General features: G+C 42.3%; 2 protein-coding genes and 1 non-coding gene across 5 annotated transcripts in view; all 3 read left to right on the top strand.

The window, feature by feature from the left end:
- Positions 1–18,914, top strand: part of LOC125751998 (protein unc-13 homolog B-like) — a 22,620-nt gene extending 3,706 nt beyond the window's left edge. The window contains exons 8-14 of the mRNA XM_049031499.1: positions 132–202; positions 521–587; positions 2,403–2,544; positions 4,075–4,206; positions 7,177–7,452; positions 17,639–17,699; positions 18,802–18,914. Coding sequence (XP_048887456.1) covers positions 132–202; positions 521–587; positions 2,403–2,544; positions 4,075–4,206; positions 7,177–7,452; positions 17,639–17,699; positions 18,802–18,831 — 779 coding nt within the window. The 3' untranslated portion in view covers positions 18,832–18,914. The remainder of the gene's footprint in view (positions 1–131; positions 203–520; positions 588–2,402; positions 2,545–4,074; positions 4,207–7,176; positions 7,453–17,638; positions 17,700–18,801) is intronic.
- Positions 18,915–35,050: 16,136 nt separating this feature from the next.
- On the top strand, positions 35,051–35,219 carry LOC125704319 (U1 spliceosomal RNA). The gene has a single exon (XR_007381085.1). It is a non-coding gene; the product is annotated as a U1 spliceosomal RNA (small nuclear RNA).
- Positions 35,220–39,329: 4,110 nt separating this feature from the next.
- Positions 39,330–121,532, top strand: LOC125751991 (protein unc-13 homolog C-like). 3 transcript variants are annotated; one of them, XM_049031484.1, is made up of 34 exons: positions 39,330–39,719; positions 39,865–40,107; positions 42,157–45,495; positions 49,974–49,996; positions 50,504–50,568; positions 52,450–52,528; positions 54,852–54,923; positions 59,048–59,164; positions 59,362–59,581; positions 60,817–61,044; positions 61,769–61,910; positions 67,326–67,495; positions 68,314–68,429; positions 69,322–69,485; positions 73,667–73,820; positions 73,968–74,036; positions 75,529–75,618; positions 77,702–77,830; positions 83,652–83,785; positions 84,817–84,902; positions 97,293–97,419; positions 98,583–98,679; positions 99,102–99,245; positions 100,318–100,395; positions 100,797–100,874; positions 104,065–104,153; positions 104,471–104,614; positions 105,231–105,354; positions 105,649–105,708; positions 108,289–108,369; positions 113,850–113,997; positions 119,072–119,164; positions 119,839–119,998; positions 120,283–121,532. In XM_049031484.1, the coding sequence occupies exons 3-34, from the start codon at positions 42,393–42,395 to the stop codon at positions 120,566–120,568; spliced, it is 6,870 nt and encodes a 2,289-aa protein (XP_048887441.1). In that variant the 5' UTR covers positions 39,330–39,719; positions 39,865–40,107; positions 42,157–42,392; the 3' UTR covers positions 120,569–121,532. The 3 variants fall into 3 exon arrangements, with proteins under 3 accessions (XP_048887441.1, XP_048887440.1, XP_048887442.1); XM_049031483.1 differs by lacking the exon at positions 39,865–40,107; XM_049031485.1 differs by lacking the exons at positions 39,865–40,107; positions 59,048–59,164.
- The last annotated feature ends 364 nt before the right edge of the window (positions 121,533–121,896 follow it).

Consider the following 121,896-nt stretch of genomic DNA (forward strand, 5'->3'; position numbering starts at 1 on the left):
AACTGTGTTGCAGATTGGCCCTCCAGGACTGGAATCAGGGAACCCTGCTATACGGAATAAGCAGCTAAGGAAGATGGATGGATGGATAGAGACATGTCTAGGATAATTTTGCTTATGTATTCTTCTTTCAGAGATTCCGGAGGATGAAGCTGATTTTCTAATACAAAGACTTCTGGCATTACATGTAGGTAAAGACACAGAGGTAAGATGTTTTAGTTTCTATTTGGACTTGATTCTGCAAAGAAATGATGCAGTAAAATGTCCAGAAAGTTATACAAGTTGCAGCAGTGCCCTGTTAAAAGGAGCCTGGTTGTACTGACTATAGAGCATTAATATTCCTAAGGTTCAATTGGTGTTATTGAAGCACAGGACAGGGATGACTTGGAAATATAAGTAGTGATCCTCAGCTGAAGTGAAGGAAAATTGAACTGTTAAGTAGCAATTCTGCTGTATCACCAGAAGGTGCTATGTTTATAAACTTTCGTACCTATTTCACTCATATCAAATAAATGTTTTTCAGTGTTCTGGAGATGATGCTGAGGACGAAATGAACCACAAGGATGCCAATGAACACCCACCATTGCATTGTAAGCTTTTCACTTCCCGGCCGGCCGGCCGGCCTATCTATCTATCTATCTATCTATCTATCTATCTGTCTATCTATCTATCTATCTGTCTATCTAATCAATAATAAAATTCAGCTCTCTGGTGCACTGGCATGATAAATTATGGCTCGTAAAATATGGTCAAATTATATAGGTTGAAGGAGATTGGATGGCGTGGTATTTGTGTGAACCATAGCGCCTCCATGGATTCTGCATTTTGTGGAGTAGACTTTTTCCGTCCACTAGATGTCAGTGTTGTAGCATTTACTTGTGATGTTGAAATCCACCCCACCCCCATAAGTCTGGCACATGGAAACATAATCAAACAATCATGATCAGGGGCGCTGTAAAGTGGGGGACAGTTAGGATGATTCCAAGGACCTCGAGTGACAGGGGCTTATGACATTTGGAATATATGATTGGTCTAGGTTGGGGGGCCAATATGATATGCTTTCTTGGGGGCAAAAATCTCTAGCATCTCCTCTCATCATGATTATTGTGTATGAAATATGATCTTTTAGGAATCTTACTACAAATGCAGTGATTTTGGTTAGAATGACAAACAGAGCCACATGACACAGCAGAAGCACATGGTTTAGAGTTATGTTCATGGTTAGGCACAGGGACTATAGATATGAGGATGATGGTGAATTTATCTCAATGGGACCAAAGGTTAAAAAATGAGTATTGTGAAAGGTAGGGGCTTGGCCATAAGCTTCTGGAAAACTTGGTGCGGTCTGATTAGTAATACGGCATAGTTTTGTCAGCTGACTTTGTAATTTAAAACTGTGACTGTCCATTTGTACACCACTGTAAGGGGTTCTTCGTGGTGAATTTCAATAGGGCCTTGTATTCCCAGGGGCCTCCAGAATCTGTCCATACACAGGCGGTCTTCTGTCTTCGTGTTGGTCTCCTGTCCCGCTGGCCCTGTGGCAGTCGACATCCTTATGGGACCAGTATCCTGCTTTTGACTCTTGTTAGGATGGACCCTCAGGTTGTAATTCTGCCACAATCCCCCCCCCCCCCCCCCCACCTTGTTTCTTGAAGCCTGCAAGGAGGCATTCTGAGGTAGAGAAAAAACAAAAAAAACAGTATAAATTCCCTGCTGGAAGTAATACCTTTCCTGTCTGTTGTGTAACGGCTAATGTTGGACACCATAGCACTTCTCGTGTTTGAAGGTGATGTATAGTTCTGTTTTCTTTAATACTATATCCTTTCCAAAATGGTGCTTAAACAGTAATTGGTTCATTAATATTAGTTCACTGATTGCTATGAAGTGGTTATGGAAAATGTTTGCAATTTAGAAAAAGATGTCTGGTAGTTTTTGGTTTGAACAATTTCGAGGTATTAAATTCTGTATTAAGAGCGTGCCATTAGCTGTAGTAATATCAAAATAGTGGTCTGCAATCCAGACACACTGGATTCGCTGATTTAATCTAATGTGGTAGGGAATGTATCCCATCATCCCTTGCATCAGAGTTTCCCACAGTCACGCTTCTGAGCTCGAGGCTTCGAATGCCGCTGTCCTGCTGTGTAATGTCCTCATAATCAGAGCATCGTAAACCTTCGGCTTGTGGAGCCTTTACCCATGCAGAGTGTGTGTCATGTATGTGGAATTAATGGTGCTTAGGAAGGTTTTATGACGGGATCACACCCAGAAGCATAGATTTCCAATTCCTGATGCTGAGACCAGGCCTTTTAGACCATGTGTGTATACATAGTATAGACCAGCCCTTGCAGGGTGTGTGTGAGCAAACTCAACCAAGGTTTTCATGTCCCTCCTCCCCCTCCTGGAAGCTTTGGCTGAGTGTCCTTTTGAAGACCTAGATGATGACTACTGTGGCGACCACAGCCCCCCGCACGCCCTGCCGCAGCGGAGTACTCACGCAAAGCTCACATGGGCTAAACGACATCGCCGAATGGAGGCACAACAGCAGCGGTAACGAGCCTCCTTACTCCTACGCTTTCCCAAATCAGCCAGGCTTAATGTAGACGTCTAACCTGATGCAGTCTAATCTGGGCATGCTCGGCTTGGTACATTCCAATTGGATGTCCCCGTGGGAGGTTTGGAGGCTCAGCCGCTTACCCACGCATACCTTTTGAAACCTGCCGAGCACCGACACCATGGCCGTTCTCCGAACGAACTGGAGGAGGGATTGAATTGCTGCAGTCACTTTCCACGGACTTTCCGTTCCCACGTTCGACAGCCTTTGTTAACTCCAGTTGTTTGTTATTCCCCCCCACACATTCCCAGCTTCGTGTTCAGCGTGTGGTGTCGTGATGCACAGTGTCAGGTCCGTTCTTGTAAGCTGCAGGCAGACACTGCACCAAGGAAGTAGCAATGCTCTTGTGTGGTGGCCATTTCAACCCCCCCTCCTCCCCCCTGTTTGATAACACCAGTGTCTGGAAGTGAGAGTCACGGCTTCCTTTTTGTTTTTGCTGTTGTTTTACCCCATGTTATCTCTTGACACCCCTAATAGATCTTTTGCCGTGGGATAAACGTTTTGAGGAATCCAGTTTCTCATAGTCCCCCAGACGGTAAATTGGCGTGATTGATGGAACTATGGTTGCAGCCGGTGCCTGTGAGAGATGCTCATTTGTAGTCGTCAGGCTGCCGTTGTACAGATGGCCAGAGGAAGGTGTGATGCAATGCTGGGCAAACCTCGGCATGTGTAAAAGAAAGCTGTTTAATGAGAGATCCTGCTCTCTCAAGGATATTTACATGTCTATGTGGTGTAAATTGCCTTTTTGGTGAGCTCAGGAGTTCCACAGTGCCGTGTATGAATCTGAAAATATCTGGAGTGGAGGAGACTGTCAGAACTGCCTGCGGTTATATTTTTTGGCATGCAAACTGTGGAAGGATACAGAAACGTCCATCCTTTTATGTACACGTTGCCGCTAAACACGACAGAGTATATCCTCAGAAATATCCCAGCTTACTGGAAGCCTGGATGTGGGGTGAACCACTGCGTGCAAATTGATTGGTGGGCTGCCTCAGTAAGCTGTTTTAAATTCCCCTTAAATTAAATTGGGGTTTAATTTACTTTCTCTGACTTCGGTAATGGCAAAGGCCCCTATTCAACTGACTTTCAGGGGAGTGACTTGGTGAGCAGGTTGCCCAGTTCCTGAGGTGGGACAGCGCAGCTGACAGTGATCAATGATGAACATTAATAAATCACAATTTTCATATTGCTTTACTGCTCTCCCTCCACTCACTGTACACGTGTATTGTGTCTTGCAAAAGTTAATATGAAAATCTCTGCATGACTAAAATATAGCTAACAATGTATTTCTGTGCTTAATTATTGTGGCTGTGCCAATGCAGTTTTATTAGATTGCAGCACCTTGATATATTGAATTTGCCGGAGGGGGGGGGCAGGCACCAGGACATTCTCCTGCACGTCCCTGTTTGTTCTACTAGTATGTAACTTCAACTATATGTGCATGTCTCGTGTCACTGCTTTCCCAGCAGGGATCAGGAGGAAGAGAACCAGGTCCTCATCTGGAGGAAGGACCTAGAATCTTGCTCTGTGTGTGGCAATGCTCTCAGTTTGCAGAAGTCCTTGGGGATCCAAACTCTGGACAAAGACAAGATGGACAGGTGAGGTTATAGCTGGTATGGAATTGAAGGTGGATGGGTGGATGGACGACGGACGGACGTCAGTTTTTCTTGCGGCTGTGCTTTACTTTGCTTTCAGTTTCTGTACTTAACTACTACCAAGTGTTTGTGGAGTGTTATAATAAAAAGCTCATAATTTCTGTAACAAATCATTTAACAAATTGATTAAAAAGTGCTGCAATATTAGGCTATTGTACTAGACTTCCAATGGTTTCAACAGTGTGTATTTTCCTGCTTAACTAGGGACACTCCCCACTGAGAAGGATTTCAGCTTTTATTAAAGACATCCTGTAAATGGGCTGACCCCACAACATCCATTTGTGCCCTCCTGTGGAAAAGCAAATTGCCACAATGTGTCATTATTAACACATCGGCCCTCTGGAGAATTCCTGAATAGGGTTTGTACTGGGCATCTCCATTATACTGAGGAGGGGGTCCTGCCAGTGATAAATCTTAAGGTTGGCTTAGGATTGCAGTGAGAGACGTGTTTTAAACTTCCCCTCGATAAAGGATCAATGGATGCTCTTGGCTGTTCTAATTGCCAAGTTCTTTAAGTTTTACTTTGTCAGTGATTAAAGTGCAATGGGTTATCCGTAATTTAAAGCTTTTGCTGGGCAGGGCGTTCCATTGGATAGCACTAGCCATAGCCTCATTACTCTGTGGATTCATTTGCCCATTCTGTCTGCGAGCAGTTTGCATGGTTTCCTCAGATCAGTGTGGGATTCCTCTAGATCAGTGTTTCCCAAGCCAGTCCTAGGGGACCCACAGTCAGTCCATGTTTTTGCTCCCTCCCAACTCCTTGCCAGACAGTCCACATTTTTCTACTTTCCAGCTCCTGAGCAAAGGCAGGGACTGCCTGTGGGTCCCCAAGGACCAGATTGGGAAGCATTGCTGTAGGTGCTCAGTGTTCCTCATAAAGTTTAAAGACATGATTTATGTGAATCTTTAATGTGTAATTGTAAAGCCATCCATGGTGTCTCCTGCCTTATGCTTCCTTGGATAAGCTTCAGTCTTATTGTGTCCCAGCAGTAAATAGACAGTTATGTTAAATATTGGTGGAATAGCTTTGGAGGTGACTGGCAGAGCAGATACTTGCCCATGGAAACTTGTTAGTTTGAGTCCTGGGAGGAACCCAACTTTAGCACCCATGGCACAGTACGTCAAATAGGACAGCTCTAGTAAATACCCAGTTTTATCAATAGCGGCCCAAAAGTGGCTTTGGGTCACAGCTAAACCACATGTAAAATTGAAAGGCCCATAAATGTTTTTAAGCATTTGGGGTCTATAGTGTTGGCCCCAAGGCAATTCAATATGATTACAATTTTTATCGAGTACATCAGAAATCTTTAATTTCTATCACATTTCGATTCAATTATTTTGATAACCTAAATTCAAAACTTTTTTAACATTACTGGGAGAAATTCATAAATATCACCATGGCAACTTAATTACACTATTAATGGAATATGAAGAAAGTGCAATCTCAGAACATTAATCTTTGTTATTATTAAACAAAGAGAACTTGCCAGTGTAAAATTGTCAAAAGGCCAACTACTGAACTGTATAAAAAAAATCAAATACATTAAAATGAGTGTGGTGAAATTTGCCAAGCTTGGCGGTGTAGATTATTGGAATGAAGTTACATCATTTTTTATTCTGTGAAAAACGAAAGATCTCTTCTAAGTGGTGAATGAGCCAACAAATTCTGACACCCACCACTATGGAAAATGGCTGATTGTCCAATGCAGGCATCTCCATTATTTTAGCAGCTGTCTTTAACTCTGGTACTGCTAACTTAAAAGTTTATCAAAATTACCAGATTGGACTGATTGCCGATATCTTGATTTTTAACAAATATTGGCCAATACCAATATGTTAACCAATATGTTATGCATCGGTAAGGCTAATTACTTTTGCCCAGCTAGATAGTTAGCCACCTCAAGGTCTTGACCATTGCTACTCCACATTGAAAAAATAGCTACTTTCTTGCGCTAGAATATTAGAGTGCTCTGTGCTATAAAATGGGGAGGAGTTTCCCAAAAAGCATCATGGTGCAAAGTCCATCAGATATCATAAACCTTCTGCCATCCTACATTTAGGAAATTTGCGTGCTGGTACTGCTACTTTGTATCTATCTGCAGCACATGAACGAAGTATCTTTATTTTACCCCTAAAAATCAATTCTGATGTTACAGATCAATGTGTTGTATCGCCACCTTAATAATCATGATGCATCAATGCATCTTAATATCCCTATTAAGTATTGTCAAGAAAATACAATTTTTGGTGGCTTCATGGGGATTCTGAAAGGGGGAAAAAGCACAACAGACCTTTATATGAAAGACTGATTATTAAAAAAAAATACAATTTTGTAGAAGTTGGTATTTTCCTACTGCTCAGTTTATTTTCCAAGGTGAAGATGTGGTATTAAGAAACATGAACTTGAAATTATAGACAAGGTATGCTCTTTTCTCTGGTTTCTCTGGGGTCCTGAGAAACTACAGAGCAGACAGGATGTAAACATAGACCCAGTATCCAGATTTATTTCCCCTCACTGATGTGATGAAGTGCACAGGACTGCTTTCTGACAGGCCTAAAATAGGTGCCACAGCCGTTTAGAGCGCAGCTTTCGCAAGGTATCACCAATTGTCCTCTTTTGCTGATGTGCGCAGCCACTGTAATGGCAGGTGGCATTGTTCCTCTGTGGTCCATGAGTTAGCAAGGTGGCCTTTCTGGGACTGAGAGACACCAGGCGGAGGTCTTGTTTTCGGGGGAAACTTGTAATCAAGCCACTTAGTGCTTTGAGTTGCTACTTGCTCTCTGCTATCGTAGTGAGGTCAGACTGGCTGTTTCCATGTCTCATCAGAGTGTGTCTGCTTTTCAGTCCAGGTCCTTAGTGTGTCTAAGAGGATTTTTTTTTGTTCTCTGATTGCCTCCTCACCTTGTCCTTAGCTACCCAGTGGAGAGTGCAACATGCCATTGTTCCCAACTGGAGCATCTAACTTCCCAGGCCAGCCTTTCGGAGGCCGTCGCCGGCTACGTTCCAGTCGTCTCCGAGGGAAACACTGACCCCACCGCCGCCTCCCCCTCCAAAAGCTCCGCCCCACTGTCTGCTGGCTCCCCTGCTCCTGCCCAGAAGACTGAGGAGCAGCCCGCTGGGGTGTCCTGCATGGATGAGGCTGAGCCTGGGGTCCCCTGTGGCACTGCAAACCGTCAGGAGCTCAGAGTGTAAGTGACAGTATGGAGCATTACTGTCTGAATTAGGTCAACCAACCCGGCTGATTTCAGCTTATGCCAAACTGTCTCCCATCTTGGTAAAAACATTTGGTCTCCTTGAATGCATTCATTTGCATTGCTTCCTTTGTACAACATAGGCTACAAACCTTAAATCAATTAATACTTTTAAATTATCAAAAGGTTTAATAGGAGTGGGAAATTCTGCATAGCTCGCTCCTTCTTTTTTGTCGGAGTAGGTTCATCCTCTATTTTTTTGTCCCTGTTCTGGCTCTGTAGGCTGGTCCATTGAGTTGTTTCAGTTACCTTTTGTTTTAGCACAGGGTATTGAGATGGCTGTATAGACAGTTTACTGTATGGGAGCTCTTCAGATCGGTAATCAATGTGCTGTCTAACAGTGGAGCCAAGCTTTGTTTTCCGTTATGCAGCTTGAGCTTTTTAGAAAGACTGAGAAGGTGATTAAAATGATTAAGCTTCTTAGGTTGTGACAGCTGGTTCTGAGGGGGACCATTCTGAAGTTATAAAGCATGGTTGAATTTTTGAATGTCGGGGCATACTGTATATTCAAGGAAATGTTTTATATTAATTCACACAGATTGGATAATCTCAAATTTAACAATTGGGAGTGTGTTTGATTATAGTTCACATAACATGATTTAATTATATTCCATGAATAAACCTGAAAGAAATGCAATCCGACCAAGCGTGAAAAAAATTTGATGGCCAGTCTGTTTCAGTTGTCAACTGAATTAGCATCTGCAAAGCTCCTGGGTCTGGTACCATGATACTAGTTTCACACCTAAAAAATGTCTCCTGTAGCTAGAAGTGCTTGCAGCCTTTACATAGCTGTCTGCTGTGCAGGTACTGTATAAGGAATGACTGAAATTCCCAGGGTTCAAAATCAAGCAAGTGGTTTAAAAACGGGATGCTGGAAATAATTCCTGAAGTGAGCCGGCTTTCACGTGGAGATGATCCAAAGGGGCGTGTTCAAGTGAGGTTACTAGAGAAAAGGCAGTGGAGTTACCTTTTTTTGGTCAAAGCTGAGTTCAACGGGTATGCAGGTGGACAGAAAATGCCCTTCTAAACATAATGTCCCAAAACTTCAGTTTTAGCAAATTGTTCAGGGAAACATCGATTCCTCCAGTCTATTACCTATTAATTGCCGCAGGTGGTAAGCTAGCTAACCGACACAGTGGAGAGATCTGCAAGACTGACACTGATCTTAGTCAATAACATACTGCAACAAGCTAAATTCAAACTGCATCTGTTTCAACTTCTGACATAACCTGTTGAAGTTAAGGCTCACAGAACCTTTAAGGGGGCGATGGTCATTTTCCAAGTGAAGCCATCATCAAAATGACATGGTAGTGATGTGTTTTGAGGACATGATGTGCGGTATCTCACATAGAAGAGCAATCCATTCATGGTGGGAAAGATGCCATTAATGACAGGATTGCAGCCTCTCTCCCCAGTGCTTCCTTCCTCAGCTCGCAGGGCTTTTTAAGTGTCACATTTTATGGGGAACACCACAAAACAACTGGCTGATACCAGGCAGGGCCCCTGTTGTGCTGCTATCGAATATAAGCTGGCAAAAGCTTTGACTTCTGCATCTCTTCCCTCTTGTGATATTTTACAATTTTTCTGCTTGCAGATGGTGGCCTTATGGTGCTTGATTTCACTGGCAAGCGTGCAGCACTTTTATTTTATTTTGTTACATTTGCCCATCAAACAGGAAGTAAAATTTTGTATAACCATAGACCTTTAATTCAGATTCAGTGCTGTTTATTTTTGTCATATGCCATCTGTTCCAGCTGAGCAGAGATTCGTATCAGTCAGCGCTAAGGTGCCAGCGATGTAAGTCAGCCTGCTTTATTGCCGTTTAGCTGGGCTCATCGCTGTCAGCCAGCCCTCATCTGCGATGTGTGCAGATCAATCGTCTATGCAGAGCACCTCCTTTCTAGTGCCTTGCGTCCGCATCCGCCATTTGCCCACATTTATTTGTAAAATTTTCCCGTTTACCAGGAGAAAGCCTCCTGAAAGTTGCTTAAATAATCTCGCCTGCCAGTGATGGCCTCGACTGGCAGGTGCCAACGTAAGGCACTCCTTGCTTTGCCTTTGGACTGAACACACCCCATTATAGATCAGCAGCTCAGTGTTTCTAAACGGTCCCGCATTCCTAGTAAACCTCTGTGCTGTGCCAAAACACAACTTCCTTATGCTTAAGTTGAATTCTGTCACCATTTAGGAATTAACAGGCGGCGAATACAATTAGAGGTGCACCGATCCGGTATTTGGATTGATATTGGCACCAATCCACACTTATTCGACAGATAGGGTATTGGCCATATGCGAAAGATCCACATCCGATACTTACTTATTCAGTTTTCAGCAGTCTGTAAAAACATCTTTCAAATTTCTTGGTAAATCGATTATACAATCAAACGCACAACAGTTCTTTCCCATTTTAGATATGTTTTTTTGCAGCATTTAAGTTGAATGCTAATGGTGACAATCAGTTGGTTTTTCTTGCTAATGAAGTCTCGTTTCCACCAATGTGGTGCTGGTGCCAGACTTTTTCCCTGTTGAGGAATGATTCCACGAGTTTCCACCGCAAAAAATTGGCCCTGGGCAAGAAAAACCAGCTACTGCAGGCATCACAGAAAAGCTAGGCTCAGAATGTCGCACTGTAACATCAGCAAAACAGGACAGGCTATGCCGTCCAAACCTTCCGTATACCCAAATGATTCAATCCATAACCAATAGTTACAACAACTTGCCAGCTTATTAGCGGAATAAGGTTACATCGTTATTTTATTCTGAAAGAAACAAAAGATCGATCTGCTGGCCAGGTTTAACAATAAAGTATAAATATGTTGCACGTCGAACAAATAAAATATTATGTACAAACAAGGTGGAAAAGTACATTATGTATGTTTCTACAACCCCTGGCAAAAAGTATTGCATCACTATTCTTGGAGGATGTTCAGTCAGTTGTTTTACTTTCTAGTCCAAAAACAAATCAGATATGACACAGAATTATTTTACCTAACAGCTGAACATTCTGGCTTTGTAAAACATACCTCAAAAAACGACGTTGTTGCAAGTAATGGTGCATCTTATTTTCAGATCAAGTAGAGGAAAAAAATTATAGAATCAGCCATTGTTGAGGAAAAAAATATGGAATCAAGAACAAAAAAAGAACAATTAGTACTAGTACTTTGTTGCACCTCCTCTGGCTTTTATGACAGCTTGAATTCTTTGAAGCATGGACTTCACTAATGAAAAACAATATTCTTCATCAATCAGGTTCCAGCATTCTTGTATAGCAGTTGACAGATCAGCTTTGCAGGATGGAGCATTGTCATGTGCCATTTTTTTTTTCAATTTCCACCATAAATTTTCAATTGCATCGAGATCCGAATTTTGCTGGCCATGTCATTGAGTCAATACGACTTTCTTAAAGAAAAGTTGTAACACTCCTTGCTCGATGGCAAAATGCATTATCATCCTGAAAAATGACTTCATTATCACCAAACCTATTTTCGAGGGCGGCATGGTGGTGCTGTGGTTAGCACTGTTGCCGGGTTCGAGTCTCCGCCAGGGTCACGTGTGCGGAGTTTGCATGTTCTCCCCATGTCGTCGTGGGGTTTCCTCCAGGTACTCCGGTTTCCCCCCACAGTCCCATGTTGAGGCTAATTGGACTTGCTAAATTGCCCGTAGGAATGGTGTGTGAGTGTGCCCTGTGATGGGCTGGCCCCCTATCCTGGGTTGTTCCCTGCCTCGTGCCCATTGCTTCCAGGATAGGCTCCAGACCCTCCGTGACCCAGTAGGATAAGCGGTTTGGAAAATGGATGGATGGATGGGATGAGAAAAGTGTGTAAAATTTCAATGTACACCTGCACATTTACTGTAGAGGTAATGACTGCCATCTCTCCTGGTCCTTTACCTGACATGCAACCCCATATCATCAATGATTGAGGAAATTTAGTTTGTTTTCTTCAGGCAGTCATCTTTATATGTTTGAATGGGATGGCACTAAACAAACATTTCATCTCCTTGCCCAATGCAGATTCGAGATTTATCACCGAATACCACTTTCATCCAATCATCCACAGTCCATGACTGCATTTTTAGCCCACTGTAACCTTGTTTACTTCTGTTTAGGTGTGAATGATGGTTTACATTTGGTTTTCCTGCACCTAAATCCCATTTCTCTTAGCTGATTTCTTACAGTTCGGTCACAAACATTGGCTCCTGTTTCTGCCCATTTCTCCTGCATTTCGTTTGTTGTGCATTTTCTATTTTCAAGGCATATTGCTTTGAGTCTTATGTCCTGATGTTTTGATGTCTTCCTTGGTCTACCCATACTGTATGTTTCCCTTTTACAACCTTTCCATTTTGTTTGTACTTGCTCCAAATTTTAGACACAGCTGATTGGGAACAACTGACATCTTTTACCACACTCCGTGTTGATTTACCTTCTTGAAGGAGTTTTATAATCCTTTCCATTGTTTCAAATGACAGGTCTCTTGTTGGGGCCATGTTTCCTGTCAATCAGTCAGGTGCAACAGCTCATTAAGGTCTGCAAACACTCTCTTTTAACTGTAGACTAATTCGCATAATTAAACTTGTACAGGTACATGTTTCAGAAATGCAAATTACAGGGTGATTCCATAATATTTTCCTCTACTTGATCAGAAAAAAAGACGTGCCATTAGTTGCAACAATGTCATTTTTTTGGAGGTGTATTTTACAAAGCCAGAATGTTTAGCTGTTAGGTAAAATAGTTTTGTGTCATATCTGTGATTTGTTTTTTGGACTACAAAGTAAATCAACTGACTGAACATCTCCCAAGAGTAGTGATTCCATATTTTTTGCCAGGGGTTGTGGTAGCATAATTAAAGATTTTTTGGCATATATCTTTTCATTTGTTTGTACTAGTTTAAAAATATTAATAATATATAAAGTATAAATATTTATATCATCTATCGTTATTTATTTATTTATTTATTAAAGGAAAACGAGCTGTTGTATCAGAATCAGATCGGAATTGATAATATGTGGATCGGCCCATCTCTAATACATATGGCTTTACAAACTGCTCCTCTGTTGCCTGACATTGCCAAAAGTGTTGGGACACGTGCCTTTATACACACATGAACTTTAATGTCATCCGATTCTAGGTTTAATATGGAGTTGGCCCACCCTTTGCAGCTATAACATCTTCAATTCTTCTGGGAAAGCTGTTGACAAAGTTTAGGAGTGTGTTTATGGGAATTTTTTACAATTCTTTCAGGAGAGCATTTGTGAGGTCAGGCACTGATGTTGGACGAGAAGGCCTGGCTCACAGTCTCTTCTCTAATTCATCCCAATGGTGTTTGGTCGGGTTGAAGTCAGGGCTCGGTGCAGGCCAGTCAAGTTCTTCCACACCAGACTTTCTCATCCATGTCCTTATGGACCTTGCTTTCTGCACTGGAGCACAGTCATGTTGGAACAGGAAAGGGTCATCCTCAAACTGTTCCCACAAAGGTGGGAGCATGAAATTGTCTAAAATGGCTTTGAATGCTGCAGCATTAACAGTTCCTTTCAGTGGTACTGTGGTCCCAAGCCCAACCCCTAACAAACAACCCCACACCATAACCCCCCCCCCCCCCCCCCCGGCAAACTTTACACTTGGCAAAATCCAGTCAAGCAAGAACCGTTCCCTTGGAAACCGCCAAACCCAGACTTGTCCAATCGGATTGCCTGACAGAGAAGCATGATTTGTTACTCTGGAGAATACGTCTCCACTGCTCTGGAGTCCAGTTGCAGCATGCTTTACACCACTGGATCCAACGTTTTGCATTGCACTTGGTGATATAAGGCTTGGATGCAGCTACTTGGCCATGGAAACCCATTCCATGAAGTTCTCTACATACTGTTCTTAAGCTAATCTGAAAGCCACACAAAGTTTGGAGATCGGTAGCTATTGACTCTGCTGATAGTTGGCAACAACATGCGTTGTGCCCACTCTGTGATTTTACATGGCCTACCACTTCGTGACTGAGTTGCTGTTGTTCTCAATTGCTTCCACTTTGTTATAATACCACTAATAGTCGATCGTGGAGTATTTAGTAGCGAAGAGATTACAGAAATGGACTGATTGCACAGGTGGCATCCTGTCACAGTACCACACTTGAATTCACTGAGATCCTGGTTTTGATAAAGAAGTTTGTAGAGGTAGGGTGAGTGTAGAGCAGCTAGAAATGGTAGAGGCTGGGGGGTATGGGAGGAGTAGGGATTAGATTGGGGAGGGGGTGACGGGGCTCTCCGGGGAATACATTGTTGTTCTGACAGCATCAAGTAAAAAAGTATCCATTTCTCCCTTCATCTGTCCCAATCTGTATAAGGCACAAGGCTGGGGACAGTCCGGATGGCATGCTAGTCCATCAGTCACATAAGTTCCCTCAAGAGCGTGTTTGACATTGTGAGGTAACCGGGACATACAGAAAGTGACCTGAGTGACATAAGGAGCACTTGCATACTCCAGAGAACGGATAGGATATTAAAGTTTTATATGATTTTATATTTAATTTAGACTTTATTTGTAAATTAATTGTACCCGTACACTTCATGACAGTGATAAATTAGGCAAAATACTGATTTATTTGGTATCATAAAGTTCTGGTATTATCTAATTAAGTTAAGTTAGAGAAATTTACTTTGCTTTGTGGATAGCAAATGTACCACGAAAACTTAGAGTTACTTGAGTGGAATAGGCATTCCAGCCCTGGGAAAAGCCGCTTTCAGCACATTAGAGGGGTTTAATAAGAAGGATGGTCCTGCTCCTATTGCTAGGCTGATGTGAAAGAGGATGGATGAGAAGATTACGGTCACGGCTAAGACTGCACCGTCCAGTGGAGGCATGTAGTATCTTTGCTTAACAAGATGGTGCATCTTAAAGCAAGGTAGGGAGAATATTGAGTTCTAAACTTTTTATACAGTTACTAGAAGTAAAACTGATTTTATATTAACGTACTCAATTATTGTCTTGGGGCATTTTCATAGAACAGCAGCTCTATTGAGCACTAAATAATGAGCACTGCGTAAAATGGGAGGGCAAACAGGGTTACTATGTAGTGCACCCAGTTATGACTATAAGTTGATCAACTTGTTTTTAAAATCATTCCAGCACTGTACTGCTCACACAGGTTCAGTATTGCTTCAGTTTTTAGCTACACTGTACCAAATGTCTTTTGCTATTTCCTTATTGGATTAGCATGAAGAATGTGAGCTTTGATTTCGCATGCAAAAGTTTAATAGAAATTGATTTTTGAAAAAATGTCTTATAAAATGACTCTCAATTGGTGCTTGGTTGTTCTGTGGTTGGCAGGGAATGTAAAGCTAGAGAAAAGAAATTGAGAATTAAAAATGTCACTCAGTTTTAGCAGTGATGCTGTTTGGAGTCTGTGGTTTACCTGTCTTATTAGGCTGATGCCCTGATTCACTATGATCATGTGTGGAAACAAGTAAGTTTCACTAGAGGTGCAGCGGTTTGACCTGCTGTCCCAGGTTCCTGTTCCTCAACCGGATGGAGTCCGTGTCGTCAGCAGATCCTGAAAGATGAATGAAGTGATGGATGGCTCACATGGATTATACTCCTGAGACTCACTAGCAGAAAATTCTAATTTAATTGGGTGTCCTGTTATCATATATTGAGAGTTGATATTTAAGCCATTGCATTATGGTCTATGTTTTAATGTGTTACCTCTTCTATGCTGTCATGTTTTCATTTTGATCGGATTCAGCAGAGATTAATAGCTTTTATGGCTGTGTGTGGTAGTTTGCCGTGGGGGATACAGATCTAATGAATAGTAAGAGCATCTGCCTTTTAATCTGCCAAGAAACAAGGTAAATATTTAGCGCAGGAAAGAACAAAAAGGTCCATGGATGACTGCATTTTGGTGCTTGGTACTGAGTGTTTCTCCCTCTTGCCACTTACTAAGAAGGTTGTTCCACGATTGTAAGAGATTATTTTGGAAAACCAAGGAGGATGATAAGTGTGGATGACCTACTTTTGTGTCTGGTCTCATTAAGCTCTGCATGTGACAAGCTACAGGCCCCCCTACTGCATCTTTCCAGGAACGAGCAGGTGAATCTGAGGTGAATTCGAGTGTGGTGGTGACTGTGTAGTATGGATCACCACTGCTGGTCTCCTCCTGGGATCATGGCATATAAGGACACAAAGGAAGCAGGGAATGTTAGGGATTCCCTGGAACTATTGAGAGACTATACTAGCCTTGGTTATACAAGCCTGGTTATGCATGTACACCTGTAAAAAGCTTTTTTTAACAAATTTATATAATTCCTTATCTAATGTTGTCATTTACAGCCAAGGGCATGTACAAACACATGAGTCGCAACCTTGTGGAATGTCATCCGCATTCAGTTCCTGACCTGCTCTACTATAGTTAGCATTGTCACAAGGGATAGATGGGGCAAGGAGTGATACTCTGCAAGAGTGTTAAATATCATCACTGATGTCATATTTTGTCTGTGAACTGTGATCTTCTTTTGTATTAATGTGAAGAAGTCCAAATGATGAATGAGAAGGTAGGAGAGGATCTGCAGCTGGGTGGACCAGGACATGCCTTGCTCGCTGGGTGTCCCTTGGCAAAGCCTCCCTGGAACCTACCTATGCGCTCCAAGGCATGTCCTGACTGACCTGACTCTTGAGTCTGCCGACACCTTCAACAGAATGCCGATGGGTTGCAATGCCTCGTAGCCACTGGCCGGGGAAGTGGTGTCTTGGCTCGGGTTCTGAGGAAGGAGGGAAAATAGTTGGTGCTGCGGATGACTACAAATTTTGAAGGAGAGCGATAGAGAGACTTTCATCTTGTGCTTGTGGCAGTGCAGATGTAGAATGACTCCCTTAGATGATGGGTAACGTTGACAGTCCCTCACCCCCATCAGTGACTGACTCGCATGGCGTCAAAGTCTCTTCTTTTGGGATGAAAGTATGGGAAGCCAAACCTTTGCTTGTATACCTGTTGGTAGCTTCCCACTTGCAGTGTAATGGTACCTGTATTCATACCAGAAATTTTCGGTACAGGTCTTTTGGTTCGGTCCTCTGAGCAACAATTGGAAAGGGGCGGATGAAGCCACACCACTAGGCATGTGTGTGTGCATCCTAATGTGAAGCTGGAGGCTGTTAGTATGAATTCAAGTACAGCACAGGTATTTTTTTAAATGCTGCACCATAATGGATATTTATTTTGTTATGCATTGTATTTTTTGAGGCAAAATTTGTGTTGCACAGCTATAATATGAAGCTGAAAGCTGCTAATGTGAATACAGTACAGATCAGGTACAGTTAATTTTCTAAATGTGTATTTAATTTTTATTTACTCGAGAGTATTTGTTTTGATTTACTTTTAAGTAAACTTTAGTGTTTTATTAGTAGGGTGGAGTGGTATCGACAGCAACTTTTTATTTAAGAAAGACAGTCATACTTTGTTCCGTAAACCACTGTTTAATAAAAGAAAAAAGAAGCAATTCATATTTTGTTTCTTTTACCCCCGCTGTACCGAAAACATAACGAACCGTGACTTCAAAACCAAGGTATGTACCGGTTACAACCAGCTCATTTTTCATTCTCTTTTTCCCACCCTACCAATCAAGAATGCAGGTGGAATAGTTGATTTCACTGGAGGGTCCCAGTATATATGACATCACGCCATGGATGCAGAGTGGCATTGGTCCATCTCTGCTTCCCAGCAGAGAAATGAGCCAGGGCTGTCAGCCATCGGGACCTGAAAACAGAGCTGGAGATGGTCTATGCAGGAGCGAGGGCTGAGGTCTCCATTTGTCCAGAGTGTCACAGTTCTGTGACTGGCTACATCCCAGGACAGTTAGCCCATGGCTTCTGTGCAGGGCCAGAGCAAGAGGGAGGATGACAGATGCTAATTTGGAGTAATAAGCTGATTTCATGACCAGCTGTTGGTGTCCCGTGGGGGATGGCTGTGATTAACTGCACATTCCTAGCCACTTGTTACTTTACAAGTAGTGGTGTCAATGAAATTAATGTGAATTAACACAATGAACGAGTTCTTATGAACTATTCTGTTAGTTACAGGCCAGTCTGAATAGGATGAATGAAGCTGTTTGAGTTTGTGAGCATGTAAATAATGTTTTATTTCAGGGAGAGTGGTGTGTGCAGCACAAGCCAGGCTTCCAGCAGGTGGACCACAGCTCTTCAGAAGGTGGGTCATATTTTCCTTTCCATTTCATTTGGAGTTGAGATTCAATCTTAGGTGATGCTAGCAGCTAAGTACCTAATTTAATTAGTTTTTCTTCAGCTGTTGGACTCGTGAACTGCTTACGTAAAATAACATTAAACTATCACACTGTGGGTTTTGGCCAAAAATATATGCGATGCTGCAGACGCAGTGTTGTTGCAGGTGGTTTTGTGAGATCGTCATTTCATTTAGCCTTTTTTAAAATATCTTAAACATAAATTAGTTTTGAAGGAGGAAAAGGAACTGAGTACTTGTGCTACACGAGTAACAAAACTATTCTGTGACTGATTGTAATTCATTTTTCTGACATGAAATATTATAGCAAGACTTTTAAGTAGAACATTTGATAATTTGGGCATGATCATGCATTTCATCCAATCAACAGCTCAGCATACCCTAACTGATGAGGAGCTCCATTCCAATGAGCCCGTACAATTGATGTGAAGGCTTTTGTGGTTATTGTGACTATTTGTGTTAATTATCTTTTACGAATGGTACCTTCTTTCAAATTCTGAAGAGTCATCTTCGTTGAGTAACACACAGCTGAATTCCCTGTTTCCAAATGCATCTTTCAAGTATCGTCCTGGTGCCCTGCTTTCTTTGGTCATAGCGCTTCCATCTGCATTCCTCATTAAATGTACATTGTCCCCCACGATTGATGCTCCCACCTGAAACGGAGACCACTGCATCTTTGGGTGCTGGTGCCTCACAATTATTCCTTCTAAATGGTTTTCTGAGGGTCCCAGACATACCATCTGCTTTCTTTTAACTCATTTTGGCTCCAATTACCCCTCCCACCTGGAGCGGGTGGAGCCCTGCTCATCAATGGGTCCTGCCCTCTGGGACTTATGCTTATTGCTGCTGTGACGTTCATTTTGTCTTTGTTAGTTGTTGTTTGGTAATTATTCTCTCATTTGGTGCCTTTGTCTCTCTCCACACGGAAATGCTCCCCTGGGTCCATGTCCCGCCCTCCTTGTCTCTTCCTTGGCCCTAACTGACTGATGTCCTGCTGAATGTGGTTTATATGCAACAAATGCAACTTTTCCTGCCTATTTGTGTAAATCAGCATATTTCTGGAGACATTGTAAATATTTAGTGTGTACGCACCATGTTTTAGACTCACTCGCTGTATTTTTTGGTCACAGTGTATTGTAGGTAAAGGTAGAAGTAATAAGTGAGCTGCAGAAACCTTCTCTTAGTAGCTGTAGGCAAAGTGGGTCTTATTGTTTTTTTCCAACTTTCCTGAGGAGGTTCGATAAGTGGTATCCAGCTTCTTATGGCTTGGCTACATTCATTTCAAATAAACTACAATAATTAACTTATCTGATTTTTAAAATGTGGCTGTTAACCTGATAATGCATTGGTCCTTGTAGCCCTAAACCCTGGCACGGGTGTGAGGCTGTGCACATTTTCTGTCCCTCTGCGGCTGTGTCGTCTTGTTTACCCCAAGGAGCATTAGCTTTTTCATATGCTTGTATCCAGGAAGTCTTTAAGTGGAGAGAGAACCATGCCATTTGGCAAAGCTGCTTTCCTCGATGAGCGATCTGTGGTTTATGTGATTATGAAGAAGGTCTGATTTTGTGATGAGACATGGGTTTACGATTTGCTATAACAATGTACATTTTAACGAGACTCTGACCATGCGTGCAATTTAGAGGAATTCTTCAATATTAAAGAAACCATTCATTTCGTTAAACATGAATTAATCTTTCATAACCATTTAATGAAAGAAATCGAGCTGTAGTAATTGAACAGAATGTTGGATTCATATTCTTCATGTGGGGTGCGTATAGAATAGAGCTGCATGATACTGAAAAAGATTCACATCGTGATATTTAAAATTTTTGCTATAAATATTGCAATGTTTATAAAATAAAATAAGACTGAACATTTCCCAAAATAAACTATAGCCAAACAGAACTAAGCTATCTACCAATAGTGCCTGTCAAACATGAGTGATCATAGGATTTGACCCTTATGGGGGCTCAGTCAGCAGGAAATAAGGGATGAAATTGCTTAAATAGATTTAGAATAATTTTGGCGGGGGAATGGCTGAGACAAACATAGGGTGACTGAAGAATCACAATCATAACTTGGTGGTGCAAGATGTGCCAACAAGAAGCAGTACTGACAAATCACTTGCTTTTGCTCAATATTGGCTCTATGGAATACAAAATATTTCCATGCCGTAGAAGACAAATGCCTTTTGGTGACCTGCCCTGAGTCGTTTTTCTCCTCCTCTCTAGAGCTGGGCGATATGGCCAAAAATGTTATTACGATAACAAAAAATCAATTTCAGCCGATATCGATAATTATCACGATAAATATCAAATCCTTGTTTCTTTCCAGCTTAAAGGCTGATTTTTATTCCTGAGTAAAAATTGAAGAAACCAGGCAGTTATTTGTACTTGTACATTTTTCTTTATTGTCAGAACGTAACAAACACTGACGAACCAGCAGTGATGGCCAAAATTACACTTCTGGAACAATATGCTCCGTTTTCTGACCCCACTAGATGGAGCTCTGTTGAAAAGGAGGACTCAAAGCATATCTAAAAGGAGACCAAAAGCGCAACGTGTACCTAACAGCATTTCGCTGAGAAAAAAGATGGACAGGTTATTTTATTCATTGCTGAAGAAACACTGCCCCTGGAATTCTTCCTATTGGTTCTTAATTCTCATGGACTGAATTTTACTGTGAACTTTACTTTGGGATTTCGTTGGATCACCCTTATTGAATGGGTTGCCAACAAAATAATGTGAGATTAACCATGGATATGTAGTATTTAGCTTCTTCGAGTAGCCTAGCCTGACTTTGACATCACTTTGACTTACAGTGTAAATCATTTTGCTTAATTTACTTTCTCTATGTCAGAATAATTGCTGCTGAAACAAAGGTTATGGTCCTGTCACTTGACTTTATCATCTTTCATAATATAGTATATAACCATATAATATTTTTGTGAGCTTATTATGTGTTTTTGGTAGGGCTGAACAGTATTGGAAGTCTTTTTGCGATATTTAAACTTTTTTTGTGATATTTAAGAGTTGAAAATTAACTATATACCCAAATAGAACTTATCTACCAACAAAGTCTGTCAAGTAAGTTGGTGGTGTTGCTGTTCGTTGTGCCAACAGATACAAAGCAGTGCCGACAAATCACTTGCTTTTGCTCAATATCTTCTCTGTGTATTACGAAATATTTCCATTCAACGGAAGATGAATGTCTTCATGACCGGTTCTTGATTGTTTTGTCCTCTTTTTATTTTCTCACAAACATGCCGCATGGTCTGTGAGTGACTCAAATAGCAAGGAGGAGAATAATTGATTGCCTCACAGTGCATGGAGAGCTCATGCAAAAGCGGTAACTGATATATTATATATATGTTTTACATATATTAGATGATGTTGAAAAGGGGAGCCATCGTTAGGATTGCAAACCTTTAGTGTTGTTTCATATGACTGATCAACAATGTTTTAGAACAACTTATGGTCTGAAGTGAACCCAGCAGAATATCATGGTCCTTACTACGTGACAGTTGCATGTGCATGAAATGCTATGTCATTATTAATGTCACACATTGTACAGGCTTAATATTGAGGGCAGCGCAATGTCCCAGCTCTGTTGCCACACACTGCTACATGTGTGTGTGTGTGGAGTTGCGCACACACACAGAGTGAAAATGGATGGCATTTTAGCAAATTCTCGATTTTCATTCCACTGTCCAGAAACATAACCTACATGAGCTGGAGTGTGTAAGCTGACCATATGTGTGACTGAATGTGCACCCTGCAATATTTCTTTGGTTCTTGCCTCACTCTAATTTACGTGTTTTTATTATATTGTATTGTACTTTTTTATATAAACGATTACTTAATGAATCATGAAATTAATCGGTAGATTACTTTATTATTGACATAATCAATAGTGACAGCCCTAGTCTTAACCCAGCTGAATATCATGGTCCTTGTGATGTGACAACTGCATGTGCATATCATGCAATGTCCATATTAATGTCGCACATTGTGCAGGCCTAGTATAGAGTCATGTGACCCTGGGATGTGAGAAGGGAACAGTGATTTTATTCTGGGCTGGTAGCAGAGGAAAAGTAGCAACACAAGACAGAAACCACAGACTGCTATTTGGGCATGAGCATTGGGGCAAACAGTATTCTGCTAGCCTTAGATTGCATTCAGTGTTTATGGTGCTGTATGTAACTCACACAGTGCGTCTTCATGTCCAATTTGGTTCCAGTGTCTCAGTATCTGTGGAAGGGAATAATCAGCCTGTATCTGGAAAGCCTCAGGGAGCCATCATGTTCCTGATGACCTAATTTTATGATGCAGCCTTAAAACAGGAAATCCATAATGTTAAAGCTTGACTGCCCATCTACATGTTTGCATCCAGATATGGCTCCTGAGATGGTGTCTATCAGCACATTGACGGCAGTGTTCAAATTCAATTAGCGTCGCCCTATTCACAATACATTTTATAACTGTCTTGCTGATCGAGTTCGATAGAGCGTTAACCTCTTTTAACCTGTCTGTTCTCAAGTGACATAATGTAAGCTCATGGAATTTCATCTGGCCCGAAGACTTCGAATTCCTGATTGCTCTGGGGTGCTTGCATTGGGTACTAACAGTTAGCACAGCCAGGGCTGGGTGTTTGATTTCCACTTCCAGCATGTGAAGTGTCGAGAGTCAATTGAGGTTCCATCTAAGGTGTGCCATATGCTTTCTGGGGCAGACTTGAACCTGTAGTGCATATGTACTGATGGAATGCATGTGACTCTGATGTTTGCCCAGATGTCTTTGGAAGTATTGTTTCCAAATGCTTTTATGCATTTTGAGTTCCTCACCCACTTTGATGGCATTAAATTTGTCACTGTTTTCTCTAAAATGCCCTTAAGCAATCATCTTATATGACAGCATCTAGAATAAGGAAGTAGCAGGAAATGTATCAGAGTGTCCATGTACAGACTAAACAGAAAATATATCAATTTAAATGTATATCTTAAAAGAATGCCAGATACTTCATTCTATAAAAGCCAGAGAAATTTGTCCTCTTCTGTCCTTTTGAGTTATGTTATAACAAGGCAGTAGATCTGAAGTTGAGCAAAATGTCACCAAGGGAGATCTCTCTCTATCTCACTCTACATTTTTGTTTTATCGTTGTATTTTAAACTCAGTTTATGGAACAAGTTTTCATATTAGAAGGCAGCCAAAATAAGAATCAGATGTATATTTTAGGCAGGAACTGTTTAATGGTATGCTCTGTCTCATGCTTTCTCCTTCTTGGATAGGCGCTGGGCTGACTAACTCTGTATTTAAAAAGTATTTAAAGAGTGTCTAAAATGATACATTAAAAGCAATATTCATTTGTCAAGATCAGTTTAGGGGGATAGTGTGTGTATGTGCCTACCCGAAGCCTCTCTAGGGTTGATTTTGCTTCTGGGGGAAACAGGAAGGAATTTCCTTGTCAAGCTTTATAAGAACAGTGAAGGGTGAATTTGTCACTCTTTGTTAGTTTCAGAATTTACAATTGCAGTTACACCAGGCTGTTTAATTATCTGTCATCTGTGCCACAATGATTGTGTCAGTGAGCGTTGGCATGGTCTCTGGGTTCAATCCCAGAATCACTTTTGCAAATTACAGGTTATAAGCCAGGTGCTTTTGATTTTTATTTGGCTTGATTTTTGTTTTATTTATCTGATTTGAGAGAGTGAATTTCTGTCTGCTTGCAAGATATGCTATTGCAAAATTATCAGTACAAAGTAGGAAAAGCAAGGATTATATAATGACACTGAGGAGGTCCAAGTGAAGAGGTGGTTTAATACAAAAGCAAAGATTGTTGTCAGATGGGGGCACAGTCAAAACCGGAGAAGCACATGATCCAAGGGGCAAACGCAGGTACAGGCAGAAGGTCAGTAGTAAGAAATAAATCCACAAGGCAACCAAAACCAGGAAAAGACACAGGTCACAATTCAATAATGAAGGTTGTCCGAAATGCTCAGTAAGGTGCAGGCACTCAATACTTCCCACAAAGGCAGTGAAATTGCTGGCTTAAAACCAAAAAGTATTCAGGTGAAATAAGCTTCAACTGTGCAGAATTCTGGGGATGACTATTGGTGTAGGTAGGGTCATTCAGGTGAGACTGACCGTGGCTGAAGTTAGTCTGACATGGGCATAACATTATATAGTCAGATCATTAGGACTGAAAGGCAGAGGGTCACCCTACAGGAGGAGTTCTTAAACTCTTTGATCAAAGACCCACATCAGATTTTTTTTTAAGTCATAAGTCTGGAACAATTTTCAATAACAAAGTAGCATTTCATGAACTTTAATGAATTGACAATAACTTTCCGTATATGCATCCATATATAACAATAATGGGAAGTTTTTTAATGCTTGCTTATCATTTTTGTACTTCAAACAATGTTAAGTCTCTTTATGTTAACCGTATTGATTCATAAGATGCATTATGAGATGGGTCCAGATTAACTTGCAGTTCAGTTCGCATCTGGAGAACCCCTTCTCTGCCATATAATGAATCTAGTGCTGGAACCATGTATCAATGTAATTGATTTACATCACTGGGGTCTGGGAAAGTTAATTAATGTATGGTGTTAATTTTGAAGCCATAACACGTTATTTTTTAAAATTGTATTAACACACGTGGTATTGGAGAATAATATGAGCAAGGATTTTTAATAGAGATCTATAATACTCTTTTCTGGTTGTAAACAATATGAGAGTTTTGACTGTGATGTTGCACAGAAACCCAGAATTCACAGCTAAAATCAAAAGTGTCAGTCTCATGGGAAAGCTGATTGCGAGGAATCACTGCTATTTGGTTTATTTAGTTTTAAATAATTGCCAGGTGGAAGCTTGAATAGGGTACCAGTATTGTAATTTGCAATATGTATTTTTTTATTTTATTAAAGGATAATACCTTGAAAAGAGGATATTTCCTGTTATTTTGCACACTATCAATGATTATCAGGCTTCCGTCTTTAAAACCAATTTGCCAAATAGGTTTTAGATTTACATGATTGGATATGGTAGGGTTCCCCGAATTTTGTCATACAAAGATAAGGTCCACTAACATTTTTCAAATTGGCAGAGGAGATCGGTAGTTTAATCGGGATTAGAGTGTGAAGGTGTGTGATCAACCATTTGTCATCCCTACTATCTCATTACTACTATCCCATCCTACACAGTGTTCTCTTCCTTATTGTTATCTGCCCATGTACCCTTTTTAAAAGCATTGAAATTCAGCTTGTACTTCAATCTATTGCAGTGACTCACAATAGTTAATCAGTTAGTATAAGACGTAAATATCGTCGCAATATGATAAAACATAAAGTGACTTTGCTTGCTAGCACACATCACAGAAACGAAAGCAATTCCAACCAATCATATGGTAGTCTATGCTTAACATTGCACAGCGAGATTTGTTCTTCAACCTTTGTGGACATGTTGTAAGGCGAAAAATCTAAAACTGATCAAATTTTGAGACATCACACAGAATGCCATTGATGTTTGACATCTCCCTGGCCCTATCCTTGTACCACCAAAGCTTACCCTACACACTCTCTCCAACCTCTGAGTGTAATTAGGCTCACCAGATCTGTGCCTATGACTGTTCATTCATGTGTCACCACTGACTAGGGCTAAGTGACATGACTAAATTTCCCTGCGATGAAATTTTCACAGACTGCCTAATGGACTGATACCGATAACATTTACCAAGGGAAGCACGATGAATTTTGTTCCCCACAGGCTACCACTGATTAATTTCACCAAACTCCAAAGAAAGAAATTGAAAACTTTTTAAGCATTTTTAGAAAATTGGTGCCCCACACTTTGAGAACCACTGAGCTGTGAAATTTTCCTCAGAAGTTTGAAAAAGGTCCACTACATACTTTGAATTCCTGTGTTCACAAGACCAAGCGTCTTCTGCAGCTGCCCTTTTCATCCTTTGCTGCCATCTAGCACTAACATTTCAATTTTGTCTGAAAATGAAATCATTTATATAATTTGATAAGATCAAATCCAAGACCATAGCACCATTAAATACTTTTTGAGTTAGCATGTTCACAAGGTCAAGTGTCTTCTGATGTCATCTTTCCCTTTGCTACCACTAAGCAGTGTTGCTTCAGTCTTCATGAGGTTTGTCTCAAAACTTAATCTAGAACCTCACCTGTATTATGTGTCTGATAAGTGTGATAACAATCTATCAACTATACACTCTCTGTGCTAACAGGATGTGTCTGAAGCTGCCCTTTGCTATCAGTACTTGATGCTGCTTCAATTGTGGGACAACTTGTGCAGTTCCAGATCTTCACCCATATAATGCATCTGCAGTTTGACAAAGATCTGTCAAATACTTAAATAAATACTGTGCTAAGGAGAAAGTGTTTGTGGCAGTAAGCGGTGCCAAAACCATATGTATTCCCTGTCTGAGGAATACAGTTACTCTTGCACTATTCAATAGCTTAGAGGAATATTACATTTGAAAATCTATGTACCTGGACTGTTGTAGTATTTTCTTTTTATTTTTCCTATGCTGATCCCACTTCATCCTGCTACCTGTAAACAAGGTTTGGGCTTCTCTTTAGAAACTGGCCTTGTCAGAGTATGTTGGCTCTTCTTAGGTGTTTTGTCCCTGGATAGGTTTACTGGCAAACTGCCTTGTAAAAGGCTTTTTGAAACTAGCACTAATGAGTGAGTGATGGACAGTCTTGTCATAGGTCCACTTTATATGCTGAAATGGAAACAGTAGGCACATAGCCACATAAGATCTCCCCCTCAAAAAAAAAACAAGAAGGGTCTATCAGTAAGGTTGTCAAACCCCCCCCCCACAAAATTTATTTCTGGCTGCGGGCTTGGTGAAGAGATGGACAATTAGTTTAGTTTGATATGCTAGTTAAAAATGGTATTTTGGACTAATGAATAAATCACTAAGAACCCGGACAGGAATTCTAATTGATAAGATCTTGAAGAATGTTATGCAAATGAACACATCTCATCTCCCGGTAATAGGTTTCTGAGTGTGGGCTGTGATGTGGTGGGGGCAAGGGTTTGACTGCCATCTCTTTAGTCACTCCTGTCATCTGCAGCATACTCCACCAAAACAAACATGCCCAGGCGGTGGTGTGTGTGTGTGTGTGTGTATAAAAAGTGGAAAGAGAGAGAGAGAGACTCCATGTTATCTGAGGAATGTTATTAGCAGAGTGCATTGATTTGCATTTTATTTATTTAGAAGGCGATGCAGGGTTGGCAACACTCACGCATATGGCATGATACTCACAGTTTCATACTTTCACACTCATGCAAAAAATCTTACGGCAAATTCATATTTTTCCATTATAAACCTAAAATAAACTACATCAAAAATGTTGGGGTAGTTTGCAAACCCTACAGACTATTTATAAGATAGTAAAACTTACATACATGAAAATATGTGTGCATGTGTGTGCAGACTTGTCTCAAATTGAAAATATCACTCCAATCAGCTAACCAAAATGGGCAACCCTGTGATGTACCGGTGAGGATTACAAAACAGGGTCAGCCAGCATCCCTGGAGAAGCTTAGGGGCCCATAACCAGATAGAGGATTTGAACCAGCTATCTTTTTGAATGCAGGCACAGAATCCTAACCTGCCAGACCTACTACCATCCCAAGAGCTATGAAGACACAGTTAACATGTCTGACTTCTTACACATTGTTAGATGGAAGCTTGTGAAGTATTTTCTATATAGATTCTTTGGGAATTAAAGGGATACAGAATACTGAAAAGTAAATTTATGGTACAAAATTACTCAGCTCATACTATTACTGGACTGTAAGACTCGGTATTACTAGAACATTCCAGTCAGTGTGCTTGGTGAAGAGTTATTCTGATGACTAATGGTTTTAATCTCTTAAAACCAAACTAAACAAACACACATCTGTTTTTTGTGAGATTGTTCTGTGTCCCTGCTTCCTGCTGTCATCTTAGTATAGACAAAGTTTGTAGTAACAATGAAACAACATATTTCATATAGATATAAAGATTTTCAAAAATATATCTGCATGAAAAATGTCTGTATTTTTTGCACTGGGGTTAGAAATCTTTGTGGGGGGGCTTTCCATAATGTAAAGATGTGTGTGTGTGTGTGTTTGTGATAAAACATGGATAAGTGCATGCTCTACTCAGTTCTTGCTCTTCATATTACACCGGTACGTTGTGGGAAATGCATGCATTATTCATAGTAGGTTGATGGGTTGTGGGAAAGGTGTGCTTTATGAATTGTAACTTTTGTTATACTACCTATGTGAAATGTTTTTTCACATGTGTTTCATGAAACATTTTGAAGGAGCAGAATTCCTGTTTTATATTTAAGTATGCAATTTAAGAGGTAATTTAAAGTGCTCGGGAAAGGGGTTATGTTTTTAGATTTGATTTTTTTACGGCAGGAAAAACCTTTGCTATTCCTACATGACAACTTATGCTAATGTTTAAGAATGAGAAATTTTCAACATAGAGCTTTTAAAATCCGGAAAAAGCCCATTTCTCTCCTGCCACCCCTTCAGTGCTACATAATTCTGAATGCCAAAATGTTTGCCTCCTGAACTTGGAGCACATATTGTGAAGTCATGTCAGTTTCTCTACATTGGGCTTCCTTGGTTTGTGTGAAACGTTCCTATTCAACAACATTTGGGAAAATATTATCCCCTCATACCAAGACTAAGTATCTTGGTCATTGTTTAATCATGTGCTTATAGAATTGTGACATATATATTTAGAAACATCTATCTAAATAATGATGTAGGTATGTACAGGTTAGCACAGTTAATACACTAATAATAATCCTATAATGATTTCTGTCTTTATGAGGCTAATTTCTAATGCTGAAGGGGCGTAAACATATTGTAACTAAATGTTTGGTGATTATAAGAAAATATCACTTTAATTAATGTGAAAGCAATGCCAGTGGTGGAATATAGGAAACAGTCATTAACTACCAATGTCCTGCTGACCTCAACATTGAGTAGAAAACTGTTTGAGGAAGATGTGTGTTGGTTTTACCTCATTTCAGTTTAATTCAAGATTCACATCTTCTGCTTTGAGATTTTCAGAGGCTCAAATCTATTATCTTATCATTTTGATTCCTTCGCTTTATTCAATATGATTCAAGCAGTGTATCTCAGTCATCCTAATATAGTAGCTCAATTATCTGTATTGTTATGCTGGTGTTGCAGGGAAGTCAACGCTTCCTGCAGATTTATTGCAAACATATTTATCTATTATTTTAATGATGAGATGTAATGGTTCTGTGAGTCTTGTTTGTTTGAATGCACCAGGAAGCTGTCTCAAGCAGGAAACTGAGGAGAATTTAATTCAGTGTGCCTCGTGTTTACAAAAGGTGAAGATTCAATTTCCAAAATCCAACACGGCAGCCATTCCTCGTTGGTTGTGGAGAAGGAAAATGGGATAATGAAACTGCACTCTCAGCATATGTGGCCAATGGGAAAAGCCATGGGTTGAATCTGATCCAAGATCAGGCCGTATGGAGCTTATTAGTTGTGTGTCGTGTGTGTGGAATCTTGCACTCTGTCTCAATTTATCCTAAGACTGTATGACTAAAATGCTAAATGTTCTGATGAACTGTACTTTTTTATTTGTAGAATGTTATGTGTTAATGGTGCAGTAGATATGGGTAGATGTATCCTGAGTTAATTTTGTGAGCTGAGGATTATCACCTCATAACGGTAGACTGTTACAATACTATTACCATCAGTTTCCCCCCAGACATGAACTGCCATGAGCCAGCTGTTTTTCCGTAAAATACAGTAGTATGCCATTTACAGTTATAAAACTGCTGATTAAATGGTGCCAGTTTACACTGGAAGCCCTGTGTGTATGTGCCGTTATTTGCATTTTAAAATTGCTAGTTCTTTTATGTAGAATTATTTTAGCAGAGGGTCGATTGAACCTGAAATTATGTATAAGTAATTACATTTTCAATGCAGTGATGATTCTACTTACATCTTAAGAGTGGCACTTGTGGAGAGAAGCTTTGAGTAAAACGCAATGTTCCCTTTGTGTTCTGAATATAAATTAAATACCAAGCAAATGAACAAATTATGCTGTATATTAATATATATTAATGGTACTGCACCCAAAATGCTCAAATGGCCATATTGAGGAGATATTCACTGTTACTGATTCTAATAGGCAGTCATAAATAGAGTTCACAAGGTAATGCTACTAAAATACATTCCATAATAAAGGTTTTCCATAATCTTAGAAAACTAATGGTACGTGGAAACCTAATCATTGTTAGAATCTATTGTTCTAAAATGTCATGCGTTCAAAGCAACCCCAACTACTGGCAAGAGTCATTGTGTTTTCAGTTGACATGATGTCTGTGTCGTTTCATTCCGCTCGACATATTAATGCTCATTTCTGGTGTCTATGTGGTCCTCCTAGTGCCCGGTTTTGTTGGGTTATCAGACTATAACTCGATATCCATTTCATTGTTCTGTGAAACAATGTTGTACAGTATTGCGCAGTATCCTTTGATTTGCAGGCCAACTTTTTGTCGCATACTGATGCAGATTCTTCCATTGGTTTTCCTCTCTAATCATGATTAAAATGTAAGTGCTCCTGCTACGACTGAAACAGAATTTTTAATAAGTATGGCTGGGGATAGGAGATGAGGAAATTTTTTAAGTTTTATTATTGATGATGCAATCATGAAATAAGGAAAATCAAGACGCTCGTGAATCTGTGTTTAAATTTATTCATTTGTTGTTTACTTTTTTTTAGCAGAATGAAAAATTATCTTGCAGTGCTCCATGTTAAAAATGCACGTTGTGTTTAGTTTTGTACTTCATCCACGTTAATCTGTTTATTTCATTTCCATTTCAGCCGCGGAGCTGTAAGTCCAGCAGTGTTTGTTTTTCTGTTGTGGGGAAGAGCCATGGAAATCTGACAAAATCGTTTAGTCTTCTTAAGCTGTGTTAGGCATATTAGATAATAAACCCCTGCCTGAGAGGGTTGTCCGGGAAATCGGTATTGACCCAGTTTTGGCTGTCCTGGTATTGCATACAGTCTCCTGCACTGATGCATCTTATTACACCTGTTCACAGTACTGTCTGGCTCAATCTCAGGTCTGCCAGTGTGCACTTTCTGATAATGGTACTGCCATCACCACTGAGGCCGTGGATTTCCATCTTTTTCACTGTTACTGGCTGAACGCCCTGCCACCAAACAAGGCAAACAAAGGCTGAAATATGTATTCCTTAGTTTTTCAGTTGTGCACTTGGCACATGCAGCCGGATCTGTAACGTGACTCATTCTGAATGATTCTGAGGCACCGGCTCTTCTGTTCCAATTCGAAGATGGCACACTGGCTGCATTGAAATAGCTCATAAACGAGGAAAACAAATTCTACTGACTTTCATCACTTCTTAATGTGCTTCTGCTGCCGCCTGGTACAAAAAATGCTCTGAAGTTTTCATTCCTTCTGACAGTTGAGTAACTGTGCTGAACCCCAAGGCAAGAGGGTATCTGAAACAATGGACTAACACATGCTCAATCAACAAATGACCAGCGCTGGGTCTAATTACATTGTTCATCAACTCTGCAGACAAGTGATCGTCTGAAGAAGGATGTATAGGGCAAAATGAAATACATATGAAAATTTGATTACATTTCTCTGCAGCAGGTACGGAAATAAACTAACTTGGTTAACAGAATCATTTGTTACCTATTACTGTGCATATTAGCAATAGATGGCTTTTTCATGATTGGGTAATTGAGTGACATATAGTTATGAAGTCGTCAAAGATTAAATTTATGCAACGTGAATTTTGTATTAGTGGGAATGCAAAGAACTGCCTTTAAATAAACAAAAAGGGCTGGAAGTTGGTTATCCCGTCTAAGCTAGTCTTTGGTCACTGACGTTGTAGGCTTTCTCGTAGAATTCAGCATCCAAAATCATGTTTGATTAAGGGGTTGTTTTTCGAAAGGTAGTGTTCGTCAGTATTTAAAAAGCAGAATGCTCTCTGTGTCACAAGCAGGGATCATTGTTGGCCCCCTGGATAACAAGTGCTGGGAGTTTAAGTGCTCCAGAGATAGGAATTACATTGAAACATGACTATTGGTGAGTAGTCGGTACACAATATGTATTTAAAGCAAATGAGGCCTTATCATTGTTAAAACAGCAGCAGTCCACAGCCCCAGAAATCCTCTTATTTCTTATACCATTAAGGCTATGGTAGTAAGTCCATACGCAGGAAGTATATCTGATATTGAACAATACTGGTGCCGCAATGGAAGATTAGGGACTGATTCAGGGTTAAAAATTCATTGGCTGGGGATTAACCATGTCCAAGATTAAAAATGCATTTCTTAGTATTGACCAGGTTTGGGATTAATAATGTACGATTCACCAATTACCTGGTACAGGATTAGTAATGCATAACTTAGTTTTGGTCGGGTATAGGACAAGGGATTCAGGTCTCAGCATTCACCAGACATTGACTATTGCCACGATCACTAACCCCTCAGAATGAACCAAGTCCAGACTCATCCCTAACAGCCATCTCAGTACGGCAGGGGGGCTGTTGCTACCAAGTTGAAAGCACTGTTAATCAGAAATGCATTTCTCTGGGATGTGCTGCCTTGTACAGTATATTTGACATAAATGACAATTAAAGGTCACCAGAGATGAAAAGTAGGATTTTTTTTTCTTTCCCAGGGGGGGATTGGCATTTGGATAAGGTGTCGGCAGTGCCCACTGTTCAGAAAAGAGGCAGCAGAAGTCAATGGTGACCATCTGCTTGCCCTGGCTGTGAATTCCTGTCATGAGCTATCCTTGAGTGAAAACCGTTACTGTGACATTTTACCTTCCGCAGTGGCTGTTCTGTGTATTGTATCATCTCAACTTTCATCCAATGTGCTCAGTCTCCATCTGAACTCGAGTTATCTGGACTAGAGTGATGGAATTCCGTTGAACTTTGCCATCAACCGAATTTTCAGAGTTGGGATTGGTCTCATTTGCACCAGTAATCATTGGCTGCTGGACTATGGTGGATAGACTGCATAGACCTCTCAGCTAACAGAAGACAACAGGACATTAAGGCAGCCTTTCTCCAAAGACTGAATACATCCTAAGCATAGGTATTAGTCTGATAAGCTAAGATTTCTGTTATTACTTTGCAGGTATCTATCTGTTTATTTTCGGTTTTCTGAGGAAGGTGCCATTTACTAACTGGTAGCAGCCCATCTTACCAAATCTTTGACTTGCCAAATATTCAGTATTGAGCTCTGGAGACATGTTAATCCTGCCACGACCTGATCTGACCACAGCCACCAATACCATGGCAACTTCTGACAAACATTTCGATCAAAATGCAATTTTGACCAAGGACGTGGTATTTAAAAATGTATCCCACATGGATTTTTTTTTCTTCAATCAAAACTTTTTGCCATGGACACAGATGAGTCTTACCGCGAGCAGAGTTATCAATGGACAGACAGGTTGACGATCCATGTTCGCAACTTAAACATTACAGAGATAATATGTGGAAGCTTGCCTCATTTTATCTTTGAAATTTGTTGTTCTCCCTTGCCTGTCCTCTGTTAAAACCCATGAGTTTGTGCATATGCAAGTCTCTTCGCTAGCTATTGCCTGAGTGCTACCTGCAGAGGAAGTGATGTCACGTGTAGCTTCTGTAAACAGCAGATGGACTTTAGCTATGGGAGGCCTTCTGAGCTGGTACCAAACCCTGAGGCGGAACGGGAGCAAATCCATGGGCACGGGAGATGCCGGAGGCGGCACTCGCACCGCAGACAATTGGCATCGAGCCTGTGCTGGCATTCCTTCGTGTGACGCTTGACCCCACCCTGCTTTGCAATGCCCAGCACTACCCCTCACACCAGCAGTGTGCAGGAATCTTCAGTGTTAAAGGGAGCTTCAGATCTGCCCTGCTAGATAAGCAGTTTACTGAAATTTTTCAGTAATGTACTGTCATGTATTTAAATTTTTGCAAATTTTGTCAGTTTCATTGACTTGTCCATGGAAGCTCATGTGGTTCTCTGTGATATTTTAAGATCATTGTATGTTATTAAAGGAATAGACTGAGCTTGCTCCAGCATAGATAGTGTTCCCTCTTTGCACTTCATCAGGATTTTTTTGGCGGCAGTTCCTGCTTCAGGTTATGGGACGTATGGATGACTTGGTGTTTTCGGTCTGCTGGTTTGGCTGCTATGTCACAACAGAGCGTAAAGCCCATCTTTAATTAAGCTCCCATTCCACAGAAAATTTGTATGTGAGATTGCGAGTGACAGGGATGAGAAGTAATAGTTTGTACTAATACAGTAGTACTCCTGAGAGATATGATTGAGATGTTTGATACTCTCTGTAAACCTTTTTTAACAGCAGTCCCAAAGGAAGATTAAAATGAGCAAAGGATTCCTGGGAGATGAAAAACTGTTTTATGGTCATTTTAAGTTAAGCTGTGAAGCTGATTGCCTCTGGGAATCCTTACCACCTCCAGTCATCAGCAGATGTCTTCGGATTGACTTTTTTGGTCACAGCTGGACTATGTTGGCCACCGTGACTCACCAGGAAAAAGCTCCCTGCTTCAAACTGGTTGCAATGAGTCCGGAGCTTCGGACTGTTACAGAAGTTTTTAATTTTGTTTTAGGTAGCTCACAGTATACAGCTGTAGCCTCACGCGCCCAGGGCTATGGGTTTGCTTCCTGTGCCATGTGATGTGTGCAATTTACATGTTATCCCTTTGTGTGTATGTGGGCGTGGTCTGTGATGGACTGGCATCTTGTCTAGGATGGTCTTGCTTGCTGTTCCAGGATAGGCTCCATGGAAAATAGTTTGATGGAAGAAAATGATTCGGATAACTTTCTGCCCTATTCTTTTGTGGGTCCTGCAGTCATGCCTTTGGACAGTAGCTGTGTAAGGCTTGGAGTCATAATCCCATTGTATGGTTTGTTGCTAGATAAAATCATTAGCTGTCATTAAATGAGAAGCTGAGGCAAAGATGTTTTCAGCTTTGCTCATTGCTTTCCCTAACGTCACTACTTAAAATGGGAGGTATGAATCAGTGTAAGATACAGATGGACACCCCCGCAGGCAGCAGCTGCCAATGTAACCAACATCTAGGAGGTACTTTAGCCCCTTACTTCATGTCCAACACGGACAGGCAGCTGTGTGCTGTGTTCTAAAGGTCACATGATGGTTTGCTGGTTTTAGCTCCTCCCACACAGGTATAGCAATGCTGAGTACTAAGGGGGTGTAGTTTTTACTGTTGTCACGGGCAAAAGTGTTCTCACACCTTGAAAAACTGAAGCCTTGATGATGCTAACCAGCCATAGCACTGCGGCTGTGCTGACCCCTGCGAATTCCCCAAATGTGGGAATCTCGACTGCATAATTTCTGGTAGTGGGGGACTGCGTTCGCGCTCTCCTCTGATTTTGAGGTATGTAACGTTTTTGGGGGCAGCGTGTGGCTAAGCCTGTGTGCCTGTAATCACAAGGTGTGTGTGTGGGCTGTAACTGGAGCCCCATCAGATCTATCCGTCCCCCTTGTGAGACACTCATACCGACACAGTTCCCCTCCAGCGGGGGGCCAGGAGATAATGGCGACGACCCATCTGTCTGGGATGCGGCCATGAACCTCCCTTCGAAACGGCTGCCCTCTTTGTGTTTGCCCACTAATTAAGATGCACTCGATCCTCTTCTTCACGGCCCATCAACGGGGGGGGCAGTAGCCTGTAGGGATGGCGTGACTTTGCCCCCGCGTGCAGGACCCACGGCTCAGCTCCCCTCGCACAGCTGGCTGCTTAATAGGTTCCTCCTCAGAGGTAATTATAAGGCCTGGATTACGAGGCGCGTGGCTCTACCAATTACAGCAGAAGGCTGGTGATGAGCATCGTTTTAAACCCCCAAGTTATAAGTTAAATGATAGCTATTCCTGAAAATTTCTCTTTGAATTATTTAAACACCTTTAATGACTTTTTTACATGTGTGTGTGTGTATAAATATATGATATAATTTTAAGATACATATACATTTTAATATATTAGCCCACACCTTGAATATATATTATTACAATAATTGTAGAAATATTATAATAACATGCTGGATGACCCAGTGGGTGGCGCCATCACCTCACAGCTCTGGAATTCTGCAGTTGTGGGTTTTCAGGTTCTGTCTGTGATGGACATTTCCTCCACCTGCTCCCATTTCTTTCCGCCGTCCAAGAACACGGTGGTAGGTGAAGAGATGTATCTAAATTTCAATCTCAAATTTCAATATTGTGTGAGCATGTATAACTCAGGTAAGACGTTATGTAGGATGTCACAATAAAGAGAATACTGCAGTGTCATTGCCTGTCTATCCATCCATGTTCCATTGCCACGTAATGGTTATAGGGTTGTAGAGAGGCTGCAGGCTCCCCCAAGTAGCGGCGGAAGAGCCACAGGATCCCCCGGGTAGCGGGGAAGGAGGATCCCCCAGGTAGTGGCCACTTTAAAATTATGCTCTATTCGCTATGATGTTTAGTTCGTTTTGGTGCTGGAGCTCAGTCAGCATTCCTGCTGCTCCAGGAGCGTTAGGAAGCTCAGAGGATCTGCTGCGTCAGGGCTCCACGGCATCCCGGACAACCATTCAGATGCAAGAGTCGGGAGTTTAGTGGCCGCGGGGTGGACCTGGCATTCCTCCGGCACCAGTTCCATTGAGGACAGAAACCTTGAGTGGCTGGGAGGTGCCGCTGCGTGTCGGGCACTGCCGTCTGCCAGCTTCCCGGGCAGAGAGGTAGTGCTCCTATCGCAGACAATGTGGTACCTGCAGTGTATTATAAAAGCTTGCAGGCTCCCAGGTCATTTACTGGAGGAAGGTTTACATGACCTTTGTGTCTGAGTACAGGGGGAGCTTTATGGCAACCTGGAAACAACCAAACCACTGAAGTTCATAGAGGAGGTTTAGTCATTTGGTCTGTGGAAAGTAATTAAAAAAACTCATTTATTAACTTCTGGTCTTTCCCATAATACCAGGTTTATAACCTCATATGAGTCATTTCTGTTTGCTGTAATGAGAACGGAATTCAATGTCTTAAATAATAGTTGAGATGGATCGGAGATGGGTACTGCATTTGATATAGTAGTGGTTCGACAAGCCCCCATGTATTTGGGGAGATTTTATTCCATACCTGCTGCAGCTTTGTTTGAGCAAACAGTTCAAATTCCAGTTGGTTCAATGCTCAGATGTGTGGTGTGTTTTTTCTATTAGTGAGATGTAAATACTTGTAAAGATCTAGTTCCAGAATGACTGGTTGCACAATTACAAGTCAAATGGTATGTTTTTTAGCATTGTTGTTAAGACTTGATAAGTATTTTGTTGCCCAGATATGTGTCTGTGGCATCCCCACACAGGTTGCGGTGAATGATTGATCAAGTATGTGATAGTAAAGGCCTCACGGGTTAAGGCTGAGGGACTGGCTGTTACTGAGGATTTTTTTAGGAGCAGTATTTTATCTGCAATGCAGCAACATCGCAAGCTCTGCCAGTGTTGGGAGACTTCTGAGGTTGATACGGAACATCCTGGAAAAGCAATCACCAAACCTCAGCAGTCTGCCCTTAGTTGGATTCTCCCTTCCACACCAACAGCATTTTTCACCCCCTTTTTGACATGTTCCAACAGGTCACCTGTTCTGAATGTATGTTTTCCCCAAATTAATTTGTTTTGCTGTAAACAGAGAAAGGCTGTAGCCATTTCTTGCCATTTCTTGAGTCAGCGCTGACGATAAAGACCTTGGCATTAGGATTATTAGCCTTTTTACCTGGTTATTGATATCTGACCTTTTAAAATGCCTCTGCAGTGTTTTCACACGTCATGCCTCTAATGTAAACTGTACTTCCTAGCAAAAGGAATGAACAAATAAAAAGAAACTTTCTTTGTGCCAAACATGTTATACTAATAATTACCTTGAGGATAATGTAGTACTTATGTCAATGTTCATTCTCTTTCATTTTCACTACACCATTGACTGGGTGAAGTCTTATCTTTGCAGGTGGTGATGTCAGCCTGGAGTCTGGAGGTTCATGACTCCAGTTTCACATTCTGCCCTGCAGTTCAGCTCTGTCTCAGCCTGCACTATAGTGTCTGACGGTCATGTGCCATCCGACCACACCTCCCCAGCCTTTTGGGTGTTTCGGATTGTGCATCGCGCTGGAACTATTCCGTAGTATAGGTTGCCCATTAATTGTGAATGACAGTCACATGCAATGGTCTATAGCATGAATGCCTTGTGTGTAATTGGGTTTGTTTGCACTAGAGTGGTTGGAGTGTTTTCTGAAGTGCTCAGGCTCTCTGGGAAATTGCTTTTGACCCGATTTGTTTAAAGTCAGTCGATTACATCACAGGTACACCCTAAATGCTAATACAGCCCTAAATAATGTTTATATTCACGGACCTAACAGTGCATAATCTTTCTTCCAGTACTAGGTAAACTGAAAATTGAAATTGAGGGGCCTTTTGTCATTATGTTCCTTTGTGTGGTTAATGATCGTGAGCTGGTTGCAGGATTTATAAATAAAATAAGAGGTAAACAGGATTTTCCTCATTTCTGTGTCTCTGTCCGCCCCCCACTGTGTCCTGTAAAAAAATGCCACCAGAAGGACCTGGAACGCTCTGTGATCCTCAGTGTCTGCAGGATGAGGGTTAGGTCCTAATCTCCCTGTGTCTGCATGTTTTCCGAATGATAAAAGGATGTCGTCGTCTTTGGACAGACTCCTTATAAGAGATCCTCTTTATAAACACCTCCTCTCTTGCCCAGCAGGGGGTGTGCAGAGGCTGTCAGAGAGAGAGCGTGTACCAAGGATGAAGAGAGGCAGAGCAATGCAGTTTTGCCTATATGGAAGATAATTAGTAATATTTTGTGGCACTGGTGAATGTTTTTATATCGCAGGAAAAATAGAGAAATGGGAGTGAATTCCAAAAGGACACCAGCAGCATTTGAAATGACACTGACACAATGCAGCTTTAGGAACAGCATTTAACTAGAACATTTTTACTCTTTGTATGAATGGCTGTAAGGATGTACTTGTGGAATTTTCCTGATAATGTTCCTGGTTTTTTCTTAGCTTGGCCACACAGGCTAAACGAGCTGAAGAAGCCCAGGAGCCTCTGTTGCACACGAGGCCAATTTGAATGTCAGCTCACACTCATATAATCAGATCTGAGCGAGACACATAATTGGATGATTTGGTGAATTAAAAGGCTGAGACCCTGACCGGCAGGCTGGCACTCACCAGGTTCCGCTGCTCCCCACAGAGCGCTGTCTCACTCTGCTGGGCGAAGGCACAGGGTCGCTTTCTGCTGATGCACAGCGCGGCGGGAATTGGGGGGGGATTTGGGGGGGGCTCTCCCGCCACCAGGGGCAGGTCTGTTCAGTCAGCGCCATCGCCAGCTCAGCCCCTTTAAAGCGAGCAGCAGCCTCTCGCCTCATCCCAGACTCCGCGCGCACTGCCACGGCGCTGCTCCGAGGAAGACAGGAGATCCTGCTCGAGTGGGTAGGGGGGGGTCGGGGAATCCAGCTCAGCCTGCTGTTGTCAGAGAGACACAGCACAGACAGGGGGCAGCTCCGACCTGTGAGGAAGGCTATCGTTTTTATGCGTCTCTTAAAGATCGCACAGGTCGGCAGAGGAAGGCGATGGAATCCGGAGAGCAGTGCAGAAGCGGCTGCAGACTGACAGAGAGCTTAATCACACCTGAGTTCAGTCATTAAGCGGCAGTGGCGGCGGCTCTACGGCGAGGCTCGCCTGAGATCCCGTCTCCGGCTGAATGGGAAGTCTCCCGGGCTCACTTTGCTGTTGCGTCGTGGAGCACTGAAGCAGGACAGTAAATGGCAACAGCTCTTGCTGATGGGTGATCATACTTTGATATAATTTTCAGCAGGACTCTCAGAAGCAGGTATGTTCCTGACTATTAATTGTGCCGTGCTTGTGTGAGGCTTTCTTTCTGCTTAGGGTTTTACTGAAGCTTCTGCGTCATTGAAGTTGCTTAACTGTTTCCCCGCGCCGTGCTTGATTTTCTTGCATGTCTGTCCTTCGTTCAGAGGGATGCTGTTTCAGTGCCAGTGACCTCCTGCACGTTTCACAAGGGGCAAATGGGGAGATGAGATGTGGCCAGTGCCTCAAAACAAGCCACCGGCTGCACTGTGCTTAGCGTGTAATGCAGGACCTTCCCCAGCGGTGAGCGCTTGCAGCCACGCTGCGAGAGCCGCCCCCCACCCCCACTTCTAGGAGCTTCTGGGCTTCAGTAATTCATCAGTCTAAGTCAAATCTTGCGACAATGCAAGGTATAGTGATGTTGAACCCATGGGAATTAGTGTCCATTTACTTCATGCATATTCAAAAAGCCAGCCACCATCCTTTGATATTTTGTGTTACTTAGTTTTATTATTCTCAGGCAAACCATTGCAATGGATGTCAAACCTCCCGACCTGAACCACCAAAACAATTAGAGGCAAAAACAGCCAATGGACACAAAATTAGCGGTCATGTGACATTACAGCCCCACCTCCAGCTGCGTGCTGTAATTATGGGAATGGTCAATTCCATTATTTATGCTTTGTGTTGAGGACACCCTCATAGACAAATTTACCCATTGCCTGGGATTTAGTGAGCAAACTTTCTCTAGCTCTCGAATGCCTTTTTGTAAATACAACTTTTATGATGCCCTGAGGACGTATAAATGTTTTACTTTGTTCTTTTTTGTCTCCATATATAATTCTGATTCTGGATCTTCAGAGATTTAATCCCATTTATGGGACTCAATAAATAATGCATTTATTTTGCTGGTAAAATGAAAATTCCTGTTCTGGTTTACAATGAAGGTCTCTTTTACAGTATGTTGAGTATGTTTTGTAAAACTTTTGTAAATCTGCAGTTTTCACAGGCATTGAGAATACTCACAAGCCCTTTTAGTCTCTGCAATTTTTCTCGAGTTTTTCTCAGGGCTTAATTAGTGAAAGCATTCTAAAAGCTTTAAGCATTAACTAAACAAGATTATCATCATCTACAACCTAAGTATTGTAGATCTCTAATGGAAACCGGTGTCACACCACCCTGTGCATTTGCACACAGGAGCTGTGATGTGACCAATGAGAGAGATTATTCTGTGTGGATCTGTAAATTAGTTGTGGGGCTCCTCACTGAATGCGGTCTAGCGCAGTGAGTAGCGAGTGATTGGCAGGAACCGGCTGGGCTCTTAATGTTCTACTGAAGGCCCGTCCGCTTTGCCGTCAGCCTTGCCAGTCTCTGCTTCGGCCATTTGTGTTGCTTTCAAAACATGTTAAGTGACAGTTGCCCCTAAAATGACACACCACTGAGCTACAGTAGTGTTAAAGGGAAAGAACATGTTCTTAGAAAGTCTGTTTTTTTTATATATATATATATATATATATATATATAGTCTTTCCAATAACTTTTGTAATACAGAAAAGCAATACTTCACACATGTATGTGAATATCTTTTCCCGAGATTTAAAAATGTAAGTTTAATATTATGTTATACGTTGCATTGTTTATGGTTCTCTTATATATGATCGCTGCCAAACGATTCCTGTAACCTTAGAGCGAATTAGATTGAGCTGTCAAATTATGGTGGGCAGTCAGCATTCCATTACTCTGTCTAAAAATCCATATTGAAACATTTTTGCAGTGTTCAGTCTTGTGGTATTGAACCCTGTGTCTAAAATGATCATTTTAGCCAGCAATCATAATTCAACCAGGGACACCTTTGTGTTGAGAATTGCGCCTAAGTCAGAACAGATGCTTAGACCGTTCATGCAAACACTGACATATAATCCCCCAAAAGTAGCATTCAGTTAATCCATACTCTAAGTTGTTAAACCTGTAGTGTGTATGAAACTATGCCTGTTGATACCTTAACTTTAGCGCAAAGGTGATTTATATTTTTGAGTTTTTGTGTGTGAGAAATACTGCCCCCCCTTCCCAGTATTTTAGTATCTTGAATCATGGTTTAACAACCAGATGCTTCCGGCTATAGGTGTAATTCCTGTAATTTTGTGGCCTGTTTTTCTGCTTCCTCTGTCATCCCTTAAACTTGACCGTGTGCTTGGGCTAAACCACAAAAGGGTTAATATGGAACCTCCCAAGATTCCTCGGAAATTTTACTGTGCTAAACACCATAGCAAGTGAATTCATGCTCTAGACACTCAATATCCTCTATGGAGTTAGTCTGTTTCTTCCCTGTTAATGTCACTCAAATCATTTGCCTTGTGTAAAACTGAATTATGTACATGAAGGCATCTGTGTTGATGATATGAAACAATGTGTTAATATATTGCTATCAGGTATTCTTTTAATTAATGTTTTTCTTTTAGAGCAATGCCATAAACCATGAGGAAAGCAAGTGGATTTCACGATGTTTCACACCCTCCAGTTGGATGTACAGTCTTTGCAGTTTGGCTTCATCATATTTAAAAAAAACCATAAGCAACACATTTTCATCTTGTTGCTCAGGGTTGACTTCTGAAGTGTTTATGGATTTGTGTGTGTTTGCTGCTGGATTCCCTACCTTTTCAGCTTTATCACATTTTAAACATTGATATTCCTCTCCATGGTTTCTGCCCTATTCAAGAGCCTGACGTCCTACATTGTAAATATTTCCAAAGGAATGTTTACAAAGAAACTGGCTAATCCCACAAAGAAGAAAGAGAACAGTGACCCTACAAAGGATCAAAAATCCCAGACCCCAGACTCCCCAAGGAATCCAACACTTTCCACAACTCTAAAGAGTACAGTCAAAAATATTTCTCAGTGTCCCTCAGCTCGCAATATATCGCTTGAAGAAGACAGTCATAAAAACAACTGCTCATCACTCTCTCCAACGTTCAGTTACCGTGTAGCGATAGCTAACGGACTCCAAAAAAGTGCTCTCTTGGTTAACAATAATGAAGGTCTCCTTCAAGAGGTCTTATCCACTGAAAGCAGTTATTCTGACTCTCTGAGTGAAGGTAAATATATCCAGATATTTGATGAACACAAAGCTTTTACTATGCCAATAAGAAGGAACAGGAAAAGCCTGACCAGTCTGGCACCCTCCGATGGAAGTTCTGAGGGTGAGCGTGTAGAGCGCACCAGTCTGCATACACTACGCCTGGGAGCTTTGCGGAAGCTGAGGAAGTGGAAGAAGAGCCAGGAGTATGTTCCTTCGGATGCAGATACGAGTACCTGGCGGAAAACATTGGGCATCCGGAGCAAGTCCCTGGACCGGGCTGGGAGGCAGCAAAAAACCAGCTCACTAGAACCTGGATCTAGTTCCACAGGTTGCATCAGTCAGACACATGATGTCATGGAAATGATCTTCAAAGAGCTGCAGGGAATCAGTCAGATTGAATCAGAACTGTCAGAGCTGCGAGGTCACGTCAATGCACTGAAGAATTCTATCGATGAGATTTCCAGCAGCGTGGAAGTGGTGCAGAGCGAGATCGAGCAGCTGCGTTCAGGCTTCGTGCAGTCCCGGCGTGAGACGCGTGACATACATGACTACATAAAACAGATAAGCCAACAAGACAGCAAAGCGACTCTCAGGTTTCTGAATGTGCCAGAGGATGAGCTAGAAAACACTGAGGATCTCATTTACCAGATTTTCAAGGAGAAAATGGGTTTCACTGAAGTGCATAAGATGCCCAAAATTGACATCGCCCATCGATTAGGGCAACAGAGGGAATGTTCGAATGCCAAGCCCCGTCCCATTATTGTTATCTTTTCAAGCCCCCAAGACCGAGATTTAGCTTTAAAAAAATGTTACAAACTTAAAGGCACAGGTATTTCTGTATCTACTGATAGCCTTAGTCATGAAAAGGATAGGAAAGAGAAGGGAATGACCTCTTCGCAAACATATGAGAGTATGGACATTAATGTTTGTACGAAAGACAAAAGTGACCTTGATGACTGGGACTCAATGGACAGTGACAGGGAGTTAGAGGCTGACTTAAATAGGAATGTATATGAAATTTTGTCTAAGGCCACGCACAAAAGTAAATCTGACCCAATGAAATCCCACGAAAGTGATGGCATTGCATGTTCAGGAGCAGTCCATTATGCTGAGGACACTTATCAATCAATCGAATATGAAGATCAAGACAAGCAAGAAAAGCCTTATTACTCAGATTTAACCCCCGCATGGCTTTCCCAAAGTGAGTACTCAACTCCTAAGCTGAGTCACTCTGAGTCAGACTGTTCAAAGCTGTGCCAGTCCTACTCTGAGGATTTCTCTGAAAACCAATACTTAGGCCGGACCAACGGCTACTCTTTATTGTCTTCCTCAGATCAGGAGTTGTGGCAGAGAAAGCAGGAAGACATGGCTCCCACGTGGTGTCCAACCCCACCTAGTCAGACACTTAGTCAGGAAAATCAACACTTTGTGGAATCAAATGAACCAGAGACCACAGAGACTGTCGACAGTGGCGTGAGCAATGGGCTGGTATGTGTCTCAGGTGACAGGAGCCACTACAGTGGTTCCCAGCTGTCTCTGCAGGGTGACCTGTCTCCTTGGAAGGACTGGCACCATTTAGAACAAGGTGCAGATTCGGGCTTTGATGCCTCAACGGAACAGAACCTAGTGTCGGAGGTCAGCAGTCCCTTTGACCCGACAGCTAATCCCGGGTTTCCTGAGAACATCATAAAATGCCAAGAAGTGGACTTACAGTTTGAGGGCGAAAACTACATGACCCTAGACAGTACCCCTTCTACATGCCCAGGTCTGGAGAGTGAAACGGCCAGTCAGCCTGACGCCCAAAGTGATCCAGAGCTCAACGGCAGCCATTTTTATCAGAACCAGACAAAGTCCTCAACCATGTATCGCAGTCAGAGTGAGATCACAAGTGAGAAATCTGAGGAGGTGCCTAAATCCTGGCACAGCCGACTCAGCATCGATCTCACTGACAAAACGTTTAGTTTCCCAACATTTGGATCAACTCTACAGCGAGCCAGATCTGCCCTGGAGGTTGTCTGGAACAAAAGCTCCCAGAGCACGAGTACCCCGGCAGCACCCTCCTCTAGCTCCACTGCTGCCATGGCTGCAGAGGAACCTGCCAATACCACATTCATGGGCGGATTCAGGACTCTGTCTCAATCCACTGTCAATGACTCAAGCACGACAATCGATTCAGACGTGTACACTGAGCCCTACTACTACAAGGCTGAAGAGGAGGAGTGCGGCGAGCCCACTGTAGACAATGAAACCCATTACGTTGAGGTCATGGAGCAAGTGCTTGCCAATCTGGAGAATCGTACGAACACCAATGAGCCCGAAGAACAGTACCAGGACTACAGGCTTCCGGAGGAAGGGACCTATGTTCTGGAATACGACTGCAGCTACGACGAGCAGTATGAAGCAGAGTACAGCGAGGAGTACGATGAGGACCAGGTTACTGAAGAAACAGCGGAATACGACGTGGCATACGCAGAGGATATGGGTGAGACTGAGGACGCTGAGGAGCAAGTGGATTATGGGGAAGCTGCAGAAACGTCTACAACAGGGGAAAGTGGTGAAATAAACAACATTATTGAGAAAGAGGATGAAAATCAAAACGTGCCTGAGGAACAAAACATTGCAACTCCACCCAAGAAGAGGATAAGACCAACTTTTAAGGAGGCGGCACTGAGGGCATACAGAAAACAAATGGCTGAATTGGAGGAACAGATTCTTGCTGGAGGTACAGAATATTGTGTACTGCTAAGTTTTGTTTGTTTGTCTCATTATTCTCTTTAGCCTATAATTACTACTATTAGTTTGAGACTTTCTGGGAAAATCTGTTTTGTAATGAATATTACTTGGGAAATACCTTTTAAAAATTTTTTTAATTTTAGTTTTCAAATAAATTAATATAACATTATAAAGATTAAATCACCTTGTAGTAGACTGTAACTATTCCAAATTCACCAGTGGAAGAAGGTGTTAATTTGACTGGAAACCCCAGAATCTGCTCTACCAGTGCCATGGTATAGTCAATGGAGTTATTGAACTGGTCTGCTAAGGGAAAAGGAAAGGACAATAATAGTATATTTTCTTTCTAGTCATATTGTGTAGATGTTATGTATGCTGACTGTTATTTAGGAAAACTGAGATCTCTTATATTGGCAGGTGTTTTGGAGTCAGATAGTGTGCTGTACATATAGTGCGTGTTGATGTTACATTTATGCATGTATGCATGTTGTATTTCTTGAAGGGATTGATGATTTTTCATTAGTAGAAAACCCTTTCCAGCCATTATTTATATGAGTTGCATTGTGTCCTTGACCTCCATTAGTCCTCAAAGAGGGATAAACCGGAGCAGTATGAATCTGTAATGGTAGGCAGGCTAGGATCTGAGCCAACCAAGGAAAATAATAAATTGTTTCAATCAGAAAAACAAAGAGAAGATTAGGAAGTGGTTAGGTTAGTGCAGTGTGCAGTTGTATGGCTGTAGTGTGTGCATGGTTTGCATTTTATAAATTTTTCCCCGAATGCCGTTTGGCAGTTACTCTGTGGTTGGTTTATGGATTGATTGGGTGACTGGTTGGTTGCTTGGTATGCATATCATAAATGATTATGTTGCAAAAGCACAATGTATATTTTATGGTGCTGTTGGGTACTGCAGGATGTGCATGATAATGTGAGGTCTTCAGGTTCCTGAGGAAAAGATGAGGCCTTTGGTTTCTCTTACATAGTAGAGGGACTTGAGAGTCAGTTCCTGACCTAGTTAATGACAGCCTCCAGCTTCAAAGTACACGCAGTGTGAACGTAGGCCGCCATCTTTATTCTGCAGTGCCCTTCTATTGTTTGGCTCTTTTTATATCATATTTTTTCTTTAAGGAATTGTGTTGTGAGTTTGACCTCTGCTCCTGTATGTCTGGAATTTGCAGGTTCTCCTTGTGTTTGGGTTCAGGGTAGGAATTTGCAGGTCCTCTTTGTGTTTGGGATTGGGTTAGGAACTTGCAGGTTCTCCTTGTGTTTGGATGTTCTTCTCATAGGTACTCCAGGTTCCTCCCAGAGGCAAAAGAAATTAGATGAATTGTGTGCGCTCTGCGATGGACTGGATCCCAGACAGGGTGTCTTCGATCTTTTGCCTCACTGCAATAATTCACTGGATAAGTTCTTATGTAAAATGGTTGCATGGGTTTTGACTTTAACAGTTTACCATTTGTATTTCTCAGCCTTCCAATCAACTTGGCTGTGTTGTGTTTAATTTAATTTCCATTTATATTGAGAATGATTCTGCCATTTCATTGTTTCATTGTATCAATTCTATAATGAGGTGACCGTGATTGAATCATGATTAAATTTACAGTGATTGTTTTAGTTTCCTTTGTCAATGAGATATTGTGTATAAAAGCAAAAAAAAAAAAAGTTTGAATTGTAAAATGATGAGGATGCACAAGGCAGTGAATTGCCTTCTGTTTCACTCCTGGTCTATTATCTGCATCCAGAGAATTGTCTGGGTAAATTCCATAGGACTAGTGGCACAGATGGTGTCTGTTTACATATGCTGGAGTTTGCGTTGACTCTGTGTCATTGACTGTATTTCTGTTTTGGAGTTTGCATGTGACTGTTAGTGCTGCTGAATCACTCCTCATTCAATACACAGACATGGCAAAGAGTCATAAATCGCACCGGTCTCTGTTGCTGATGGCAGCCTAGTGATTTTACTCATCACAGAACCTTAGCACATAATTGTTTTTTTCATATGTTACATCAGGTATGACTGTGGACTCTAGTCGACACCAGTGTTAATATCTGTCTTTGCACTATTAAAAACTGATATAGAAAAGATCGCAAAAGTTGTGAAGGACTTTGCATCGAATCTTGTTCCCCAACACATTGCTTCTTTCTAGTAGCTCCTCGATCAGGTCTTTAGCTTCTGTCAGGCCAATCTTCACTTCACTAGAGTTGCTACTGTATTGAGATGCTAATTCCATTCCCCAAGGGCATTTTCTAACCAGGTCAGCGTTGTTTAGAATATTTCTTCTGCAGCATTGTGGAAGCCTGCCGTAGGTTCTTATAAGGGACGAAAAAGAGGAGAGCTCACTCTGCAGGCCAAAATGTATGGGTAGAATTAAGCCTGTACATTTCATGCAGCCCTATTGCTAGAAATAGCATGAGTGGTGCTGAACCCGAATATTAAAGTGCAAGTTATATGACATTTTTTAAATGGAGCTAATTATTGGTTTTTATCGCAGTTGAGCAGTTGTTGCTGGAGTGTGAATGTTAAAACTGGACACGAAGATATGAGGATCTCAGTTTCAGAAGCCACTACAGAATAAAATATCAGTTGCTGAAGGGGAGAGATGTTAAATGATCATCTTATTGAATAAAGAGACTAAACCCTATAATTTGGAGGTAAACATTGCGTGAATGTCTTTGGGGACTAATAAAATTGTACTCCACTTCATTTTGTGGACGGAGGTGAAGTTCCACCATCATTAAGCGACCAGCAAGGGTTTCCTTCTCGCAGTATGACTCCGGTGGATTTGGTGTGAGCTGAGCCGAATATTGGCTAATGCTAGTTCTTAGTAGCTAGTTTCCATGAGCTTATATGGTGTTCTCTAATTAATCCCAAGACGGAAGATGACAAAATCTTTATGATCCTTTTGCCATCACACTGCTGCCTTTAACCAGGAAAACCCAAACCATTCAATTCCTTTGGGAGCTATTTGATATTTTTATGGCCACTGAAGAAAAGACATTTTTTTTCCCGCACATTACATTAATGTCATTTTGTACCATCAGATGTTTGCAATTTGAGAAGCAGCGATAATGGCATCGGGTAATGAAAATGTTGCCACAGTACACATTTAAATCAAATACATAATAGCAAACTAATTGGCAAACACTTCACATGTCCCCTGCTTTGCTATGCGTCAGTCCTGATCTGTTCTAGGCAGGAAACAAACCTGATTCTGGTCAGGGTACAACAGCATACAACGATGCTAATCAGCCTTATTGGTTAATTATGAAACACTCATCACACAGTTCCAACAGCTCTTCCTTTCAACCGTTTCTTCGGGTTGGCCTCTATGGATTTTGATTTGTCAGGTAAATAATTAAGATTCTGTTTTCCCAAATTCTGCAAGACGATCAGTGACTGGATCAATGATTCCCTAAATTGAGGAATAAACATTTCTTAAAAGAAGGACCTTTAAGTATTTGGCATATTGGAGGAATGTATATTTAAATGGAATAGAATGTTTCCCCTGATGCGTTCCCCCACAGAGGTGAGCATACTCCCACCAGTGGACAGAGAGCGCTCATCGGAAAATATGTCGCGTCAACCACCTGAAAAGCAGACAAAAAATATCTGCATTTTTTTAACTGCTGTCATTAAAAGAAACACATGAACACCATGAATCCTGTCGGTGTCCGTCTGACCCAGTATAGTTGATGTAGCATCTAGCTTCTCAGTGACTTGATTTTCTGGCTGCACAGTACAACAGGAGAGGTGACATGAGAGTTTTCCCTGATAGATAACTTGCATGACCATCCTTGTCCATTGACTGTTGACTATGGGGATTTCTTGATGGAAACTAAGGTGACAGTTGATGGTACTGACTTGTCTTAGACTGTCCTTTTTTTTATTGATTAAGGTTTCATAAAGCATTTATTTTATGACTATATCCTTGTTTTAGATTTTAAACTTGGAGTGCCATTTAATATTGGTGGTGCAGGGAATTCAATTACGATACAGATTCTGGGGTTTCTAAGTGCGGCAGATTGAATTGTTCTTGAGAAAAGACACAGCCGATACCGTTTTCATTGTTGCCTCTATGTTTTATGAGTCTCTTTTGGTCAGTCAGCTCTTTGTCCAGGTTGTGGTACTTCTTTTAATAATTTAGTTTTAATCACCCCTAGCCTGCATTATTGCTAGGTACATATTCTTTGCTTTGTACTTGCAGTGAATTTTGAATCGCTCTTTGAATATTTGGGGTTTCCAGCGAGAGGCACGTTGTGTCTCCAGCTGGTGATTTGTGATGCTCTTGCAAAGATTTGCTTCAGTATCTCTTTATTGTTTCCCCCATTACCCAGGATGTGTCGCCATTCCTGTGTGCTTTTATTATTCGAATGAGGTGTGATTCTGAGGCCTAGTCTGCCAGTTTCTAGTGTCGCTGGTGGTTTTGGGTTCTAACAATGTTCCCTTTCTCCACGGTTCTCTTTCAGACAACGCTGCACTGGATACACAGGTTTTCAAACTGCTGCTCCTTGCCTTTTCTTTGGCCTCATGTCATCGTCGTCCCCATCCACATTCTTTCGTGTCTGTGTTTATGCCTGTTTAACGTCATCTGACCTTGCATGCTCAACGCTGTATTACATTTTCCTTACCGTCGATGCATTTGTAAACAGGGTGGACCTCATGCAATGATGATGATTGTTGCATAAGCACCATCGGAAAGTAGCAGCAGATAGTTTCACTGCACCGTCCAGCATGATAATGCTGAGAGTTTGATCTCAGGCTCCATCTCTGTCACGAGGTTGTACCTTGAAAGCTGCTGGCTGAAAACCATAGACCTGCTCTGCTCTGGCACCCAGTGCAGATGTACATAGACTGAACTGCTCCAGTGAAGCACACTGCCACATTTGGACACGGGTCGCTTCGGGTAGAAGCCTCACCTAAGAGATGACACGGTTACGTGATCTGCAGGAACACAAGCGCACTCTCCAGTGACGTATACATTGTCTCTTGTGTGAAGGCACGGCTGGCGAGCGGGAATGTCCTGGATCCCTCCAAACTTCTGGGGCTTCAGGGAGCTGGCGGGTGAGTGAAACCGGTATTGAAAATCCGGTTAATGGTTTTGCTGGTTCTGAAACTCCACAGCAGGAAACGAGGCAGTTTTTAAATAGTGTATCATTATTTTTCTGCAGTTACTGAAGTAGGCTTAAGCTGCAGTTAATATAAAAATTATTTTTTAACATGCCCAGACATAAATTGACCATGGTGAGGAGAGTATGCTTTATCACACACAGATAGATACGGTTGTATTCAGATGAAATTGTGTGACAGAGAATACGAGCCTATAAAGATACTTCTAAAGTTGTAGCATTTGCTTACTGTACTTTGCCACACTTATTGCTGTCCTGTTGTGTGTCGTGTCGTTATTGCCTATTACATTGTAATATATGTTGTGTATTGTGTAACTTCAAATTTACCTTCACTATTTTCACCTATCTGGAATGGTCTCCCTGTTCAGGCACATGCCAATGTGTGGGGGGGGAAGGGGGGGAGGCACACATAGCTCCCCCGCTGTGAGAGCTGTCAGCCCCTTTATTCTTTTTGGCATGTGGGCTCCATACATCAGCTTAACTCGCTCTGAGGAGAGCACCATTCTGCAGTTTGCACCTGGCTGACCGTAGATATAGCCGCAGAGCAATGACGAGGAGAGGAACCCAGCCATCTGGCACTATGCAAGCCTGGAACAATCCCCTGCATAGATCATGCCTTGGTTTGGTAATCAAAGAAGTATTGGACCATGAAAATCATTCTTAAAAGAAATCGCTTTAAACCCTACTGATGTTATACAGCTCTACAGGGGTAGGCAGACAAACTAAAATATGTCTTCCGTGAAAAACTATGGTGGGAGGCAGGAGAACCAACTGGGCCTGTGCAATTAGCATCTCACATGTGTTTGCTTGCCTAGTTTTGTCCACAACAGGTTATACTGGTAGTTGCTGAAAGATAACTGGACAATCATGAATGTTTTATTGCAGTGGAGTTAATTGTAGGCCTGCTAGCAGTCAGACAGTCACCACTTCTTCATTTTGTATTAATTCTAAATCTTCCTTTACCATGGAAGAGCATGTCAATCTTTGCATGACTTCACAGCTTTCAAAAAGCCGTCCAGCTAAGCTCATCGATGACGGATGAGGGACAGAAGTCCCTGCAGGGAATTTCACAGAAACGGGACGTGTCAGTGTAGGAGCAGGATATGGATGAGTTGTCTAAACACCTTTGGCTGATGAGCGCTGCGAAGATACCGCAGGCCACTGGTATGGCCTCAGGCTCTGTACTGGGCGATAAAAGCTTTCCAGAAGAAACTAAGAACAGCAGCTAGAAGATAACAGAGAGAGGGGGAAAACAGATGGTAATCTAAGCAGCGATCGGGCTGATGCATTTGTCGATCGCATACAGCACAACTGCATGGACTGAGCATGGCAGCTACTTGTAATTTAAGACTGTGAAATGTGAAAGTAGTGAATTGATATAAGGCTATTCAGAATCACCAGCACTCCCACCCACCCCCATCTGCAGTCCCCAGCTCCCATCTCTCAGATGGGGGAATGGCAGGGAGGAGTGACCACAGTCAGGCCCAAAATGCCACTGGCCCCACAGTTCCTGACTACCACGCTTTGACTGGCTGTTGCACCTGGAAGCCTCATGGCCTCCAGACATCCCCCACCTGGGGAGTGCTATTTAAAGTGGCTCTGTCCTTCCTGATAGTGCCCCGCTCTTGCCCCATAGTCCTGGGGGTAAAAAGGGGGTCTCCCACAAGAGGGGGGGCAGGGAGAGCAAAGAAGATGACAGAGAGTCTGTGGTGTTTGCCAGCACATAAACGAAATGACCCTTTTTAGTTCTGCTATGTCTTCCACGGCGGAGCATTATTATGATATTAATGCAACATAAATCTGTCTCCCTGGCCAGGCCTGGCAGCATACTTTATGGTATTGACAGCATGCCAGATTTACGGCGCAAGAGAACCGTGCCCATTGTTCGCGACCTGGTGAGTTATCTAACCTGGACAAGGTTTATTCTGATTGGTATTTCTATTCATTTGACTTGTTGCACGTGTCGCTTTTCTGGTGGTGACATTTTTAACTTAAGAACAATTAACAAGATCTTTGTCCCATTAATAGTTGACATTATTGTTATGCATTTTTTCTGGAAGTGCTATCAGTGAACCGTACAGTTGATAGGATGATAAAATTTGACTGAAACTCATATGACTCATATAATTCAAGTTCTTCGATTTTTCATTGCGGTTTAGCGTTTTGCGTGCCACCCCCGACAATTATAAGGATATTTATGATTAATCATCTGTGATCCTCAGTGTTCATATCGAATTAAATAAATTCAGTACTTGCAATTATGATAATGCTTACATAATACTGAAGGACTGTATTTGTCGTCTCTCGTATATATAAAAAAACAACATTCATCTGGTAAGTATGGGTTGCCTATTATTTTTAGGTTCTGCATAAATATTTATGATGCCATACCACACCTACATGGACCCATAATAGTTATGGGTAATATTTTTCTGTGAGTTGTCAGATTTCTGTCTGATTAATGTCTTCATTCTGTGGGACCTTGTTGTAATTAGTTGTTTGAAATGCTGACAACTCATCCCAAAAATATATCTGAGGACTTCATTGAACTTTGATTTAACTGTGCTGAGGCTCTTAAATCCTGTAAAAGTGATGGGTAGCAAAGCCTTTTACAGCCTAAATGAAGTCGTTGAGCTTAAGGTTGGACTTGGTGCCGTCTAATCGCTCTGCCGTCCACAACAAGCTGCATGACTGCTTCAGCACAGTGACGGCGTGGGGCACGCTGGGAGTGAGGAGGTGTAGGAACATAAACAAAGCCATTGATAGGTGGCTGATAAACAGTCTGCGCTTTGAAATGATATTGCGATGCCTGCAGTGACCAGAGCAGGTGATATGCATGTTCGACAGGCTTACAGTTCATGCAGTTCACCTTCGCTCCTCAGCCATGCCCAATTTCCAGTTTCTTGCACTTACCTCCTTCTTCCACCCTAACTTGGCTATAAATGAAGGTTGATGGTAAAGACTGACATAACGTCAACTGTCGATGCCTTCAGTCCTGCGAACCTGACCTCCCCCTGGCCTTAATAACTGTGTAACACCTCCCTCTCGCCCTCTCTCTGCCTCTCTTTTATTACTTGGACTGAGATCAAAATGTACACTATAATTTATCTGTGCGTCAGCACAGCAGCGCGAGTGTCACTGTAGATGAGTGCATGTGAGCTTTGTTTGCCTGCGTGGTTTTTTTTTAGTTTTTTGGGTTTTTTTTTACCTTTGCAGCGCAGACAGCAGAGGTATCGATGGTGCCACCAAGCACGAGTTGGGTTTAGAAGTGCAGTGCATGCACTAGTAATCACTCAGTTGTTTTGCCTGTTTTAATTAAAGGCAGAAAGAGCATCTCCACAGACTTCTCCACGATGGGTGGAGAAACACCTTGCATGGCTAAAATACACCTTTGCAGTAGATACAAACATACCTAGTGTGTTGAGTGGTCTTCACTGCTGGTTAGGATCTGTGTTGAGTCTTTTCCAGATTTAAACTCATTCACTTTTGTCCTCTCTTCAATCTGGTTCTGGAAATCACAGGCATTGGTAAGTTACTCTTCTGTATTCTACACCTTGTATCTGTTCTTGTGCTTATGTTCAGACCCCCTGTCTCTTAGCATCTCTGCCTGTTTTTTTTTTGTTATGGGGTGTTTAAAAATGCATAAGAATTTTTTTTCAAAATACTTAAGATTCAAAAGGAGTAAAAATGACAGCATTCAACTAGTTACACAATCTGTGCTTGCAATATATGGGTATCCTTTTAGAAAGAAAAGTCTTTGTATATTACTGGCATTTTTTATTACTCTTCACAAAGTTATGCCCAAACGAGGCTGGTCGCCTTCAGTGACTCTCATCTGTGATCTTGTGATCTCATCTTTTTTTATCTGGTAAACTGAGGTTAATGATAATTACATCTCCAGCTTATGAGGTTTCACCTTTGGAGAAATGCATTAGGTTTGTATGTAGGGGGGCATTTTAATACCTCTATTGCAATCCTCCATTTTGATTTTGAGGTAATAAAATGTCATACCCCTAGTGAGGTAATTAAACGTTTGAATAATACTTCAAAGTCAGCCATAAACTGAACAATTCCGGGAAAGACTGTTATTCCCAGCAGCAGGAATCCTTACAGAATCACTCAGTCCACAGTGTTATTGGGGTTGTGTTCATGTTGCTAGCAGGATTGTCTTGTCTTGTCATTACAATCAGCATATTAATATTGTGTATTCTTTTGTAGACTTTGGCTGCCCGAAAGGCTGGTGTATCCTTTGCTCTGGTGGCCAGATCAACCCTGAACAACGAAGACCTAGTAAGTTTTTCCTACATGACGCAGTATTAAGATATACATCGCAGCCCAATCAGCAAGTGTTTACCCAGCGGAAGGCAGTGGAGTTTGACTAATGTGACACGCCATGCATAAACGCAAATAACGGGGACAATTAAAGGATTAGCGACGGTTCACATTGATCTAAATTTTTAATTTGCCCAGCTCTGAAATTAACGGCACTTGCAGTTGCTATCAAATACCTCTCTGAGGCCGACTGCCAGCCGTAGCGTGTGCGCTGGGAATTGTGGATGGTGCAAAGCTACGGCTGGGTTTATGGAAAATTTATATCGATATATCAGTCAAATGCAGTTAAATATGGCGTTTTCTTCTTGGCCAGTTTCTTGAAGTCAGCATTTTGTGTGTGAGGATATCTGGAAAAAGCTGCTCCGTTCTCTGTCAGACAAAACTCCTCCTTTAATTATGTAAACTCCTTTTGATTGAAGTCAAGCCAAAAGAATCTAGAGCCACACTTTAATCAATGAATGGCTTTGTCTTCCATTCCGCTGACCTCCAGAAGTACTTGCATTAATTGATTGGAATTGATTTGCAAGCTTTCCTGCCTTCATAAATAAAACAGTGTCCAGGCTGATGTGAAGAAAACTGTAATGCAGCTTAATTATATTGCGTCCTTAGGAATCATTTATATAGCAAAGGAGTGTTTCCTCAAAAGGCAGTCATGTTCATGAGAGGATTTGTGAAAATGGTTCCTCTGTGTTTTGATTTAATATATATTTTGCTACATTTTCCTGCCATACCTGTACCTTATTTTGGGATAAGTATGCATTACATGTTCTAGGATACCTCATTACTGTTCTAGGATTCTTCCAGTGTTTTCTATTTTAAAGATGGACTTTTTTGGGTTTCATTTCTTGGGTGAATCTTATTGAGCTGCTGGCTCAGCAAAGCATAGTATAAATCGAACTTTGAGTTTTCTGGGGTGAATCTCCAGATTCTCGGTGTTAGATGTACCCACAGAATCTGTGTGGGCGTGTGCCTAGGGCTCCGTTGTTGGTTTGTCTTAAATCCCTAATATGAGCGCACCTCCCGATCCTCAGTGTGGGCGTGTCCTCATATCCTCAGTGTGGGCCGGTCCTCAGAGTTCCTGTGTGGGAGTGTCTTTGGAGCCTCAGTGTTGGCAGATCTCTGGAGCCTCACTGGGGGTGTATCCACATAGCCTGTCGGTATGTATTTTACCCAAAAGGCTATTTATGTTTGGGCATATCTCAAGACCACCATTGTAAGTGTATTCTGGTGGTCTGAAAGTCACAGCAGCAGTTGCAAGGGTAACTTGAACACCACCAGATGCCAGTGTGTCTTTCAGCTCACGTAAACGCTGGTAGAAGGTGCATCAGTCATGCCAGTGATCGGAGGTGTGCTAACAAGGACATGGAAGCGCTCTGCCTCCAGCCATACACATTCAGCAGAATTCCCTTGCTCCAGAGATTATGCAGTGACAGAAAATAAGTGAGCTGAGTCTGTTCCTGGAATGTCCACATAGTATAGGCGGATGTACCTTTCTATTGGTGCTTTGTTTTGGTTTTTAAAGACATTTCCTGTACGTGAAAATGTGAATTGAGGGTTAATTGCTCTTATTGTTGCCGCAAGCGTGATACTGGTGACAAGGCACCTTGGCGTTGTAGTATTGACATCAAATTTAGTTAAATACTTCTGTTCCATCTTCAGTAATTACTTACGGCTAAAATAATGCTGTATGAACTCTATTGTTAGCAGCCGGAGGCTCTTGTTCTTCTTGCCCTGTCGCTGATGTTTCTGCTCCTGTGCTGTTCTCTGGGTCGTTTCCTGTGCGCAAATCTGACCTCAGGTGATATCCTGAGAGGGCGTTAGAGGGGTGTCTCTCCGATATGAACGCGATTCCCCAGCCGGCAATGCAAGAGCAGCCACTGTGCTGGTGCTCTTTGTCGCGCAGCAGTCAGTCAAGCTTGACAGAGGCCGCAGGTCGATGCCGTACGTGTCCGCGCCATGTCTGCCAGAGTTACGCCACAATCGATGTGGTCAGGCCTTCCGTGGACTTCTCCAGCTTCACCTTCAGTGCTAACTACAGCCCACCGTGCTAAAAAGAAACATGGACACACCAGAGTGTGTAATGGAGATGATATGTGTTGCAGGGTATGTAGCGGATAGCAAATGTATTTAAGTTTTTAACTGGAGCTCTGCTAATATTCTTGTGCTGTTCTTGCTGCTATAGATATGGTCTGCATGGAACATACCAATTAAGTTAATTGTATGTATGAAACCCAAATACGCTGCCAAGCCATATTTATTACTTATCATCTCTCTCAGCAAGTATACTTATTTCCATAGTAATAGTCAATAACCCAAAAAAACTGTAATCATCAATTTTGTAGAAGATGTAGGAGCAAAAAAGCTTGAGTAATATGCATTGGGGTAGAATCAATTTTATTTGGTTGTTTACAAATGTGTTTACAAGGGGCAGGCTTATTTTATTTACTCTATTCTGTGGTTGTAATTAAGTGAATCCCAATTCGAGGCGGCTTAAATTTCAGTCTGTTCTAGAGCCTTTTAAAGCAAAGAAGTAAATATATTTCAAGCTTTTATGATCATTTGACTGGCCAGTTCAGTCATTTTTGAGTCTTTGTTGTTCGTTTTTATGGTACAGTGTCTTGCGTAGGTGTTCAGCACTGCACTAAACAAAGCGCTCTGTATCTTAAATCCAAGATTCCTCCACAGTATTGGTTCCCTCTGCCATTTTTTGTGCTTATGTCAGCCTTATGATGTTGTGATGTGTTTTTCTGGAGTAACAGTATACACAAACACATATTTTTTGTTAATATAAGAAATTTAACCGCAATTCTAAAATGTCATACAGTAAGCCCGGTTTATCCATAGGCCAGCACACACAAATTAGTTTTGCCCCTGGCAATCTTGGCCCCCGCCACTGACGTCGGAGGCCCAGTAGTATGAGCGCGCCTGGGGGGAGAGTGTTAATGGACGCGAAGGCGCGTTGGTGCCATCGCCGCTGCTTCGCTGGCTCTGTGTGTGCCGATCGGCTCGGCTCGGCTCCCTCAGCTCCCATGCACGGCGTCAGCCATGAGCTCTGTAGATAACACATTGACATCTGTTTCGCGAAATCTCCCCCGGACAGGAGCATGGAGCTATTTTCGAGGCAAATACGCAAACACACAATGCAGCCTGTTCCGCTGTGGCTCCTTGGCTCCAGCAAAGCTGTGATCGTGCCTCTCAAGAGTCGTGGGTGTTTTTGTATCCGGTGCCGTTTATGTGGTGGCCTGGCCTCCCCCAGACACGTACAATTTGGTAAATTGTAGCGGTAATTAAATTTTCAGTATTTTGCTGTAGATGGATCAGGCTATTGTAAAAATTCTTGGGAAAGTATGTGTTAACCAGAACAGTGGTGGCTGTAGAAATAATTATTATTATTACTTAGTATGTCTTATTTCTGTTGCCAAGGTATTAATATATTCTGATGAAAAATATTTTTTATTTGACATTCGCTGTTATTTATTTTATTTTTTTTTATTTCACCAGCAATTACATTCCATTTTTACAAACAGTTGTTCCTGATGTGTTTACATATATCAAACTGACAAGAAAGGAGACTTTGTGGATGAACGCAAAAGCTCCATTAACAAAGCTAGATGCTGAAACTCAGTATTTAGCGGTCGCTTTATTGAGCAAACACTCAAGTAAAAAGGCTAATTTGTTACGCAGAAATCAATACTCTCATTTTGAGATGCAGGGCGCAGCTTACAAACCTTTTTGGGTGACAGCCGTTCAATTTGAGTGATTTTTGATTAGCCCCTTAAGTTTAACCAAAAAACTGTACTTAACCTAATGAAATGAAACGCTGTGAAGTAAAACTTCCCAAAAGAGTAAGGCAAATTGAAAATATCGGAAAATGGTACTTAGGAAAGTGTTACCCAACAGTTTCCGCCGCCTTCGTCTGCTGTGGTACTCAGTAGTAACTGATTAATTTGCTAATTAATATTTCTCTAGTCATATATCCAGCTATATAAATATTCAATTCAGTTCAATTTTTATCTGTATAGTGCATTTTAACAACATTTCATTGTCTCAAATTGCTTTACATTATCCCTGCCGGAGGACAGGCAGGTGATAGCAGACAGGTGCTGCCTCTGACAGAAGGACAAAAAGTGGTACAGCAGCAGGGCAGGCAGGAAATACGTCACAGGCAGAAGGGCAGGCAGGGCGGAGGGATGTCACAGGTAGTAGGGGTGTTTTCTTTTGTGTCTATAGGCAGCACATCCCAGGAGGGGTGGGTGGGTTAAAAAGTCAGCTTGTAAATTGCTGTGAATAGAAACAACAGCTATGCAATTGGACATAATGTCAGCTTGATAATGTCTGTGTTCGCAGTTTCTTGGTGCCCCGGACAGAACCAACCTGCTCTGTGCTTATCTTCCAGAAACTGCATGTTTTGAGGAAAACCCTGCAGGCCTTAATTTACCCGATCTCCTCCACCACACCCCACAACTTCGAGGTGTGGACGGCAACAGCGCCCACATACTGCCACGAGTGTGAGGGGCTGCTCTGGGGCATAGCACGGCAGGGCGTCCGCTGCTCCGAGTGCGGGGTCAAGTGCCATGAGAAGTGCCAGGACCTACTGAATGCCGACTGCCTGCAGCGTGAGTCCCACCCCTCTAGTCTGGCCTATGTGGGGGCTGCCGTCCAGCCAGGGAATTACTTACCGCCTCTTGCAGCTGCCGGTTAAAGAACCCAAAGGCTGCATCAGTTCCAGCAGGATAACAACTAAGATAAGCTGAAGTCAGACTGGACACCCCGTTGCACAGAAACCAACAATGCTTTTTATCATTAGACATTGTGTTTTTATCATTTACTGCTTCCTCTCAGTGGCCAAACGGGCAGGACTTACTCTACCAGTAATGCTACTTATAACACAGTAAAATTAGTGAGGTGCTAAATGTCACTGGATGGTCCAAAGTGAGCATATGGTGTGATGGACCGTCATCCCATTCAGGTTGTTCCTGGGATAGGCCTCAGGCTCACCAAGACCCTGCATGGATGGATGGATGTGTGGATGGATGAATATCCACTGATCTTTAGGAGTTTGAGTCTGTAGATACTATCCATATACCCAAAACCTGACTGCTGCTTATTATAGAATAAATTAGGGATACTTTATTAATCCCTATGGGGAAGTTCTCTCACACACACTGTTACCTCCTGCCCTTCTGGTCTAGGGGGGAGTTTAGCAGGGGCTACACCATACCAGCAGAAAAAAGGAACGAGGGGAAACAGGGAATAGTTCAACTGGGTTTATGTACAAAAGGGAGACCAGTGTGCCTATGTACTATTTACACAGAACACGAAAACACAGGGGAACAAAAGAGAAATAAACTCCAGACACAGGTAGGGATGACAGGTGATGCCAAAGAAAAGAAATCAAGAAAACCTAACAGAAGCTACAAAATTACATCTAATCTACAAACAACCCAAAATATGTCTTTCAATTCTGTCTAACCCAAAATATAAAAACGGGGGGAACGTCCACATCTTACCCTCCTATCCTCCTGCGGGTGGTATGTGGATGGTAACTTCCCTTGTCCCAGCCCTGGTCTGGTCTGAGTTGAAGCAGCAAAATGAAGGAAACAGGCAGAGGGGTACATATAAACTAAACCACAGACAATGACAAGTTAGTGCTGAGCTCAGGAAGATGGGAGGGGGGGAATGTTATATATTGCGTGACAAGTGTTGATTGGACGAGACAGGAGATGGGTGTGAGCAAAGAGCAGTCAAATGAGCAAATGGAACCAAAAGAAAGACAGCCCAATATATATTCCTAAATATTAATCTTTAAGGAGAAGTTTCCCCAAGACGTAGCGTACTTTTCTCTGTGCAGGAGCTGTGGAGAAGAGCTCCAAGCATGGGGCAGAAGACAAAACCCAAAACATCATCATGGCCATGAAGGAGAGGATGAAGATCAGGGAAAGGAACCGGCCTGAGGTGTTCCAGCTCATCCGGGAGGTGTTCCAGATCTCCAAGGAGGACTTCACCACTCAATTGAAGGCAGCAAAGCAGGCAGTTTTGGAGGGCACATCGAAGTGGTCCGCAAAAATCACCATTACAGGTAAAGTAATGAAAAATACTACCTTCCAGCAAATCAACATTAAATTTCCTTTTTTCTCCCTTTATCTGGGAGACCAAACCTGGACGTTCTCACGAATCCTCTCCCCCATATGTACCACTCTGCTGTCACTACACAAACCATGAGAGATTAAATCTTCATTTACCTCGCACCTGTCCGGACAGGGACACCTTCACTAGCCAGCATCTTGGGAGCCTTGTACAGTGACTCTCCTCAAATATTCATAACTTTATAACTTTATTTCAGTGGTATTCCAGGTTATGACTTCTGAGCTTAAATGACAAATTCACTTTGTAAACTTGCAACAACTCATGCAGTGCAAGTACGTAACACTTTAAACAGCCTGACTTTGTGTGCCATGCTCTAGTTACTCAACTTCGGAGCTCTTATTAAGCCATTCAGCCATCACAGTCAGCAACACTCTTTTGTAACCAGTAGTAATAGCATAGAATTTCAATAAATAGTTCAGCATATTAGTCATTCATATATAAGGTCAGTTATTCTTTTATGGACTGCACTTTTGTATGCAAATCACATGTACACAGGTTACAGCATATAATTATGAAATAGATTCATTTAGCGTAATACAGACCCATAGTTAATTAGACCTTTTTGAACTGGAGACTTTAATGCAGTGGATGCCTTTGTGTTACTGCCTTTTGTTTAAGGTCCTGGACCTCTTGTCAGCTCCTGTGTTTCTGCCCAGTTCTGTGCGCTCAGGGTCTGCAGGCCAAAGACAAGACAGGTTCAAGTGACCCCTATGTGACCGTGCAAGTGGGCAAGACCAAGAGAAGGACCAAGACCATCTTCGGAAACCTTAACCCCATCTGGGATGAGAAGTTCTTCTTGTGAGTGCATCCACTCTCGCTATTGCAATGAAGAAGCATTTCTAGTAACTGATGTTGATTGAAACACTGTCGTAACTGTAAAATTTTATGTGCCAAAAGAGAGAAATATCTTTGAAACAATGACAGTTTGGATCAATATGTAAAGTAGGTTAAAGAATTTTTACAGAACATAACGTTTCAGGAAATTATTTTTAATTCTCTTCAAATCCCTCTTTAAGTACCACTCAGAATTTTTCCAGTTATGACTTACTAGCCGTTTGTTAAATTCTAATGTCGTATAATCCAGCACAAAGAGCAATTTCTCAATTTATGAACAGGATGTCTACTGTCTGTCTTTAACCCTTTAGGAACTTGCCAGTTCTTTTAATGTTGTTCTCCTGTCACAATACGGCATGGCAGTCTGCATTGTTCAGAAATGCGTTATGTTAAACAGGTAAAGTTCATTGAGAGTTTCTGTACTTTGACAGTTTCTATAATATAATGAATAAAAGGAGGAACGACATTCTAACAGTCTAAAGATATGAACGTTATTTTTTTAATCTTCCTTTTATAATCCTAGGGAATGTTGGTCAAACTAAAGTGAAGAATAAGCCAGATAATAGATAATAGGAAGTAAAAATTTCAGAAAACTTTTTCAGGACACCTGAGTGGGAGAATATGTAATGAGAGAATTCATGAGAAAAGCTAATGACAGTTAGGTATACTTCAGTACTTCCTGATACTTAACAAATGCAAATAATTTGTCCATTTTTAAGACGCAGCATAGGAAACCACTCTCATTATGTAATGTGACTCTTTTGCACAATTTGGATTTGATTGTTCAGCCACAAAGGACCTGGATTTTGTGGAAGTGCGAGCAGTGCTGACTGACTCAGTGTGCAAACTTGAGCACTGTTTGGAGGACCTGGTGTTACTTTGCTTCATTGCAGTTTTCCGCTCTGACCAACTCAAGCACAGTAATCAACTGGATGTTCATTGCACCAGACATCCCCTCTCAAGCATGGCCTTCATACACCCTGCTGTAATGATACCGTTCCCTGCTGCTTAGCAACAGCCAGCCTGGGTTCTTTTTTTTAATGGGTCTTAGGAGTGAGGGCATGGGTTTGCGTCTGGAAGTTGCTAATTCAAGTGTTACTTGGCATCCTGCAGTTGTACTAAACTGCTGCAGTAAATGGCCAGCTGTATAAACTGTATTCACTGAATCGAAGTGCAAACTACTCAAAAAAACTGTAAACACAATAAGACGAGGTGTACATTCGATTGTATTTATCATACGGCTTAAGCAACATGTCAGACCATTACTGCGGTCTTTGTCACGCACACAAGACAAGTGACCAGTGTTTTTTAGCACGCCAGGGCTGCTACTTCCTGTTGTTTTTTTTGCACATACTGGTGAACAGTTTGAGCTAAAGCTCCGGGCTGTGCTATGTTGCCTAGTTGATTTGTGCGAACCCTGATACAGATTGCTATCACTTTTATCATTTTTATCTGCAGTTTATTTTGGTTCTTGGGGAGATCCCGACTTGGAGAAGAGCAGTGCTGTGTTTCGTAATGTAGCCTATTTAAAAAATAACAAATAGGAAATGAAGACTTCCCTCACTGCCTCGCTGTAGTCAGCTTAGCCTAGAGATACGGCGTGCCTGAGATCCTGTTTGACTGGATATGTCTTTCTCTCACTTCACCGAGTCCCTAGCCTTGCATAACGAAGTTCAGACTCATTACTGGATGTCTTTCTGAGTTTTTCAGACCATTTTGAAGAACAAACCCTTAATTTAACAGGGAATACAAGACTGCACAGGACCTGTTAGATGACAAAAATGTACCGTCTCTGGTGCACATGTAGAAAGCATATGACACAATTTAAGATCAAAACCCTTATGTTAGTTAAATTTTCATGCAGATGCCCCTTAGGAAAATCTCTGTAACATGAGGCACAGACTCTAAGGCTTCTTGGAATCATCTTATTCATTTTAAATGCATGCAATTCTTCATGCTTAGGGATATACACAAGCAAAAAAATTAATGACAATTACTCATATAAATACCAATACTGACCCAATGAGAACTGATCCAATTGACCCAATAACACACACTAACTCAAAGTAGAGTTTGTGTGAAAGACAGCAGGTGCCTGTGTTGTTATTATTCCTCAGAAAGGGAGAATGTCATTGTCAGGCATTTAGAGACAAATGTTTGTGTTATTGTTATTATTTTCCACTTTCTTATTCTCTCCACATAACACAGAATCAGGATAATGAATAAAAGTGCATCATGTGTGTTCTGCCATGAATGTAAGCACCGAATGTTTCTTTTGCTGGTGGAGTTTGGCACAGATGCGATATGAAGGGCAGGGGGATGGACCTATCAAGTCCTGTAGCCAGCGGCTCCACAGGAACTCAGTCTCACCTGATGGATTGGTGTCTCGGCCTGGTCAGGTCTGCACAGGCCTCCTCAGAGATGAGAGGCAATTAAGAGGCATTCTGTGGGGAAGGGGGGGTGGGGGGTGGAAATACGCTTTAATAAATGCTTCCCTGTCAGGCTGCGCTTCTTCCTAGGGATTGAACTGGCAGACACAGCGAATTGAAAAGTACAGGTTGAGCTATGCAGAAAACTACTTTAGTTGGAATTTATTGCCTTGCTGACAATCATACAGTGTCTCTGTCCAAAGTCCTTATTAAATAACGGTCCAACTGTATATAAGACATTAACTCTGGGATGACGCCAGAACTCAGGAAACTGCAAACTATGTGCAAGACTCCTGAATGACTTGTGCGGGGGGGGCTCACCTTTATCCTTTTGTCAGTTATTTTGCTTGGTTTGCCCCCTGACAAAAATAAGGCTGGATTTACCTTTCCCCTAAGCTATAATTTACGCATCCTTTCAAGTACCGCGGCCAAGCAGTTTTTAACGTATGCAACTGCAGCACTGCAAAATAGGAAAAATACAGCCGGACATTAAATGGCATCCCCATGAAGGGGAGTCTGTCAAAGTCCTGCCATGAAGCCCTCTCTATTAGTCATGTGGCATGTGGCTGAAAAGCCCTCCAGTTTGGGTCTTTTGATAAGCCAGGGGTCTCACTGAAAGATGAACGTGGACAATTTTGGCCTTTTGTGTAAAGAGGATGATTTCTCTTCACACTGCACTAACCTTCAGCCTGACTGCCTCATTCAGACATAATAGCTTTATGTAAACAATAAATCACAAGTGCCTGGTACATCCTAGTAATTGTACTCCATGACAGTGCATAGAAATGTAAAGAAGTAAAATTTTCCCCAACAGTTTAGTATTATTTTATTAGTTGGAAACTACGTCAGCCACTCTGAGGACAGATCTGTCGCTTTGTTTTCAAAGGAAGGAAAACCACCCTCAAAAATCACATCACAGCTGCAGTCTCTATGGAGAGCACAGGGCAGAACTTGGACAGGATGCCAGCAACGCGTATGAAGGGTTGATTAGAAAGACTGATCCACCTCAGGCTCGAGTCATTATAGTAGGAATGCAGCACAAATATAACAGTGAAAACTAGGATGGGAATCGAATTGCCATCCCAGGAATGGGCCTATGGGTGAGCCATATGCTCACATAAAGCATTCACTCCCCTCCAGATACCTGGGGATGCGGCGGCTGCCAACAGCACTGACCCCCCTTCGCTTATTCCACCACCAAGTGCCCCCATCTCCAGTTAGACAGGCATCCCACCCTACCGTCTTCCTTTTCTGCCAGAAAAACCTAAAGGATATCCTCCAGACCTCCTTCCAGTAGTTGCCACTGCTTTGATGTCAATCACATCTGACAGGGAGCTCTGGGGGAGGAATGACTAGCAGTTAATTATCTAGTAATTTATTATTTCTCCCTTTAGTATTATGAAAAAGACAGAATTGGTTTTATTTAGAGTGACTCATTAGGCAGCTCCAGTATTAGGGTGTGTGGGGGGGGGTTTCAATAGATCATATCTGGGGACCAAAATGTACCCAAATTGTGGTAAAACCTGAAAAATCCTTATTTTTGGGGATATTTTTCAGGTCCCCATTTGGATAACCTCAATTTTATTTAAAAAAATCTGTGAATGCAATCAAAAAAGTAAAGATGCTATAAGTGTTGTATTTAAAGCTAGGTAGGGATTAAGGGTGTCGTGCGTGGGATTAGGGTTTTTCCAATAGAAATGAATGGAAGGTGCCTATTTAGATTGGTACACCTGTATGTATGCGTGTGTCCATGTCTGTCTATCCTGCACACATACAACTGCACTTTGATCTTTCCCTGTAACCCTGTGCTGGATATGAGGTTGGCAGATGGATTTAAGCATGGTTATCATAAGAAATAAGTTTGTTTTATAGCTGTGGAGTAATGGCACATAATCAGCATGCCCTGAGAAATTAAATGGGCACTTTGCCTGGCTCTGGTCCCCCTTCAGTGCGGCTTTCATAAGTATGTGGGGGCCACAGATTTCACTCAGCTGCTCAGAGTGCCCCCCAGCGGCTCCCTTTGTGCCTCTCGTTAAGTCTTTTAGGATTCTTAACTACTTGAATGAAGAAACCATCTGCAGAGTGGTGGCTGAAGTTGCAGCTAAAAGGAGCACAGATAACGTTTGCTAGTCTTTCTGGCACAAATATTACTGAAAAGCCAGAGGAATCCATTCTCCAGGAAAGTGACAGGGGAAGCCCCCCTTATTTCCTTCGATCAGTCCAGCAGAATCAATTGGTTGGATGGATTGACTATTTGGCCAGCATTCATTAGAATATGTTGAAATTTTGCGAATATGTACTGAGTAAACTTTTTGGTTTGTGTGCTAAGCTGTCTTCTAATTTGTAAAGGTGAAGTGTACTCTGTCATTGTAGAAAACTGTATTTACATTATATGGACAACAGTATTGGGACCCCAGCTTGTCCAACATCTCACTCTGAAAGTATATTAATGTGAAGTTGGCTAACCCTTAATTGATACAACAGCCTCTGATCTTGTGAGAAGGTTTTCCATTAGATATTGGAACATTGCTGGTGGGATTTGCTGCCGTTCGGGTTGGGTATTAATGTTGGGTGATCAGGTCAGCCACTTCTCAGTTGAATTTGCTTCCAGCTGTTTTCAATTCTCAAAACTTCACTTGCAGTTGACCAGGACAGCTCTAGCAAGGTAGAAATATGGAAAGGTGTCCAATGATGTCCAGTGACTGTTAGGTTGACTAACCTCATCTGTATGACCACCCATTTTGCTGCCATTGTGTAATGATGGGGACTGTATGGCTGTGTGCTTAATTATACACCTGTATGTCAGCAGTGGGTGTGGCTTACGTGTCCAATACTTGTAATTACCACAGGTGTCCCAATACTTTTGTCTATATTGTGCATGATACCTAAAGCACTGACCTTTGAAAGATGTTTCTGAGCTGAAGCGCACTATTTTGACTTTGTGCCACAGTGAGTGCCACAATGCCACGGACAGGATAAAAGTCAGAGTGTGGGACGAAGATGACGACATCGCGTCACGCGTGAAGCAGCACTTCAAGAAGGAGTCGGATGACTTCCTTGGGCAGACGATCATTGAAGTCAGGACGCTAAGTGGCGAGATGGATGTGTGGTATAACCTTGGTGTGTGCAGGTCTTTCCCAACGCCGTTAAGGTGGCCATTTTCAGAGGAACTTCCCAATCAGAAGGATGAACCATACACAATCAGTGGATCATAGCATATAAAAAATAAATGTTTAAAGTAAAAAAAAAAAAAAAAGTCTTAATGCCTTGAAAATGCAATGTTTTTGCACAATGTACTTTACAAATTTGTAAAATTGTAACAAAAATATACGTTTCCATTCCGTATCACATTTCTCTTCTAAATGAATAGGTACAATTTTAGATTTTTGTGTAGTATGTATTAGAAATGATCGTTTACTCATCTGTTCACCTGATGACAATTTGCCTCCTGAGTGAATAAGTGTAATGGGCTCATGAAAGAGCAGTGGGGCTACAGCAGACACTGAAATGAAATATTATATAGTCAATATGATAGATGTGTAAAATGGTAATTGTTAGGCTATATTAAGTGCTGCATGTTATGCTGCGCTAACCTCTAAATGCTAACTGTTTTATGCTTTTACTGACACTGGTTACTGCACTCTGGTGCCAGTGCTCTCGCAAAGGCGTATTTTGCAAAGCATTTATTTGAGTACTGATGCCAAATGCTGCCTCTGGAAATAAACAAGATATCAGAAAAGAGCCAGGCTCTCACTCTCTCAGAAAAGCTAGCTCCCATTTTCCTGACATGTTAGAGTAAGATGTCTTGTTGGAGAGAGGGACTGGGGGTCTTATGCAGCTCTGCTGGGGCCCTTGTGAGCATTTCATCCCAACACATACTTTAGGAACTGCACCCTGAAAGTAAGGACACTGCTATGTCTCCTTTTATCGCCTCACAGAGAAGAGGACTGATAAATCTGCTGTGTCTGGAGCCATCAGGCTGAAGATCAGCGTGGAGATGAAGGGGGAGGAGAAGGCAGCGCCCCCCCATGGGCAGTATACATGCTTACATGAGGTACCTGTACCTGTCTTTAGCCTTCCCACTACACCGATGGTGCTTTTCCATTGGCATACAGGAACTGAGCCGTACCCAAGCTGTACCCAAGTCACACCTCGAAGACAGACCAGAGGTTCCAGCTTGTTTCAGTTGTCTGCTGCAGATGGGTCAGCTCGGTAAAGGCACTGCCGGGTTCGGAGAGCAACAGTGACATAAAACTTAAGAGACACTTATTTACTGTTCACACGGTGTGCATCATAATTTACTGTGTGCTAATTTCCTAATTTTCTAGCACATCTCTGAGAATTGCCGTGCTCTGTTAGCATCAACGCTAGCATAATTAGCATTTGCTTGCATAAATTTGCATTATGAATCCATTCCGCTCAGCTGTTTTGAAGTTTTTTTTTTTTAAATAGGAGGTTGGGAATCATCAGGAATATATAATATGAATAATAATATAATAATGAATAATATATATATAATGTAATATATAGAATGTTTTCTTTAAATGATCCATGTGCCGAACACCCGTATCGCCGTGCATTTCAACCAATCAGATGGTGATGATGCAACCAATTTGGTCATGCTTTCATTCCTGCTAGTAAGCAGGGCCATGTCAGTGCAGGTACAGCTTGGGTAGGACTCGGATAATTTGCCATGGAAAACTGACAGTTTTACGGGGGATGGCTTGGGTGCAGCTTGGTTCTTGGTGGCAGTGGAGAAGTGACAAAAGTCACGGACCGTTGAAAGACCTCCAATGGCACCTATCACTGGGAATTAACTTTCACTCCAGCTGAGGACCACAGAATCTCACGCATGACACCTAGGATACAGTCAGGATGGCCAGTAACTTTAAAGGACAGCCAGGCATCCACAGCTGGTTTACGGTGCTGATACCTCCCCTTTGCAGAACCTCTTCCATTGCCTGACTGAGGTGAAGAACAATGGGGTGGTGAAGATTCCTGAGGTCAAAGGGGAAGAGGCCTGGAAAGTCTACTTTGACGATACTGCTCAAGAGATCGTTGATGAGTTTGCTATGCGATTTGGGGTGGAATCCATATATCAGGCCATGACGTAAGTAGGGGTGTTTTAAAATAAATAACTTCTCTTGTGGTCCACTTGTGATTTTTTTAGTCACAGACAAATGTCATAGTAAATTGCTTTCCTTGACGATTCAAAAGTTCTGTGCATCTATAGTTATTGCTGGTTTGAGGAGGCATTTTGAACATTGTCCATGTTCACAGAAGGCTACAGTAGTGGGACCCAGATGAAAATCTCTTAGAAGCATCTTAAATGTGTTTTTAATGCTGTTTTGAGGTTCAGTAAGCCCATAGCTGCTTCTTTACCTACTTCTGCACGTTTCTGCTAGTAGATTTGTTTGTTCCACTGGGCTCTCACTCATGCCCCCGAATGTCAGCACATGGCCAGCTAATCGTGGGTTGTACGGGCAATGAGGAGGGCATACGTTCTTGAGGCTGTGATTCAACATGCTTCCTCTAAGAGACAGTTAATGACCAACTAATTCCCAGTTAGTGACCAACCCGTGCCACTGCCGGATATGCAGCATATTGTGAACAGGACCCGGTCCCTCCATATTCAAAGCTTTGCCGCTCAGACTGGCTGCTTTCTTTGCCCAGCTGTTGATCCTTTTTTGCCTCTCTTTCCAAAGCTCGAAGATCCCACTATAAACTGCAGTATCACTACATCCCTTGCCTCATTTTCGAACCCAGAGAAAGATCCAGGTCCTTCTTGGGCCCTAGATAAACTTCGGAAACCAACTTAGTTATGTGGGAAATATCTTAAAGCCTATTTCCAGAGTATCATTCAGAGCTAAAAAATGTATTCATGGACAGACACAGGTCTATGAGGATAATCACTATAGAGTTTGTACTTCAGCTTTCCTGCCAAAACTATATAGTTAAACTCAAGCTATAAGGATATTGTTTTATGAAAATTCAGTTGACTGGAATGAAATGTTTTTATGGTGAATATTTCAGCATGTGATTCGGTAATGTGTTTTAGTTAACAGGATGTAGGGGTCCTTGCATCTTTAGGATGGTGTTAATTAGTTGATATAAAAATATAAATGTCCTCTTTTGACCTGCCTGCCGGGTCACTCACAAAGTAGCCCTGTTGTGAGTGAGAAAACTTTGGATGCAAAATGCACATGTACGTTGATTTTTATTTTATTTTTTTGGAATAAAACTTAAGGATAATGTGCACTGAAGAATATTCAAGCCCCAGAAGTGGTGTAGCCTCCTACCTGTGTAGCATCTCCTCTGATTATGATTCTAGCAGAAGTAGCCATTTTCGTAATACGTGGTTTTCATGCAGAAGGTCAAAAAGATGATTCCAGAATGAAATTTTTTGGCATCATATTAAAAGTTTTTCCTATTTTGAAGTAGCAGCTCCAATAGCACTGAATTGACAGCTTGATGTCCACATCAACGGACTTGCGCTTGTCAAGCACTTGGGTGAATTCTTGACTCCATAGCTTATGTCTATAGCCTGTATCCAGCTATAGCCCCCGAATATTAGGGTGTTAGAGTGTTTTTCAACTTTGTGCACCCACCTATATAGCTAACTCACATCCACATCATGCCTGCCAGGTCAACAATTATCTGTTTATCATACATAAACCATGCAGAGTGTCCATGCAAGACAGTGAAGTGAAGTTTTGGATCAGATCACAGGGTCAGTAAGGGTTGAGGCACCATAGAGTAGTCATGCTTAAAGGTCTTACCTGTTTATTGCATATTATTTGGTTCCAGGACTAATTTTAAATGTATTCGGCAGGATACAGTCATGTTACAATGAAGTTAAAAATTAGTATAGGATGCAGTAGAGGTGTATTTTTGTTACCTTTGTGTTGTCTTAGTTGGTGGGCATTTTAAATAAATTATTGAAATATAAAATATAAGGTTCAGTTTATAGTTTTTGAATTCAGATTCATGGTCTAGAACTGAACTTTTGTTTTTCTGGATTTCGACTCGGGCTCGGCTACCCAGCTCCGGCATAAGACTCAATCACATCTCGGACTGATTGCCCTGTTGGACTCAGTCTTGATTCAGATTCGTTTGGTTAAAGATATGTTCTTGACTAGGACTCGGCTAATGTGGACTCAAACACAACTTTGATCTACAGGGTGAATTTTCATGTGGAATCACACTTAACGAAGAGACTGTCAACATCTAAATAGGGTGTTTTTGGTAAAACTGCTGCTTTAGGCTGGGCCGAAGGTTCAAACAGGATCAGCATGGTTGTGGAGAGTGTCAACACTCAGAAGCAGAAAGTGCTGTTTGTAATAGCCTGAAGGACCACGTTCCTACAGAAAAGTGTATAAAACCTCTGCGTTACAAGTCATTTTGCAGGCGGTATTGTCTAATACAATGTGTACATTGTTCTTCTTTATGAACTGGAAACCTTGTTTCACCCTTAACGGTCAGTCTGTCAAGCAGATCAGTATAAAATTCAGCCAGACTGATTCTTGAGTGGCATGTATTTCATTAGCAGTTTTTTTCTGTATGTTTTAGATACCGCCGGAGGCATAATGTAAATGAATTGTTAGAGCAAAATCCAAAATGGCACTGAATTGGTCTGGAATAGGTTCTTCATCTACAGTTTCACCTTCTTAATTAACTCTTGCTTTACTAGAGTTACAGGATAGATAGCTGAGCTTCAGAACAATACCAGAAAGGTACCTGTTGAGTAGGTGTGGATGATACAGGTCTTCACTGTGTCCAGGTGGGTTTTAGGATTTAAGCTATGTAGACCCACAACTTTAAGCTTCTTCTTGGTTAGACACTGATATGTACCCAAAACACTTGGTGACTGTAATTACTGTTTGGGAATAATGACTTAAGTCACACCACTGACCTTTGAGATAAAACCAGAAATACACTGTCCTTTACCTCTGCCTGCAGGGGGAGCTCCAGTCTGTGCACATCCCAGGAGTATCTCCCTGGGACCTGCCTGAGACCATTACACGTGCCTTAAACATCTGGAAGAGAATAAAAATGGCAAATGCCATGACCATTTTCTTCTGAGACTGACTACAGAAGCTGAAGGCGTGGAGACACGTTTAGGCATAAACCAGAAGGACCTTACACAGTTTTATAAAGCCACAGCTTGCCGTGCAATTGTTGTAATTTTTCATAAAAGCCCTGTAAGGTCAGTGCTAATTATACGGGCCTTCTGTGTTAGCCCCTCCTGCATTGTGTGTACAGATTGAGTTTCTTTTTTATTCCTTAATGAGTCCTACCTTATGGTGAGGCCATTCCAACAGGCAAACAAGCTTTAACATTTCCCTTGGTCATAGGGGACATTTGCATCTGACTAAAATACTTTAGTATGATGTTGTTCCTATAGAAGTTTCTGGTGCAGAAAAATCCAATGCACGAACCTTGCTGCACCACTATGTTTTTGCTGCACATGCTGCATGACTGTGAGGCGCGAACTCAGGGATGCTCAGCTCTGGCCATGAGATAGTATGGTGTTAACAAGGCATCCCTCCATAGAGATGTGAGCCTAGGGATTCGGGAGAAAAAGGAACCTTTGCCGCGTAGCAGTGAGCAGGAGAGTGAGCAATAGAAGGGCGACGCAGCTGCAGAAGCAGGCGTGACAGAGATGCAGTGCTGTGTAACCATGTGTAGGGCTCGGCGCAGACTGTGATCATACAGTTAACTTGACCGAACTGGTCAACACAACTGCGGCACAGCACACAGAACTTCTGCCAAGCCCCCATTTTGGGTCCGGTGGCATGAGAAGGGCTGCTAATTGACCTCTGATCAATGGAGTGGTGGAGCTGGTGTTAATCATCCTTGTTTGTGTCTCTGATTAATCAGCATGTTCACTGTGGCCCCAACAGCCCCTACTGTCTGTTTTTACAAAGAAACCCATCCAGTGTGGGATACATTTTCCCTCCTCCAGAAGGCAGAGCTAACTTGGAGCTATTAATCACCTGCCTCTTAGGGGTGCTTTCATTACTGCAGAGCACCAGTGAAGCAGCTGATTGGAGCCCCTCGACAACAAAGATCATACATCCAGTGACTTTCCAATCACCATTCTCTTTATGTTATTTGTGAGGCTGTTTAGACCCCCTTGTACTTATGGGGAACATCTAGAGGAACTGGTTCATTCTGCATGTTCTTCTACCATTGCACACTCAAAGCATCCGGCTAAATGCTCTTTGGCCTGAGAACTCTCGGTGTTGTTTGTTTCTGCATCAACATGCTTCTTTTGTTTATCTCCCGCAGACACTTCTCCTGCCTGTCATCCAAATACATGTGCCCTGGAGTGCCTGCCGTAATGAGTAACCTGCTGGCCAACATCAACGCCTACTTCGCCCACACTACCACTGCCACCACCAACATCTCTGCCTCCGACCGCTTCGCCGCCTCCAACTTTGGAGTGAGCTTGTGTCCTTGTTTAATGATCTCCCTCGCTCTCTTGTCTGCATTCATTTTTATGTTGCAGTGTGGTCATGCAGGTCCTGTACATTTCGTCTGCTCCTGACTCTGACGTGTGCTTTGATTTTCTTTTTTTTCCCCGCTACAGAGGGAAAAATTCATCAAGCTGTTGGATCAGTTACATAATTCACTGAGGATTGATTTGTCTAAATATCGGGTATGTCTTTGATAAGCCTTCTTGGTTCCCAGTTGTGTATTTAACCCTCTGAGGTCCGACGATGCCGCGTATCTCTCTGGCGTATTTCAGGTCATAACTCATTGAAATCTTATTTTAGAAACATGAAAAAAAAACGTTGACTAAATCCGCAATCTGTCTTCTTTTCAAAACGTCCATTGTCGGAAGTATTGAAGTTTTTAAAATTAGGTTAAATCGGCAAAAAAGTAAACCATGTCACTCACCTTTGTTTTACTTGCATCGGGGGTGTGTAGTGCCGCCCTCACCTGAAGATCGCTATTCGCATTCTAAATAGCCGCATTTCCGCGTATTCAAATCGCATTCGCGTGGTAATTCGATTAACAACACAACAGTGAAACGCGATCCAGATACATCCCCATCAGCACCATAAAAGGGGGGGAAGATGTGACCAGGTATTTCTTATATTTCAAACAAAACAATATTGCAGGGGTTAATTTAGTTTGTGATGAAAAGAACACATCCCTAACTCATGAAGGAGTTAAAGGAAGAGCATCGTATTCAATGTAGTTGAGTGCACATTTCACTTTAAATGGCTATTCTCGTGTACTCTGCATCTACACCTTAAACAATAGCAAGGCAAACATCAGCAGTACTCTTAACTGTGCATTGATAACTCTGGTACATTTCTGGTGTCAGGTAGACCTAAGCTATGACAAGAAACTGACACCAGAGTTATTTTAAACATAGAACACTGTCATGTTTACTGAGACCAGCAGGGAATATCACAGCTATTCAATGTGATAGCCTGTCTGTAAGCACAGAAAATATTATCGGACAGTAATGTTTAATTTGGCTCACCATCCATCAGTATGAAGTTAAATTAAACCCTGAACCAAACAGAATTAGCCTTTTTTTTTCAGGGTAGGCTTGGCACAAGGCGCACAGGGCACTCTCATCCTCAGTGCTCAGAAATCTGAATTCCCTCTGCCTTAAGGCTGTTTTTGTATTTGTCCTTTTGAAAATTAATACTATGATAATATTATCCTTCCCATGGTCTCTAGTCCAAAAAAAGGAACCAGAACCTAAAAATGCCACAAGGCCTCACTCAACCTTTCTCTTTTTGAGAAGCCATCTTAAAAAGCCACACGATTCATTTCCAGTGCTAGCAAAAGAGGAAATAGCTCAAGGGTTATGGGTGATTTTGAGTGTGCACATTTTTTAGTCTTTTGATACTGTCCGAGCTACAAGATGGGGAATCAGTAACATTTCTGAAGTAGACCATAGCCACCAGGGCAGTGAAATGAATTTGAACACTATTTTTTAGATAAAAATCTATACTATATATAGAACTTTGACTGAGTGTTTTTAGTTTGTAACAATTATCGTGGTGCTGAAGCTTTAACAAACGTCCCCGCCAAAGGGCCCGAAATATCGTGTTTTGTTAGGGTGTGAGGTTGACGGACCCAAAGCCACACCTGAGTGTAGCCATAGCTCACTTTGCTCTCGTTGCCAGGACAATTTCCCAGCCAGCAACCCAGAGAGGCTCCAGGACCTTAAATCTACAGTGGACCTGCTAACTAGCATCACCTTCTTCCGCATGAAGGTGGGGGCTTTCACTTATTTTTTCCACTTCTGTCAACACTGTCAGCTCCTGAGAAAATGTTCACGCATTTGCATCAGTTAGTGGCCACTTTACATCGGCATTCAGCCAGTGCACTAATTACATCTCTTCACTGCGGCCAATTTACTTCTTGTCAAAACTGCCTACTGATGGAGGAATGAATAAATTGAAATAATCCATCTTTATTGAACTAAATTGAACTAAAGTTACTGTGCTTAACATAGATTATGTATCAGTGTAATAAAAAGCAATTAAATATAATCAAAACCAGATACACAAATAATAAAAAAGGAATAAAGTTGATTTCAGTGTGATGTTTTAATTATACAGGCAGTTCTTTATCTTGCGTCGTACTGGAGTGTGGTTTTTAAACTTTAAAATGCCTGCTTTCTTCTGCTCCTTGGCCAGCTGCATTCCCTGCCGCCACGACAACCAACTCCTTTCATTTCATTGATAATGGGCATATACGTCTGTCATATTCATTGCATTTTGTGTAGCATAGTCATTGATCTGACTACCCATGATTAGCCTCCACCCATCCATCCATTTTCTGTAATCGCTTATCCTATTCAAGGTCGTGGGGGGTTCGGAGTCTATCCCAGAGGCTACTGGCATGAGGCAGGGAACAACTCAGGATGGGGCGCCAATCCATCACAGTGCACACCCACGCACCAGTCTCTCTCACACACACACACACATACACCTATGGGCAATTTGGTAACACCAATTAATCTCAGAATGTATTCAGACTGGGGGGTGGAGGTTGAACTACCCGGAGGAAATCCCACAACAACAGTGGGAGAAAACGCAAACTCCACACACATAGAGCCATGATGGAGGATCATCGAACCCTGGTCCCAGAGGTGTGAGGCAACAGTTCACCCCCTCCCCCCATATGTGTAATAAACTTTATTATTTGAGTGGCAGATAGGTAGGCCGTGTCATTTTCAGAAGCTCGTAACACATGCTTTATCTTATTACCAAGAGCACCCATTCACTTATCCTTATTATGAATTTTGTAAACAGATGTTTCAGCATGAGCTTGGCAGCTTACCTATGCATCTATACCAGGCTCCAGGTCAAAACACCTGAGCTGGGTTCACTACCAGTAGCGATTAGGCTTGGAAATCAGACTGCGGTGAGGAGAGCCGAAAACTGTTCATCCTTCACTTCTGCTGGGTCAGTCTTCCAAACAGAATTCTGAAGGAGTCTGCCATAGCAAATATTTTCTGTACTAAAATACACAATTAATCACACTGTTCTCTCTACTGACGAGGAAGATGAATTCTGAATAAATTACCTAGTGCTCTAGCTGCATGCTAGAGCCCAGAATCAGACACTGTCAAAGCATGATGCGTTAAAAACAGCAATAAAGCAGAGAGTAACTGTTGATAATTAATTGGAGATTAATGATGGGATTTCACATACAGATCCCCTCTGAGTTAGGAGAGCCATGCTCTGTGATTTGAAAGCCTGGCAAATCAAGATTCATAATAGTCTGTGTAGCAGTGGAGCAGAATTGTAAAGCTGAGTTATGACACACGTTCGTAAGCGACACCCTAGCTGGATGGATTTCTTTTTAATGCATTTTGGCTGTTCTCCAGAACCGTATCCTCCCCTCTCTTGTGAAACTGGAGGGGAAATGGTGGCCATGCTTTTCAGTAACTTATATTTGTTCCATTTTTGGAGGTCTTAAAGGGGTGGCATTTATGGGAAGGTTATGTAGATGTAAGGATGTTTATCTCTATGCATATATGGTTTGGTTAAAAGCTGATAAGGATGTTATTTTATTTCACTTGTGCTTTCTTTCCAACCATATAAAATTATGTTTTGTTTGTTATCTAAGCCTAAGAGCACAGTACGTTCCCATTGCCCTAAATATCCTGTGAGTTTTCATCATCCTTGCCAATCTTTTAACACCACAATCCTGAGCTTTTGTTTCAGTTTTGCCGCCATTTTGTTACTCCCCCCATTTTAATTCAGACCCCATTCCTACCTCCAACAGTACGTCACTGACCTCTTGGGTCAACTATGTGAGACAGCTTTTAGTTGCAATGTCCTTCAGGTGCAGGAGTTGCAGAGCCCTCCCAGAGCCAGTATGGTGGTGAAGGACTGTGTCCGAGCGTGCCTGGACTCCACCTACAAGTACATCTTTGACAACTGCCATGAGCTCTATAACCAGCTGCTGGATCAGGTACGATGACATCTGCAGAGATGCATATGACATGGGTCACGGTTTAGGTAAAGTATTCAAATATTATGCTTCAAAATGAGACTTATGTTTATCATGTTGGTCCTGTGCAAGGGGACATCCATCCATCTTCTGAAACCACCTATTCAGGGTCATGGGGGGTCTGGAGCCAATCCTGGAGGCGCAAGCCAGGGAACAACCTAGGATGGGGCGCCAACATGTCACAGGGCACACACACACCACACATGCACACCTATGGGCAATCTGGCAACTCATATTAGCCTCAGCATGTTTTTGGACGGGGGAGGTACCAGAGTACCCAGAGAAAACGCCACAAGTACACTGGGAGAACATGCAAACTCCACACACACAGAATCCCAGCAGAGACTCAAAGTACTCAGCAGAGTATTGCCTTTGTATTGCTAACATAAGGTAAAAACATGTGAAGGATTAGTGCATGCCACTGATTAATGCACCTTAATGCTGTAGTATTAAACAGGGTGCAGCAGAACTTCACATGCCACTCTCTTTTTTTTGCTCTAAATGCACAGGGGTCATGAGAGTGGCAACAGATGTCAGTGAGCAGAGCGAATGGTCAAAACCCATTGTTTTGAATCAGATGCTGTACATCCGCCCCAAACATTGCGACTCACCTCCTGCGCATGCAAGCGCACACACACACACACCATGATGAACTTGTCTGGTTCATCTTACAGGCTGTGGCACAGTTCCCTGGTCGTCTACTCAGAACATTCCAACTTTACTTTACAACAAAAAACAGCAGCCTTTCCAGGTCCTTATCTTAAACAAACACATACTACTTGCTTTGGTTGGCAAAACCACAATTTCAGAAAGCAGAGCAGGCATGCAGTTCATTTTGCAAGTCTTGAATTCAAAACAGTTTAATGCTGGCACTAGGTATAGACTACATTGACACTGCTGATAAATGCAGACATTAGTCTCCATTTTCGCCTTTCGTCCACACTATCCCTGAGTTCTTAGCCTCCAAAACTGAGAATTTCGTAAACGCTCTCACAGCTGGACACTTTTGAAAATGCAGACTCTAAAAGTGCCCTAACTGGTCGCTGCTCATCATGTGGCCCATCTCTGATTTGAGCCCACTAGTTACTCAGTGTCTGATTGGTCAGCTGGTCACACGGAAGTATAAAGTATTCTAATGTGGCGGATATGGTGGAGCCACTTTGAATGGACGGCGTCCCTGTCGCTTACCTGTATGCAGCTACACAGCATTTTACACCATGTGATTGCTACATATTTGTACAAAAAGAAACTAATTTACCAGTCAGTGACTGTGTTGACGCACATTCCCGATGTAGGCTAATACTGCAGCTAAGATATATATGCTTTCACTCATTTCAGTGTGTATGGAAATATATTTTGTCTGTGTGGATGGAGACAGTTTTAACATGAAAATGTAGCCGTGTGGAAGTAGCCTTAGGTTCAGTCTACATCTGCTTTTCTAAGCTTGTGATTCTAGCTGAATAACGGGGTTGTGCCTTTCGTCAGAATGCAGAGGGCAGGAGTGCAGACAGCTGAGAATTCAGACAGTGGTCGAGTTAAGGAAGTTGTCAAAATGTTCAATTCTCACTTTTGTCTCGTGGCTTTAAGGATGCCCTGCGAAAAGTGCCCCTTGCGTTTGATACAGGGCAAAGTACTTCCCGGTTGCCAACTGTAACTTGGGTGATACATCTTACCAACTGCATTGCGCTTCCCAGTATCATACAAAAAACAGTTCGTTCTTCCGAGGCAATAAATCACATTTTTTTCTCTGTGGGACAATTTAAGTCATTCACTGGTAGCACAGAAACAATTTGCAACACGCCCACGGTGTGCAACTGTGTAACAGTGTTAGAGCCACATTGTAATCCAAGTTCCCCCATGCAGTGAGGTCACCAGGTAACATAACGTTTGTAGAGCAACAGAACACCAGAGTAAAGTTGGCAGAAGGAAAATATAATTCATCTGTGGCATATACCAGTGGCAGAGAGAACACATGTTCGGCAGTGACCGTATTAAGAACAAAACTCCATTGTACAAGGCTGCATCCCTAAAGCCTACATGCTTACCAAGAGGTCAAGCAGACAACCTAGTCATGTCCAGTCGGCGTGGAGAACTGTACATGTTGGTCCTAATATTAATAGTCCCAGGTTCTATAGAACTCTGCAGTGTAACTTGGCATCAGAAGTATAGCCTTTGTGTAATTTTGTTTTGAACATCCAAAACAGCTAATTAGGAATTATCCAGTGTGAAAGATAGATGGTGGTGATAATTACATCTGTGTCAAATCTATTTTAGAAACTGCAGTTTAGTTTGTCCACAGTCAAATGGATGTTGGGGGGAAAAAAACATTCAAACCCATGCTGGTCTTCTATGAATCAGGAGAAATTTCATTTTACATCTGAAATAGTAATAAGGTTTTATCTGCAGGGTTATTTCAGTGCTCAGAGAACACAAGGTACTCCCATTACTTCAGGAAGAAATCAGCTTCTTGTCTCTCTTTCTGCAGTTTTTTCATAAAAAATTCAGGTTGGAAAACAGCATGGATAAAAACTAAAAGAAATCTTTACATATCAGATAAGGCACAGCTTCACAAGTGATAAACAATCAAACCAGTCTATGGATAACAATATTACTGAATATCAGTTATTCACAAGTTAAATGCACACAGGTTATAATGGCTGACAGGTTTTGCTTGACACACACAAAGCCATTTTGTGCTCCAACTCCTGTTTTGTAGAGTACACCATCTGTGAAGGCACTGGGCTGGCTAGGTTACATGTGGGCCTTTCCAGGACTTGCTGGGATGTTCCACCCTGAAGTCTAAGCCTGAATAAATGACTGTGGAAATGAATATAGTTTGTGATATTGTCCATGCTCTGTTCATGGCCAGGTGGCAGCTTTCCGTACCTTGAGGGCCCTCATAGGCAGATGGGAAGCCGTGTTATATAATATATCTATCTTACCCTAATATACCTAATATATGTAATATACTCATGCTATTTTAATTTATACTGGAGCATCTTGGGCATGTATGGTGCATACAGGTAATTTGTTAAGAATACAGAATATGATTCCAGTGAAATAGTTCAGTAAATACCAGCATCATAATGGTTGATTTTCCAAAGTGTCCTGTCCATATGCATGTCACATACTTCAATGTTAAAAGTTCTTGTTAATAGGTATTGGTAATTAAAACCATATCCTGTAGCATTTGCCATATACCTCTGTTATGGTCAATTACTCAGTATGGCTGAAGGCAAGCTATTTCCCTCGAGATGGCCCACAGCCCAATAATTACTTTGTTAAATGAAAGAAGCTTTAAATTGCAATGGGTGTGGATCTAGAACAAGTTGGGTACTGACTCGTTTTGTTTTTCTTCGTATACTTAAAATATTTTATGAATATTTGGAATTGCTTAATTTAACTATTCGCATTGTTAAACATATAAATCATCCTTAAAGATATTCCTCAAACGATTTTGGTAAAATGGAAGTATCGCAAGTGAATCATATTATCCAATCAACAGCTCAGTCAGTTTTAATTAAGAGCTCATTTGGAATATATGGAACGGGTTGACTGGACACAAATCAGGAAGTGTATGCTGGTAAATAACATCCTGTTGTCTGTGTGTGTGGATGTGCACTTGAATAGTTTGAGCAATTGTCACAAATTATTGGAACATGAAATCTATTTTGTGAATCAGTCGCAGAGTAAATGGAAGGAAAGATCAATCATTTCAGTGTAGTTATTCTCTGTTCCAGTAACTTGCTGTCTTTTGCCAGTGGTAGCCTGCCATATTTTCAAAGTAGCATCCCCGGCAGTGAATTTCATAATTCATATTGCATATACAGACACGCCTGTATATCATTTCACTTCTGTTTTGCACGTCACTCTTGCAGATGCCGAACATGTTGGTTAGCGGGCTGTAAGTTGGGCAGTGTGGACATCAGACGTCAGATTTTCTGTTACACATGTAAAAGCTTTTGAAGACATCATGCACATAGGAATGTTGCGACAATGGCTCTGCCTCTCATAGTGACATCTAATTAATTACACCCCTAATTAAGCTGTCCTCGGCACTTGCCCTTCCTGCAGAAAAGGAATACGGTTGCCCACTGTCCCAATGGCCGTTGTTCTGGAGATGCAGATGCATACCAGCCATGTCATGTTTTTAAATCCCTGAGGAAATGCTGGATCAGGCACTGTAGGAATACTGGTGGCTACCGAACTGCGGGTGACCTTCGCGTGGCATCGCCTGGAAGGAAAATAACTATTGGTCCATCTGCAGTTCTCTTGCAGCGCCTGAGGGCTGTCCTGTAGTGCTTTTCGTATTTTTTATATCACCAGAATTTTATTTATGAATTCCTTATTAACTCCTGTCAAAGGCACACATAAAGGATGATATAGTAGATGATGTAGTAGTTGGCATTCTGACCAGAATAAACCTCTCATCAGATACATTTCGGCATCTGCCCCTGCATTGGGGGTATGTAATGTTTTACACTGTATGATTTAATGTTTGTATAGATCTGCATAGTGTATCAATGAAGTGTATGTGCGAGTCACTCCGTTCAGGATGGTGAACAGTCCCACTTGACATGGAGGTGGCGGGATACCAAGAAAGAGTAGGAAGCCATTTTACAGAGAAAGAAAAATACAAAAATTGTGACTTGAATTTGTGCCCTGAGAAACAATAATCTGTAATGGGAATTTGGTTGGGTACCAGAGGGGTGCAAAATGATAGAACATGTTCATCAGCAGTGAGGGAAGGGCACAATGAATTAACACAACCCCCCCGCCCCAGACACCTTACGCTCCCAGGTGGGGGGGCCCAGCTCTACCTTGAACATGCCGCCTGGGTCAGGCGACCTTTTGGAACGCCAACTGTCCTGAGTTCACTGTTTTAAGGGATCTTCTGCCAGCTGCTTACTGCTGTTAGTGGCAACTCTACTTCAAGGTGCAACATAATTATCTGCAGAACCTAGAGTGTTGGGAGTGTTTTATGGTACGTTTGGTCTGTCATTCTTTTGTGTCCTGTGATATTTGTAATTTGCATGTTGATGGCATCTACTCTGAATTATTGTCAGGGGACAGATATGAAAATTCATATGAATAAATGTTAGAAAATATGGACCACATTATTCAGGCCTCTAAAACATGGGGAACAGAGTAACTCAGTAAGGTGCCATTAATTGGTTTCATTCTACTAAATGCAAAAATAGTCATTGGGCTCAAACTGTGTGTTCAAGACATGAAATCTTTATATATCTATCTTTGTTCTCTACTGCAGTCAAAATAATTGACTAAGCCTGGTGCAGGAAACCTCCCTAATGTATGTCATAACCGCTGCTTTCATTAACGTTTGGCAAAAAAATAATGAAACCATGTTGTTTGTAATTGACAGCCGGGCGATAGATCACGATAGTGGATTAATATAAATTTAGACGCCGTGTGAATGTCTGAGGCGGCCAAGGTGATGTTGACGGACTGTTGAGTCCCTGCCTTTTTATCTCGCCACTCTGATGTCGTGCTGCCTCCCGTTCTTGTTTTCATTGAGCGGTCGTGTTGACGTGTGATCTTTAATGGGCCAGCTGGGACAGCTGCTCTCATTTGACTCTCATGAAGACATCATGCAATGTGATGAATAAAACATGAGGCACATTCTCACTGCAACTCTGTGCGCTTCAGGTCCTGAATTTTTAGATGAATTATTCATTCTCCTGTACTGGCCCTCAGACACTGTACCGAGGAGGTGCCTCATCGTTCTGTACACTGAACCCCCCCCAACTGTGCCTTCCCCCAGGCCAAGAAGCAGGATATGCCACGGGAGGAACAGGGACCTTCTATCAAGAACCTGGACTTCTGGCCCAAACTGATCACGCTCATGGTGTCTGTGATTGATGAGGACAGGACGGCTTACACCCCCGTTCTGAATCAGTGAGTGACGATGAACTTATCTCCTATCAAGTAGTACCTTTTTTTGTATACCCTCCACCGGCCACATGCACGCGTGAGTGGTGGTTAACTGCATCAGCGTTAGGAAGGTGGCTGAGCAGGAGGATCGGACGTGAATTATTTAGGAGCGAGAGCATGGCTCCCTGAGAGAGTGGAAGCAGTCACTACAGAAGTGATGCTTCTTCAAGATGAACATGTTTCGTGATCCACCTTAGGAACATGCTGGTGCTTTCAAAGGGGGAGGAGCCATTAAAGATTGTATTTCATTACATGTGTCTTTCAATCCCATAAATATGAAGTGTACATTTTATATACAGCATATTTTAGCACAAAACTATGCTACATGTATGTGATATGTATGGTACCTGTGCTGAGATGTTCCTCAAAACATGCACGGTGAACCCTTTCCTTCATGAAAAATTCAGTATCTGGGCAGTCTTTTCTATACCTTCCTCTCTGTAGGACTTGGTGTCGGTACCAGTCCCCTAGGGGTCCATGATGCCAATTTAATGCATTGTAATGATGGACAGACAGGTTTTGTGTCTGGGGAGAGGACAGGGTCATTGTGCTGAAAGAGGTTGATTTTCTGAGGCATGAAATAAATCTCAGAAGGTTTCCTGTTGGCATCCTATTTTGTGCTACTTGTGCAGTCTTCAGTTTGTTTGTTTGTTTATAATTTAATTGTGTTACTTTGTCATACTTTCAATTTAAACCTGCCAGATATTATGGGGTTGAACGGTCCCCCCACTGTGTGGCTAAGAGAAACCTGTGGGGTGGAGATGGCGTGTGAGAAGATGATCACAGAGAAGCTGTTTATCGTTTTTTGACGAACTCTTGAACAAAGTTGTTGCCATAGAAACACGATAGTAACCTTTACTTATATTCCATTTATCTCCAGTGAATGCAGTCTGAGGCCAGTGTGTCCGTGTGTTAAGACACCTTCAAGGTTTTTAATTTTTTATGAGGTCTTGCGGGATTTGACCTTTACATGCGTTCACCTTTTAAACCCTCAGGTTCCCACAGGAGCTGAACATGGGGAAGGTCAGCGCAGAGATCATGTGGACTCTCTTCGCCACGGATATGAAGTATGCCATGGAAGGTGAGTGACAGACTTTGAAACAAGGTTTAGGACCCTTTGTGTATTTATTCTACCTGTGTTTATGCTTGTGCTCCCATTTAAGTATGTTATAATGTAGTATATATGCGTGTGTACCTGTAAATGTGTGCTTGTGCCAAGATATCACTGGTGTGTATATGGATATGTGTAACGAAAATTTTTGTGAGCTTGTTCACCGTCTTTGACCTGAATACAAAAATGTATAATTCCGCTGGACTTGCTACAGCTACATGATCCCAGACAGCTGCATTTTCTTAATTTGCGCATTATATATGTATATATAAACTCATGAATTATATACATCTGTGTATAAGATACCCGTCTGGGTGTTATCTTTCAAATATGTCAGTGTCTCAGCTTATTTATGTTATACACAAGTTATCCAGTATAACTTGGTGAGGAGTTTGGAACAGGATGCTTGTTGGGACTGATATGTATGGATCCACGCAGTCTGACAGCCCGCCGTTTCATAGTTCTGGATTTGACAGCCTTGGTGTCTTGGAACCCGAGGACTCGTTGAGTTTAATTACCTGGAGGATCTTAGCCTCTGGCAGAACATGGCCATAGCTTGTTGGTCCGTGTCGGCAGGTCTCCTAGATGCTACAGGGCCATGCTGCTCTGGATAAGCAGCTTTCAGGTCTAACAAACACTCCCTCTATGCTGTGCCGTTGTGCTGCACCAAGACACTAGCACCTCTTTCTGAGCAGTGAGAAACCCCGTTTCTGTTTATTCTTTCCTTCCATCTGTCAATCCATCCATCCATAACTACTGTCACTTTTCCACTGCCACTAAGAACTGAACCGTACTGTAAACTGATGGTTTTCCCTTGTGAATTATCCGAGCCATACTCAAATTATACCTTCGCTGACATGCCCCTGCTTACTAGGGCATGACCAACCCAAAGTGGTCGCTACAACACCATCTGATTGGTCAAAATGCACTGAGATACCAGTGATCTGTGTTGATATGAAAGGCCATATTCCATATATTAGTCTTCAGTAGTAGTAGCATTCACTGCGATGCATTGATGCATTCACAATAACTCAGAACTTGAAAATTTCCAACCACCTACTTAAAAAAGTACTATAGAGCAGCAGAACGGAGTGGATTCGTAGTGTAAATTTATGCAAACAAATGCTAACTGCAATAGTGTTTGATGCTAACATCAGATCAGCATACAATAAATCATGATGTGCACTGTGTGAAACGTAAATTAGCATCTCTTTAATTTTACGTCACTGTCACTCTCCAAACCCGGCAACACCTTTACTAAGTTGATCCTTCTGCAGTGGAAAACCAAAGGGAGCTGGAACCACGCTGTAAATGGTTTCTTCACGGTACGGCTCAGTTTCTGTTTGCCAGTGGAAAAGCACCATACATAACCAGGTTAGGATTGCAGTAAGCTTCAAGCCTATCCCTGGTACCACAGAGCTGTAGGCACGGAATGCCCTAGGTAGTGCACACACACAGGCAGACTAAAGCATGCACAAAGGACAACTTTGGTGAGATTGGTTCACCTACATGCATGGCTTTGGATGGTGGGAGGGAAGCTGGAATACCTGCACAAACATGTGGAGAACATGCTGCACACACACACACACACACACACACACAGAAAAACACACACACGGATGAGGGCAGTATTTCAGCTTGAAAGCTGAGAGGTGTGAGGGTACCACACTGCTCATTCTTTTCTTATTGGAAGAGAACAGTGTGTTGTAGGAACACCTCGCAGGTGGTTGCCGTCCTCACTGGTACGGTGGCCTGAACGTGGCGTGACAACCATCAGTAAATAGTGTAGATACGGGGCTAGTACCACTGTTTGGGGTTCTCTACCAGTGGAGGATGTTCACACTTTTCAAACAGCACCAATAGCTGCCTTCTGCCTGCATTATCAATGCAGCAGACCCTAGCGGAGGCCCTTGGCTGTTTTTCATCCTTCGCACATTTGCACATTTCCACATATCATACCTCAAGGGGAATGTGGGGGTGGGGGTGGGAGGGCGCCACTGCTATGGGGGCACAATTAATGAAGAGCACTGTGCGGATGCTTGCTTGCTAGGCTGCGCCCCACAAATATGAATCTCAGGGTGAGTTTCTGCGCTCTCGCTGTTTTCATTGCATAGCTGTGTCGGGATTCGGGAGATGTTTATCAGGAGTGGGACACCCAATCCACGAGGAGATACTTCACATTTGTTGCCACAATCGAAATCCAGCTTATAGCAAACCAAATTGGGTTCTGGGCAAAATTCCTCCCCGTATATCTAATAAAAAAAAGACTTATTGCATTTTCTTAAGCATGGAAAAATGGCTGAGAGGGAGGCATTGCCGTTTTACATCTTTGGGGCTTCTACTTCCAATCCAGAGTTTGCATATTCATGGTCGTCTAGGATTCTCCTCCTGCGATGGACTGGCTTCTCATTGAAGGTGTACCTCATTTTGCATCATTCTCTGGAGGGCAGACGCTGGGCCATTGTAACCCTAATAAGATAAGCAGTTGTAGTTCAGGGTGGATGATTGTAATGAGCCTTGTCATTGGCTTATAAGAACGTGATGTAGTCCCGTGAGGAGTAGAACAGTGCTCCAAAGCAGCACTCTCCTACCTCTGAGTGCTGAGTCGGGTGCTTGATTTACTGTCAGTGTCGTATAAATGTTTTACCTGCAGTGTTGCTGTTTTGTACTTTTTTATGATTCTATTGATCAACATCAATCTAAGTGTCCCATTTCAGGCATGCGAGTCAGATGTCCATCATTGTGTAGATTCATGCTATTGTTCCTCTCTCAGGAGTCCCAGTAGGTTGGTGTGTTTGGTGTGTGGGGCTTGCCTGTTAACCCTGAAATGCATGCCGTGAGGTGCCAAAGTTAGTCTTGCTTGTTTTTTGTTTTTTTTTTGTTCTCTTTTTGATGCACTCATCCATCCAAATTAGACAATTCCCCCAAATAAAGCCCTAGTCCATTCCACATTCCTCCGATACATGATTATCCTTATCGAGCCAGTCGGCCTTTTGCAAAGATAAAGCCTGTAAAGTGTGGAACAGGGTTTCCCAATCCAGTCGTCGGGGTCCTGCAGACAGCCCATGTTTTTGCTCCCTCCCAGCTCCCGAGCAAAGATGTGGACTGTCTGTGGACCCCCGAAAACTGGGTTGGAAAGCACTGGTGTAGAACGTAATTTTTAAGTTTAAGTAAACTTATGCATTGCTTTGTCTTCCTTCATTTCGAAAAAATAAATATAGGGGTCCATATATCTAATATCACGCAATTGATATCTTCCACAATAATGGCACTATTTGCCTGTCAGAATACCCGGTGTAGCATCTTTTGTCTGAGTTTGGCAGTGAGTCAATCATTTGCGACGAGAGAGATTGGTGCCGAGCTCAGGCCATCACTACACATCTCCGCTCAGATAACCCGCAGCCCTCAAACGCTGCTGGCAAAATGGGGATGGAGAGGTGGCAGGTTACGCCAGGGGGCCTCAGAGTCGATGGGCTGATAAAAGGCACCGTGGGTGTGTTGGTTCTGCATGACGTGTTTTAATAACTGCGAGGGTTATTCTGACCAGTTTCAGCAAATGTAGGATATCTTTGCATTCCAGCTTAGTTCACAGAGTGAAATTCCATCTTTCAGCATGCTTGTTGAAATCATTTTGGCTTGTTTTGAATCCCTGCTCCCCAAACCATGAAATTTGTGGTATAAGTGTGCTGCCTCATTGGAGAGGTTTGAAACTGAACCAAAACAAGATGCTGCCTGTAAGTGGTCCTTGTAAGTAGCACCCTTAAAATTTCAGTTTAACAAAGCAGCATGTCAGGTTGATCAGGATGCAACCCCCTCTGTCCCAGCTCACCCATTTATTTTATTTTAGGCTTGGACTGATCTAGTGGTATGCCCCATCATGTGACCATGTTATAGTCATGTGATCATTGGCTGAGAATGCACACAGCAAAGGCTAGCAGAAAACCTGTTCTCTTTAAAGCAAGATTTCCTTCTCTTTCCATCTCTCTGCAATTCCAGACTCTAAAATATAAGCCAATAAAAGTCGATAAGCCAGTGAAATGCAGAACAGCATTCATGCTTCTAGGGAACACATTAGCTTGATTGTACATTTCAGCAGTATCCGCTTGTTCAGGAAAGAACTCTCCTGATTCACAGTTTCATTCTGATTTTTTTTATTCTTAGTGCAGTGAGTTAAAAAAACCGCTGTTTCTATGTAGCCCCACCCCCCACACAGACACTCTATTGGTTTGTAATGAATTATGTGTTTTGTGTAGCCAAAACATCACCGTGCACTGAATACCGATCAGTAATCCTGTGCTCACTTGCATGGACCAGATTTGAATGATGAGAGTGGAAAAGGGATGCAACACCTCACTGAAGCTCGCGGTTTCTCTGTTTTTAGTACTAGCTCTGTAGCTAGCATCTCTGTCACATCCAGCAGGAATGCATTCTGCACACTCAGTCTGTATAAATCCATCCATTTTCCACCCGTAGTGAGGCTTATAAATTTAAGAAGGACATTCATTGTGACTTTTCCCACAATTCCGCACTCATTTCCGGTCACAGGGGAGAGATCATTATGGGCTATGTATTGAAATTTTCTAGAGTGGATATGAAATGTATTTTACAGTGCCCAGCTCGCTGTTGTTCAGCTTTACATTTCGGCACCATTTAATTCATGGATTAAATCTCATAAAAAGACACCTTATAATCACTTTATTGCGATGTCCCAAGAGCGACCTCATATGAGCTCATGCCAATGGAATAAAAATGGGCCGATTATGAAAATGGATTAATCTGCAGTCTCTCAAACAGGGAGGTAGCTTCCATTTTGTCCCCCAAAATCTCTCCAGGCATAACACAGAGCCTCGAACCAGCCTGTACAGTATGTCAGTCTCCTGCCCCCCCCCCCCCATCACCTACTGTTGACGTCCGCACTGAGAAATTCAGGTTGCTACTTTGTGAGTGTGACAGGAAAACAATTGGACACAAGAAACCTGCTTATGACATGTTTAAGACTAAATCCGGTTATGGCAGGAAGTCAGTACCTGCCATTTTCTCCGTAACCTACAGCGGGCCTTTGTGATGCCTGTGTATGAATATGTTTAAAAAAATCCTTTTTTCAAAGTTCATTCTACATATGTAAAACTAGAATTTGATTTGTGATGTAACAGCAATATGATTTAAATTTCTTAATGTTATATTCATATCGCAAAAGACTGAAATGCAATGAATAAGAAAAATCATTTTATTTACACACGCCATGCATTCACACTCAACATGAGAACATTTGACCACATGTAGAGGTTATGCGAAAGTTCCACCATACAAATTCTTTCCTCATATGACATGTTAATTAGGCTGATTATGCAATCGCAAGTTTCAAGTTCAAATTACTGCGGCAGCAAGTGTTTATATAAAACAAATGGCGCTTATGAAGGTTTTTTTTTTTTTTTAAGATTTGTTTTTGTTAATTATAAAAACATTGTTTATATTTAGCTTGATATTATCGACATGTTTTATTAGATTATTAATGTATATTTAGCTCGTTAGCAACGGTTTATTGATTATAATATGCACACTTCAATATATGTTAATTTATTGCAAGTCATATCACCATCGCAATATTGAACAATGTTATTGCACGTCAAAGATATTCCTCATATCATGCAGGCCTATGTCGGGGTTAAGGCTGTCATGGCTGGGACTAGTGTTATGCCCATAGAAATCAATGGATGGTCCCCAGAAAGAGATACCCAATCTGTGTGTGAGAAAGTGTTTTGGGAAGGACATTACTGCTGTTCTCGAGCAAAATTCCTGATGCTCGTCTAAATGCTCATGAATGGGTGATAGTTATAACAGCAGTTAGCTGATAACACAATATATATTGTTCTACTAAATGTCCTTTTACACTAGTGGTAATTGTCTGACCAGTGATGGTCAGAGGCAAAGTAATAGCTCAGCACTGGTTTTGGGAACATTTTCTGTTTTGCATTTTGTTTTGTTTTTTTATAATAAAATCCCACCAAATGCCATTGATCTGTAGCTCTGTGGTAGTAAATTAATTCCCCTTTGAACTCTATTCAGGCCAAGAGAATTTGCATGCAGACATCTCAGCTTTACGCTATAGCCCAAACTAATCCTAGTATAAGAGGTTTTCCCTCCCTGAATTCAGGAGCTGGACCAAACTTTGATGGCTGACTTAACAGCTCATGGTTGGTGAACATATCTCAGGGTTGTAGATATTTTACATTTAGCAGGATACAACCTGGTCTCATCCATGGATTAAACATGTTTATCTTTTTAGTGTTCGAAGGACACATTCTGTTCTTCCCCAAAAGTAATTGTATTGATGCTTTCTAAATATGCACCAGATAGGACTCCATTTCCGGCCCTTGTGGGATAATTAGACTTGACTGCAATTCTGACACTTTTGTTTCCTCTGCCCAGTGTCTGGTTTTTCCTTGTCAGTTTCACTCGCAGAAACAGCTTCCTGGCATTCGATTGGTCGAAGTCACAGAAGACACACAGCACACCGCGGCCAGGTTTTTATGCTGCTTGTATGCCTATAGAACACTTACTGCTACTTTTATTTAGAGTTAAATCTCGAGGATGTGTGGTCTTTTTTAATGAGAATTCCAACTACGTTGATATCTGTATTTCAAATGTGCTTATGAGAATCCATATGTTCTGTGTTAATGGAAATTACGTGAAGTTGCATGCAAGTAACATTGTCAGCAAAAAAAATCTTCCGAAAGTATTTGGGCAGTTTTTGCAAAACGCTTTTTTGATTTCTTCAGTTTTTCTTCTTAAATAGTCTTCGTGTCAGTGCTCAGTTTCAGTCTTTCTGTGTTTATTTTAGTGATGGAGTCAGACAGGTGAGATTTAGGGCAAACTAATGCTAATGTGCAAAGTTGCATATGATATTAAGGGTTTATGTTAAATATTAATATTAATGCAGATTTATATAGCTGGTACTAGTACTTTAAGTGGTCTGGAAAAGTCATTTAAATAGTTAACCATTTATGTTTCAGGTATGACTAATGACAGGCAGTTGACGGACGTCTAATAATGTGCCTTATCTGTAGCAATTACAAATGCAAACGACACTCATTTATCTAATACCTTTGTACCCCGTTAGTGTCGCGTTAGTTTGCAGAGGCATAGGGCATCGGCCAGGATTCACACACACACGGTGGGGGTCTTCCTTCCAAATGCACCCACATCACCCCCAAACCCCCCTCCCCTTTTTTTCTTATGCATTTCCTAGTGAAGCTGCCTGACAGGCTGTCTTCACGCCGCGTTCAGGGAAGCGAACGTTCCTTAACACTCCCCTATTGGATGGAGGCTGCTTTTGTGCGCGTGTCCATCACCCGTCCAAATGCAAATGTTGCTCAGCAATTACAGGTCCTCTCATTTCATTACTGCTGATCTCTCCGAGCCAGAGCCCATGCATATATATTTATGTAATGAGAAGGCTCTGTGAAATTGGACAGCATTGTGAAACCTCGGCAGTATTAGGTGTTTATTATACATGAGCAATCAGCTTCATTCCCCGAGTGCATCTATTTCAAAAGCAATAGGAATGATTTCTGTATGAAATACACAGTGCACTAATAATGCAAACAGCACTGCTAATGAGAAATATCAGCACTCGGTACCACATAAGAGGCCAGCAGGACTGTGCATTATGGTAAAACAAAATGTAGTCGTTCTATTGTTTGTGGTGAAAGATGCAGTGTGGTAAGACTAGGGTGTGGGCCAGTGAGAGTGTTCTATTATCAGCTTATCTTAAAGAAACTTCAAATTATGATCAAGAATTGTGACTGTAATAGTCTGAATTTATGTGTTGCTCACCAGATATCCATGTGGAAGTCTGTCAGTATCCTGATGTCTTTGCTCCGTAAAACACGCACACAGCCTTCTGTGAAAGGCTGACAGACCTGCGGAAGATCCATTGAGATGGAAACAGTACAGGCTCTTCTAAAAGTGTTGTGGCCTGCCTCCATTTTTCAAAGCAGCCATTCGCGTCACCTTGCTCCACCTGGGTTTCTTTTAAACAAGAAAGTCTCTCTCGGACACAGCATCCTTGTGGTGTCCCAGGATGTCCGGCCCATTCTGTTGCATGTAGTTGAGAGCATCCTGTTGTAAGGGGGGGGGGGTGTTTGTTCCACCTGAATTCCCTCATGCATTTGTTGCTCTAAGCTGAGGACAAGTATCATCAGAGTCGACAGGGGTCACAGTGTGAGTGGAAGTCCTGCTGGACCTTCGGGGCCATCGTGACCCGGGAGGCCTTGCTTCCTGTTTACATTGCCAATGTCTAAAGGGCTCTGTCTGCTCCTTCACCAGATAACAGCAACCTGCACTGGCAAGCAGTTCAAAGAAAGAATATGAGGAGGGGAAAAAAAATCAGGAATAGATATGAAGGTTTCTGCAGGCTCCCTGTGGGATGAAGTGGAGCACAGCTTTGGGTCATCGGTTCCTGCTATCTGCAGTGCAGTCCAGTAAGGTTCAGATGGAAGCCAAGCAGTGAAGGCTAAGTCCAGTGCCAGCCAGCCAACTAGTTCATAAAGTGGCACCATCCCACTTGATTTCTCATCTCTCTCATCCCCTCTGGGTCTCCATAGTCTGTTAGTCTAAAGGTCTTGGTGTAACAACCAGGGAAAATGTAATACTCTATGAAAATGAAACTGAAGGAGGAAAATGTGCCTGCAAAATATAAAATGCAGAAAGATTTATGCTCTCACTAAATAAACAAATACGCTTTTCCTCTATAAATATATTCATTGTTTTCTTGACAAACTGTAACCTCTAACCCTGAGCCCGGGGGGCTGTTGACCAGAATCTTGACAATTTTTGCAGCACAGATCATGTGACACCCGAGTAGTTACACCCTCAATAAAAACATTTGTCAGACGGCGAAAATGAAATGAGCGGCAAGTTACAGCTTGCTGAAATACAGTTTTTGACACTTAAATATTTAATGATGCTCACTTCTAGAGGAGGTGGTGTTAATACTCTCGCTGTCTCCCCTACTTAGAACGGAGTAATCTGTGAATGTGCGAGTGTCTTTAAGATTAATGTTTGTGTTTTGAATTCCTAAAGGGGGCTTAAAGTGCAGGAAGCATAACAGAAAAAGATAAAAAGTGGCATTATTACAGTCGACCCCCCTCACCCCCCACAATCTGAAAAAAAACGCATAAAATACTTTGGTCCCCTTGGCGAGCTGAGCGAAGTGAAAAAAATACGAGAAACACGAGATACAAAGATCACTGTGAGATCACTGCGATCATCCCGTGAGAGGATGCCGTAAACACAGTTTGCGTCCTTCACAGCAACACTGTATGTATATTTTATGCAGTTACTAAACTGTTCTTGTCTTGTCTGCTGCCCTTTGCATGTTGTCTGTTGTTTTCAAAACAATCCCAAAAAATTCCTATTTAATTTCTTATGCCGACCCCACATTACATTCAAACCACGGTGGTGAGAATCACGAAGCAGAAGGGTCGACTGTATATTTACCAGTGGAGCGGCATTGCCTTTCTGCGGTCTAACATGTGAGACAGACTAGATATATCAAACATCTACTGAAAGATGTGCTGAGCTGAACCATTTCACAAGCAAGACCTTCATTTTTAGGAAACTGCCTTCCCCAAATTTGCACTAGAATTGCCACAATTCACTCATCGATCTAAGTTAGGTTTGATTACCTTTTCAGCACCTTTAGATTATCCTTGGTATTATTATTCAGAGGCATTAAGTCGATCTTGCCTCCTGGCAGCCACTCTGCAGGTCGAGGAAGGCTTTCCAAAGTCCTGTTCATTGTTGTGACAATGAATCCATCCTTCTTGTCACTAGTTTTGAGGTTCAGGCTTGATTTGATCAAGAGACTGTGGTTCTTTATGGGCCATGGTGCTTTTATGGCTCTTTGCCACCAAGAACCAAACTGTACCGCAAGGAGATGCTTTTCCATCGTAAATAATTATCCAAGGCGTATCCACGCTGACATGGGCCTGCTTACTAGTGGGGCAAAAGTGTGACAACCTACGTCACCAGCATCTGATTGGTCAACATGTATGGAGATGCATTGTGCATGGATTATCTGAAGGAAAACAGTTGTAATTAAGTATTTTTGCAGGCTTTTTATTTCCTAGATCCTTCATCTCAGCTGTATCCATTTCCTGTATTTCTTGCTGTTAGGTTGTGTTGTTCGCATCCAAAGGTTTTTTCCAATTACTATAGTTTGTTAAAGGTGCTTCTCTGCCTCCAAGACATTAAGTGTAGTTATACAGGGCTTTGCTGAATGAAGTGTATCTGTGTGTGTGTGTGTGTGTGTGTGTGTGTGTGTGTGTGTGTGTGTGTGTGTGTGTGTGTGTGTGTGTGTGTGTGTCAAATGCAAAGTGAACTCTGTCATCTTTCCATAATCAAGTATACAGAAAAGTGAGATGGCAAAGCTCAGACTCCTCAGGAAATACATATAATTCAGTTTTAGTTGGAAGTAAACACAGTAATCAGGAGATACTTAGAAAACAGACAATTCTAACTAAGTGGACAGAGAACAGTGTAAGACTAAGACGACTGCAAATGATCTGAGAAGTGTTTTAAGTACAGTGTCAGTAAGTGCCAACAGCTTTCTGGTTAGGAGCATAGTGCAAAATAAGATTGTTTTGTGCAATATGACTTTTGTACAAATACAGTATAAATACAATATGTGTGCAAATACAGCATGAATACAGTATGATATTTGTGTGAAAATATAGTATAAATAGTTTGAAATCTGTATAACAGAGGGCATAGCAGCCAGTTTAAAATGTAAAAAAAAAAAATAATAAACAACAGCGTAGGTCAGGTGGGTTAAGAGAGGGTTGAGGTAGATTGGAGGACCCTGTGGGGCAGCATGGTGTTGAGAAGCCTGACAGCCTGGGGATAAAAACTGTCATGCAGCCTGGCCGATCTGGCTGTGATGCTGCAGAATCTCCTCCTGGATGGCAGCAGGGTAAACAGTTCCTGTGAGGGGTGTGAGGGGTCCTGCTCAATGCTGCAGGCTTTTCGAATTGTCCTTGGGGTGAATGTGTCTTGTAGTGATGGGAGAGGCACCCCGATGATATTCTCGGCTGTTCTAACTATCCTCTGCAGGCGCTTGCGATCGGAAACGTTGCTGTTTCCGTACCAGACGGTGATGCAGCTGGCTAGAACGCTCTCAATGGTGCCTCTATAGAACGTGGTGAGGATAGGAGGCTCGTTTCAGTCTCTGCCGGGCTTTCTTGGTTAGGGAAGTGGTGTTGGTCGTCCATGTAAGTTCCTCGGTGATGTGCACCCCAAGGAACTTGGTACTCTCCACAATCTCCACAGCTGAGCCATTGATGTGTGTGTGTGTGTGTGTGTGTGTGTGTGTGTGTGTGTGTGTGTGTGTGTGTGTGTGTGTGTGTGTAAATAAGTGTGTAGCTTAATCCAGCCAACGGAGAAGATTTATTTTGTTCTGTTTCTATAGTTGAGAAGAATTGACCTTTTATGAAGTGAATTTCCCTTTTTCAATAACTGGCCTCTTTTTTGATGGGTTGGTATTCTGTGCCCTTGGAGCTAAGAGTAATGTTCAGCCCTTTCATTTGTAGTGAATATACACGATAAAAATCGGGGGCTGGGCTGGGCCCATGCGCTTTGCTTCCCAAAGGATGTTCAGCATGCCCTGGAGTTAGCACGGCTCCCCTTCTGGTCAGACAGTGAGGTACACCTTTTATCCAGTTTGTCTTTCATCGTGTATCTAATCCACCTTGTATTTGGTGCTCCAACCAGCAATGCCAATCCGGTTTTTATTAAGTTGCCTAAGCTGCTGTGCTGCTCTCTGACAATCCCTTAAACTTTAATGTTAAGACTGTCTCTCTGGTGTGTTCTCTCTCTCTCTTTGTTGCACTTCTGAGCAGATAATAAATGAACAGCTGATAAAATCTGTTGTTAAAATCTAAAGCCACATGGGTTAGCTTCAGTCTGTCCTTATTACCATTGTCTTTTATATCCAGAGACTATTTTCTTTAGTTTTATTTATGAGCTGTTTCTGTATCAAAGCTGAATGCAAATTTTTCTATTAATGATGTCCAGACGTCTTACTGGATTGAATTTTTTCTAAGGATAAAAATGTGCCTTGAAGTAGGAAAGCTGGAGTGACAGACGGCAGTCTGTGATCAAGACACTTCTTTCTGTACTGCACTGTGTATTTACTACTGTAATAATTCTTTTTGTGTTAAGGTAGCAGCTCCCTCCGTTTGTTTGGCTGATATGTAAATGATACTGTTATGATATCACCTGGTTCGAAAGGACAAAAGCTGCTCATTCACAAATGTCTGTGCTGACTCTGCTTTTTGTGTTGCTCTTCCATACTTGCAGAACATGAGAAACACCGTCTTTGTAAGAGCACTGACTACATGAATCTGCACTTCAAAGTGAAATGGTTTCATAATGAGTATGTCCGGGACCTGGCTGCATTCAAGGACACCGCTCCGGAGTACTCTCTGTAGGTATCCCACTGTTGCGCTCTTTGACTTAAGCCAAACAGGTTCTTCTGCCATGGAACATGGAAATGAAAAGTGTTCCCAATACGGTTGCCATTTGACCCTCCTTCCCTGGTTTTTCATGAGATGTTTTTCTGAAGGATGGGTAATCCCTCTTCATATTACAGTTCATAATTTGCAAAGAGGTACAATGAGACAGATGGTGCCCTTGCTCAGTACCTGCTCTGCTAATCATAACATCTTTCTTCCATTCTCTCTCTCCCTGCTTCTCCCCGACATCTTCCTGCTGCTCCCCTGCTACTCCTGCTTCTCCCCACAATCTCCCGTCCCCTGCTTCTCTCCACCATCTTCCTACCATTTCCCTGCCTCTCCTGCTTCTCCTCGCCATCTTCCTACTGCTCCCTGGCTTCTCGTGCTCCTTCCCACCATCTTCCTGCTGCTTGCTTCTCCTGATTCTCTCCCATCTTCCTGATGCTGCCCTGTCTGCAGTCTCCTTTTTCTCCCTGCCATGTCCCTGCCTCTCCTCTGCTTCTGTTTGTGTGGTGGAGTGAACTGTTTTAATTGGATGTCTCTGTCATGCGCTTCTGCATATTTATCAGGGAATAATTTTAAATTCATCCTTTTTCTGTGGTAAGATTTATTGCTACCCTTCGAAGGAGTTATGTGCACTATATAAGATTCTGGCTCTCTGTAAAGCAGGAAAATCAATGCTTGAATACGAAGAAATAATTCAAAATGGATATATTTTGTGCCTTTTGCATGAGCAGGTATATGTGTAACTTGCTTTCTTTGCTCCTTTTACGAGAAATACATTTTGTAGTTAATAAGCATTCCCTGGGAATGGATCCCCCCATAATTCCACCACTGCAGTCATGCTGTTTCTCCAGCAGCACTGACTTTTTAAATTCTGCTTTCCTCGGGGACAGGCTCCCAATTGTATTCTTGGTGAAAAGGTGTTACGCTGTGTGTAGACACCATCACTTGACGTGTCACCTCGTTAGGGAAGAGAACACCTCCCTTCCGGCTCAGATCTCTCTACAACATGCCGTAACTTTCCTGCAAGTCCACATAAATCCCACTAAGGACACGAGTGCCATACATGGTGTCCCATGTGGGAAGACCACCTTCTGCTCTGATGTGAGGTCTTTATCTTCGCTCCTTGCAGGTGGTTTGAACCATTTGTCATTCAGTGGTTAGATGAGAATGAAGACGTCTCCATGGACTTCCTGAACGGAGCTTTGGAAAGAGACAAAAAGGACGGTGTAAGTAAAACTTACAGGTGATGTAGTGTCATAGGTGGACAATATCAGTTTCCCGTTAAATAAAGGATTTCCTTCAATATATGAAGAACTCTTTTGAACTGCCGGGAATTTAAGGCACATCAACACAAAATACAGTTTGCTGAATTAAAAAGGAATCTTCTGTTGACCGCACGACCCAGACTAGGAAAAACAAACTTCAAGGATTGTTGCCTCCATCCTAAGGCGCTTTCTTCAGCTTGTAATGCTCTGCTATACATGAAGGTCATTAACAAGCATTCGTCAGAGCTCCTGTTAAGTGCGAATACTAGTGTCACACCGTTTATAAAAAATAAATTTTGTGTCCTGAGATGAAGGAGATAGTTTTACAACAGGGTTCCCGCTGGATTTTCTCTCTGGTTCCCCTCCGACCTCCTCCACTGCAGTTCCAGCAGACCTCCGAGCATGCCCTCTTCTCCTGCTCCGTGGTGGACGTCTTCGCACAGCTCAACCAGAGCTTTGAGATCATCAGGAAGCTGGAGTGTCCCAATCCCCAGGCCCTCGGCCACTTTATGTGTCGATTTGCCAAGGTGAGGCTGGTGGGCTGTGGAGCCTAGCCTGCGGCTAGAGAGCCGATTTCCAGCTAAGGAAATGATAGAGGGAAAGGATAGGGACATACCCGCAACTACTTCTGAGGGACGGCTGCTACTGTGTTGCTGTGACATTTTGTAATTAACTCTAAAAGGTCACATGGACTTTCTCAGTAATGCTGACTTATTTATAGTCACAGCAGACAAATTTTCCAGTTTGGTCCATTTAATTTCTTTCCGGACAAATGTCAGTATAGAGAGCTGCGGTTTTAGCTCACTGTCTATAACATCATACACAACTGGCATGGCTCAACCATCCACAACACCTCTAATTACCCACCGGGTTGGTTGAGTCTCAGATTCATTTCCTTGTTTTTAAAATTTCCCCTTTTTCTTCTTGAAGTCAGTCAGTGTAAAAGGCCCCCAGTCAAACATCAGGGCACGTAGACCCTGGAGGTTCCTCACTGCTGGTTGAGAGCGTAGCAGAGTGTCCGGGATATTTTTGAAATATGGAACCTAGCAATAAAATAACTCCCTGAATAGACAGTTAAATGTATAGTTTAAATGTAAGAGAATGAAAATGAGTGAGTAGCATACTGTTTATTACAGAATTCAGTACACTACTGTATAAACATTTACAAATACACTAAACGTTATAAATGGCGAAAATGTGACATTAAAACACTATCTAACGATGGCTGATACAAAGCCACTGCTAGTACAGTATTCTTCAAACATCAGTAAGGGGCGGCTCCTTATTGACTAATTCGATTAACGACTTGGTCATTGGAATGGAACTTGGTCGTTAAGGAATACTACTTGGTCGTGAGGAGTGTCTATACTGTATGTTTTGTCAACAAATGTATTTTCCATCTTAAATGACTTTTAAATGTGTTATATATGGTTTAATTTTCATTTTTATTTAGTTCTGTTTGTAGGTTTAAACTGGCTTTTAAGTTATGAATGTTTTATTGTATTAGTGTACACAATGAATATTTTGTTGAATTGTGATGCTTTGGAATTGATAAGTATTTGCTTCTTGCGGTTGGATTTTTTTCCCCCTCTTTTTCAGACTATTAATAAAGTTCTGCTGGAATATGCTGCAATAATCTCCAAGGACTTCAGCTCACATTTAGGCAGGGAGAAAGTGGTAAGGATACACACGCCGGGTGTCTCTGTCCCAATTCAGACCTGAGCGTGAGAATCTGGGACCCATCATGAGAGACTGTCCACACTGGGCTCCTGAAGCTGAGCATGACAAGGTTACATAACTTAGCAGGAAGCTATCACTCTGCCTATAGCTCTTATTATATAATGCCTCTATATTTACAGCTGCTTTTTATTGCAAAAATGTTAAAGCTTCATCCAAACTGTAGCAAATCACTCTTCAGATGTGTTTGTGCCATCACAGGTTGTGACAGAAAGCCGATGTAGGATTTTGTTGCCGATTAGAGCTGTGTCTGTGTCTGCCCACGAGTGCGTTATAAATGTAGCATGGCATGTGGCTGTGAATCACCCTAAACCCCGCCTTTCGTACACTCTTTCCGACAGCCTTGCATCCTCCTCAACAACATCCAGCAGCTCCGTGTGCAGCTGGAAAAGATGTTCGAGGCCATGGGTGGAAAACAGGTCAGTGTCCTCACGGTCCAGCCCACCTCTACAAGCTCTCCGCAGTACTGTTACTGGATCAGCGGGTCAGATGGCAGTGCCTTCACCCAGAAGGTCGTTGGTTCAAATCCCACAGCAGGAAGAATAATCATATCCAAAATGTGCTGGATACTGGCTGATCCTGCGCTCTAGCACCTCAAAATTTACTTACACTATATATTTACACACGTCGTTCTCTCATGGGACACAAAATGTAAACACACCCTAATTTCCCTCATGGGATGAATGAAAAACAAGTATTCTCTTCTGTGGTATAATATGTGCAGGCGGTGTAGTGGTTAAGTACAGACTCGTAACCTAAAGGTCGCCAGTTAATCCCGGAAGTTAATAAGATTTAATTTGATACTTCAATCCCTCCGTCTTTCAGCTATTTCAAACTGGATGGTGTATTATGAAGACCACAGTGTTTCAGTTGTAATAAAATAGCCAGTGATTTGTCACATTGTATTTCTGAATGTCCAGCTACAAATGCAGCACACAAAAGTTTCACATTCCTGTGAATTCAGGTTTTAGATATTTGACACATATCATTTTGAGTCCCGGCAGCTGTCAATCACCAAAGTCAGGAAGCTGGTGTTGTAGAGGAATTATTCTCAGGCGTCCCAGGCAAGTCGTACAGTGAACACAGTTGCTCAGCACAGCACGATGCCTGAGACTATGGTGCTTTGTTTGGTCTCCAAGAGATTCCCACATTCCCTGTATCTCTCTAGAGCCTTTTCACAGCCCAGTACTAGGTACACATGGTGTTCTTTGATGTACGACTTGATTTGCGGCTGTTTTTATATTCTGTACAGGCTGGAGTCTGTGTGATTGCATGCCATCTCAAGGCTCATAAAAGCCAACACAATCACCAAGGGGTCTTAAGGCAGGAGGCTCTTCTGTTATCTTGTGTTCGCTGTCAAGTCTGAAGTAAAATGATAAATAATCTAAAGAAGGTCAGACATGTTGGCTTGACTTCCGTAGCTGGTAGTTAATATCCTCTGGGATGGTCACGTTTAGTAAAGGTGAGGAAACATGCAGAAAATTACATGCTTGAAGATTTTTTGTTTCCTTTTTTCATATTTTAATATCCGTGCACGTGTCTCAGTTTATGCAGCTCCCAACCCATGGATCGATACTCCGAAGGTTATTCCAAATTCTGACAGTGCACTCCAACCGCCTTCGCTTTCAGGAGAGGCTTCCGCTAGGGAAAGCTCCTCCCCACTTTTTCTTTGTGTAATTATCTGCGGACAGAACACTGTGTCTTCCAGCTCGCACCCGTTTATGTTCTAATTGAAACATGTTTCATCAAGTTAATGATAATTCCTGTTTTTAACCCATACCTCATTACATGTGTCTTAACCTGGAGCCAGTGTCTCAAATAATTTATGTTTCATTAATTACACTCATCCCCTTAAGCTTCAGATATATTCATTATTAATGTCGACCCTTTATTTTACATCACAGACCACTGAGAAACTCTGATTTATTGTAAGAACCATATTATCATATTAATGTATCATATTAATTACTTTTATATGCACGACTTAAGAGGGAAAAGGAAGACTGAATTCAGATGAATGTCAACAATGTGTTAATCTTTCTGAAAAATCTCGCCAAATAGTTTGATGTATCCTAAGGCCAGATATTAGCATGAATCTTTGTATAGTTTTTGCTTTGTGTGAATGGAGTGTAAGGACTTTATTTCCCCTGGTGTCTTCAAACGTATACAAACACTGTCGTCTTTTAATGGTCCCTGTTACTGCAGGGCACGTCACCATCCGGTGTCTGTCTTTTGGAGTGCTAGCAGTGATAGCGCACTGCATTTCCCAGCAGTCCACAGACAGCAGTCGCTTGCATAAGCAGCTTTGCCCCCTTGTCCTCTAGTGTTTCACCTCTTGCACCTTACTGGAGGCTGTGGCAGTGTCTCCTCCCCTTTCTCTTAACGGGCAGGGATGTTACACGTGCGGAGTGGCAAGAGGTACAAGCGGCCATCCTGGCAGCTTCTCATCAGCCGCTTTAAGGCTGAAATCCATCCCCCCCAACTCAGGGAATCAAGCTCAGCACAACTGACAGCCAGAATATCACGGCTCCGTATTTTAATGAAACAAAAAAAAATGAAGAGGTCGACCACGTGAAGAACGGTGTTCTTGCTGTTATGCATACCTCTTTGCGATTGCGGATCTGTACTGCTTTGACGGTGCTTCTCTAAATGGCCCCTGCACATCAAGTTCACTGTGCAATAAAGGCTTAACTTCTGTGTCACACCATACTCTGTAAAAAATAAATAAATAAATAAATAAAACAAATGAAAAAAATCCTTACAGTGTGTGGAGGAAGACGACCTTTTAAAATACAAATAGTGTTCTAGACCTCATGATGGATCCAAATTCTGCACTGAAACAAATAGTATCCCTACAGCATTGCTCAGCAGGTCAATCATTTTTATGCAGGGCCTCCATCAAATGGGGGGAGGCTTACCGATTTTTTCCCCCTAGAATTGCCATAGGAATCCCTCTCCTTCATGGTTTTTTAAGTGGGTTTTCTCCCACTTACATGTTGTATTCCTGAGCGATATTAAATGCTATTAAATCGGCCTGCAATTCTCTTCTTTTCATTAAACTTTTAAGTGCTTTGGGCCAGCAATGTGGAAGGTGCTGTATAGAAACGAACTGGGCGAATGAGTGAAATTGGATGTAGGAGGTCTGTCTGCAGAGGGGAGCACAGCACCTCCACAGATCTGTGCGCGTCTCGCTGTCCATGTCCTGCTCCACCTTCAGGTGAAGCTCTTCCCTCTGGCTGTAGTGCACATAGCTGTGACCCAATACACCCTCCCTAGATAATCCCTAATCAGGCAGTAATTAGCAGCTACCTGCGTGAATGGTGGCTGTAATTGTAATTACCAGTATAGATAACGTAAACCTGAACTGTTCTGCCTGCTTACTCTGATCCTGCATTTCGCACCGCAGAGTGCGCTAATGGGAAAGCTTTGAGTCATGAACACACTGCAGGCCTTCTCAGCAGCCCTGGTGCCCGAGCACAGCAGAAGTGTGATCAGGATGTATGAATGCTGTCAAATTCCTATCTAACGCTATTCCCCCACTCCTGTATTTTAAAGTTAAAACTTCACCTAATTTGTTATTTCAGTCAGAGCTGTTTTCTCTGTTTGTAGCTGGATGCTGAGGCAGGTGACCTTCTGAAGGAGCTTCAGAATAAGCTCAACACTGTCCTGGATGAGCTAAGTGGAGTGTTTGGCTCCAGGTAGGATCCGCCGCCGCCCCCCCCCCCCCCAACCCCCTAAAAAAAGAACACTTAGATCAATAAAGTCTCCATGCATTTGATGCAAATCCCTCATAGAGACCAGACTTTTTCCAAGAAAGCACTGGATCTCATAATTAAAACGGCATTTTCTTTTTTTTTTGCACTTAGTCAGCAGTCCAATCGGAAATCTGTTAGAACTAGTAATGTTGCAAATATATGTCTGAAGTAACGCCCTTATGAATAAAATAATGAGTTATAAATACTTAATTTCTCCTTACAAGTTACGGCTGAACACAATGTGTGACTCCCCCCCCCAGCTTCAAGCCTGTGATTGAGGACTGCGTCAGACAGATGAGCCAGGAGCTGCTGCAGATGAAGGGGGACGGAGCCGCCAGGAAGAGCAGCGCCGCCATGGACGCCGAGATCGTGCTCCGTCCGCTCATGGAGCTTCTGGATAAGAAGTAGGAGATTTCTGCAGCTTGCACAGTACCTCCTCCCTAGTGGCTTGGGATGCATTTAACTACCCACACAGACAGACTATTTAACTAGAGAGTCTCTTACATGTGATGAAAAATGAATAACTGGCTATACTGAAAGTTGTGTGTTTTTCCATACGACACCATTAGGAAAATCTATTGAACTGGAGAACAGGAGAATTAAACCAAAGTTCTGTAGTTTAATCATTCTGGGTACATTGTCCATTGTAAATACCCTGAAATATAATGTTCAGTCTTCAGTTCACTGTTCACTGACACAGAGAGACTGAAGATTAAGGGCAGTTTGAGAATTATGGAGAATTCTCTTAATGATATGCAAAATCATTGCAGTTCAAAGCTCTTTTTTTCACTACTAAAACTTGGTTTTACAGTTTACTAAGATTCAAATGAGAAGCTGTGACACTTAAAAAAAAAAAAAAAAAAAAGATACACTGATACATTTTGTCATTTTTAAAGGATCAGGAAGACGTCCTGTAGTATTTAACTATTCTGACACAGTACGTTTTCTGACTTTGCATAATGTATCTTAGGCCGGATTTATACCAGCTGTGCTGTATTCAAGGTTTCTCCTCCTCTACAGCCTGATGCTGTTCGCAAAAATCTGTGAGAAGACGGTTTTGAAAAGAGTGCTTAAGGAGCTATGGAAGATTGTCCTGAACACCATCGAAAGGCAGGTCGTGTTGCCTCCGCTGACCGATCAGAGTGTAAGTCACCGGAATGAACATCCTCCAATAATCTGCCTCCCTCCAGACATTAATGAGAACTAACCTAAAACGATCGGGTTTCACAGCTTCTGAGCAAGAAACTGTGAATGCTGATATCCGCTAACCCTCTTGTTAAGACACTGTTTACACCAAGTCCAAATCACATTGGCACATGCTGCCAGGACATGGCTTCTACATGCTAATGCACTGCAAAAATGTATATTCTTGACTAGTGCAATTAAAAGTCTACATTTAATATGCATGTAATAACAAACATAACCTTTATTTCAACAGCAAGGTGCTCAGATGATCTTCAATGCGGCGAAAGACTTGGGACAGCTATCAAAGCTGAAGGTACAATTTGGCTCTACGCTCAGTAGGAGGAAAGCTAGAGGGTCATGTTCTTAGGATGGGAGGGGCTATTATCTGAAGCAGAAGGACGTCCCTGGAGATATCCCTCTCCATTGACTAATAATCCCTTTTAGCATGGCTGTTAAACTGTGTCATCAGCAGGCCTTAATTCACTTCAGTAGGACTTGACTGTAGGATATTACATAGGCATCCCTTGCTGAGCTGCTCAGAGATGAAGAATATGTCAAATCGAGATTACTCGGGCAAAATTTACAGATGGCTGGTCAAAATGGCTTTTACGGAATGCTTTGTGCCACGTAGTAAGCTATGTTTAGAATGCTCAGCAGACCATAATACTCAAAACATCCTAAAAACAGCTAGGCGTTGTACAGCACTCCCCATTACGAACGTGTACTTTTTTACAATCAGAAAATCCACTCAGCCAATTTGATTCCTTGTTCCTTGCATGAGTGATGATTTTTTAATGCACAAACTTCATAATCCAGGACGGATTACGGAAATTTGTAATGCCATTTTCTCCCTGCATGGCTTCAGTCAATGAGTGTTTCTATGGTACCTCAAAGCCCATGAAATGGGCTTCACCAGATGTACCTGGGAATATTCTGAACTTCAGAGTAGTTAATACAGCAAGTTCCTTGATACTTAAGGTCATGGTCCCCTGAAAAGTTGTTGCTGTAGAATAATAGAATAGTTATTCAAGGACCCCTGCAGATCGAAAAAGTAACACCTAATATTTTTTCATGCTCATCTCGAAAAAGTGTGAATAAAGGCCTTTGAACATTCTTGGCAATCTGCTCTTTCAGGACGTTGGCTAAGAGCTGCTCTTCCTGTGCTTTGTCCATATAAATAATTAAGCTGCTGTGGGTTTCATTGTCCTAATAAATTACCATAGATGTGGTTTTCAATAACGGAGACGAGAGCATTTAAACCTGGGGTGTCGACTCCAATCCGCAGGGCACTCCTGCTTGGTTGCAATGTTATTTAGTGCTTTTCTGCTCAGCCTCAGTACTGATTACGGTGCCAGTCCTTCAGCAGGGAATTTACCACTGCGCGCTCTTCAGCTGTAAAGGGAAACACATGGACGGCGAGTTTTACGAGTAGATGCGAGGCCCTTACGTGCAGCCACTATATCTGCAGGAGCCTTTCCTAGACCTCATAATTAATTGCTCACATATAGATCACCTTTCACCCTCCTTGTCGTCGAACATGTTCCTCACTTTCAGTTCACCGTCAGCCGCAGTTACTGGCTGCTACCGAAGCTGTTCTCTCTAAGCCTGGCAGCTATATACATATATGTAATATTAGTAGGTCTACTGTATAGCGAGTGTGTGTGTGAATATTTAATGTTATACACACAGGTATAATCCCATAGAGTGCACAAGCATGAACACAAAGTAACACTGGTGTTTATACCTCTTAAATACAAACTCCTTCAAGGTGGAACAGGAGAGTTTAAGCGTCCAGGTAAATTGTGATAGCCCCCCGCACCTGCTAGCCCATTAGTAAACCTGCTGGCAAGATAACAAGCACTCCTGGCCCATCCCAATCTTGGCCCCTTATGGGAAAAGTCTGTTGATTAATGGAATCATCGATACAGTTTCGACAAGCGTTAAATCAGCCAAATAAAAACCAATCCCTGAGGTGTGACCCTAAAAGGGAAAAGGGACCTGTGAGAAGCAGTGCTTCACACACACACACACACACACACACACACACACACAAAGACGCAGGCCAACCCCACGGCCCAACAGATAAGAAGTAGAAAATTTACAAAGGACATTTATCTCAGTAAACGTTTGTGTGCTATGTGAGACCAAATCCTGTACAGACCCACACCACACTCAGGCCCAAACTCTGGGCAAACACAAGCTAGTCACAGAATTAAAAAAATTATGAAGTTTGAAAGCAAACCAGATAGACGCAGTCTGACCCCTGAGAACACTGTGGACCCCCCCTGAGAGCTGCACTGCACTTTCAACCTGTAGCAGTTTTACAGCAGAGTTATCGCTGGCAGCCATTTCTCAGTGAGCCTCTGTATGGCGGAGCCAAGACTCCACTCCAGAAAATTCAATTCGCAGTCTTTATATTGTCCTCTGTGAAGATTCCTCCACACAGTACTGGACAAGTTACTTTCCATTAGCCATTACTGGCTTCCATAGGGAAATCCCTTAACTGTATGTAATATTGCTAAAATAAATCAAGGGAACAGGTGGGCAATTGAAGTGGATTTACCTCTTGGGTGTGTGTATAATGCCTGCTGCAGTGTTCTGATGCTTGGGGGTCTTTAGTTTGTTGTGATTTAAAAGCTTCTTACCATTTTCTGCTACCAGCCGTCTCTCCTAGGGGCTGCACTGGCAGTGTCTGACCTCTATCTGCAGGAAGTGAACCAGTTCATACTTCAGAATGGAGTGTGGCATTTTTTTTTTTTTAAATAGATGCGAAATGTGCTGCAGTCATGTTCCCAAGAGTACCCATTCAGTCAAAGCGGATTCTGTGAGTTTTTCTCTGACAGTGCCTGGAATGGCCAGTATAACTGTGGCCTTCTCTTTCCGTTTTATGCAGGAGCATGTGATCCGTGAGGAGGCTCGGAGCCTGACTCCCCGGCAGTGTGCAGCCATGGATCTGGTCCTGCCCACCATCAAGGTATTTCTTATTTCCCTATTCCAAACAGACCAGAAGCCCTTTCCACACCACCACCACCCATGTTAACAAACCTCAGGAAAGGGGCAGGATTCATTTGGCAGACAGGACAGTTAGGTTTGTCCCTTCTCACCGTGTCTAATTTGGAATGAGCCGTTTGTTCTCCGTTGCCGGCGCCCTTTTCACAGGGGGTGTCTCCTCATGCGCTCTTACTTGCAGATGATTTGGCCCACTGGGCCATTTGCAGTTTTTATTATTGTCATTTTTTAAATGCGGCGGCGGCGCCGCCCCCCGCCCCCCTCACAGGAGCAATCTGTTACCTTGGATCCAGAAACTGCAGGGCCAGTGACGCGATGCAGTGGCTCTCCCTGGGGGTGACAGGGGAGGTAATTTGAGACCTAGGAGCACAAATGGCTTGTGCCCTACAATGGGGGGAAGCCAGTGCAGCTGTGATGCGTGTGACGCCTTCTGTGCTGATTCACAGAATTTAATCGATTCCCATGGTTCTAATCTGAACAGGGATGGCAGTTTCATCACAGTGTGGACCATCTCCTCATTAGCATGTCAAGGGATCGATTAGACGAAGAATATCTGTCCTGGTGACCGAGTTACAGAGTTATACAGTTTACTGTGAAATGCCATAGATGGTTTTGTGAAAGGTTCTACATTTATGGCTACTTGTGCAGCATGCAGCAGGTCGATATGTTGTAACTGATGTAATTGCGTCAGAAATGCTGGATCACATACGTTAGAACAGTAAAGATTAAGTTCTGCAATAGCTGCTGTGAGTCTTTTTGTTTCTTTGGATCCTAGTGGCCTTGCAGGACTTTCTATCTGAATGTGTGATGAACTGGAGATTTGCCTGCGTCTTCTTTCGGATCCGTCTTATGGTCACATGATTCTCTGTAGTCGTGCCGCTCGCTGTTATTTCAACATGACTCTGCATGATGCGTGTAAATGGAAAAAAAATCAGCTCACTGTCGCTTTTGAGTTGCAAACACTTGATTTTGAATTTCCGCCTTTTCTCTAAATTCGGCTGTAAAGTAGCTTTGACTTCTTCCCTTTTGCTGAAGCAGCCTCAGGTCCACAACAGTTACAGCTTGTATCTAACAGCATCCAGATGATTACAGCAGATGCTGCTTCTTCTGCTTCTTCTGTTCACTACATATTTAATTTTCAGAGGTACACAGCCGCGTTCAGCCGGCGCCCTCCAGAATGCGTGTGGACTGCTGTGCAGAACACATGTGTCACCCCACTGACATGCGCAGTCCCAGTGAGTGCTCTGTGCCACCAGGATCTAGCGGAGCCAATGCCTGTAGCAGACACACACACAGGCACAAGGCGCACGTGTGCGTGTGTCAGATACACATTACATTGTGGGGACCGTTTTTTAGGTTTGCTAAAACTGAAAATGTCCCCACGGTATGATAAGCTGTCATTTGATCTGTTTGTATTTTGTTTGTTGTTACTTGTGGTGAAGGTTAGAGCTGGGTAGGGATAGTGCTGAAAATCGTATTTTCATTGTCATCACAATATGAACATATCGCAAAAGACTGCCTGAAATGTAAGGAACAAGGAAAATCGTTTTTATTACACGCCATGCATTCGCACTCATCATACACACATTAGATCACATGCAGCTGTAATTTTTATTTTTTGACATTATGGGGACCATGTTTCAGGGCCCCACAAAGATCTGTGAATATAATCAAAAAACTAAAAATGCCAAGTCTCGTATTTTATTTGGCTATTTGTGGTTAAGTTTAGGGTTGGGTTAGGGGTTAAGGTCATCATGACGGGATTACAGGTTTCCCCAAATGAAGAGTCCCCACAAAGATATGAGTACAAAGATATGACTGACTCTGTGTGTGTGTGTGTGTGTGTGTGTGTGTGTGTGTGTGTGTGTGTGTGTGTGTGTGTGTGTGTGTATATACACGTCCTCAAGCAATCTATGCTTGTGTTATGTAAACAGACACTATTAAGCAGGTGTGGAAATTAAACGGTAATAGCAGGAAATTCTCCTGTCCTCTTCATGCAAATTTACTTGCACAGTTTACATTCAGAAAGCTGCTTCACTGCAAGGGCCTGTCTATCCGCGCCCCCCCCCTCCCATAAGGAAGTCAGCTCTTCTAATGAAAAACGATTCCTAAGAGGTGTCAGGCTTGAACGGGCGACGGGATCGATCGGACCTCCAGCTGAACAAGCACCAGAGGACCTGAGTTACTGATCTGAGTCCCACTTTATACCCTTAAGCTCTCTGCTGGCCAATCAGCCGCCCCGTCATCATCCCAGGCCTGGAACATCTGGAAGTCCACTTTACACCTCATCAGAAACCAGGTTCATAATCACCACGCAACTCACACAAAGGCGAGAAGACGATTAAATTTTACATCCTAAACTATCAAGTGCTATAAACTGTTGTTTGAATTACACACATATGAAGTGCTCCCCTCAAAAAAAACAGCCAGGCCGAAATAATATTAAATCGACAATGACAAAGAATACAAACTGTTCAGAATTTAGACAGGAAAATGAATCTTATAATGATGCCAGAGGCACGGGAAGTAATTTTTTTCTTCTTCTTGAACCATGGTTTTCATGTGTGAGAATGTGCAGGGGTTTGGACAAAGGCATTGTGCTGAAAGTTGACACTGGTCTGCTTAGCATTGCTGCCTCATAGCCCAGTGGTGGGCTGAAGCCCCTTGTGAAACTGAGCCTCTTTAAGCAGGAATGAAAAAGCTTTATCGGTCTCAGCAGAAGAGCAAAATCGACTTTGATTCTGGCCTTAAGTTAATTCAGCTTTCGCGTACATACGGTTAAATCATTAATATAAGAACAATTCTGTATGTGGGGCTGTACGGTGTATAGCAGTGTAGCCTTGTGCCTGCAGGGTTAGGGGTTCGAATCCCATCTCTTCTGTAGGTATATGTGTTTGCATGTTCCCCTCAATTTGTGCAGGTTTTCCCCGGCTACACCAGATTCTTCCTGCAGTTATGTTGATGGTGAGTGACTGTATGAGCACTTGCCTGTAGTCATGTGTCTTGCCACCACGCCCTCCTGGGTACCTGGCCTCATGTGCAGAGCTGTCTGGGATGGGCTCCAGGCTCAAAACTGACCCTGAACTGGTAAAATGCTTATGGATGGAAGGAATAATTAGTGATAAGAAAGGTACATCCTGCATAGCTCGTTTTCATTACTAACCCAATTAATTATTAACTAAATCCAAGTTTTCCTTCCTTCCGGGAAAAATGAGGATACTTATAATTTGGGAAACGCTGAAAATTATTCTCTGATCTCTTCAAAGAAGGCAATCATGATGGAGGATAACAAATGATCCTTCTGTGATGCAGCTTTTGGAGACGGCACTGAGAGTGGGTCGATGTCAATAGCGGTGTCAATACATGGATCCATTCTCTATACACCACTGAAGGTCCGGCCGTCTGGCTCCAGTCGACGATCCAATAGCTCTGGGTCACATGGTCATAGAAGGGAAGCCAGAAAAAGTGACCAAGTGATGACAATTAGGTTATGCAGAAGTCAGAGTAACCAGATGGGGTACAGAACAGCCCCATGGAACGCAAGGCATTTATATGCTCCTCTCTTTTTTCGGGGTAGGCAATGTAGTTTGACTGGACTCAGACTCCACGTTTTATTTCGAGCCACATGCTTCATTCTCCAGCAGCTAGAGATATTTTATGAAAACGCCACCAAATTTCAGGACATTACAATGCAACTTCACCAGCTTTTCAATATGAAGAATATTCTTCTGACCTTGGCTACATATACAGATGACAGGTTAGATGTATTTCTATTGTAAAAATCAATTGTAATCCCAAAGTCTCATGCCAAGGCATTAGCATTGACCTAGAAAACATCCCGATTCACCTTAGTCAGCAAAACAGTATCTTAGCGATTACTCAAACCACTTCTGTCTTTTGCGAGCTCAGTATAAACAAGTAGCCCAGTCCCTAATGCCCTTCATACAGCTTTCACATGGTGTTGTATGGTGACTAATGCCACACTTACAGATCATCCCTACTGGGTGGCACATAAAGGGGAAAACAAGAGTGCTGGCCCAAATGCTAGTTCCTGTGGAGCTTCACGTTTGGCGACTGAGTGTTTCAGTGACTCATCACTCAAAGGAACTTCAGAGCCTGACAGGGTATGATGCAAACCGAGACAAAGCAGGTCCACTGAGAGCCACGAGTCTTTGTTGTGTTCGGGGGAAAAGGGCGAGCTGTGATGTAAAAAAAACAAGCACACAGGTCTCAAAGTACGGCAACAGGGACTCCGATAAGTGTCCTCTCAGTGCTATGGGATTGGCTAAATTTGGAATGAAACATGCCATAGAAGTTACATTGCAAGAAAATGACAGCTTTGAGGTAACAAATCAAAAATGGAAGATGGGCTGAACACAAATCAGATTCTTCTTGAGCATGGGCTTGATGACGGCGTCCTCATAATGATGTATATGTAATATCAAACGTTTCCATTTTCATTTACACTCAGGCGCTTTCATTAGCTGCGTGGGTGCAGGATGGTTTATAGTGTGTCTGGTGCAGCAAATTTACTTGAAACAAAAGCAGTTGACTCTAAATGCTGAGTATGACTGAAAGCAACATTAGCAGTAGATGTGTCACTGGATTTGCTCTGATATTCATAACTTTGCTGTCAAAGAAATTCCTGAAGTTCATCCATTCATTTTATATAATCGCTTATGCAATTGCCTATCCCAAAAAGGCTGGAGGGAGCTTGATGCTTGAGCAGGGGACACCCTAGAAAGGCTGCAAGTAGCAGAAACCTAGGATGGTCACTGTAGCATGAACAGGATTTATGTAGTTGTCTATCCAGACTGGGGCATTTTAGCAAAGAGCTTTGTGGTTCATGTTATATATACACTGTTGAGCCAAAGCATTATGACCACCCCCATGTCAAGGTCTGTGATATATTATACGATAAGCTAACATTCAGTACTCGTAGCTGAATGCAGAAGAAATGTCAGAGATAGAGAGTGACTTTGACAAGAGCCAAACCATTGAGGTGACAGAAGTGCGTCTGTGCATTTCCAAGACGCAAGGATTGTGGCGTGCTCATGCTCAGCTGTAGTAAGTAGACTGCCAACCTAGAGTGGTCTGAGGAGGGAAAAACCATGAACCGCCGAAAGGATGTTGGTGACTTGTCAATGCAAGATGTGAACAAAGGCCACCAACCAACAGAAGGGTTAGAGTAAGGCACAAATGGCATGACGGTCATAGGAGTAATTTGTCACAACACAAAGTGCATCGAGCCTTGCTGTGTATGGGGTTTTGTCATATGGCTGTTTGTACCAGACGGCATAGCCTTCATTCACAATGTTATTTACTTACCGGGGGGGGGTTTGCATCATGCTTTGGTTCTTTGGTGTATAAGGAATGTGAGCAATGTATATGGTTTCCCATTGATTGACTGTCAGTGTGAATACTAAACTGGCTTTCCATTCACAGCAATACTTCCATGCTGGCGGAAACGGTCTGAAGAAGTCATTCCTTGAGAAAAGCCCTGATCTGAAGTCACTGAAATACGCCCTCAGCCTTTATACACAATCTACGGATGCCTTGATCAAGAAGTACATAGGAACCCAGACCTCTCAAGGTGAGACCATTCGCTTCACACGTTTCTCAAGGTGAGATGACTCCCTTAGCAGGTTTCCCAAGGCAAGATCACTAGTCTGGCATGTTTCTTAAAGCAAAATTACTCACATGGATTGCTTCTCGGATCAATTTCCTTGGGCTTGTTTCTCAAGGTGAGATCAGTCATACATACAAGAGGAATATTTTGTAAATAAGAAAAAAAGTACTGTCTCTGAATAAGTAAATAATTCCTGTAACTAAATAAACACCAGTAATTGAACAATAGACAAATAAATATGGTTAAACATAACAAAACACTGTACGATACATTGTTGAACACTATGAGATGTTTACGCTCACAATCAAGATGAGAAGTGAGGCTGGTGGATGCTGCCATCGCCCAACATCAGTAGAACGTTTCATACATCATACATCACAGATCAAAATTCAGAGTTGACTACTGAATGTGCATCACAAAACACACCATTGTATGGTTAGGGTACCTTTATACCTTTATCCCAGAAGATGCACTAGCAATTTTTTGCGCATTACAGGCATTCTTCACTGCCTATCAAAATCTAATTGTTGCTGTGCTCTTTTACTCTGTGCATAATCAGAATAATTTTTTCCTCCTTGCTGAGTCCTCTGGGCACTGCTGCAGTTCTGGGAATGCACTTCGTTCCCGTCTGGCTCTCTACTTTCTGTCAAAGCCAAACAGTCAGAGTTGTATGCTTTAGCAAACCTAATGAGGAGCGTAGACCCTTCCACCGCTAGACTCAATTAAAGCGCCGCTCCACATCCCAGCAGAGACGCTTGCATTTTTGCCTTCAAAACTAGGGATAAAAGCGGCAGTGGCGCCTTTCGAAATACTTGGGGGGCCCTTCTGTGGCCTGCGCAGCCTTCCCACAGCAGTCCCATGTCATGATATGCTGGTTTACACTCTTTTAATTGGCCAGTGAAAATGAACATCAAGAATTTGTAAAAAATAACAAGAAGTACATCCTGTCCAGCTCTAAATGTGCCTGTCCAGCTGTAAATGTGCCATTTGATTCATGACATGATTTTTTATACTGCCTCATTTATCATCCTGAGCGCAAGTCAAGTCAACATATAACACGGTGCTGACCTCCTCTCAAATCGTTGATTTTTTTTTTCTTTTTTTTTAGCTTTTGCCAGAGTGCCTTTTCAGAATGTGGATTCGCAGAATTTAAGTGGATCGTACATACATGACGGGAAACTCGAGCAGACATAGTGAAAGGAGGAAACATTTTCCTTGAAAGCGCCCTGCAGACAGGCAGATTTAAATAGTTTTTTCGGATTGTCTATTTAAACTGCCCATCTCTATCTGCCTATAGCTTCAGCTATTTACACCTGGCCTCCTCAGTCTCCGCCCCCTGACTGCACAAAAAAACATAAATATTGTGTTGCTTGCATGGTTGCACATCACTTCTATGGTGCTAAAGTGGGATACAAATATAAAAGGTGCCAATAATAATAGTGATAATAGCAACAATAATAATAATAATAATAACAGCAGCATTTTTGGCTACTGCCAGCTGGGTGCCAACAGCATCTGCCACCTATATAAACCCAGGATCATTTGTTATCTACCCCAGGTACGGATAGCATTGTTGGTTATTGATACCTGGGTGACACAAAAGAATTGTATTAAGATAGTAGGGGGGTGGGGGGATAATCCTGGAGATCATAACAAACACGTGTGGAGCCTCTAAGCAATCTAAATTCCAATTTCTCACAGACTTACTCCTAATCCTTAAATATTTCTCACAGAGTGACTGTATGTACACAGTCTTTAATCCTCAAGTATCACGTACAGTCGCTGCCTGAACATGGCATTTGTTTCTCGAGTATTAATCAAAATGGGTTGTCAGTCAACATCAGCTTGATAAGACTCTGATACTAAAAATTAATGAGTCACTGTCTGTACACGGTGTTTAATCCTCAAGCATTAATCACAGAGTCCCTGTATGTGCACTGTTTTTCATCCTTAGGTATCAGTCAGTCACTGTATATAAACAGTCCATGTAATGAAATACTGAACACCGCCATAAAAGTGATAACAGCTGTGGACAATTAACAGATGTCCTGGCAGCTCTGTGTCTGAATGGCGAATTCCAGCTCGCTCCTGATGTGCCATCCGCCCCAACGGCACAGGCCCTGGGGGGCTTCTTTAATTAAAGCTCCTTCATCAAAACAACAAGTAAACAACAAATGTTTCTTACAGAAGTTTTTTTTTTCCTTTTTAAGCTAAAGAATAGCTTTATTCTTAACCATGTACTTAAGACATTTCTATCATGACTCAAACCAATGTGTGTAAATATATTGCACCACACTTTCTTTTGTATGTGTGTGTAATTGTTTTTTTTTTTCTGTATTGCGATCGGTTTGTTTTGACCTACAAAATGATGCATAACCTAAAGCTGCCAATCAGGAAGCCAGATGTACGACTTCTTATGAAACATAGGTAGCCGAATTGTTAGGGCAGAATTAAGTGTTTGGTAGTGCATGTACTGGGCATCTTTATGTGACAGAATATATTGTCTCTGCGACCCTGACTGAGGTAAGCAGTTTGACAGTTGCCCGGATGGATGGATGGATGGATGGATGGATGGATGGATGGATGGACGGACAAACGGACAGACATATTCCTGCTGACTGAGGTGATACTCAGTTACAGATTACAGAAGCTAAGGCAGAAGGACATGTCCGTCTATCCAACATAAATGAAAATTCTACAAGCATTTTTGAAGGAATAATAGTTCTTCCTCAAATCTATGACAAACACACTTATGATGCCTGTGAAAGAACTCAGAAGCTTAATCTGAATATCGCATAGACCTGAGGCCCATGCCTGCCCTTTTCTGCACAGATATAAAATATCTTTAGTTGTTTATAAAGCAAATGACTATGATTTAATTTATCACCTCACTGATGATCACCAACATTATTTGAATTAGCTTCTGAAGCTGAACCCCAGGAAGAGTAATGAAAATAAATTATAGCAATTTCACGACTAATTGCCCCCCTACACCTGTGAACCCGTCACGATGATGGGTGGGGAACCTCAGCTATACTGGACTCCATAACAACACCGGCCTGGAACCTTGTTCCTTGAGCCTGAGTGTATTGAAACTAGGTGCCAAGGCAGGATGCAGAGAGAGAAAACTGGACAATCACAGACAAGGACCATGTCAGTGGGCAGCTGGTTTTCTTACACTTTTGGACAAAACTCTGTGGTTAAACCTTAACTGTGGTGTAAAGGTCGATATGATAAGATAAAGAATGCATGTCCTTGGGGACATAATGACACAGAATGATTTATATTCAAGAATGACTGTCAGTACCCTCCACAATCATATTTAATGGTCAGTTGATATCTATTCACTAGCAATTCATGTAATTTAAAACTCTTTGGTTTTATGGCTTCTGATTGGAAGGTGGGGTTCAAAAACTCACACATTACAGGATGGGCAGTATAGAGATGCCAGTTAGCCATCATGTCCATGGGGAGAAGATGCCAACTCTATACACACACACACACACACACACACACACACACACACACACACACACACACAGGGACAAGATCCGAACACCCAGCCCCAGAGGAGTAAGGTGCTGGGCCACCTCCTCAATATTCCATCCAAAATGGAATGCCACATATATTGGGGATTAATCCCCCCTCCCACGATCTCAGTGGTCAGCAGTGTAGAGGAGCTGGGTTCAAACAAGCACCATGTCAGTCTTTGTGTGTTCTCATGTTCATGTGAGAACTCCAGTTTCCATCCACTGCCCAGGTGAGTCCTCCCCGGTGTGCTCTTCTCCCACTTTATGCGCTATGCTTGCTGGGTAAAGGTCTGACTCTCCATGGCCATTACAGGGACAAGCAGTTAACTCCATAATGGAGATGGATGGGTATAATATCCATCAGTACATCCATCCACTTCATGTGCCCGCTTATCCTATTCAGGGTGGCAGGGGGGTACGAAGTCTATCCCAAAGACTGTGGGCACAAGGCAAGGAATAACCCAGGATGGAGCGCCAACCCATCGCTACGCGCACGCGCACACGCACACGCACACGCACACACACACACACACACACGCTTTTGGATTATGGGGGGAGGAAACCCCAAACCGTGCAAGTTCCACACACAGACTGAGGGTGGCAATTTGAAGCCTGGTCCCAGGTGTGTGAGGCAACAGTGCCATGGATGTAGCATACAATTTTAAAAATGAAATCTAATCAGTGCTATTGCAATTCATGATTTATTTTTAAACACGCGGCTGTCTTATGAAAAGTGCAGCGATGAGTACTTACTGCATCTTGTATTGGTTGAATCTACTTGGAAGTACACAATTCCTCTGACCAAAGATAATATTTGAATCTTCTGTTGAATAGCAGCCATCACAGGAGCACCATCCTATCCCTAAGCATCTGTTTACTCCTGGAATGACTGTAGGGTTTCCTCAGGTGTAATACAGGTGTCATCACAACCTACTTATCAACACATCAGTACCAGCTGCTGCTGGCTCATCTGCCACAATAAGCAATTGTTCCTCTGACAGTAATTGGTCAGTGCGTAAACACGGTATTTTCATTGCTTATTGCCGTTCTTGCTTTTTTGTCAGCTGGTAATCTCTGGGCCGTGCCGAGACCCACAAGCTGAAGGCTGCAGCTCCAAAACAAATCAGGAAGTGTCACTGATTACACTGAGAGCACAAATTGGTTTTCATATTGACACCCCGAGCCTTAAACACCTTAAAATAACGATTGGTGGTTGTTGCTGAACATCTTGCTGTAGGCCATAGACTAAATGTTTTTCATTTCCAGCGAGCCCAGGAATGAAATTTAAACGAAGGCACCACTCCACAACCCTGCCACTGTAGGCAATCTCATTGTTGTGTGCAATTTGCTCTTATTTACTTTGTTAATGTAGATGTTTAATGTAGAGTGTTTCTTTTCCCGAGAATGTAGAGTGTTTCACAGATATATCAGTAGCGTTGCATCACTGGGAGTGGTGTCTGGGGAGGCTTATTTTAAACCCCCCCCCCTTTTTTTTTTTTGAACACCAGTTCAGCCATCTAATGGATCGCTGGGTGAGGTGTCCATTCAAGTGGATCTCGTATCTCATCCAGGCACCGGGGAGCACAAAATCAGTGTCAAGGGTAGGACTCTCTGACCCCTACAGCTTACTGCAGGCTTCGGCAGCAAAGACAGATCTGAATGCTGATTCTCATCTTAATATTAAACTATACACATCTATGTAACTTGTGTGAAATCAACAACACAACTGTTAAGTGGTCGCTTTAAAATTAAGTTCAAACAAAATTTGAGCCAACAAACTGATCATTACTCAGATACACAGATTAATAGGGCAGGATCAGGTTACTGTAAGAGTATCAGTTGAGAAAACCACTGAACAGGCAGGAGTAATCCGTCCCACAGTGTTAAAAAGGAGTTTGTAGACGAATGTTGTATATAAAAACAAATTTGATTTCAAACCAACTGGGTTTTTTTTTTTAAATGAATCTGCACTTGGGCCTTGCTTTGCTGTCATGCCAAAACACCCACATGCTTAGTATTCAGCTCCTTTGAGCATCATATCATGGTTCAGACCCTCCAGGGATGAGTCTTTAACCTTGGGGTCCACATACCTACTGTCACATCCCTTGGTTATAGCCACAAGGTCAGCAAGTGTTAAAGATTCTGTTCTCAAGTGCGAGGAGAGGCTCTGTGGCATCTACACTCACATACACTGTCTGATAGAGGCAACTACCTTCTTAAACTCTCTCTTAAAGTCTTCTCTCGGCACCAATCTTTGTTCCATGCCCCCCCCCAGTTGCAGCAGTGAAAAGCCTTAGCTGGCAGACCAATGCCATGTTCCGCCCCTTCGTGGAAGTGAATGTCGTGGGACCGCAACTTGCAGACAAGAAGCGCAAGTTCAGCACGAAGACCAAGAACAACACCTGGTCCCCCAAGTACAACGAGACATTCCAGTTGTAAGTCACAGCCTTCTCCAGGATGACTTAGGTTAGGCGTAACCTAATTCACCGTGTGGTATAGTTACTCAGTTTGCCGTGAACAGGTACAAGGTAGGATATATTTGTTGTTGTCATGGAGTCACATTCCTGAGTATTTCTTAGATTCAATTGGCTATATGTTGGTATTCTTGCCCCACAGCTAATGTATGCAGAATCTGCAAATCTCCCAGAGCAGTAATTGTTCTTCCATACAAAGAGCAGCTGGCTGAAACGATGCATCTCTTCCTGTCCCCATTGTGCAGTGTGCTGAGCTCTGAGCACGAGCCCCAGGCTTATGAGCTACACGTCTCGGTGAAGGACTACTGCTTCGCCAGGGAGGATCGCATCATCGGCATGACGGTCATTCCACTGAGGGACCTTGCCGACAAGGGAAGCTGCTCGGACTGGCACCCCCTGGTCAGGGGCATCTCCATGAACGAGACCGGCCTGATCATCATGAGGATACTCTCGCAGAGGACCAACGACGAGGTGGCCAAGGAGTTCGTGCGCCTCAAGTCCGACGTCAGATCGGCCGAGGAGACATCATGAGGGGGGGGACGCCTTCGAGGAGAGCTTGGCCGTGGATCAGGGGTTCCGTGCTCTCTGTCTTTGTGCATGTGTGTTAAACATCTGTTGTAATGTTCGTTATGCTACAGTACATTACAGTGTTTACCTACAGTACACTTATTCTGAAGTAATCTATCTTAAGGAGATGTTAACTTTTGTACTGAATCTAGTCTTTTTGAACAGTAATTTGTTCAGATAAAGTGCCAAACCAGAAAAGGGAAAGAAAAAAAAAAAGACAACGATGAAAGCTAGTCAACTAGGTATATTTCAATTTGCTTGAAGAGTTTGTCCTTTTTCCTTCACACTTCAAATATATTTTGTCATGTTTATTATTTTGGTACAGTGTTCTTACACAGCACCTGTGCATGTTCTGTTCACGTCTGTGTGTCCCCCCAGAGTGACCATTGGTTTGTGGCCAACGTCTTCGTCTGGTTGTTTGTATTTTGACCTGAACTGATTGTTTTTTATGGCGATGACTGCTATGAAAATCTACATACGTGTTTGTAATTTTATAACCACTGACAGCAAGGACAGCCGCTCCCAGGTCTCTTAAAGGGGACATTCCTCCTCCCGCTTTTTTATTGGCTTTCAGCCGCTCTCGATTACACTGTGAACATGAACAAGGCCACCTTACATAACATTTCTGACTGACTATATTGTTTAATATAAAAAACTGCCAAAGTTCCCGAATCTGTACAGAAATCAGCCTGTGACCTGCAAGACACACCTGCACATGCACCACAATGTCACTGTCCAAGGGGCAACTTCAGAGATGTTTATTTTGTGAGCCTGTTCTGATGTTGTAAATGTTTTGCATAAACTGTTTTATCAGCTTTAAGCCTTTTCTTTACTGGGGAGGGAGTGTAATGTTTGGTAATTATGCAACATTCCTATGTATTGCACTGTTGGCGAACCGTTTGTCATGTAAATATATTTAGTGAACTTCTGAGTATCTCTGTGTGATTTTAATTCACGTTACCATCCTTTGAAATACTGCCTAGAGATAGGAAATGAGACTTGTAAATCCTCCTCCATGGTTTTGAAAAAAAAATACACAAGTGGGCATGGTTGCATAGGGATAGAGGAAATGCTAAACTCGGTCTACATAGCCCAGTAGCAACCCAATCAATATGGCAACATCTGAAACTGCCCTATTACACCAGTGATTGCTCATACAACCTCCACTTGTCTCTTCAAAAGCCTCACTGAATCCTAATTGAGCAGTGCAAATTGAATAGTATCCACAACAACAACAACAAATTTATCTTTATATAGCGCATTATCACAACATTACATTGTCTCAAAGCGCT

This window comes from Brienomyrus brachyistius, chromosome 11 (genome assembly GCF_023856365.1).
Source record: "Brienomyrus brachyistius isolate T26 chromosome 11, BBRACH_0.4, whole genome shotgun sequence".
In the NCBI taxonomy this organism is placed as follows: Eukaryota; Metazoa; Chordata; class Actinopteri; order Osteoglossiformes; family Mormyridae; genus Brienomyrus; species Brienomyrus brachyistius.

Coding starts and splice junctions, on each gene's coding strand:
- LOC125751991 (XM_049031484.1), top strand. CDS start 42,393: ATGGTTTCTGCCCTATTCAAGAGCCTGACGTCCTACATTGTAAATATT. Junction 52,529..54,851: donor TGCCCATTGTTCGCGACCTG/GTGAGTTATCTA, acceptor ATTCTTTTGTAG/ACTTTGGCTGCCCGAAAGGC. Junction 100,396..100,796: donor ATTTAGGCAGGGAGAAAGTG/GTAAGGATACAC, acceptor TCTTTCCGACAG/CCTTGCATCCTCCTCAACAA.